General features: G+C 35.7%; 2 protein-coding genes and 1 pseudogene across 2 annotated transcripts; 1 reads left to right on the top strand and 2 right to left on the bottom strand.

The window, feature by feature from the left end:
• The first annotated feature begins 26,668 nt into the window (after window positions 1–26,668).
• On the top strand, window positions 26,669–83,144 carry LOC149534834 (ribonuclease III domain-containing protein RNC1, chloroplastic-like). The gene is made up of 5 exons (XM_089805191.1): window positions 26,669–27,662; window positions 28,805–29,009; window positions 29,161–29,361; window positions 57,183–57,269; window positions 82,584–83,144. Exons 1-5 carry the CDS (start codon window positions 26,779–26,781, stop codon window positions 82,899–82,901), a joined length of 1,695 nt encoding a protein of 564 aa, XP_089661317.1. The 5' UTR covers window positions 26,669–26,778; the 3' UTR covers window positions 82,902–83,144.
• A 1,869-nt stretch (window positions 83,145–85,013) lies between these two features.
• Window positions 85,014–95,584, bottom strand: LOC149534833 (uncharacterized; annotated as a pseudogene).
• Window positions 95,585–135,433: 39,849 nt separating this feature from the next.
• LOC149534832 (succinate dehydrogenase cytochrome b560 subunit-like) lies at window positions 135,434–136,265 on the bottom strand. Its single transcript, XM_089805416.1, has 2 exons — window positions 136,023–136,265; window positions 135,434–135,880 (listed from the first exon to the last, which is right to left on the bottom strand). Exons 1-2 carry the CDS (start codon window positions 136,155–136,157, stop codon window positions 135,437–135,439), a joined length of 579 nt encoding a protein of 192 aa, XP_089661542.1. The 5' UTR covers window positions 136,158–136,265; the 3' UTR covers window positions 135,434–135,436.
• Window positions 136,266–144,179: the final 7,914 nt, after the last annotated feature.

Here is a 144,179-nt window from a genome sequence, read left to right as displayed (position 1 = left end):
CTATGTACTAGGTGATTGCAGTGGTTGGATATCTATGCATTTCAATGAGATGGATCATTTACCATATAGATATTCTTTCATTCCTATTTTTTAGAGTTCATAATAAACCTTACATCTTTGATTTATCAACTCTTCATACTTAGTCTTATCTACATGGTCATGTTCTATACAGTGGAGATTCTTCTAATCAACAATTTGGCAGTGTTTGCAGCTTCATGCTTAGTGGTGTTCTTCATGATCATCTTTTGTTCCTATCTTCTAGAAAATTCTTCCCATCTCTTTTTGGAGTATGGTTTTTTCATGTGGTTTTCTCTATTACTCCTCTTTAAAAATATTTGATTGTTCTTGGGTACCTCATCAGCCCTTGTTGTCGGGACCCAATTTGCTTCCAGCAGTAGTTTCTAGGTTTTTAGCTACTCCCTAAGTTTATCTTAAGGGGGGTGTTAGTGTTAGAGTAATAATATATTGCCTTATTAATTAAATCATTTTGATTAAATTACTAACTCACTTATTATCTCTAGTTTACTTAAGGTAAACTTTAGGCATACAATAATTAATTCTTTTATTAATTATTATCATGCAACCTAGGTTTTATCCTATTAGGGTTTTTATCTCCTTTTATAAGGATTGATCTCTTTGTAATTTATTAATTCACTTTTGATAATAGAAATCTCTCTTTTTTATCATCAAGAATTTCTCATTTATGGATCTAGCAATTCCATCCTCCATAGCTTTTGCTTCTCTCTTTCTGTGACAGGTGTTTTCATGCAGGTGATTCTTGGGAGCTCTGGGGTTGAACTTTCATCAACTTCAACACTTTCCTTTATCTTTATTATATTTTTTGTCCTCATCTATTTTACTTTTGTATTTGTCTCCACTTCTATTGTTCTTCTTCTTTGGACATCTAGCAACAATATGACCAACCTCATTACAATTAAAGCACATGATAGGTAACTTACCTTTGAATTTTCCTTTGCCTCTATGAAATCTCTTTGCTAGCAATGCTTCTAGTTGTTCTATATGCTTCTCATCTATATCACTGTCACTAGAAACATATTTGACCTTTTTCTTTTTCTCTTTAGGTTTCTTTAATAACATTTTATCTTTGAAAGTAGATTCAACATTTTTAGTTTTGAAATTATCAAAATTTGAGAGTTCAAAGGTACTGAGCCTTCCCATCAATCCTTTCAGGGACAAATTGCTACCAGGTATACACCTTAGTTCTTGTATGGCAAAAACTCTAATAGCATAGATAGGAAATAGTGTTATTAGTACTTTGTTAATTACAATCTCATCATCAATGATACCATTAGCTCCTGTAATAGAATTCACCACATCTGTAATTCTAGTGAAATATTTGACATTATTCCCACCTTCTTGCATATTCATGTCATCAAACTTCCCTCAGACTTTTAGATTTCACTCTCAAAATATTTGTATCTCCTTCATAAATTGTTTGTATAACATCCCACATATTTTTTGCAATGTCACAATCTTTGATGTTATCAAACTCTGAGTAACTTAGGGTAGAAGCAATCTCCAACATTTCTTAATTATGTTCTTTTTTTTTTTTAAGATCATCAACCATTATGGCTCCAGCAGGATCAACATGCTCAGTGGTGATGGTAGATTGTGCAGAGCCTCCAAGACCTCCTAGGTGTAGCTTCATCAAACTTGGTCATGTAGGAAAGTTTTCCTTGTTCAGTTTGGGCAGCTCCTTTTTATACATCTTGATCTTTAGCTCTTAGTACCTTCAAACTATTTCCTCTCAAGCACTATGGCTTTGATAACAATTGTTGGAATTCTTTAGAATAACTAAGAAGGGTGGGGCTAGCTAAATCAATTATCTAAGGTCCAGATGTAAAAATAAAACTTTTCAATACTAATCAAATCCATATCCATAAAACCTTATCATGCATGCATCCATTAGATTGTGCAATACTTAAACTTAATAGGTTACTGTCCTAGGTCAAAAGAACTTTGCAAAAATGTAAGCATGAAATACCATAAGAACATTCACACAATTTGACAAAAGGATTTCATGTGGAAACCCAATTTTGAAAAAAACCATCAATAACATGCTACTAATTCTCACTCTTTTGAAGTGATGCCTTATGAAAGGCCAAACCTATTAAAGGTTATAATACACACTGCTAAATGTGGCTTGGTTAAATGATTTCAATCACCCTATTAGGAGTGAGCCTTGTTAGAGGACTTTAGATCATTCAATTAAAATGTCACTCGATTAAAGGATTTACAAATGACTGTTAGGTCAACCTTAATCCAAAGTATTTTATCCACACTGGTGCAATTATTAAAAAGTGACAGTAGAATTTGATATGATAAAAACTTACAACTCACTTGCATATTACAGATCTTTGTTTCAGTCCTCCATTTTGCTTGGCATTCATACTATTTAGATTTGATAGCTTGTTCACTCTTTAAGAATTCATCCCATTAAGCCTTCTTGCTTTGTATGCCAACTACAGTCTCTTCTATTTGGCCAATAGATGAAGCAATACCCAAAACTCCTTGTCTTTCTTAAGTTTTCGCACATGACAATCTTTTCTTCTAACTAGCTATCTCTATAAATAGAGAATTTAGATCTTTTTCCACTTAGCCACAATCATACATTTTATGGTTAGGTAGGATTCAAGGAATCTACCCAATTTTTTGTTTGGTTCCTCTATAAACTTCCTCTACAATCTTCCTTAAATTCTCCTCAAATTGGTTTACCTTGAATTCTATGTCACCAACTCATTATAGTAATCTTCCACACACTTTACATAATTCAAGAAATCAAATTAGTCAGCTCAAATTCATCAAATATTTGATTTAACATTGTTTGTTGTCACTCGACATCGATATTGTTTTGTCACTTGGCCAACACTAGTTCACTCAACAAACACTAAAGTTTGCTAATGTTCAGCACCAACTAAACTTTACACATCATATACTAACATCACTCAGCTTGCATTATTTGTCTTCTTTGCTTGACACCTATTGATTTTTAATTGGCTTCTACTAATTTTTTCTCGACTTGCACTGACTACTCGACAAGGCCTGGCAGAAACTTTTCTTACTTGATCATCTTCTAGTCTTAACTTGAGTAATCCTTCATTTCAAATTTTAACTAGATAAACAATACACTATAGTATCAATGTCTTACTTGCTCTTTGTGCTTCTTTTATAAACCAAATAACTCAACCTTTTTCTAGGTGCTCTTGTTATCTCCTCTTTTCAAATCCTCTTCATCAATCAACTAAATCATAATTTTCAGACTAAAAAGAAATTGTCTCACTAATACATAGTAGGTTTGACATCATTGACAAAATAATGATTGTTCCATGACAGGTTCTTCACTTCAAAACAATCTCTTTTCAACAATTTTTCCCAATGGGCATTTGATTTCATTGGGGAAATTAACCTCAACTCATCTACCAGACATCAGTATGTATTGATTGTAGACACCTAAATCTTGCTCATATACATTGACTACTATAGACTAGTACACCCAATGGTTTGAAACTATCCCTTACAAAAATAATATGATGGATGTAGTGATTCAGTTTGTAGAGGAGAACATCACTATGAGATTTGGAATGCCCTTCACCCTTATATGCAATAATGGCACGTCACTTTCCTCTAACTAGATTTTAGAGTGGGCCTATAACAAGAATGTTACCTTGAAATATTTGACCAATTACTATTAGTAGGGTAATAGAGTAGTAGAATCGACCAACAAGAACCTCCTAGAGGTTATTAAACATATGCTAGAGAGAAATCCCAAGGATTTGCACAACAAGCTCTGATTCACTCTTTGGACGAATCACATTTGAAATAAGGCTAGCTTGGGGACTTCTCCATTTTGCCTAGTCTATGGCCCAAATATGGTGTTTCCTATGGATCTGCATATTCTAGTGTTGTAATTCATGAGGGAGTTTGATGAGTGAGACAATATCATGGATTTTTGCCTCTTTAATCTCATTCACCTCGAAGAATAGAGGGATGCAACCCTTAAGCATTTTACCAAACACCAAGCAGTTGTCAAAAGATGGTTTGACAAAAGAGCCCAATTAAAGGCTTTTCAAGGTTTGGACCTAGTCCTCCTGTGGGGCCAAGCTCATGAAAATAAAGGGAAACATACAAAGTTCCAATAGCTCTAACTTGGGCCTTATTAAATCATGAAGATCTATGGGGATAATACCTATCGTCTCACCATGTTAATCGAAGAATCAATTTCATTGCCCAACAATGGATAGTTTCTCAAGCACTATTTTGAGTAAGGAGATAGTATAAGGGTGTTCATTTTCCCCTTTTATTGTAACATATGTACAGTTTCTTCTGAATACCTTTTTTCTAGAGTATCTCTAGATGCACCCTATAAATTCTTGCTTGTCTCTTTTCCTTCCAATTTTTATTATTTATTTATTTTTGGTCTTACTTTGTTAACCCTTGTAAATAAGTTGGGTTAGGTCTTGGTTTCTTTTTGTCCATTTATTTTTGGTCTTTTGGGTCTTTTGTTGTTTGAGGGGATTGAGCTTTCTACTAGGCATGTATACTTTGCATAACAGTGCGTGATTTGATTGAACATGTCTATGGTATTCGATTATTCCTTTACCAATCTAGAAAAATATTTGTGCTTTATTATTTCTAATTAAGGACTATAAGTATGAACCCATGAAATGATCAATCTTGATCGAACCAAGACAACTTTGATTTTGTCTACAATTGAATAGTCAACTAAGTTGGCAAGACAAAGGGAAGAGAAGAATCACTATAAGAACAAAATGAATATATCAACCTTGCTTGGAATAAATGTAGAGGAAATAGTGGTGGGGTCAAATCAAGTAGTTTTAACTTAGACATATAAGGGAAATACAAGGTTCCCCAAGCCCTCCAAACAACAACTAGTGATCACCAATCCTTGCAACTTCAAGTCATATCATTGTTAGGGTGTCTTTGTACATATGTGTACATGATCATTCTATAAGAATTAGGTTCCTACATTCACGAAATGATCAATATCTCAATAAGCACTCAAAGATTTCAAGAAAAGTAGAAAATCCTTAAAACAACAATCAACAACTTTGATAAGATGAAACCCTATCTAGCTCAGTACATGAGATATTGATTAAAAAATGTATAAATATGTTTCTAAGATCATCAAAGTTGAATAATATCAAAGCCAATCAAGAGATCATGTACAAATTGCTTCCCAAAATGAAGTTTTATTGCATTTTCTTCACAATTTGTACAATATTGATCTAGTCTATACTATTATATTACCCTTGTGCCTTGACCAAACCATATAGGGTGTATGATAACTTTATCAACCAATTTCATTTGGTTGGAACTTATAACATGTTTTAAAGTCCTAAAATGCACTTAACCATTGGATTCAAAAAAAATTGAATTTCACATCGTATTTTATTCCATATTTTAGCAAGTTTACCCTTTCTTACTATATGGATTCAATCCATAACTATCCCTAGGACCTAATAGACCTTCCTAATCAACTTAGATCCCATATTGGCACTATTAGCCACAGTTACATCATTTTTAGTCCTAAGTCCTTTATTAGGGCTTCTAAGACTTAATTTACATGATGGCCTCGAAAGACGACAAGGGAAGAGAAGACTTGGATGACCTTGGGCTAAAAAACACGCTTGTTCTTTTACCAACTGACTCTTATGTGTGCTAATCTAGACTTTGCAAGCACTCATGTTTAAGAGACAATGTTCAATTCCAACTTGAAGCGCCAACAAAAGTAAATCAATCGAAGAATGCAAACAATAAGAAGAGTTAGGGTCAAAAAAAGTAAACTCGCGCGCCCGGAGGCCCTCCACGTCAAGTATCGATTAATTTTCTTTAAGGCATTCAAGATTGAGTGTGAGTTTTTTTTAAGCCCAAAACAAAAGTGTGTGAGATTCGATTTCAAGTGCGCGCCCGGAGGCTCTCCATGTCAGTTTTTGTTCAATTTTAGTGCCCAAACTTGAAGTGTGATCGATTTAATCTAGATTTTTGGTCATTTAAGAATTTTGATAAAGTTAAAGAAAACGTTCAAAGACCAAGTGAGTTAGTTAGATTGTGGAACATTTAACACCTTTTTCAAGTAGACCCATCCCCATAAATGGCGCTGAGATTGCAACCAATGGTTGAATTGATGGGTGATTAGAAAAGAGGTGAGTCCAAGGAACTACTTAAATTGATTCTTGCAAATTTGTATTTAACTTAACAAAGTTTCTTAATTGTCCAAAAATCAAACTTTACCTGAATTGCATGTGAAAGAAAGATTTGTTTTGTTCAACTTTAGAAGCTCCAAATGAAGTGTTTGATATTGCAATGGTTAATTGATCCTTGGCATTCAAGATTGGATTTGTTGTTTTAAGCATGCATTCCAAGAAAAATTGATTTCAATCCATGGCATTCAAGAGTGTGTTTTGAGCAACATTTATTCAATGAAAAATGTGTTTAACCATTCAAGTTCATTTTTTTAGCAACATGCATTCAAAAACAAATGGTTAAACATTCAAGTTCATTTTTTAGCAACATGAGAACTTGCAAGAAACATGGTTAGTGGTTCCATATGTGCTCCAACCTGCAATGAGACAAAAAAAAAACAATTTAGTTAGTTACTCAAAATCTTCAAAAATGAATGCCTAACTATGGGAAATTTTTTTTTAACTTTTTTTGTTGTTTTTCCTACGCGTAAAAATGCTTAGAATGGTCTAAATCCTATGGAACCACTAAAAGTGCATAAATAAAGATTTTCAAATAGAAGTGCAACAAAGACAGGCGAAGACGACAGTTCATCAGGCGCAGATGCCAAACTGTGGAGACGCTGATCTGCAGAGATGCTAATTTGCGGAGACGACAGAGAGAGAGGTGGAGGCGACAGATTAGGTTGGCGGTGGCAGAGATGACAGTTTAGGTTGGCGGCGGTGGAGATGACCATTCAGGTTGCGGAGACAACAGAGTAGTCGGCGGAGACGCTGATCTGCAAAGACGATAGTCAAGGATGCATAGACGACAGTCAGAGACGCCAAATTGTGGAGACGACAATTTGGTTACGGAGACGATAGAGTAGCTGGTAGAGACGACAGTTTGCAGGCGCAGACGCCAAACTGCGGAGATGACACTGCGTGAAAAAAGCTGAATACGCAAATTTTTTCCAGAATTTTTAAATTTTTTTGTTATTTTCAAATTTTTAGAAGGTATTTCTTCTTCCTAAGTGCGCCTTTCAACCTACAAAAATAAGTGAAACACCCTACAACTCACTCAAACAACAAGAAACATTAGATTGTTAGAAAAACAACATATAAATGAAAATTGATGATTAAATGACCCATAGCGGGGTCCCACCGGGCATGCCAAAATGTAGAACAAGATCTAGTATGCAAAGAACATTAGCAATAAGAGAAACATTCACAAACTAAAACTAAATTCACATATAAGCTTAGACAAAGAAAGCAAACAAGAAATGCAAACCTCACAAGAGAAAACACTCCATGCTTTCTTGATTCTGTAGATGTGTCCTTTTGATGTGGATGTATGCTCAAGATGCTCAAAAGTTGCTTCAATGGAGGTGGGTAATGGCAAATTGGTAGCTTTGTGAGCTCTCAATTTGGCATTATAAGAGTAAGATTGATGGCTTTGGTTCTCAAAATAGCATGGTAACTTTAGCTCAAAGATTGTTGATGAAATGGCTTGGGATGGGATTCAATTTATAGGCCAAGGGGTAGAGGGATGGAGGGCTTAGATGCAAGGATGGGGAGATGGTTAAGGAGGGCTAAGATGCACTCAAAGGGGAGCACATGGATTGTACTTGTTTAGCACCAATGGGAAGGTGACACTTGTCACAAGAAGGATGAGTGTAAGAGGGTAGGGTAAAGGGTTGGTTAAAGGCATGATGAGTGGGGTTGAGTATGTAAGAGAGATGTAAGAGGAATGAGTGTGGAAGAGGGAAGAGCGTGGAAGATGGATGTAAGAGTCATGAGTGGGCTTGTAAGAGTCTTTTATGGTTTGTAAGAGCACTCATGACTTGGTGGTTGAGATTTTTGAGGGGGGACTTTGGTTTGGTTTAGGAAAGTCTTAAACTAGTTTAGGGAATGTGACATCATTAAGGGGTGGATTAGGCTTGGGTTTAGGATTAGATTAGGAATGTTAGAGATGTGCAAGTGGATGGCATTAATGAGGGTGGGTGAGTTAGTGGCTAAGCTTGGTTAGTATGGGTGGATGGGATGGATTAGGCTAAATGGAGGGTTAGGGATAAGTTAGGGGTTTTTGGATTTGAGGATTTTATTTATCAAATAGATTTATTTAATAAATGGGGATTTTTGGATTGGATAGAAGAATAGGATTTAATTGATAAATAATAGGTTATTTGATTTATCAATTAGGACTATAGATGATTAATTAAATTAATCAGCTAGGGATGGCAAAGGATTAATTAAATGAGAATTTAATTAATGATGCCTTTAGAGATAATTAAATAGGATTACCAAAGCGGTGTAATCAAATTTAGGTGTCTACAGTCTCTTCTTCCAACTGACCACCCAAACTTCTTATTGCATTTACCACTTCTTTCATTCTAGAGCCATATTGAGCAACATTTTCTCCTTCCTCCATTTTCATGTCATCAAACGTTCCTCTGAGGCTTTCTTATTTTGCTCTTTGAACATTCTGATCTCCTCCATAGATATCTATTAAGGCTCTCCACATTTTGAATGCGGTGTCACATCCTTTGATGTCATCAAATTTAGCATAGCTGAGTGCAGAGGCAATCTCCAACATTGCCTAATTGTGCTCCTTCCTTTTGTTCAAATTGTCTGCAGAAAGGGGTCCAACTGGGCCTACATGTTCCACTCCAATTGAGGTTTTTGCATAGTCATCTATTGATCCAAAGTGCAACTTCATTAGGCTTTTCCATGCAGAAAAGTTATCTTTGTTGAGCTTGGGAACTTCTCTCTTGGAGATCTTGATCTTCCTGCTTCTAGTACCTTTAAACTAAATCAGCAGATGGCTCTAATACCAATTGTTAGAAATGCTTTAGCGTAACTAAGAGGGGGGATGAATCAGTTATTTAGGGTCCAAATGTCCAATTCAAACTTTTCATCAAGTAAAGTGTGCCCATCAAATTGTTCATTCATCCAAGTTTAAACTTTCATACTTAGCAAGTTACTATAAATCAACATGCAAACATAACACATGAAGAATCAACACATAACGTAGTGGTTTACATGGAAACCCAATTTGGGAAAAACAACCAGTAACATGCTTGTCAATTCTCACTCTTCTGAAGTGATGCCCTATGAAAGGTCTACCCTGTTAAATGCTACAACACACTGTTAAATGTGACTTGGTTAAAGGATTTATCCACATTGTTAGAAGTGGGCTTGGATAGAGGACTTTATAACATTCACTTGGAATGGCACCCTGTTAAAGGATTTACAAATGGCTATTAAACCAACCTAAATCCATAGGATTTTACACTAATCAGTACAATTGCTAGAGAGTAACAATAAGGGGTTTTGACCTGATTACAATTCACAACTTATCTTGTAGATTTCAGATCAGTCTTCAGCTCATAACACTTTGCCTAGCTTTCAATCTCTTCAGCTCTGATAGCTTGTCCTCCTCTCAAGCTTTGTCTCCTTGAGTCTTCATGCTCAATGTACTAGTACAATCATCTCGCTCTGACCACTTATTGAAGCAGGGTCTCTGTGCTCTATTCTTCCTTCTCCTTGATGTCTTCTCCTTAACACCCTTCAACCACTTCGCAATCTACCACACCAGCAGCTCTTGCTTCTTGGTTTGTGACTCCTTAAATAGAAGTTTGGAACTGCTTTTCTCACTCGATTCTTCCCTCCTTTAATTTTATTTCAAATGGATTAGGTAGGATTCATTGAATCTAACCCACATCTTGTTTCTTCTAGAAACATCATGAAGAATCCTCTTGAATTTGCTCAAAAATAGTTTACATAGAATTCTGTGCCACCAGCTCATCATCCTTATCCTCCATCTAGTTCACAAAATTCAATGCAACAACTTTTTCAGCTCAGATCTGGAAAATCTTTGACTCTTCCAATAATGTAGCAACTCGACACTATTGAAATTATGGTGCTCGACACATACTGTGTTACTCAACATCAACTACATTTTACTGATGCTTGACACCTATTGTGGATTCACTCGACATCCACTAAGTTTTTCGTTTACTCGGCTCCTTCTATATCACTCGGCACTAGAACTTCACTCAACACCTGAAGTTTACTCGGCACACACTAGATTTTACTTTTGCTTGGCTCCAACTGAAAATTTTCTTGGCTCAAACTAACTTGCTCAACACTCACTGATGAACTTAGTCAAGCTTTGCAGTCAACCTTGTTATAACTTATTCTTCTTAGTTTTCTAAGTGTGGCCAACATTTGTACCTTCCAGTATACTATCAATACATCATTTTAGCATTATCTTAACTGATCCTTATACTTCATTACAAAACCATAACTCAACCTTTCCCTTAGGTGCTATTGTTACATCTTGTTGATCAAATCCTCTTCATCAATCAACTAAGTGATAGTACTTGGATCTTATAAGCAGTTGCCATTCCTACAAATAGCAAGTTGACATCAATGACAAAACAATGATTGAAAACATTCATTATCAACCAACTTCCTTCTTTGCAACAATTTCCCTCTTTGATCTTCAACAATGATCTTTTTAATTAGATTTCCAACATCTTTTCCTTCTCACAGTAAAAAGCCATGTAAGGATGGGATGGTGAAAGAAGTATCCCTACCATGAACAAATTAAATTTTCCATACAATGAAAGAAGTACCACCTTCCATGCCCTAAAAATATTAGATCAATAAAAAAGGAAGGAAAGAAAGAGTCTCCCAATTCTCGAACAATGTAAAATATCTAATAAAAATAAAATAAATGGATTCTAGGATGAGCTTGGTTTCTCTTTTTCCTTAGGGATTTGAAATGATATAGCCCCTTCAAAGTACAGACTCTACTACTAGACATTAGTAAAGTTTAAGAGTTATGGTGAATTAGGATGTTTAGGTCTAGAGTTCATGCTTAAAGGAATTGATTTCACAACAATAAGACATTGGTCATTTCAAAGGCTAAGTTCTGGAGTTCTCAAATGCAATAAATTTTCCTAGTTGAGTTGTTATTTGTTATGTCTTGCATACACATCCCTAGTTTTTGTGAGTAGAAATTCAGGTCCCCTCTTTTCTCTTTTGGCTTACCTTGTTTGGGGTAGGTTCCTTTGTTTGGTTTTGGTTTTCAATCTTCAGGTTTCCATATCCCTGTCTAGGATATAGAACCCTTGTGTGTGGAAGAAGGAAGTGAGGATTTCCAACCTTGTGGAAGGAAATCCTTGGTCTTCATTAAAGTACTCTTAGATTAAGCAAAAATATACTCTCAGGTCTCCTCGACGACTGGCGGGGGGGGGGGGGGGGGGTGATTTCTATGGTCCTAAGACTAGATACGTGGAAATGTTCATTAATGAAAGGCAAGTACAACTAATGTACCCTTTTAGCTAGCATGATCAATATGTTATTTTAAGATACTTAAAGGGATTAATTTTCACTTTGTTCGATAATCACAATTGTTCTTTGCAAGGGAAGTTGTTGCCTAAGTCATCACCCCTCATGGAAGTGTTTGTTCTACAAGTGTGTGGAGGTGTCTTCTTAGGGTTGATCTAGTTCTAGTTCACATGTAGACATGAATGAGTTCTAGCATTGCTATACTCTCCTGCCCAACTACTCCAAGTTGGTTGTCTAGATTCACCCTTGCTACATTTCTTTTTGTCTGCAAGTCATGTCTTCAAGGTTCCTTTTCGTGGGGTTTGTTCTTTCTTTCATTTGGTCTTTTGTTTTTGTTTTGTGTTTTTCTTGTCGCTTTGATGTAGATCTTGGTGGTCACATGGCTCCTCCTTCGGGCGAGTTCATGTGTCACATTTCATCATTTTCTCTTGTTCATCATCAGGCAAAGCTATTCAACTCCACCCTTTGTATGTTATCGAGCTGGTTTTTGTGCTCCTTTAATAGGTTGAGTTAGGCAGTTTGGACTTTTGATTCCAATAAAATGGTACCTAGAATTTGTAGTGCAAAACTAATCCCATTAGTGGAGGGCATCGTTAGTTCCTTGTGTGTTGTTTAGTTTGGTGGTACAAGCTCTATTTCTTTTGGTTTTTTTGAGCACTTGCTCTGCTACGAGGTGGTCTCCATTGTCTAGGTACTCTCTAGTACCATATTTTGGTCCTCATTTTGGCGTGAGGTAGGATCTCACTAGGCAAGTTTCTTTTTCTTAACCAAAAAAGTTGTGGGCATGCCCCCATGGATGTTTGGGTGGTGGTTTTTGGCTCTAAAAGATGAAAAGTATGAGTATGTTTCCACTAGTACATGCACATGTGCCAAATCAGCCTTGTTAGGGTGAGTGGCGGCTTGTTTGATGTTGCATCGGTAGATCCATAGCATTTTGGGTGGTAGTGGATGGTAATTTTCTACTTTCTTTGTCTACTTGGATGAAACATTCTTCATCAAGATGAGTGCCTTAAGTCATTCACAATGAATTTGTTGGTATTTCAAATTTAAATGACTATCACATCAAATGTACCTAGCATTTATTAATCCCATGTGTCATGCAAGTGGATGTTGAATAGTAGTCTTGTCAATTGCATAAGGATAACTCAGCATCATGAGCCATATCACTAAAAGTTTTGTCCAGGTGACACTTTTTTTTTTTTTTTTTGGGGTTTTTGGTATAGAGAAAATAATATGATTTTGGGTCTTGAAATTGTCTATTTTGGCACTCACAAAGTTTGAAATTGTAGGTTCTCAAGATTCGGGGATTCTTTGCCCTATTATTAGTGAGAGAGAGTTTTTATGCTCCCAAGGTATGACTTTCTTTTCTCTTTTATTAGTTGTTCAATCTGTTCAAGCTTTTGGGTTTTTGTGTTCCTTCCCCACATAACATATTTGTCCTTTGTAAGGATGGGAAGGCATGGAACCCCAAAATCCCATAAATATTGAATCTAATAAATGGATTACTTTTGAAAAAAGGATCATGGGAATAACTAGTGTCTGGTCTCCATAGGTGCTAATGGGTATTAGCTTTGGAGAACTGATAAAATTGTTTGGGTATAATGGCTAGACAAAGACCGATGTAAATTCTAGAGGATGGATGTCGCCTGATAAAAAGGATATCTCTAGATAGTGATGGGAGGATGATTCCTTAATGGGCCTAGGTCAACTAGATCTTGAGACATGAACCATGGGAGGATCAATTGTCAACACAAGAGATGAGGCTTTCTAGGAATGGAAGCCCTAGACATAATGAGTTAGCAAATAGAAGAGTACTTGCACGATAGAAACTCTGTGTGAGCAAGTTCAAAATGTTTATCTTTTGGGGTCAATGAGGTCGCTCCTTCCACTTCTGACCCTTTAGATGTCACGATGTGGTAGAGTGCATAACAAGGACCCCCGTATAAGCAAGATTTTATGCATTTAGGCATCCTTGGCCGACTTCAATACATGCTTAGTGGGAGTTTCGCTTGCTTTTAGAGACATCACAACTTTGCAGAATACAAATCTAAGTCTAGGGATTCCTTTTCCTCATGATTTGGTTAGGTGATCTTGCATTACGTGCTAGCTAACAATCAATGTTCCATGCTCAAAGGTTTTGGAACTCCAATCCTTCTGATGCACGAATGAATGTGCTTGGATTCCTTCTGAATTCGATCTTCCATTGTTGATGTGGCCAAGAAACTTATTAATGATGCAACATGTAGTTAATGATGACAGATAAAGAGTTCCTCATTTGTCAAACTATAGGTTTCCCTACATATCTGATGCATTTAAGGTTGTCAAAGAGGTAGAGCGCTCTTATCAATTCGTGGGTGTTTCGATGAGATAACTAATATAGATGTGACAAAAAAAGCATGTAAAGATCGACATTTATGGATCATATTTTCCTTGGGAAATCCCTTTTCTCATTCCTTGATTCTTTCCATCCTCCTTTCATGGCTTTTCAAGTGTAATTTCCTCTTCCACAGTTTTTTTGCATGAAGATGACAATAGATTTTGTAAATCTTGGAACTAAAGGTAGTAGGTGAGAAAAGTTAGGGTGAGAAGTTAGTTTCTCATCTAAAGTTATAGTTAGTGGCCTATAAATAAGATCACCAACTATTCTAGGGATGGTAAACTTGATGATTTTATCTTCCATTTCTTTGTAACACCATTGTTATGAATGAAACTAGCACCACCTTTCTCTTTTATAATTTGGATTCCTCGAATCAATGTTTGGTCTAGTACTTGCTGGTATTTTAAGTTGTAATTAGAGTAGAGGAATCTTGGAGTGTTTGTTATGGGATTCATTTATCTTCAAAAGTAGTGATATCTTTCTATTTTATTATTGTTATCTTCCATGGCTTGGATAAAACTAAATGATCTTGTTTACTTTAGTACTATTTCATTTGCAACACTTAGTGATGATAGATTGATTTATCGAGCATGTACTTAAGTTGTCCTACCATTCAAGAATGCATTGTCGATAATAATAGTGCAAAACTAGACTATAGGTAGATTAAATTTCTAACTCTACAAGCTCTTTACTTTCCTACTATTTGCTTTCTGTAACTCCCCTTTGGTCCTTTCCTATGAAATTTTCCCAACCTAGTTTAGATGACCCATTTCCAAAATCCAATGAATACAATGGTTGAAGACTTTTCCTACCTTATTGTAAATTTAGTCACCTCCTCATCCAACTTTGCCCATTTCTTGCACAATTGAGACCCAATCTATGAGAGTTTGGGAGTCGAGAGTTCTTCTCTCTACTCTTTTCAGGTGATATTGGCCAAACATTCCAATCTGGTGATAATTGTTACTCTATTAGCAGTGCGTGAAACAAAGTTCCATCAACAACTATAAATAAAATACAGAATAAAATTATCATTTAGTTAATCATCGACACTAAAATACAAATGCTTAGATAAATTACCATAGGTTACAATTAATTACAAATATTACAACCCATTCCACTTTTAACACATTCTTATTTCACCATATTCCACTCTTATAACCATTACAAAATGATTGATAGATAGATGATAGATGAATTTTTAATGTCCACAAGGTGAAACATAGCCTATGGGACAACCTTCCAATTAAACAAACTTTAGTAATTTGATTCTTTTTTTGTGCAAGTTGATGACGAGCCCGCCTAACTTCTTAATGTTCTCCTTGCTGAATAAGTTGTAGAAAGAGTTTTTAGACATAATATCTACAAAATTGACCCTCTTTTCCATGTATATTGCATCACATCCTAAAATAAAGTATTGTTCAGTTTCTACCTTCCCATAATTGCAAAATGTGCAGACTCTCTCTTCCTAAGACTCTCTTGGCCTCTTCCACCATCATATCTCACATCAAAGTTGGTGAGAGTTGGTTCCTAAGCAATACAATTAGATTTTTAGCTCTCCAAGAAATGTTGGTCTCTACGAATGCCTTTTAGAGTTGGTTGCATGTGGGGTTGAACTTGTTGATGTAATAAGTCTTTTTCCTCCCAAGCCCATTTCTCCAATTTCTCTTATGTAACAAAGACCTTTATTTATTTATTGTTTGCAAGACACATATTGAAATGGATATCCCATTTTCTCATCCACTTGATGTTTTGTTGCATCTATGTCTTTTTATATTTGCACAAAATATCACAAAGACCACTTTAGGACATCTATTTGCACACTTTTTTTTATTCTTGTAAGATAACTAATGAGGCAAACCATAGCAAGAGCCCCGATAGGTGCAACTTCCACTTCACCAAACATGATATCATATGAAATAGTGCTTTTGATTTTAAACTTTCTTGTGATCAAATGCTTTTGAATCCTCTCAACTTGTTTCCATTATAAGGTTGGGCTATTGGCCAATATTCCATATCCATAAGGAACAAATGGTAGCACAAGAAGCTTAAACAAAGTTTGAGTAGTTTTTGAATCCCAAATTGCATAAAGTGCCTTCCATACTCCTAAAAATATTTTCTTTCTACAATCTTCCCAACTTAGATTTTTGTTGAAGTCAATCCCAAGGTATTTATACTCCATAACTTCCTTGAGAATGTTGCCCGCAAAATAGAACTTATGTTGACACTATTTTATGCTTTTAGAAAAAATTATGACTTGAGCCTTATTGATATTGACCTGCATCTCTACCATTTTCCAAAAGCACTCAAGTGAAAGTAAATGCTCTTGCAAGCCATAAGTAGATTTGACAACTAAAATGAGATCATCTGCATACAAAAGTTGCCTTATTAGAAATTCACCTCAATGAATACCCTCAATATTTTGCATGTCTAACCATTCTTTAAGTTTGTCGATATATAGGCCAAACAAAATAAGCAAAAGACACTAATCCTATTTCACTCCTATATTGCTCCTAAAACACTCTAAAATGCCATCTGTAGTTCTAATTTTCACCTTCACCTCTTCATACAACCTATGAACAACAACTCTAAGATTTGTAAGGATCCCCAATTCTTCCATCCCAAGCCAAAGCTTATCCCTAGGGACAATCTCGAAAACCTTTTTGAAGTCAACAAAGCAACAAAAAACCTTGTTCTTTCTCTCCCATGCTTTTTCAATTATGTGCCTCAGGGAAAAAAAATGGCCAATAGTTGAGTGTTTTGGCCTAAAATTGACTTGTCCTTTTGCGCATTTATGATTTTCCTCAACCATTTATTCATTTTGTTTACTATCATGCTGCCAAAAAAATTTGCAAACAGAGGGTTGATCATTATAGTCCTGTAATTAGAGGGATTATTAACTTCACCACTCTTATAAAAGGGGTATGACAAGGCTAATTGTCCAATCTCTAGAAATCCCTTGTTGGCTGATACTATTGAAGATTTCCATAATGTGTGGTGCAAGGGCTTTCATGTCCCATTTGAGATACTCCAACTGAAGTTCCACCAAGTCTTCCTTACCAATGCCCAACTTCTTCATACTCATCTCAATGTCTTAATATGCATCTCAACCTTCTCCATAGTAAAAAGGTCTTTCATATTGTTGACTAAGAGTGGTGGGTCCATCTCATCTTCTTTTTCATAAAGTTTCCTAGCATACGAACCAGTGGTTGTAATAGTATTTTTTATTTCTTTCTTTCTTGGTTGTTATCTCCAAAATAATTAGAAGTTGAGTTTGCTAGGGTTTCATGTGTTGATTGAGTTTTCTTGCGTATGACTCTTTGTCTGAGCTTTCCTTATGTGTTCTCCATCTGTCACACCACATTTAGGGCAAGAAGTTTTTAGGGCTAGTTTATAATGGCTCCGGCCAGCTGCGACCCAATAGTTGATACTAGTGTTCATATTGCTACTTCAGGAAGCCATGGTGCCTCCATTGAACAAATGTCATCGCAAGTTCATCCCAAAGGTTTTTTACAAGGTAATCTTGATATTATCCTTCCTCTGCAAGAATTTGACTCTATATGTGAGTGGTTAGAACAACATAGTTTGATAGGGTATTTTGTGGGTAAGACTCCTCCTAAAGCCATGCTCTGAGAATGAGTTAACAAAACCTGGACTCCACATGGATTCCGCCTTGATGCTATGCAAAACCTTACCAAAGTTTTTTTTTTGTTATACTTTGCTAACCCATCCCACGCTGATGCGATTTTTAACAATAGCCCTTGGTCAGTTTGTTCCTCCGTGCTTGTGTTCCAATGATGGTCGAGACTTTACAGTCTTTGATGACAAAAAGCTTAGGGTGTTTGTTTGAGTTGAGTTCCTTGGTCTACCCTTGCCTTGTTGGTCATTTATTGAGTCCATTGGAAACACTCTTGGCAAAGTTGTTATGAAGGAACACAATTTTTTTTTAATGCTCGCCCTTAACAACATGTTTGCATTGAGGTTGATCTCTCCAAGGATCTCAAGGATTCTATAGAGATTCAAGTTGGTTCCCACACCTTCTCTCAGAAGGTGCTCTATTTGAACCTTTCCAACACCTGTTTGTGTCAGTTAATCGAACACAACATTAGGGATTTCCCTTTCGCAGTACCTAGGGTTAAACCCTCGCCTAAGGATGCTCCTGCTAAACCAGCAAAAGGAAAATAGAAGGAAGAATGGACCACTATTGAGTGCAAAGACAAGGCTTCTTCAACTCCCAATAAGACATATGCTGCTGAAATTTTTGTTCCTCCTATACAAACAAGAGTGCAAACCTCAACCATTGTAGGATCGACAATGATTTCACTGGAGTCAAATCCTGTTGATTCATAGGTTTCACACCTTGTTGTTTCATAGGGGATCAAGGTGGCTTTGAGGGTTACCACTCCTGTTGTGGTTCGCACTCTGCTTGCCACGTCTTCCATTGCAACACAAAATGTATGAAATTCTCCCAGTCCTCCCAGACATGCTGAGAAACCAACAGAGAAGCAGTAGGCTATCATTCCAAGAGAGTTTCCTTCTATTTTACCCAAGTTTCTACTTTTTTACAAAATACTTACTCCTCTCTCGAGGATGAAGAAGATATAGAGGAATTTTCATGAATTTTTTTTCATGGAATGTACGAGGTCTCACAGACCTCTCCAGAAAGTATCATGTCAAGGATACCCATCATAGACTTGGCAATTTCGATTTTTTTTGTATGCAAGAGGTTAAAATCTATGGTTTCATGTTTTTATTTGCATGTCACGTCATTTGGTTGGATGACATTATGTTTTTGTCTCAGCATGTGTTGGTGTAAATACATATTTACTATTTACACTTACTTAATTTTACTTAGGTTAATGCATTATTTTATTATTTCTTAGGTGAGACACTAAGGAGTTTGCGTACTCTTATGAGTTGTCATGTTGACAACATAGAAGTAAGAAACTCTAATTCAACACATGGTCTCTACAACACTAGAGTTTGCATAATTAACTGAGTTATCGTGTAGACAACACAGTAATTTGCACTCCTATTTTAGCACATGGTGTCTACAACATTATTTTGCATGCTACACTTTTGTAGGCTTATCCTCTCATCATCACACTTAGTCTTTTTCTTAATGGAGGATAACCCACATCTGGTGAACATGTGCCTGGTTGTATGACTTATCATGTTGTCCATTCCTATGCATTCTAGAGGCCTTTATATACAGGCACTCCTAGTGTACTTTCACACTGAATTGAATAGATATTGTTATTCTGATCATACTCTTTCTAGTCTACTATTGTGCTTGTGCTTGAGTTCTTTGATCTTGGGTGAATTTTGCCCTAAGGCAAATTCTTACAGCATGAAACTAGTAGAGGTGGTATAGTTACTCTCCTGTCACCTCACCTTTATTCTATTATTATTTTGCATGGTTTTGACCCCACGCACATAATTATTTGGATTTTGCTTTATCTCAATAATCATTCTTTTAGTATAGTTAATATTTATACTTCCAATGATGTTGTGGAAAGATCTCAACTTTGGTGTTGGATGATTGGCAAGTTACCTCCTGCAACTTAAGTGATGTGTGGTGATTTTAATATGGTTGAGTTGGCTTCTAACAAAGAAGGCATTTTGCCTTTTTGCTGAACAACTAGGGAAAGGGAAGCATAGTACTAAATGCGCATGCACAATAATTTGGGTCTGTTTGATCCCAATACTAACCACTGCCAGCAAAGTGGGGTCTGACACACTTGGTCTAGTTTTTGAGCTGGCTCTGACCATATATTTAAATGTCTCAATCATGCTATGATTACTGCATAATCTTTTTTTGTCTTTTTTGAGGATCAAGAGTTACCTATCATTCCTCTGCTAGATGTGATGTTGTCAAACCACTATCCCATTTATTTTTCTATTTCTTGGCAAACAGTTGTCCAATGAGTTGTCATACAACAGTTTTTTCTCAACATGTCGATGTTGATGCATACCTCCACTATTGCTCACATCTTATGTATTTGGAATTTAGAGCCATGACCTCACTCTCAATTTGGCTGGATTCAATTGTGGAATGATGCTATTACCAAAACCAGTAGATTTCTTTGCATCTATGGGAGGTAGTTGGTAGTTTTCAGAAAAAGGTCTTATGAAACCAATACCAAGGCCCTCAAGAAGGCTTCTAAAGCTCTTACCCTTAACCCATTTAATGCTAACTTACAAATCCAACTTGCTAAGCTTCACCATGATAAACAAATTGTGGATAACTATGTTGCTTGGGGGGCCCAAATCAAAGCTCGCCTCCATTGGTTGGAGGTTGGCGATAAAGCTTCTAAAGAGTTCTTCCAGGCTCTCAGAGCCCATCATACCAAAGTTGGGATTAAAAAGATTAAACAAGGCAATACTATTCTCTCTAATCTCCTAGACATCCTACAAGCTTTTGTGCATCATTATAAAAATGTTTTCGCTTCGCAGGAAAATTTTGTTGCTCAGGAGGAAGCTCTCAGAAGGTGTATTTTTGTTACTCCAAATCGCCTAGCAGTCGAGCAACAAGCTTTCTATGAACAAATTCTTACCATCAAGGACCTCAAAGAGGTTATCTTTTCTATGGCAGATGACAAGTTCTTTGGGTGTGATGGGTTCCCTTGTGAATTTTACAAACACCTCTGGGAGTCTATAGGTCCAAACTTGCACAAAGTTTATCTAGAAGCTTACCGTGCTAAGAGCCTAGGAGCCATTATTAACAAAGGAAACATTAAATTCATACCTAAAGCTGGTGACCCTGAGGATATCTATAACTAGCGGCCCATCACCTTGCTGAATGTGTCATAGAAGATCATTGCCAGGGTGATATCTCTTAAGATTCGTCATCTCCTTCCTTTAATTGTGCAACCAGAGTAATCTAGCTTTATTAAGTCTAGGTATATTCTTGACAACATCATTGTTGTTTGGGAAGGCATGGAATGGGCTCGCAAATCCAATCAGTAGACTTTGTTTTTGAAAATTGATTTTGCCAAAGCTTATGATTGCATTGATTGACCCTTTATTTTGGCTATGCTTCAGGCTTTGGGGTTCAGCCCTAACTTTCTTCAATCTATGGAGATGCTATTGCTTCTATTGCCATTAACAATTCTCAATCTAAAGCCTTTGGGATCTTTCAATCCATTAGGCAGGGTTGCCCTCTGGCTCCAGCTTTGTATGTTCTTGCTGCTGAAGGGTTTGGTTACTTACTAGCCCACTCTGTTTCCTCTAGTTTGGTTCGTGGCATTTCCTTGCCTAAATCTTCTTCCCAACTTGTTAATGGTCATTTTGCTAATGATTATTTTCTCACTCTTTTGGATGATGAGAAGAACATTGCTAATGCCTTACAATGCTTGGACACCTTTTGTCAAGCTTTTGGTTCAGTTATTCAATGGCACAAGATGCTCAGTTATAGGCAATCTTTTCTTCTAGTCCCACGTTGGCTTGCTCAATTCAAGTGGAAATGGGTCAGTCATGGGGAAATTTTCCACTTTTTGGGCATTCCCTTTGCTTTCCATGCTTCACTAGTGGACTTATGGAATGTTGTGCTCATGAAAATTGAAAAGAAGCTTGACTACTAGCTTGCTAAACCCCTTTCTCTTGCGGGGAAATTCTATATTTGCTCAAAGATGCTGGAAACTACTCGTGTTTGTTACTCCTCGTGTTGGGCTCCTTCCAAAGCCTCTTACCTTAAGTTGGAAAGCTTACTCCATGACTTTCTTTGGACATTTGGTTCTAATCACCATGGCTTTCACCAAGTTGCCTAGGATTTTTGTTGTCTCCCCAAAGAGTCTGGAGGTGTTGGCCTTCTTTCCACTCAAAAATAAGGGCTCACACTCTGTGCTAAGAGGATTATTCGTGCTATCATTGGTGATGAAGCTTGAAAATTGTTGGTTTCGCGCTGTATCACTTATGGATTTCCTGTCAACAGGCTTGCATGGAAAGGGATTGGCTTTCAAAACCTTCTTGTCATGTGGGAACCTATTCACATCTAGGGATCTTTTGTTATCAAGAGCATATGGAAGGCTTGGGAAGATGTCAAGCTTTGGCTTCATTGGGCTGGTGATGGGTTTTGTGATGGACTTTCTCTGAATCAACAAAAACTTTTGTGGTCCCCCTTGTTTGCCATTCAAGGCATTCCTCTAACCAAAACTCAAGCTGCCAATGCTCTACATTTTTTCAAACATGACATCAAGACTCCTAAAGACCTCTTTTCTAGGGTCTCTATGAGTCTCAAGTCTTGGGAGGATATTCAAGTCCAGTTCCATCTTGCTTGTCAAAATCAACAAACTTTTGATCTTCTACTCTCTGCAATTCCAGGTCATTTAATTCACAAGGTGGGAATTCAACCTGTTCGACCTTGGTGGAAGGACTGAAAGTGGTATCCTATGACACCCTTCACTAGTTACAAGCCAAGCTTAGGATATCGATGGCTCTCTCCTCATCTTTCCATGGTGGATACTCTCAACCAACGATGGCATTTGTAGTCTTCTCTTTATCAATGAAGGATGTGTTTTGATACAATTTGGAGTGTTATATTTGAGCCAAGATTGCCCATTTGTTTGGTGCTTGCTTTTTCAAGGGCTTCCCCTTGGGCCACAACTCAAGCATAATGGGGTTTTTAATCTTTGGTGTCCTTTTTGTAGGCATTTGGAATCATGTTTGCATACTTTTTTGGTTCTATAGGTGTGCTCAAAATTATTGGCAGTGGATACATGATTTCTTTAAGCCTTTTAGGCCAGAACCCTTTTCTTGGCATATAGTTGTGTTGGGTGATTCCCCTAGGAGTCCTAGGAAATTTACCTAGATTTAGCATACCTTCTTGATGGAGATTTTGTTTACTTTATGGAAGGATAGGAATGTTGTTCTTTTCACTCACAACTTTCTTGATATCAATGTTGCTATGTACACTAAAACATGCATTTGTAATAATGTCATGATGTAGATTTAGGTCCAAGCTAACAAAGTGGTTGTAGAGGTGGCCCACCTTCAGGAGCTACTCAATCATTGGGGTAACATGCCTTGCACGATTGCCAGATTGCCTCCCGACACCTTGGTTAACCATACTTTGCCTAGGGGCTGCCATTAGGGGCACAACTCCTCTACTCGCCGCTCACACACGCCACACTCGCAAGCTCCCTGCCATTGCTCTCCTAATGGTGGCGATGGTGGTTGGTAGCGTCGCTGCTCGACTTCTCCACCTCGACATGGTTTTGGCTAGTCCTTAGATCCAGTGGCTCCCCCTCCTAGTGCTCCTCTTGTTGCTTCTGGCAAGTGGCCTTTCCGCTCAAACTTAGCTATCTCTCTACTACGGGCAGAGGATAAAGATAAAACCAAGGTTCTTGATTACATTGTTGATGGCTGGACTATTTCTTGTCCGCTTGCTAACCCCAGGGATGCTGGGTTTTAATGATTGAGATGAACCACTGCCCTCGACTAGCACTACTTTGGCGGCCTGAGGGGTTGCTTTATTTTTATTTTTTGATGAATAGTTGTTGATTTTGGCTACAATTGTATGAACTCTCGTGAGGTGATCTTGTATCCCCTGACTCCTTTTTGTGAATTTGTAACAAGTATATTAGTTTATTAATAGAAAAGGACTATTCATAAAAAATAAAATAAAATTTGAAATTATTTTTACCCAAAAACAAATAAAATAAAAATAGCTATTCTCTCCTTATGACAATAAAATCAAAATTTTCAATCATTAAGATCTACTTGTACACTTTAATGTACGGACAAAATATGTTTACCATTACCATTACATTCTATTTTTAGCCTCGCTTGACGTTAAATTTTTATCTATCTATCTATCATTATCGCTCTCTCCATGAAAACACAACTAAATTTTACATACGCTTAGATGTAATTACATATGAGACCGGGTGTTGGAAGAGGCCAAAGGAGGCTTAGGAAGAGAGAATTTACAGATTCTGCAATTCTAAGAAAGTGGAAACTGAACAACACTTTATTTTAGAATGTGAGGCCTACAAGAGTAGCAGAGATAAATTTGCGGATATTATATGTGATAGTTCTTGGCATAACCCATTCAACGAAAAGTACATTGAGCAATTGGGTGGACTCATTATCATCCTGCACAAGAAGCGAACAATGCTACTTAAGTCTGCTTGAGTTGTCTTGCTGTCCCATAGACTATTTTTAGCCTCGTGGATGTTAAATTTTTATCTATCTATCTATCTATGCTAATCTGAATGTGATGAGACCATGATCCGTGATAAATATAGGTAAACGAGCCAATAGGAATTTGGTAAATTATATCCAAGATAACATAATTAAGACAAGAGACACAATACGTCATAGTTCCTGCCTAACGTATAATGGTTGTAGAGGTGTAGATGAGTGAGAATCTAAATTAACATTATGAATGCATTAATTTTTGCCTAAAAATGCACTTGTGATTTGACAGGATTGTTCATATTTTGTTGTTAAATTCTCGTCTTAAAAATGCACTTGTGATCTGATAGGATTACTCATATTTTGTTGTTAAATTCTCATCCTAGAAATGCACTTGTGATCTGATAGGATGGCTCATATTTTGTTGTTAAGTTCTCATGCTATATTATTATATCTTTGGGCATTTAAGCCCAAGAATAAGAGGCTAAAGTCCCCAATATGGCACTAAGTACTTAATATCATACTACGATCAATACATGTGCTTTAGACAAATTTGCACCTTCTACATTGACAACTTAAATTATGTGCAATGAGGAAAGATATCCATACCAATATTTGAATTATAGAACTTGAAGAAGTGATGAAGCATTTGGAGTATCACATTATATGTTTAAGCATACCATGCATGCTACTAGAGAACCATAAGTAGTTGGAATAACTCCCCCAACTATGTATTATTCTCATCTTGATTATCAAATGGAACTCACACTATTTTTTATCTTTAGTACTGGACAAAAACTATGATAGAGATATAGATAGAGATAAATAACAACATACAACAATAACAACATAAACATATGTGCAGAGGAAAAAATGATAGATAATATAGAGGAAGAGGAAGAGAGATAAAATACTAAGATAGAGTGATACCAACATAAGTTGTGTGTGTGAGAGAGAGAGAATTAAATATAATTATTTTTTTTAATAAAAAAATAGTCAAAATAAAATCATGGTTATAATAAAAAATTAAAATATATTATATTTTAATTAATGAAACTAAAAATTAATTTTTATATTAAAACTCACATTTCTATAAGAAAAAATGAAATGTATTGAAATATAAAAATATTTTATAATTAAAACTAATTGTTTAATTTTACAAAATTAGATAACATTTACTATTTAATGTTTTATATTTCCAAAATTTTTATAATATCTATATAATTTAATATGTACATTTGTAAATAATAAATAGATGTAATACATATAAATTTGATGTTGATGAATAAATATGATGCAATAAATAAGAAATAAAATATAACTATTTAATTTTAATACATAGTTTATAAGAATCTAATAATAATTTATATACATTTTAGAATTGAATTATTTCTATTTTGTGGTTATTTTTTTAGTATGTTTTTTGATCTAAAATATAGTTATTAATTTAATATTAAAATATATATTTAAGTTTTAAATGTATTTAAACTAAATGATAAATTGTTTAAATAAAAAATAATATAATTTAAAAATTGTAACACTTATCAATTATACATATTACAAACATTATTATAAAAAATAATTAAAAATAATATTGTTTAATTTATTTTTATAAAAGTAAAATAATAGTAATAATTTAATTACTTTTATTAAAAAAGTAAACTTAAAAAAAATTAGAAATTCAAATACAAAGATATAACCTATTGAAATTATATATATATATATATATAATTTGAACTTATGCATTATATGAAGTTTTAGGAACAAGTTATATCAAATAGTAAAAAATAAACATCAATGTAAAACTAATAATAAATATATTTAAAATAAGAAATTAAAAATATTTAATAAATTGTGATAATTAATATTGATTAGACATGTTGTGTGAGGTGAAAGATAAAATGATTGAAAGAATAAAATCTTATCAATTTGTCACAAATCTAGAAAAGATAAATTTATAATTAATACATTCATTAATGCATTGCAAGATGAAGTTGTTAGAAAATATTTGGATTTTGTCTTGAAGAAAATTAATTTTCTTCCCCACCAAAAATAGTATGGACCAATAGAATGGATGAAAAATGCGATTTATAAAATAATGAAAAATTAAAAAAAAATATAAACATTTGAAATCTCATATAATCTTTTTAATTTTTGAGTTTGATGGGTTAGTGTTAATGTCATATTTTGATTGACATGAATGCATAAGTATCCCTGCCTTGGCACAATTAAAAATATTTAATAAATTGTGATAATTGATATTGATTAGACATGTTGTGTGAGGTGGAAGATAAAATGATTGAAAAAATAAAATCTTATCAACAAGATAAATTTATAATTAATACATTCATTAATGCATTGCAAGATGAAGTTGTTAGAAAATATTTGGATTTTGTCTTGAAAAAAATTAATTTTCTTTCCCACCAAAAATAATATGGATCAATAGAATAAAAAATGTGATTTATAAAATAATAAAAAATTAGAAAAAGATATAAACATTTGAAATCTCCTATAATCTTTTAAATTTTTGAGTTTGATTGATTAGTGTTAATGTCATATTTTGATTGAGATGAATGCATAAGTAACTAAAGAGAGATTTTAATCATTCAACATCTTCGATTTCACTGGTTCTTAAGGCTACCCAGGCAAAAGAGGTTGTTGGTTATGAACAACAGTACCATTGATTTTAATCTATCCTGATAGTCACAGATGGCATGGCCATCATCTACTCCTTTGCATCAGCATTGCGGTTCCTCGTTCATGGACACTCTACACTCATCATTATTCGCTTTCCATTTCAGAAATTCGAACGGTCACCCTTCTTCAAGTCTATCTGTCTCACATTCGAACTCATTTTCGTCAAACTGGGAACTAAAAGGAACACCAAAAATAAGATGGGTATTTCACAAGCCCAAGATTTCTGCAGTCACAAGGATTCCATCCGACACAGAAAGCAGTAGTTCCAGTAACAGCCCTCAACGGCTCCTGAGAGAATTAGAAGACATGAGAACCAGAGAAAGGAGTCCCAGGCAAAAGTACAAACTACCACCCAAAACATACATTTTGAAGACACCCATGGATGACAGAAAACTAGTAGAGAGGTTTCTTCAGAGCCCCCAGTTATCGTTGAAATCGTTTCCTCTGCTGAGTTCATGCTTACCCTCGAAGGATTTAGGTGACCATGACAGGGCTTGGATGGAAGACAATCTGCTGGAGGCCAAGCAGGCACTTGGTTACCCATTGGAGGTCCTGAACAGCATTGATCAGAATAGCCCTGCTGCACATTTTGATACGCTATTATTTCTTGCTTTCCAGCATGAGGAGAGTGAGAGGTCCAAGAAAGCCAGGTATGTCAGAAATGGGCACTCCAGACTTGCATTTCTAGGTGAGTTTGTTGTGAGCCTTGCATTGGCAGAATACTTCCTACAGAGGTACCCGAAGGAGCCTCCTGCTTGTCTCAGAGAGAGGGTATACAGTTTAACAAACAAGAGAGTGTTGCCATATTGGATCAAGGTTGTTTCTCTGGACAATTTAGTCTTTCCTTATGATGACATAACAAAGTTGAAGAGGCATGAGCGCGAACCAACTGTCAAGTAAGTTCAATTCTTTATAAATATTAAACTAATCCCATACCTGAGACAGGTTGGCGAGTCTTTAAATGATTGTGTGCGTGTGTATACCACAGTCCATATTTAATAGTATACAACAGATTGTCGAAAAGGAAAATTGATCAAAATTTAGAAGGCACTTACCGGGACGAACTGTGGTTTGGATGTAATACTATAAAGGTTTTTTAGCTATCATTAAGCAGTAAGTCTGCCATTACTGAAGGCATATATCAAAAGCCTATCACGGAAGCCTTAACCCAATCAATCGAACCCTCTCATTTTCTAAATTTCCTTAAAATCTTGTAGATGAAAAACATGGAGAGACCATTGAAAGTGCTGGCTATGTCAAGCTTAGTTGTAGCAGTTTTCCTTTTGTTTAATCTGTTCCTTTTCGAACTCTGTTGAACAAGGATGTCAAACATGGTTGCAAAGGTTTATGTTTGCCAAAAAATTCTTCATAATTGTCAGGAACGAGCCTCAAAATATATTTTTAACTCAATCGGCCATGATAGTGGCGTAATGAAATGAGTCTATACTTTGGAAGGCAGAAGTTTTTTTCTCACTTGGTACAAGAGCCCAAATGGAAGGTTAATGGAATCATCAAATCTTTCTTACGATCGTACATCTTGAACAAGGATGTCAAAATTGGTTGCAACGGTTTATCTTTGCCAAAAATTTCTCTATATTTGTCAGAAAGAGCTTGAGATTTTTTATCAATTTAGTTGAGCAAAATAGTGGTGTAAATAAATGGGTCTATGCCTGAAAAGCGGAAGCATTTTTCTCATTTGGTACAATAGCTCAAATGGAAAGTTAATGGAACCCTCAAATCTATCTTACAATCATACATCAGGTTAATGAGAAAGCCACATTGACTGGTGGCCTTATTCTCTTTGGAAAGAAGTTAAGGAAAACTTTGAATTATGAGGGTAAAAAGGAAATACTTTTGAATCAGCTTCTCCTTGCTTGGAATTTATTATTTTCTTGTTGTCAATAATTAGGGATTTATAATTGTTAGGAATGTGTAATTCTAGTCTTATTTGTTAAAAATGATAAAAATCAGAACTTCATTTTCTTCCACGATCTACCTAACCTCTTTTTTCTAATGCTTTCCATGCCAATATTGACAGGCAAGTATTCTTTGCACTCATGGCAGCAATCTATCTATGTTTTGGGACAACTGAAATATATCGTGTTCTTTTTGAAGTTTTTGGAATGAACCCAGATGCTGAAGATTGTCAGCCAAAAGCTAGGCGGCAGCTGGAAGATATTGATTATGTGTCTTCTGAATTTGAAGGGAAAAACTTAACTTGGCAAGAAATAGTTGCGTACAAGGTAAGACAAGAGAAGTTGTTAACTCTGGATAAAGGATGAAAAATTTGAAATGTCCTTACACAATTATATTGTATTTATATGGCGATCTATTGCTTGCTTGTAGTTTATTAAGATGAATTTTATATTTAATGCTTTGTTTAGTGCCGAACAGCGTCCTGCAGATGCACTTTTTGCACATCCAAGACTTCATAGAGCATGTGTACCTCCTGGAATGCATAAATTTCGAGGAAATATTTGGGATGTAGATTCTCTGCCACATATTTTGCAAGCGTTAGGGTATCCTTTACCAATGTCAGACACAATCCCTGAGGCAACTGAGGCGAGAAACATTGAATTAGGACTTGCACTTCAGGTATTAAATGTTCTCTCAACTTATGTCACATGCCTGGTTATCTTCTACTTAATGTTTATGATCAAAGTAAGAAATGGTGAACTACTGTAGCAGGTAGCAGAATGAATACTAGAGCAACATGATATTCTGAAGTCTATCAGCAAACAAGGACTAAATTATCCTTTTTATTAAGCTTTAAATTTGTGCTTACAATTTCTGAGAAGATTAGATATTCAGCAGCTAAAAGAAATGAAAATCACCTGAAAACTTACATAAAATTTTACAAAGTAATTCCAAACCATTCTCACGAGACAATGATTAGCGGGGGAAGTAAAGGCCTCAATTTTATAAGTAATCCCTCAGAGATAATTTCATGGATTTTACATCCATGATTAAAGTGATGATTGCATGAAAGTATTCAAGTTTTCTGTAACTATAGAACATGTAGAAAATAAGACAAAAGACATGACTTCTTTTTGAAAACAAGGTTTGAAAAAGGTAAGAAAAAAATACAAAGCCTAGCATTCATGCCAGTCCAACTTTAAAAACAAAATTTTAAAGAGGTAGAGGATTTCACAATTAGTGCTACGATACCATATTATGCAGGAATATTAGAATATGCCTCTCCAAACAATGAACGTAGTGTCCCACAGTTATTATGTCCAAGCTTCCTTATAATTTAATAACTACTTCCAAGGGGTTTTTTTGTATGGAGATTGAGTGAGATGTTCTTCTTTGGATTTGAGTTTCTGATGCTTTGGAGTTGAAATATATCATTGCGTTGGCTCAAAATTGTACATGCTTATTGCTCAAAGCATGGAGAGTTGAGTAGAGGAAATAAACGCTTATAAGTTTGGCTAGCCCAAAAATCATATGACCACCACTAAGAACTAAACAATGATGTATTTGTTGAAACAATTGATTAATTGTGTATTGTCTTTGATGTTACACAAAATGTGATATCATTATCAGTCAGTGCATGCCGAGCTCACTTGGGCATTGAAGACAGTTTTTTGTGGCTACCGAGCGTTTCAGAGTTTGTTCTATTCAGAAGATAGTTTCTATTGAGTTCACTCGGGTGCCAAAGGAAAGCCTGCAAAAGATGAGTGTTAACGAATGTTGGATGGAACTGGTTTTAACCGAGCTCATTCGATTACCAAAGGAACTCTACGTGTATACAGTGTTGACCGAGCTTCACTTGGTTAACATAGGAAAATTGTTTCTGAGTTAGTATCTACCGAGCAGGGTTGGCTAACGAAGGATTTTCTTGTTTTGGCATATTGAGTGCAATTGATTTATCTATTGGTTCTAGCCCACTGAGAAGATGAATATTAATTATTCCAAGTTGTATTTGAGCCAACTTGAAAATATTAAAGATATAAATATAAGGTCAAGTTGAGGATTAGAAGTATGTGAGTGCATTTGAAGATTTGATGATGCTAAGAGGAAGTGAATCAGAAGGATAAGTAGAGTATCCTTGTGGAGCTGAATAGATATATTCGATCATGATGGATCAAGTATATAAGCTAGAATTGAGATTTGTAATTAGCAACTCAGTTGCATCCAAATCAGGTCATCTCATTGTTACTCTCTAACCATTGTAGTAGTGATCAAAATCTCTTAACGGAGTTGGCTTAACAACTATTTGTAAATGCTCTAACAAGTTGGCAGTTCTATTGAATTGTCTAAATACCTCTAACAAGGCCACTCCTAATAGGGTGATTAAATTTTTTAATAGGGTCACACCTAATAGTGTGTTTTGTAACTTTTAACATGGCTGGCTCCTAACAGGGCTCACTTCAAAAGAGTGAAAAACAGTAACTAGTTGCAATTGGTGGTTTTTCCCAAATTGGGTTTTCACTTTAAATCTTGGTGTCAAATATGTTTATACTATTTTCTTTATGTGTTTGCAACTAAGATAAAATAATAAGTAATCACAGATAATATCTTAAGATTTTTATAATAAGTGTTTGCCAAGCATTTTCAGTATTTATCGAGTCACAACATTTTTTTGTTTACCGAGCATCAGCAGAATTAAGCTTTCACAGAATTATTTTATACTAAATCTAAGGGGTTTGGAATTTATTTTAGTAGTAACTGATTCACCTCTCCCCGCTCAGTTACTCTTATATTTCCAACAATTGGTATTAGAGCTTTTGGTGCTTGCAGAGAAGGTTTCAAGGACCTAAGTTAAAGATCAGGATGTCTTATAGAAGAGAGATTCCCAAGCTGAATCAAGACAACTTTGTAACATGGAAAGGACTTAAGCGATTACATCTAGCAACTATCAGTGATTCAAGTTGTAAGTATCTTGATATTGAATACAAGACTCCCACTGGAACATTATCAGTTGAAGATATTGTTGAAAAGAAGAATCATAACATGATGATGATTGATATTGCATCTACTCTTAGTTATGCTGAATTTGATGAAGTAAAAGACTACAAAACAACTCATGCAATGTGGACCAAACTGAAAGACATCTATGGAGGAGATGACAATTTAAGAAGAGCCAAAGCAGAAAGTCTCAGAGGTCAATTTGATCAGATAAAAATGAGAGGAGATGAAAACATTGCAAAATATGTGGAAAAAATCAAAGCTAGTGTGAGCGCAATCAAAGCATTTGGAGGAGACATTGATGACAAAACAGTTGTAACCAAGGTACTTAGAACTCTTCTTCCTATTTATGCAATTAGAGTGTCTACCATTCAAGAGATGAGATGTGATCCAAATAGCAATATAACTTTGGATGCTCTAGTTGGAAGATTGACAGCTTTTGAGTTGGATAACTATGATAACTATGTTCTTAGTTCCAAAGGTATTGAGTTTGCATTTGAAGCCAAACTCTCACTCAAGAAAAATAAAAATCAAAGGTCAATCAATCAGGAAGTGAAGAAGAAATTGAAGAAAGTTATGACAGTGATCTTGAAGTTGTTGAAGCCCTACTTGCAAATAAATACTCCAAATGCAGAGGAAAGTACAAAGGTAAAATACCTCTAATTTGTTTTTTTTGTGAATAAATTGGTCACATTGCTGCTAGGTGTCCAAACAAAAAAAACAAGGATGAGAAGAAAAGTAATAAGTACAAAGGCAAGGAGGAATTCAAGAACTATAAGAACAAAGGTAAGAAATCTTGTTTTATGGCTAAAGATTCTAATAATAGTGAAGATGAAATGGTATATATTGCTGTAAAAGATGAATCTGATGATGAAGGAGATAAGATGACACTTATCTCTCTTTTTAGCAAAAATGATACTTGGATTATTGATAGTGGCTGCTCACATCATATGACTGAAGACAAAACAAAATTTGAGCACATGGAATATTATGATGGTGGTAGTGTAAGATTTGGAAACAATGAACCTTGTTACATAAAAGGAAGAGGATGTATCTCTTTGACCAATAAACTTATATGTGATAATGCTTATTGGGTTGAAAGACTAAAACATAATCTACTGAGTATGGCACAGTTGAACAACATTGGATTCAAGGTAGAATTCATGGATGGAAAAACCAAACTGCTGGATGGAAAAAGAAATCTGGTTGGATCTGGCAAGCAAACAAAAGGTAATCTATTCTATTTAGATCTCAGTGAAAGTTCATGTTTTATTGCTCAAGTAGAAGAAAGCTGGTTATGGCACAAAAGATTATGTAATGTAAACTTTGATAATCTGGTTAAGATAAGCAAACATAAAAGAGTAAGAGATATTCGTAGTTTGAAAAAACCTGATATGGGTCTATGCAAAAATTGTCAAATTGGTAAAAGGGGAAAAACTAGTTTCAAAAGCAAGAACTATCATTCTGAAAAAGTATTAGAGCTTGTGCATACAAACTTATGTGGACCTATTGGAATAGAGAGTTACAGTGGAGAAATTTTTTTGTTCTTTTTGTTGATGATTATTCTAAAATGATGACTGTAATGTATCTAAAAGAAAAATCAGAAGCTTTTCAAAAATTCAAGTGGTATCTGACAAGAGTATAAAAAGAAACTGGAAAGAAGTTAAAATGTTTGAGATTAGATAGAGGTGGTGAATTCATCTCCAATGAATTCAATGATTTTTGCATTGAAAATGAAATTAAAAGACAAGTATCAGACCCTGGTTCACCTCAGCAGAATGGTATAGCTAAAAGAAGGAACGGATCCATCATGGATTGTGCAAGAATATTGATGATAGAAAAGAATGTTGCAATCAAATTTTGGAAGGAAGCAATAAGCACTGCCGTTCATACCTTGAACAGAGTACAGCTGAAGAAAGACTCAAATCAAACTCCTTATGAACTATGGTATAACTACAAACCTAATGTAAGTTACTTTAAAGTATTTGGTAGCAAATGTTATATCTTGAAAGAATCTAGGATAGGCAAATTTGATGTCAAAGGTGATGAAGACATATTCCTAGGATAATCTTGCAGAAGTAAAGCATACAAATGTTTGAATTTGTCTACTCATAAAATCATAGAAAGTACACATGTGAGAATTGATGAGTTTGCAGAAAAGAGCAAAGAAGAAAGCAACAATGAGCCAGAGGATTACAAAAGATTTGTTTACTATGAATCTGATACCCTGCCAAATCTATCTGAGAGAAAAGAGGCTTCACCTCCCAAGTCTCCAAAATCTTCAACAACTATTGAGTTGTAGATAGTGCAACCCGAGTCACAATCTAAAAGACTTGAGTCAGAAGCTACCGAGTTAGAGCAAACTGAGTCCAATGAACCCGAGTCACAGATAGTGGGACCCGAGCTTGATATTGAAGTTCATGATAAAATCAGTGATACTCATTCCAAATCCAAAGAAATTGTGTTAGCAAGATATGTCAGAAGACATCATGCACCTGATCAGATCATTGGAGACAAATCAAATGGAACAATGACAAGGAGCAAATTGAAAGGTACATGTTTACTTGTTGGATTTGAACCTAGAAATGTTAAAGATGCTTGTAGATAATAAAAGTTGGATTGAAGCAATGAATGAAGAAATAGAATAGAGAAGAATAAAACTTGGACTCTTGTTCCTAGACCCAAGGATAAAAATGTAATTGGCACAGAGTGGGTATTCAGAAACAAGTTGAATGAAGATGGAAAAGTTTCCAGAAACAAAGCAAGGTTGGCATGTAGAGGCTGTTCTCAAGAAGAAGGTATTGATAATGGTGAAACTTTTGCTCCTGTTGCAAGAATAGAAGGTGTTAGAACTTTACTAGCATATGCAACTCACAAAGGATTTAAAGTTTATCAAATGGATGTAAGATCTGCATTCTTGAATGAAATTCTTGATGAGGAAATCTACATTGAGCAACCTGAAGGTTTTGTAGATTCTAGCAAAAAAGACATGTTTGGCAAATTACACAAGGTATTATATGGTCTCAAGCAAGCTCCCAGAGCTTGGTATGAAAGATTTCATAACTGCTTGATATAGATTGGTTTTCAAAAAACGAATGACAACAATAGTCTATATATCAAAGAAGGAACGGACAAAAGGATTGTGTTGTTAGAAATATTTGTTGATGATACTTTATTCATAGGAAATGATGACTTGTGCAAGGCATTTCCTGAAGAAATGAGTAAGAAATTTGAAATGTCTATGTTTGGAGAGATAAAATTCTTTGTTGGATTGCAAATTCAACAGAAGAAAGATGGTATCTACATTAGTCAATCTAAATATATCAAGGAAATACTAAAAAAAATTGGAATGGAGGATTCAAGACCAGTTGGAACCCCTATGTTTACTGGACATAAGCTTTCCAAAAATGATGATTCCAAAGAGGTAGATCAGACCACTTACAGATCAATGATTGAAAAATTGCAGTATGTAGTACACACAAGGCCTGATATTGCATTGGCAGTCGATATGGTGGCAATATATTCAACAAATCCCAAAGAAAATCATATGATGACAGTCAAAAGAATCATGAGATATCCGAAAGGTACTGAAAAATGTGGTTTATGGTACAAAATAGAAGCAATTTGGACTTAAAAGTATTTACTGATGCTAATTGGGCAAAAAGTATTGATGACAGAAAAAACACTGGTGGTGGAGCATTCTCTTTTGGTAAAAGACTAGTGTCTTGGACAAGCAAGAAATAGAATTGTATCTCTTAGTTCACAGTAGAGGCAGAATATGTTGCAGCAGCAGTCAATTGTTCTAATATTTTTTGGTTTAAACACTATTTACAAGTATAAAGGTAGAGATCAAGGATCCAATAGTCATATATTGTGACAACACCAGTGCAATCAATATATCAAAGAATTGAGTGATGCATACCAAAACAAAGCACATTGCTATAAAATATCATTTCTTAAGAGAGTTGGTGCAAGATAAAGAAGTCAGATTGGAATATGTAAATTCAAAAGAACAAATTGCAGACATATTCACCAAGCCATTACCTAAGGATGCATTTCTGTATCTAAGAGGTAAGCTAGGGATCATTCCTCTATCTGAAGCTCACTAAATGAAGTTTAGTGATGCATCAACCAAAGCATTATTGAAAATCAATCAGTTGGTGCAGTATTGACAAAGGGCATATTGCAAATGAATTTGTACTTGAAGTACATTGATGTTCACAGAGCATTTTCTTTGGCATGAGATGTCAAAGAGGGAGAAGTATACTATCATATCTCATAGAAATTTTGTTGAAACTAAGGGAGAAGTTTGTTGTCGTAGAAAGTTTGATAAATAGATGTCAAAGAGGAAGAGAATTGTCAAAGAGGGAGAATGAACTTGTTAGAAGTTTTCTGAAGAGGGAGAAACTGAAGGTAGAAAGAGTTCACACTGATAGAGGGAGTTCTCATGGATGAGAATTAGAATGAAACTAAGGATATGTTCCTTATTTTATTCTTGCTCCAAAATTTCATTGTATTATGACATGTTGTGTTGCCATCAATGCCAAAGAGGGAGATTGTTGAAACAATTGATTAATTGTGTATTGTCTTTGATGTTACACAAAATGTCATGTCTTTATCAGTCAGTGCATGCCGAGCTCACTCGGGCATTGAAGACAGATTTCTGTGGCTATTGAGCATTCCAGAGTTTGTTCTGTTTAGAAGACAGTTTCTACCGAGTTCACTCGGGCGCCAAAGGAAAGTCTGCAGAAGATGAGTGTTAACCGAGCTCACTCGATTAATGAAGGAATGTTGGATGGAACCAATGTTAACCGAGCTCACTCGATTATCAAAGGAACTCTGCGTGTATACAGTGTTGACCGAGCTTCACTTGGTTAACATAGGAAAATCGTTTCTGAGTTAGTATCTACCGAGCAGGGTCTGCGAACAAAGGATTTTCTTGTCTTGGCATATTGAGTTCAATTGATTTATTTGTTGGCTCTAGCTAATTGAGAAGATCGATATTAATTATTCCAAGTTGTATTTTAGCCAACTTGACAATATGAAAGATATAGATATAAGGTCAAGTTGAGGATTAGAACTGTGTGAGTGCATTTGAAGATTTGATGATGCTAAGAGGAAACGAATCAAAAGGATAAACAAAAAATCCTTGTGGAGCTGAATAGATATATTCGATTAGGAAGGATCAAGTATACAAGCCAGAATTGAGATTTGTAATCAGCAATTCAGTTGCATCCAAATCAGGTCATCTCATTGTTACTCTCTAACCATAGTAGTAGTGATCAAAATCTCTTAACCAAGTTGGCTTAACAGCTATTTGTAAATCCTGTAACAAGGTGGTGGTTCTATTGAATTGTCTAAAGAGCTCTAATAAGGCCACTCCTAACAAGGCGATTAAATCCTTTAACAGGGTCAGACCTAACAGTGTGTTTTGTAACCCTTAACAAGGTTGGCTCCTAACAGGGCTCGCTTCAGAAGAGTGAAAAACAATAACTAGTTGGAATTGGTGGTTTTTTCCAAATTGGGTTTCCATGTTAAATCTTGGTGTCAAATGTGTTCATACTATTTTCTTTATGTGTTTGCAACTAAGATAAATTAATAAGTAATTATGGGTAACATCTTAAGATTTTCATGATACGTGTTTACCGAGCATTTTCAGTATTTACCGAGTTACAACATTTATTTGTTTACCAAGCATCAACAGAATTAAGCTTTCACAAAATTATTTTATATTGACATCTAAGGGATCTGGGATTTATTTTAGTAGTAACTGATTCACCCCTCCCCTCTTAGTTACTCCTTTTATATTTCCAATACCATTATCAGTTAAATTACTAATTTTCTGTAGCTATGTTTAATGATCCTGTTGAAGGTAAGCTCTTGATTGTTAATTCCTCCAAGCTCATAGATGGAGCAATCATGATTTAGCAATGAGTAATAATTTAGAATGCAACTTTTCTTGGATATGTATAGCAACTTGCACCTGAATACCGTCTTGCCAATTTGATAACCATGACATATATTCAATTTCTGATGAAACATTCTATTTTTGATGGTAGTGAGTGCATTTTGAATCCTGTTAATGTGGAGATGAATCTTCCAAAATATAATGAGAGAACCCTGTCCTGTGTTTGGAGTTTTGTATATAAAGAAACACATTTTTAATAGCATTCTTTTAGATTAACCTGTACACATATTAGATCAATCTACCCAGGATAGAAACAAAAACGTTGAAGAAATTAACTTGGTAGGATTCTTAATATATGTACTAGACTACCTTCCATTAAATCTTAGATAAGGCAGCCTGAGTACTAATTAAAGTCTAATTGATATAGCTAATAGGTTAGCCATTCTAGTGGTGCAAATGTGGTAAAGACATTGCTATAGACATTTGATGTTGTAACGGTGTTGATGTGAGTTTTGTTCCAATACAACATGCATAATCAAACACAATGTTTTTGAGTGAAACATCAAATACTTATTCCTCTCTCGATATAAAATCATCTCTCATGCTAAGCTTGCAAAGTAAAATCATGGAATGACTTCAAGGTTCCCTTCAATTGAGGATACGCAGCGAAATAATGTGATATGTTGGTACTGTTTCTCAAGACTTGACAATACACTTCTAAAGATTTGGCTTCACAACATGCAATGAAAATATATTGTTTTGATTTTTCAAACTTCCACTTTGACTTAAACTTGCGAAGTTTAACTGTTTCTACTCAAAACCATGAATGTAAGGAATCATGAATGGCTTGAACTCTATACTAGATGTAGCTTAATCAGTAACTTGACTCATCTAGTGGAAGCTTCTAAGGTATATGTCAAGATTTTTTAATCAATACTTCCTCCTTAATTACATCAAATAGATGCAAAGTAAAAATTCAATACTAATTGAAGTTTAGCATTATCATTCATTGGATAACCACACAAGGGAATCTTACAATTCGTAAGAAGCTAATGGGCCAGATTTGTCCAAGTCACGCAAGTGAAAATCCACAATGAATTTCATTCAATTAAACTACTTGAAGTGAATTCTATTCTAATTTGTCTCAACAACTTGAAATGGATATCTATTCTAATTGAGGATGAAGGTAACCATGCAACGATTTAAACCTGATCAGAACTATCACCATGTAAAAGACAACAATGACTAGTAGAGCAAATTTGGCATTATTTTTGCAACAGTTCTCGAACATAATCTTAAAAAATGAGAGTGATCCTTATATAGGGAGCTCAAATACAATGTACGACCAAGATTAAATCAAAATCAATGGTCCAAATTGAATCCTACAAACCATAGTCATCGTTACCACCATATTGACCAATGAGATTCAAGTATCCCAAATATAGACCAATAGAAAAATTACATGAGTAACAACCAATCAAAGGGCACCACAAATGTGGGCCAATCAGAATCAAGCACCTAAACAACTAACTAATGAGAAAATGGTTCGCCACCTAGACAACTAATCTCTTTCCTTCCTTGCCAATCCGATGAACTTGGACACCATGTTGTTGACTTCACTCATCGGAGGTATAGGTGTGTATCGAATTGTTCTTCCTCTCTGCTAAATCCATTCTAGTTTTGGCTGCCACAATCGTTTTCTCCCACTCAAATTTATTATCTCCCACTGAAGTCATGAGAAATCTAAGATATGAGAGGCCTTTCAAGATCTTACTTCTGGTGATAGCATTTTCTCCAACATTAAAAGATCTCAATCTTTCACTTAAGACTCAATCTTTCACTCAGGATTTCCAAGTTCATGTTTTCTTCACTTAGCTCTTCAAAATTAAAGGCAACTGTAGTTGCAGTGTTTGTGATTATGTTCTGGATGGGAATGCCAAGATGAACAATATCATTCCTTTTCTTTTCCAAAGCTTCTAGCTTGTGAGCTAGAGAAAAGTACCAAACCTCTATTTTGTTCCTTTCTCTTGCCTTAATCCCTGTGCCCGTCATCAATAATCGTTCAGGAGTATCTACCATAAGCTGTTGTTGGGGTAGAGTTTTATCCTTGATAGGCAAAAACTCATTTCAAAGACTAATGAAGACATGGAATTTGGCCTTGAGTGCCTGGATCTGCTCGATGAGTCCTGGGAGGAATGCTAATCCTTCTTGGAATACCCTATCTACCCAAGATCAAGTCTCTTGAAGTGTAATCCTTGCACCTCCTATGTTGATATCCCCACTCTCAAGGGAAAGCAAATCGTAAAATTTATCTGCTAAATTGATTTGTACGCATTCCTACAAAATGCTATCAACCTCTAGTTTTCCTCCTTGTACCTTTTCTTCTCCTCGATTTCTTTGTCCATTCTCTTCTACATGGCTTTGAGAGCATTGTAAGCCTCCTCATACTCTATCTCTTTTGTAGGTTCCTAACTCATGTTCAACTATCTCATAGCCCTAGATTTGAATGTTGTCTTTCCTTTTGCTCACCTTAGGGATAACAACTTGGACCTTTTGCGTCCTTGAATTATTTCAAGTTTGTTGGCATGAATTCCTTATGGAGATTTCTAGTATGCTTTTGGAGATGATTGAGTGCTTATTTGTTGCATTCATGATTTGGTTTGTCATTGATGTCAACATATTAGCTTCCTGGACAATTCAAGCAGAGTTGTAGAGACTGTTTTGTTCAACATGGTTCATGGTTGCAAAGTTACAATCAACGGGGTTAGAAGTATGGTCTTGGATGTTTATAGATGCTATGTTTATGTTCATGGAGTTTTGCGTGAGTTATAGAAGTTTTGCAGAGGAATGGTTGCAGACCAGTGTATAGGAAATTGTATGTTGTTGTTTGTGTTGTATCTTTTTGATGGAGTTAAAGCTTGTTCAGCGTACTTGGATTTTGGTCAAAGACATGTTCGTAATGCTATGTTCGAGATGGTGGAAATTTGGTTTCGAGTTTGTGAAGACCTGTGAAGGATAATGTGTGGTTATTCCTTGGAGGTCAACTGAGTTATATTATTCATGTAATTTGTATTGTAGCGTGTAGAACTTAATTGTCATATCTTATGATGGTCCTATATTATTCATTGTACGTTGGGAAAGCCTCAATACCAGCTCAATTAGTTATTAGGACTTGGTATAGAGGAAAGACGTTTTCTTGGTTGTAAAGTGTATCATATGTGGTCATATGTAATGTAATGTGATTATATGCGAAGTTGGATGCAAATTTTTGTAAGGTTAGAGCAAAGATTGATGCTAGTGATGTTGTGGAACTTCAAAGGAACTGTATTGGCAAGATAAGTTGCTGTTTTAGTCAGTTCATTTTCATGGATATGTTATCTTGAATTGTCTAGGGAGAATAGTTCTGAAGAAATTTGGACAGCGAGTTTAGTTGACTTCTTATCAGCTCCTAACAGGGTTGGAACAACTCCTAACAAGATTGGAATCTTCTAACAGGGATTCAAAGTCTCCTAATAGGGACTCATATGTATTGATTGTAGTTATTTGACTCCTAACGGGATCACATCCTTTTACAAGGAACTTTTATATTAGCACGTCATCCTATGGGCATCATTCCTACTAGGGTTTTGCCTCTGATCAAGGGTTCCCTAGTTAACATATCTTGTGTCACTTTGCATGGTCATCATCTTGTGGTTGTTATATCTTTTGGTTAAAGTTGATAAAGATTATATAAAGTGTATAACTGATTCACCCTCCGCCCCTCTTTATTATACTAGTGGACTTTACTTTCTTTCAAGATTATCTTACCTACTCTTCTTGCAGAATGCCTCTCTTCGTCCTCTTGTTATATAAGATCTTCAATGTTGTCAACCATTCTTGCTTCAACAATATTTTTCTCGCCTTGCATTACATCCTAGAACCAATCAGGTGTTGTGCACTCCCCTAATGCTAGATTAGGTTTCTTTCTTCTTTGGTTCTTGACTGGGATCATTACAACTTCCTCGCTTAGACCTTTACTAGGAGTGGAACCTTTTCGTCTCAAGGAGAATCCTTGATATCGACTGCTTGGTTTCCATTATCATTTTGTGGAGACACTATTCGTTTTTCTTTGAAGATAATGGGGAATAACCTAAAGAATTTTCACTAGCGCTGCCCTCTGATTTAGAAGAAATCTTCTAATGTATTTCTATAGCTCGAGATGGCATAGTCCTACCTTGTTTTGCAGTTATGCTCTCTTTGAATGGAGGAGCTGCCTATTTTTGTTTCTTCCCTTGTGGCTTTTCAATTATTTCCTTTTCTTTTGTATTCCTATTTGTTGGAGCACTCATATTGTTTTTCCTTTTCTTGCTAGTTTCACCTTGTCAATCACTTGGTGCTTGAGACTTCTCAAATGACTCCTCTTCAATTTCTTCAACTTCTTTTATCTTATTGTATGTTAGGGGTATCTCTTTTCTTGATAAATTGATGACCTTTGCATCTAACCATTGCTGGGTGTGGAGTGTTTCTGGAATCATCACGGTCTCAAGACTAATCTCTCTCTCATCCTTCCAATTAATCGGCTCAAATTCATTGTTTGTAGTGGTATCAAAGTCTCCTCAACATGACCTCTAGCAATCTAGGATAGCTATACCATTCCATTTGTACTCCCTGATTTCATCAGCTATCAACCTTGAGAATGTCCTCTTTCTAAACTCTACATCGTCCTCTATATTAGCCCAATAGTCTTCTAAATGGGGGATGTCGAAATATCAGTTTCCATATACCCATTTAATCTTTCTTTTGGGGTCGAAGTTTTCTCTTGATTGATAGAATCCTAGCCACATAGTATTCCAATTTTGCATCAATTGCTTTAACTATTCCCCGTTATGGACATGTCTCACCTTGCAAATTGAAGTCAAACTTAAATTTGGGCTTGTGTCTACATTTTAGAATTCAATCATAAGAAAACAACCACCTTCCTACCTCCATGATGACTATCTTGTTTGTCGGATACCTTGGTAACTTCCTTGGGCAAATCGTGTTTTCACATATGCACATGTATGTGAATTTGTCATTTTGGATGTACCATGACTCATATTCTTCAATGAGCTTTTTGGCTTCTTTGGCAAGTCTTGCATATGGAGTTCCTTATAACTGCCTTACAATCTTCATGGGGAATTTATTGTTGAAGATTTTGAAATCCTTGTGATTATGAATGTGCAATTGTGGATAGCATTGGTGCACTATGTATTGTCCCTTTTTTCAGTTCCACACTTTCCTAAAGCTTTCAATCTTTGAAATCTAAACAACTTGGCCAACATGCAGGCAAGATGGGATGTCATGTAGAATGCCTTAGTGTCCTTAATTGTCTTTAATTGATGACCAATGTTGATAGTGATAATCTTTACCCATGCAAACATCACCTTCTATAATAAGATATTATCAATGAAGTAGAACATCCGATTCTTAAAGGCGCCTCCTTGCGGTTCCCCCATCACTCTATTTAACATCATGATAAAACCCCTGATATCCTCCTTGAAATATGATATGGTTCTCTTTTAACTTCAAGAGTTTGGAGTAATGACTCCATGGTTCAACCATCTACACATAATTCATCATCTTTGCACAAGCATCTACTTGATCATCGTAATGCTTTTAGCATCTTCCTTGATGATGTAGACCTTTCCTTCATGTGATGGTATGTCGAAAGCCGACTAAATAGCTTAGACTAATATCACAATTATAAGCATCGTCTCCTCTTTGCATTTGACTCCTTTCTTTGAGCATTGTAGTTCTTTGCATATTCTAGGACCAACTCAATGCATTGCTTAGTAGGGGGGAATGAAATTGCATGGGCCATTCTGTTCTCTACGATCATCTTTGCTATCCTTAAATTTGTTTCTTTTGTCATTCTCTTCCTTACTTGGACCATGTCGAGAGATCCCATCCTAGTGTCTCCAATCTTCTTATGCTTGGTGGTATAACTAGACTTCAGTGTCCCTCTTCACTTGAGCTTGCCTTGCCTTCTTGGTGTTGTCAGGCTTAGCTCTAGCCATGTTTTTTCCTGGTATGACAAATCTTCAATGAGTCCTTGGAATTTAAGGTTTCGACTCTTAAGCTATGGATTTATGATTTGAACTCAAATTGATAAGCTAGGATTGAGCAGATCTTGAAGATATTTTCTCTTTTAACATCATAGCGAATTTTATTGCCCAAGTTTTTTAAGAACTTAAAATATCCTCTAATTAAATAATTCTTTTAAAAACTTGATTTTATATTAATTGGACTAAATTCACTTGTCTAGTTAATTAAGATTTTCTAGCGTTGAATAAGAAGTCAAATCAAAAGAAAAAATAACAATATATCTAATTTTTTTGACTCCCTATTTAAAGATCTTGATAGAATGATATTGGACTTTTAAGTTTAAATTTTCTTTTTACTGATATTTAAATTAATTATAATAGAAAATTAGAACTAACAAGGGAAACCATTTAAATTTAATTCATTCTCTTGACTTACTCCTATATAACTAAGAAATGGGGGCTTTTCAACACAAACGAAATTAATTTTTCACCACCTTAGAATCTAAAAGGATTTGGGCTTTGGATTAAGAAGAGCCGAAATCTTTAAACTTATTGGATGCCTCCATGGAACATTAATGAAATTTCTATCTTCAGTTCGTAAAAATCGCTGCCAACTTTGAAGAAGTTTGATGGTCCATGTAGAGAAAAGATTGCTATTGAGCTGGTATGATAATTTATTTGCTTCACTGCTTTATATAGTCAATGTCTAGAGTGCAGGGACACTACTTTATATAGGCCAATTGGTGGCCAATGAGAAATTATTTTTTATTTAATTTTCAGGCCATATTGGCTGACCTTGTTTGAATGGTTTAATGCTTTTTTTAAATGCACATCTTTTCATTTCAAAGTCCTGGCCCTTGTATGGGGGGAAAAACGAAGCAACAAAGAGGATACAAATCCTTGTGGCAGGGCAGAATTCTGTCTTTCATTGAGGATGATAACTTTACTAACCCATAGTTGCTACCTTCCACTTGTGTAAAACATGGGTCAGCTCCATCACATTGGGGTGATATTGGCCAATGCGGAAACACGAGGGGCCTAAGAAATGTTTACTTGCGTGGAAATGCATAATGCATGAGGATAGAATCCTCAAGGGAGGACAAAGTCTGCCCTCCCTTGAAGATAAAACTTTTCTCCCACTACTTAGATTGTAACTTTTAGTTTATTTGAGTTGGGTAGCATCATTTTTATTTTCTCAAAAAATCTCAATTTGTCTTTTATTCTTGCGGAATTGCATACTGTCCTAGGATTCTCTCTAAGGTGATGGGTGAAATTTCATGGTTCAAGATGATAGAATCCTCTATTTGGGTAGAAATCTGATAGGTGTGAGGATTTCATCTTGTAAATGCCATCCCTTCCTTCACTCACTCTCTTCGTTGTTTTGTTAGATTCAATATACTTTGATATTTTCTTGAAAGTGTTCAAACACTTCACCACATTATGCAAGACCCAGGTTGGTGTTTTCTTCAATCGTGGCGAGATTTTGTCAGAGGAGAGGATTACCAAATCCTCTTGCCCCAATGGAATCCACCCACAGGTGAGGATTTTTCTCATTATCATCACCCTTCAAATGCCTTTCATTCTATCTTCTTGGGTTCAAACTTAGCTTTGTCTTGACTCTCGATCACTTCCTCTACACTCAGATAATTTACCAAACATTTTTTCCTTATACATTCAAATTCTTTACTACTTCCATACTTAGTCATCTCAAGGCATCTTTGAAAAATTCTGCCACTATAGCAATAGCTACTTTTATACATATATCGTTCCTTGCCATTTAAATAATTCAACAAAGTAACAAGTACATCCCGTGGCCTAATTGCCTTTGCAAAGTATCCAAATGTATTCACTGTTGCCCTCCAAGTACCCTTCTTGTGTGCTTTCAACATCTCAAGAAGTGTAAGGAAAATTCTCATCCATTTTCAAATTTCTTAATTGGATATCCAGCCTATTTCCTCCAAATATTCTTCTAACCAGAGAACAGCTCTAGGATCCAAATAGTTGGTAAATTCATCAAGTTTAAGAAGGGTAGACTGAATAGACAGTGCTCTCGCCAAAGAGATTCTCATATGCCAACCTCCACTGAAAGACTTAGTAGGCTGGGCCTGCATATCTTGCGTGAAACCAGCCAAAAGCTTGGAAGGCAGAGCCTCTGCTGCATTGGATCCAGTCACTTGCAAACTCTGCTGGTTGTTATTCCTTGCCTTGAATATGCAGTCCTTTGATGGAGTATTGATTCAGATATCTATTTCTATTCCCCAATAAATGTTGTGACTTCTTGCCTTGACAACCCAAGGACACTGCTAAACTCTACTGCCCATTCACATCACGGTCTTTATCTTTCCAAAGACGACTCCACAGCATAGATGGTGCCTGTGGCAAGGAGTAGCAAGGACCGGATACACATATAATGAAATTCAATATAGATGAATGTGAATCCACAAGGAATGGTAGCTGTCAGCAGACAAGAGCTTGCACAGATAGCTCCCATATTGGAGAAATAATATATTCATGGGATAATAATATACCAACAAATATTGGAAGTCAAGGTATAAATTCCCACAAGAACGAGTATAGAGGCTGGAATAAATATATTTAAATAAATACCATCTCTTAAATTTCTTACGGCAAATATTCTTCCATTGTATCTGAATTCCTTCATTTTGTAATTTTGATAAACTGCCATTGCTAATGTATGATCCTAGCTACTTACTGCAACTTCTCATGTGTAGGCTGAAAGTGATGGAGCAAAGGCATCAACTACAAGTTGCCAATAGAAAGTAATTGGGCCCCTCAACTTTATCTCCACTGCATTTAAAAAACTCACAGAAGGCTGGCACACATTTTCCTTCACAGGAGCATCACGCTAGAAACTTCTATTAAACCATGGACGGTGGAATGAAGTTGTTCCAATGCAAATCGCAAAATTGCAAAATGGAAGGGATTGGTATGTGAACCAAATTAACGATTTATAAAACTACCTGCGAAAATGCTGCTATATGTAATGTTACCCCTTCGCGTTTTGGTTGATGTTCCAAGGAATCCAATAACATGAATTGGAACACAACTATTTTCTGTCATTCACTTGGGGATTCCATATCATGTGCATCTAGGAATCCTGTATGCAAGCCTTCTGAGGACCATTGCAGATTTCTCCTAGAGACTTATTCTACAATATTCTTTGATGCTTGTCCTTCGATATATACCACACACTATTATAATGATTTTGATTCAAATACCCTTGATAGTCATATTCGATTCCTGTTCTGCAAAGTCACCAAGCTGTTGGTTTTAGAGGTAGCATTAGTAATTGTAATATATTCAATGACAGATTTGAGATCCTGTGCTACTGGTTAGATCAAAAAATCTAAACACTTCTATCACCATAAAGCATCACCACTGGAGCAAGTATTGCCATCACCAAATAGATTGCATTCTTTATAATATATTATTATTTCTTGAATTTGGACCATCGATTACTATTTAAGAATTATGACATCCTGCCTATAAAACTACCTGCGAAAATGCTGCTATATGTAATGTTACCCCTTTGCGTTTTGGTTGATGTTCCGAGGAATCCAATAACATGAATTGGAACACAACTATTTTCTGTCATTCACTTGGGGATTCCATATCATGTGCATCTAGGAATCCTGTATGCAAGCCTTCTGAGGACCATTGCAGATTTCTCCTAGAGACTTATTCTACAATATTCAATGATGCTTGTCCTTCGATATATACCACACACTATTATAATGATTTTGATTCAAATACCCTTGATAGTCATATTCGATTCCTGTTCTGCAAAGTCACCAAGCTGTTGGTTTTAGAGGTAGCATTAGTAATTGTAATATATTCAATGACAGATTTGAGATCCTGTGCTACTGGTTAGATCAAAAAATCTAAACACTTCTATCACCATAAAGCATCACCACTGGAGCAAGTATTGCCATCACCAAATAGATTGCATTCTTTATAATATATTAATATTTCTTGAATTTGGACCATTGATTACTATTTAAGAATTATGACATCCTGCCTAATTTCACAATATAAAATATTTTGTCCCCTCGCTCCACTGTAATGATGCTGGCAGGCGTGAAACCCTACCAGACAATGGTCGAAGTGAAACAAAAAAAAAACTCAAATTAGAAGAAAATTGTGGGGAATAACTCTGTAGGAGCTTGTCAGTGTATTATGTACCATATGCCCTGGTGACTCCACCGGGAAAGGATGTTATTCACAAGCATCTAGGGACAATAATTCCAGCGGCTCCCAGTTTTGTGAGATCCACTATACCAAAGCAGTGTCACCTTCATAGAAGGGGCAAGTCAATGTCGCAACATTGTTTTGAACTGGTCAATATCATGCAGGATACAATCAGTTGAAAAAATTCACCTCAGCCATCAGTCTGACTTAGCAATGACATTTGAAGAATTTTCCACCAGACTTAAATTTTTTCTAAAACTTTATACGTCTGGTAGCGTACTTGGCTCTGATACCATATTAAGTTTTGATCAGATTTATAGTTTATAGGTATTTTAAATTTAATCACCAATCTTCAGATGTATCTGCAGATTCTATATTATATGTTGCTGAGACATGATGAGAATACAATATAGATCTGAACAATATATATGATCTCACTGCTGTACCTTGCTTTGCACTTATCAATTTCTCTATTTATACAAGTTGCATACACCGATAAAAAAAAAAAAAAACCAAACAAATAAAAAGTAAAAAAATAAAAAATATATATATATATATATATATATATATATATATATATACATATATATATCATGAGGAGACATGTCTCCTGCAGAGACATTTCTCTACATAACTAATTATGAGTTTGCCATGATAACTATCAAAACTGACCTTAATGTGATGTTGATCATTATTGATTCTTAATCATCCATAAATTTTATGCAAATTCTATACTCATTATTGACTATTATGGTTGATGAAAAGTCGATACTCATCATCAACTAATGCAAAGTTGATACTCATTATCAATGCTCAATATGATTAATATCAATAGCATGACTAATAGTTATTATATGTCTACATGATTATTAATTTATTAATTATTAACCATGATAACCATATTCATAATAATTAATTAGAGCATTATACAGAAAGGATAGAGATCAAATGCTCAAGGCCGATAGGCCACTTATGCATTTGATTTCATTGATTGGAATGATCTGACCCAAGCTACAAATCATTAACACTCACAACACTGCACTACCAATGGATGACCCTCTGCATGTGCTAATCTACTGTCTAGTATTTGCTGGGCCAATGGTGTTCGGTCTTCTTTGTTCATTGCTTTCCAAATATCTGCAATATCAATGTGCCGCAACTCCGTATCTGCTATCTCAGGAAGTGTGCTTTTAAGTATTGAGGTAGACTCTTAGCCTTGGTAATTGTATTTCATTGCTTTTGTAATAATCTCATCTTTGGTACAGCTGGGAATATAGTATGAATCGATAATCTTCACCTCAAATGAACAAAGTCAGTTGAAAAGTTTTGTGAATTGCATCATTGGTTATTATCTTCTCATAGTAATCAAGTGTTGATTAACTTGAAAGCATGGCCATATGCATTCTATCAAACTGATGTTAACTCCTTTTATGATTTCCCAATTCCATGTGCTCCACATTGTACATCAAACCCATTGTATTTATAATTATCGAATCTGTTATCTGTGTGATGTGGAGTTTCTAATGCTTTTTCAACAAATTCAAATGCTTTTTTTCGCTATCCATTTCTTGAGATAACATTTTGTGATTACATATGTCGCATGCATTCCCAAGTTCCTTTAGTCGGACCATCTAATTGAACTTGGATTTATGGAGGAAATTCAAGTTCGTAATAATTTCTTCCCTTGGCTTGTAGACTTAGTCATGATTTTGTACTTGGATTTTGAATTCCATCTTGAATGCCTTGAACTTGGACTTGGATTCATATCATGATATTTGTCTTGGAAGTCCTAAGTGACATGATATGTCAAATTTCGTCCATGAAATTAATATTTTAGCAAAGTTTTACCCATTCTGTACTTGATTCGAGTTTTCTGATATTTAATATAACATTGTTATTTAATATAGTATTATTTTATTTAAAATAACATTGAGTTATTTAGTTTAATTATTTAGCAGTGTCAATCTATTTTGACAATTCTGTGGATATATTACTTATATTTAAAAATAAATAACTTAATATAAGGTAAATTTAATGTCAGTTTTTTTTCCAAATTTCTACCCTTGCCAAATTTCATGCAAATTTTATGATCGATGAACTCAAATTCAAATTCAAACCTTGTGACTGAGCTTGGAACAATCTGGTGTACGTTGAGCATCTTGTAGCCAGCTGTTGGATGAAGTTTTCACATTGTACCTTGCTTGAAATCGTTGATGAATGACTTGCAATTTGATGATCTTTGTTTTAAGCCTTTGAACTTAATCTTGCCACAACCCTTCAGTCTCTGAGCATCTTCAACCTACATGCATAATCCATTAAGTACTGAATTTGTTTTATTGTAAAGATTAAAAATTGAATAACAAGAAATGAAATTCAAAACCAAGGTTACTCATGAATAATCTTAAAGTATTTTACCTTACAATTTTTTCATTTCATCCTAAAACCTGGTATGCGAATGAAAATCTAATGATAAAGCATATGAATTCCATACCAAATTTTCATTTTCATCCAGTTAAGTTTGAACTCTTCAAAATGCTACATCCATTAGCAACATACCTCATATAAGCTATATGCTTATGACAAAAATCTGAGTCCTTTTAAGGCCCATTGTTGATATTTGACTTTAAAACTCAGATTTTATGCCCAGATTTGAAATACACAGTACTGAGACTCTGATTTTGTTGAAAATTGAAGTGTTAGCAGCCCAGATTTATAAAATTTAATTGTTTTTCAATGTCTCCTTTCAATCCCAACCTGCTACCACGTGAAAATTCAAATCACCAACCCATGTCTGCAAGTAAGAAGGTCTGGTATCTTTATTAAGTCTTCCTTTTATACCTTCGATTGATTATAGCCATGTAGATTTCGGATTAGTCTGCAAATTCGAATTGCCAAGAAGTGATCGCTGCTCCTAGAAACTCGATCTGCCCTGCAAATGTTTGATTTGATTTGTTTTGTGTTTGAAATGAAGCAATTTGCTCACCTTTTATATGACAATTAAGTCTGAGGTGCATCTCTTCTTTACCCAGGCCGACTTATCTAGGGGAAAAAAAAAAAAAAATTGAAACCAAATTATTTAACTAAAATCACACCATCTCATTAATAAAAATCATAGCTTCATTATTGATTTTAAATTGCACCTCATTAGCATTTGGCCTTTCACTTGCATTTGAGCCCTTTCAATATTCAAATCAGGTCTCCTTATTTAAAACCATGGTTCATTCGAACAAATCTATGGTCCCCTCATTGGTGATTTAATAAAACCAATTTCCTTTGTAAGTTCAATCACCATTAGTAAATGCATTCATTAAGCATTAATGATTTCCCTTGGAGACAATCAAATTCATGGCTTCTTTTCACAAAGTTTTGACCTCTTGAAATTTCATAGCAATTTAATAAAAATCCATTTCGTTTTTTCATTTGTTCGCCTTTAATAAATGCATAAACTTGACATTTAATGATTTTCATTCAAACTTCAATCATTTTCTCCCCATTAAGGTTGATACTCATATAAGGAATGCCTTGCTGGCCATGTTTGTTGAGTTTCAAAATGATTTTCCACAGGTTGGAATTGGAGGTCTGATGTGGCAGTTGCCACATCACATATCGGATCCCACTGCATGCTGTGTCAATGCTTGTCATATGAGACAATGGATTCCACTTCTCAATGCATCAGTATACCACTGGAGAGGGCAGATTCCACCGCTTGATGTGGCAAGCCAAACTTAAAATTAAAACCTTCATTTGTCAATCAAAATCATATTTAAATACTTGCAGGGAAATAACATTCTTGACAATCACCTTCCTTGTTGCCATTTAACTTAATCAATTTTTTCGATTTGTCAAGGCTTGCCATTTGAGAGGGTGGATTCCACTGTTGGATGTGGCAAGACGCATCAAGGCAGGTCAACATTCAGACATCAATGAAGCGATCATAACTCTGAAATCAGACTCTTATGTACCAACAAAAATCAGAGATTCACATCAAGTGTCAACTTGATTTGGAAACTTTCAACATAGAGATAAAATTAGATTTTCATTCCCACTTTGTAAGACAAAATTCAGACTTGACAATTTGGTATAACCATTTAAAGATCAGTTTTGTAAACGTTAGATGCTGTTTTCATTTGAATGTCTCATAGAGCAGGTCGAGTTTGAGAAATTGATGTGGCATGGTCGGATTGAAGGCCTTGTGTAGGATTGTAGACCTTGATCTTAAAACCTTGACCTAAGACTACTCATAATCAAACTGATGACTACCCAAAGTTTGTATGCATGGGAACAAAAACCAACAATACATGACTAGAAATTACTATCCTTAGCTATTCAAAAGGAAATTACGCATATGCTCATCATTTAGATGGAAAAGTCAAGGTGAAGTGTCAAAGAGAAGTCAAGGTAACTGAATGAAGAGAGAAGCAAATTCAAGAAGTAGAGGCACAACTAGAGGCACACATGCTTATTAGGGACCTAGGAAAGATTTATTCACCTTAGTAGACTGTTGATTTGGGTCCATTGAGAGAGAATTAGACATGACTATTAGGGTAGGGTGTGATTAATTTGGTTCCCTATCCTTGTTTGCATCAGAATTTGTACAGGTCCTCATTGAATGTGTTTGCCTAGTGATTATGGTGCTTCTTGCATCGCAATTATCATTCTTGGTGCAAGGAAGAGGATATTACGAAGTAATTGGTAAAATACTTGCTGAATATTAATAGAGACCGAGAGGTCAATATATAGTATTATATACAAAAGAATAAAATGATGTTTCCTTGGGAAACGATCGTAAAGAATAGAAACATTCTATTCTAGCTAAAAGAAAGCTAAAGAAAGCTAACAGATAACTACAGACTAGCTAATATTAGAAACATTCTAATATTTACAATAGATTACAAATAGATAACCATTAACTAATAATAGAAGATAAGTAGGAGATAATTTCTACAACAAGTCAAATTGTGATATTGCTATCAAGATTTAATTGTGTGATTTTGAGTCAAACTCATTGACCCATGTTTCATGAGTAGTGATTCAACATGAATCCATCTCTCATGAGAATAAATGGAACACTTAGCACTCATTGGATCTAGGTGATGCTCACAGGGGTGAAGCACTGGGACTTCCCAGGAAGTCACCCATCCCAGTACTACTCCAGCTTGAGCACGCTTAACTACAGAGTTTCCTCCATGGTTAAACCCAAAAGCTTGCAACCTCATTTGCAAAATCTTCACCAAGTGTTGTGCCTTAATAATAAAAGCTTATTTATTATTGTAATACCCTCCGTTAATGGTTAATCTATCCACAACACCAAGTTGTCCTCTGAATTTAACAAACTTATCAAGACCAAGAGGCTTGGTGAGAATGTCTACAATCTGATCCATGGTAGGAAAATATTGCAAGTCTATTGGCCCCTTTTGAACCAGTTGTCGTATGTAGTGACAGTGAACATCTACTTGCTTGGTTCATTCATGGAAGACTAGATTTCGTGCTAACTTGGTAATGCCTTTGTTATGAACAAACAAAGTGGTCGGTCCTGCTTGTGACATCTGCATATTCCCAAGCATCCAATGAAGCCAAACAACTTCACAAGCTGCCTTGACTGTCCCTCTGTATTCAAGCTTTGTAGAGGAGAGAGAAACTGCTTGCTACTTCTTGCTGGTCCATGTGATGGCACTGGATTCCAAACTAAACACATCCAGAAATTGACTTTTTATCATCAACAAAGCCTACCCAATTTGAATCTGTGAACCCACTAAGTCTAGGATTAGAATTTTGAGAGTAAAGAAGTTCAAAATCTGTAGTGCCCTTAACATAACGAAGCACACGCTTTGCTGCCATCTAATGATTAGCCTTAAGGAGCTGTCATAAAATGTGAGATGTAGTTGACTGCAAAGCTGATATTAGGCTTAGTAGCAGAGAGGTAGATGAGGTTGCCTACTAGTTGTCTGTATGTAGTATCATCAATAGGAGGAGAATTAGACGTGGCTGATAACTTGTGACCTTTCCCCATGGGTGTAGATGTAGGCTTGCAATCCTGCATGCGGAATTTGTCTAACAAAGCCTTGGCATATTTGGACTGAGAGATGAATATACCATAAGACTATTTCCAAACCTCAAGACCGAGGCAATAATGCATGAGCCCAAGGTCAGTCATATCAAAAGACTGACATAAATTCTATTTGATATCCTGAATCAAAGATACCAAATGGCCAGTGATGATCAAATCATTGATATAAATAACCAGAATGATGATGTCATTGTCAGTAGTCTTGATGTACAAATTTGAGTCTGAAGTACTCCTCTGGAAGCCTTGATCACTGAGGTACTTATCAATTTTCATATACCAGCCTTGATCACTAAGGTACTTATCAATTTTCATATACCAACCTTGATCACTGAGGTATTTATCAATTTTCATGTACCAGCCTTGATCATTGAGGTACTTACCAATTTTCATGTACAAATTTGAGTCTGAAGTACTCCTCTGGAAGCTTTGATCACTGAGGTACTTATTAATTTTCATGTACCAGCCTTGATCACTGAGGTACTTACCAATTTTCATGTACTATGCCCTAGGGGCCTGCTTCAAGCCATAGAGAGCTTTCACTAATCTAAGAACCTGATGTTCTTTACCGCCAACCTTGAAACCAGGAGGTTGCGTCATGTAGACCTCTTTGTGGAGATCACTATTCAAGTAAGCACTGTAGACATCCATCTAATGGACCTTCCAGCCAAATTGTGTTGCCCTGGCTAGGCTAATTAGATTGTGCTCATCTTTGTAGTAGGGGCAAAGGTCTCCTCATAATCAATACCCTGATGTTGAGAAAAGCCCTTTGCAACTAAATGAGCTTTGTACTTATCCAAAGTAACATCAGATTTGTATTTGATTTTGTAAACCCATTTGTAGCCAATGAGTTTCTTCCCTGGCGGAAGATCAGAAAGCACCTAGTTGTTATTCTTCAACATGCTTTGGTGTTCAGATGTCATGGGCTGTTCCCACTCTGGAATTCCTTTAATCTCATAATATGTTTGGGGTGAAAAATTTAGTCTTTCATTATTGGTACCATGATTTTCACCCAAAAAGAATGTTGTTAGTTTTTGGATCCACTGGCTCGAAAATTGAGGCACCTAGAAAAAGCAAACAACAAAACAATCGAGATCTCAAAAAACCCACCAAAAATCCACTCATGTTTTTTGATTTGGTATAGAAAATTAGGGTTTTGAACAAAAACGGCCCTGCTGGAAAAAAAACCACAAGAAATGGTGGAAATGTGCAGAAAAAACAGATGACAGTTGCAGAAAAATGGGCGTAAGAAGCAAATATCACAAAAAATAATTTTAAAAAATATTGCTCTGATAATTTCGAACAAGAAATTATAATATTTTCTAAAAAAAATTCAAAGAATTAGCTCTGATACCATATTACAAAGTAATTGGTAAAATACTTGCTTAATATAAATAGAGATCAAAAGGTCAATATATACAAAAGAATAAAACGATGTTTCATTAGGAAACGATCGTAAATAATAGAAACATTCTATTCTAGGTTAAAGAAAGCTAACAGATAGCCACAGACTAACTAATATTAGAAAGATTCTAATATTTACAATAAATTACAGTAGATAACCATTAACTAATAATAGAAGCTTATCTATTATCGTGATAGAGGGATTCATATGGGTATTGGGTTATGGTATGAAAAATGTTTTTCTTGGGTATAGGTATGGGTTTGGATGAGTAAAATATAAATTTTAAAATATACAATGTAATATTCATAATTGTCAATAAATAAAATATTTAAGTACCTTTTAATTTGCAAAAAGAAAAGACTCCTAAGTACATAATTCAGTGACTTGTCAAATCTCAATGCAGTGAATGCACAATGAAAATTAAAATCATTATTTAGTAATCTTCATATTGCTCCTAATCAATAGAATCAGATTCAGCATTTGGTCCAATTTCATTTGAAATTTTGAGAAATGAGTTATAATGCCACTTCCACTAACCATGTCATATGTAGAATTTTCCTCATATAAATAGGGTTTTGGAAAGATGTGCAACAACAATGTTTAAGTCAGCACATTGAGGAGTTAGATTCAGATTCCTTGCTCCATCCACATTATAATCAAGTTTCTTATGTGACAAGAGATCCCAATAACTAGTGTATTGGGGGCAACACCCCAACTAGGGTTGAGGTGCCTCATGGGATTTTGGGGTCAATGCCCCTGGTGGAACCAAGGATCAGCCCCCACAACCAGCCCCAAATGAAATCATTTGAAGCCACATAAACATTTATGGTGCATGCTAATCTCACAATTCTATCACTTATGGGTGAAACTAGGTATTTAGTACTTCCGATTTTTTTTTAATCGATTAAAAAATAAAATTGAGCAGCCTTTGGGTTGGCCTATGGTCTTGCTTGGGAATCCAAGGTGCCTAGAGGTGGTGAATCAGCCCTAGACTAGATCCATATGGCATGGGGAGATTTCCAAGAGAATTCAATAACATAGATAAATAGTCTTACATCCGAATATAGTTCAAACTTCAAACACTACTTCTCTATAAGGGTCTTCTTTAGTAGCTGTTGGAGCAATGCATCTCTTCAGTTATAATCCACAAAAAGAGATAAATGATTTTGACGTAGGTCTTTTTTTGAGAATGGTAAAGTCTCTCTCTATGCATCCACTTTTTTATGTTCTCACCATTATATTAAGGGTTCATTGTCCCTTTCTTGGTATTTGCACTGCTTTTATTAAACTAGATGAATTCTTCTCATTACAAAAATAAAATATTAAGTTATGTGAATTTTGTAATCATTGAGAAGAAAAATTATTTGTACATCTGCTATATATGTGTATGGTTGTCTTTGCTCTTGGCAATGTAGAGAACCTAGCTTATAATCATGGTTATCAATGTTTGATCTGTAGGGATACCTTCCTACCTTTACACACCATAGAACCTTATATATTCCATTCAACTCCTATCTATTGACATATCTTTATCCTATTTGTTATCATATTTTTTCGTTTACAGTCCTATTTTGTGAATACAGGGCAAGGCTGTGTACAATCAAAGGAGGTCATAGATATTTGATTAGGAGATGTAATATTCTGTGGATGTTTTCTTTGCCACAAGTTGTTTTCTTGTAATGTCAGCGCTTTCCTTTATTCACTAACAATATTTGCTTCCAAGGAGTTTTGACAAACATTCTTATACGTACGAGTTTTTATTGTTCTATGTTATTTTTCCACCAAGCATTATTGTTTTGTTATTGTTCTGTATATCAGCCAAGTTATAATGGTGAAATTTCTTTGATTGATATGCAGCTCTGTTTCTTGCATCCATCAAAATACAAGTTTGAGCATCCTCGGTTTTGCTTTGAACGCTTTGAATATGTTGGGCAAAATATTCAGGTAACTACTTGGACATTTTATCTCGTCTCTTGGCTAGATCTAAGCTGCTTTGAAAAAATATACATTCTCTAATAGGCTTTTTTCCCTTATCTTGGGTTGAGAGTAAATTAATCTGCAGACATAAGCAAAAGAGGCTAAACTGATATGCCAAAATAGGCTTTCAGAAAGCTGACCAAAAGTGGTAATTAAGAAGAGATGGGCAGTTTATGGTAACCATTATTGAGTGACAGTGGTCACTAAGGGTAGATTATTTTGCAGACATAAACAAAGTGACAGTATTGATATTTTAAAACAGGCCTAGACAACAGCTGACTAAAATTGCTTAGTGAGAAGTAATGGCATTTGATAGTGATAAGTATGAAGTGTCGGTGACCATTACAAGAAGTTTCTCCAATGGACAAAATAGGAGGTTGTTTGCCCCATCTTTGCAGGTGGCCTTTCATATCTTTCAAATTGCATGATTTGAATTATCAGTCAGTCGTTTAAGAACAATATCTTGTCTGACTGAAATTTCTATTAGATTCTGGGTCTGGGCATGTGTTTACCTCCAAGGTTTCCAAGTTGCGGTACCTAGATTTTTTACAGCATTGCTTCATGGTCATCTTCTGCACAAATATTAGTTGTCCCTTGAAGAGAAATAGTACTGATCAACCAATACAAGAGAAGCAATATTGATAAACCGATATAAAAGAAGCAATGCTAACAGAATCTTCAATGAAGTAGAAAGAAAATGATGGCCGACTCTCAGAATAACATGATTATTTATCCTATGGAACTCTTTCTGCAAAAAACTATTGAAAACAGCATTCAATTAACTGTATTAACGTTAATTCACATGCTGAGTATTTACAAGTACATCATTGTAGGAAGCAATTAGACAACATTACAAGCTGATGGGTATATAGTCATGAGCTGAATACTCACCTTGAGAAAGTACCCATGCTCTTTTTTCCCCCGGGGGCTGCTGCTGCCCACCTGCCACTCCCAAACCCTTACATCTGGGTGATGCCCTAGGCCACACTAATTGTTGACCAGTGTGGCATGCTAGATGCTAGAGATCTTTTATCATCTCTAATCTGCTCACATGAAGGAAGCAATTACTTCAGCCTTCTTTTCATCTTTATGGAATTGGTAAATGTTCTATATCAGAGGGATGGAAAAATAAAAGTATATTATTATTCAGGATAGACTTTACATAGAGGAATGCCATCTTTATAAATAATTTCCTAAAATACCTCCCACCTCTCGAGCAATCATATACAAATTAACATTTATTTTTTAATCAACACTAAACACATTTCCAATGATGTATATTTTTGTATAATAGACCATATTGAAATTGTTAAAAATTGAATGAATGGAAAAATGGAATTGATTTTATCAACAATAGACACTTTTAAATTGAGTTTATAGATTCTATAAAAAGTGTTAAATAAAAAGCAAAGTTGTCCAAATAAAGACAATGCCTAGAAATAGACCAGATTAAGCAAATTAACAATAAATCCTAAATGACCATTAATTAAGGTTCTAGAAGAACAAGCTAAATTTAGCAAGAACCTATGATACGAAAAATTTCTACTACCCTGCCTTAATGGTCATTTTAATTTTTGTCAACTACCTTGCAGAAGATTTAACATGTCATGTGGTCATAAATTCTTCAGAACATTCTGCTGCTGCTGCTGAGACCCTACTTGGATTTGCAGAATGTCAATGGGCAAGAGTAGCCAAAAAAGCCAAAGAAGACTGTTCCCTTATTCAGAATAGACTACAACAAGAGACAAGAGCCTGCCACAGCGTCTATCACTGAGACGAGTCTATTACAAACCCCTCCCACAGTTTGCAAATCTGCTAACTAGAAATCATCACAAAATATCCAACCAAATGCTAGATAGCTAAATAGTCCTGCCTAAGAAACAACGATATATAATGAGAACAATTGTCATGATTTTGGGGAAAAATCGACAAACCCTCCAAGTTTTTGCAAATGGGGATGCCCCAAAATTGACCGCAAAGTACCATGATTTGAAGTTTACAAAGCATCATTTCTTGAAAAAAAAGGTAAAAAGCCCTATATCAGAAATCCCTGATGGAAAATCCCATGCGACCTTCGTGTATTATAGAAACCCAAAACGATTTTTGAGGAGAAAAATTGACCAAAACTAAACATGTTTTTTGAGGTGAAAATTGATCAAAAGCTAACATGATTTTTTGAGGTGAAAAATCGATTAAAACTAAACATAGAATGTGAGTCTAGGATTAGAGAATACAAGATAGACATTTTTTTAGAGAAAAAATTGTGGAAACCCAGTAGATAATTTTTGAGGAAAAATTATTAAACCCTTGTAAATTCTTTAAAGGAAAAAAATAATTTAAAACCCCAACAAAAATTTTTTAAGGGAAAAAATTATGAAAACCCATCAAAATTTTTTAAGGAAAAAATTATGAAATTCCATTAGTGAAATCTTTATGCGACAAAATACAAGATTTTGCATGGTGTAAGAGAACATGCAAGCAACATGCAACTCGTTAAAAGCACATGCTAGCAACAAGCAAACCTAAAAAATCAGAGACTTTTACTTGATCTAGGAAATCACAAGATTAAAACCTTTGACTGAGCTTGTGATTTTCAGCAAAGATCTGTGAAGACATACAACAAATTATAATAAAAGACCTCTTACGATTTTTATTTCATAAAATGAAAAACAAATTTTTGGAAAAAATTTCCAGATCAGAAGAGCTCAGTTTTTTCTTTAAAAAATTGCCAAATTTTGTGAAATTCCACCAACCTGGTCTATTACCAAAATTCTATTAAAAATTAGTGGAAAAATGGAATCTGAATGTATTAACAATACACAAAGTTAAATTGAGTTTACAGATGCTATAAAAAGTACGAAGTAAAAATTTAAAAAAAAAAGCTGTCTAAATGAAGGCAATGTCTAAAAATAGATCAGATTTAGAAAACTAATAATAAAGCCTAAATGATCATTAACTAAGGTTCTCCAAGAATGAGCTAAATTTAGGAAGAACTTAGGATACTAAAAATAATATGATATATCACACAAAAAATTGCAGAATTACTGATTAAATAAAACTGTCATAACTGACCTAACACACTATAGATTCTAGAGACCATGCAGGGTCAGATCTGCAAACTATTTTAAGTTGTTCATTATTAGTAATTACAAAAAAGAAGCCAGCAGATTGGTTTTACAAACATAGTACATATAGTTGAGTCTTCAGACTATAACAGTAATCCTCTTCTACATAACAAATTTCTGCTACCACAGTAAGAATCCATGTCCTGAAGAGGTGGTTCTATAGCTGATATATAGTTATTAGATTTGAAAACTTCAATTGTGGATTCATCTCCTTGGTTGATGTGAAACTTTGAGCTTCTCTGGAAATCGAGATTGTTCTCCAACACCTCCAATGAAACATGTTCATTGTAGCTCTTTTGATTGCCAGTTAATTTTGCATATATCGAATCTTCAGCCTCATTGAAAGGCACATCCTCCCATATTCGTTCTCTGATGATAGATACAGTCCCGCAAGTGAAGTATGAAATCTATCCTTCAAATTCTCCATCGTTAAAATAACCCACACAGAGATTGAGTGAAATATGACTCTTTTATATAGATCCAGTAAGCACTCTCCTATTGCTATAATACACATCCTTGTTTCTATCTTTCCACAGAGCCCATAATTTATTAGCAGCCAGTATAAGCCAAAATAAGTTAAAAAATTAATTTAAACCATTGATATGACCTAAAACAATTTCTTGCATATTAATTTTCCCATTGATATGACCCAAAATAATTTCTTGCGTATTATTTTCCTTTTATCACCCAACCCGTCCAGATTATAAAAGAACATTAACCAAATTGAATTAAGCATAGAAGCAGTCAATAAAAATATGTTTGATACTTTCAGGTTGTTTGCATACAAAACAACATATAACATCATTGGAAAAAATAGAAATACGAAGCTTTTGAATTGCAAATTACCTTTTGAAACATGCAATATTTGGTTGCTACATATTGCTTCCTAATCTATTGAATGTATTGGACCAAATCTTATCTGAAAAATTAAGGTTTTAGCAGTGATCTACAGAAGTAGTAAGCTAATGTGAAGTATTTAAGGACCTGTAAATAATCGTAGGAGATGAATTACTCAATTGCTTCTCTAAGGACAGTTTAGGACCTCCAATGTGTTGGAAGCAAACTATACACAGCTCAACTGATGCAATGATTTAAGGCGATGATTGGAAATAATGTCACAGAAGCATCTTATGCCTTTTAGCTGCCAAGTTTTTGCAAACCAAGCCTGAAGATGTGCAAGGGTTTTTTCTTTAGTTGTAAGGTTCCATATGGACATTTCTAGATTTAAGTCGCCCGAGTTAGTCCATACAATGCCCCACTTTTCACATATTCCCTTATATTTTCCCATGCCTTCCTTACACTTTCGAAGATCTTAGATCCTGCTAGCATAACTGGGAATTTGCCAAAATAGGAAATAATATATTGGGGGTTGTTTCCAGCTCGTGGCCTATTTAGGATAACATTTTGTACATTATTCCTTATAAGCACTTCCCAGGGTACTTGCCCAGTTAGGGCTTTAAAAATCTATTTGATAGCAAAAGCAATGCCATTTGTTTTTATACCCCTTAAACCTAGATCACTTGTTCCCTTTGCGGGATAGCATCATTCTCATTTCACAGCTTGTTCTTTTTTATTGCCTTTCCTGCCTGGTGGAGCCTTAAATTTTTGCAAAAATTTGGGATCCATTTAAGCTAAAGTGCTTGCAGTCAAGACTACTTAAGAAATGGAGAATGCTCTTTTATATGGTCTTCTTGGTACAGGAAAATGACACTTGGCAAGTGATGTTGCTACAGAAGCAGATTCAATATTTTTAGTATATCTTCCTTTGACCTTGGTTCAAAATGGTTTAATGAAAGGGAGAAACTTGTTGCCAATCTATTTCAAATGACTTGGGAATCTGCTTCTTCAATTTTTTTTGATGCAATTTACTCTTTGTATGAACAACGAAATGAATGTATTGAAAGCAATGGTAGCAGATATATGATGATTGCTTGCAAAGGATGAGATGCAGTTCCTGATAGTTTGTCTGTGAATACTTTTGTGTATGAAGTAGCAAGCTTATGTGGTCTCACATGCTGAAGAAACTGAACAAATATGTGCTGATCTACTGCACCCATGGTTTCAACTGTACTGGGTACATGATTGTGAATTATCTTATTCGAATTCAAGGCATAACTGTCAATAAGGCTGTGGAGCCCTTTGCTGGTGCAAGACTTCCAGGAATTTACAAACCAGATTATATTGATGCATTGTTATAATGAAAGGAAACCAGAGTCAATGATTTACCCCTTTATACCAGAGTGGAAGAGCTTAGTCGTTGATGGCAATGGAATTGAAGATAAAAGTGGTGATGGCGAGAATTTACGTATTATATACTGAGGATCATAATGAATCTGCACATGGAATTTGAATTACATGAAGAAATTATCACCGCCTTCAACAAAAATACTCTCATTCGAAGTCTCTGTAATGTTAGCAAGGACACCACAACAAAGACATAAGAAAAGGGAATATATTCATTGGAGATTTAATCCCGCTCATATAACCTCTTGCTCCACGAAAATGTCATTATAGTTTTAAACAAATATTTATAATTTCCATATCTGTAATTGGCCAATCGAAAAGCAAACTAGGTGGAGATAATTTGAAACATGATGAACGCAAATGTTAATTATTTTGGAATCCCGATTAAACAAAGGTCTATGTGAGGCGACTAAAGGGCAAATGATGATCCGAAAACCTATTCAATCAGAGCATTAAGGCATTAAAGTTGCATCATTCCTTCTACAGAAGCTTTTCCTGCGCTATTGAAAAATTGTTTGGTTCTAGATTTTCATGGGCAATATGCTTCTTATGCAATTATCAATTGATCTGGCCTAATCATTTTATAGCTAGTATCGTTGTTGGCATCAAGGGGCCCATATACTTTTCCCTTCTCCATAGTTTTTTAAACGTAAACATGTTGAGGATGTAAGTTTTGACCATGATGTAAACTACAAAATATGCTCGTGCAATCAACAAGTGATCTGCCACATCCATTCTTCCATCTACAACTTTGGGAGCCATCTGGAATATGGAGAATGATATTATCATTAACAAGGAAAGGCAAAGGGTATAGAAGAAAAAATGTCACTATTTGCCCATTCCCGTATAATCTGGTGCAACATGAATTAAAAACTTAGTTTTCGATTTGGGATATAAATCTGATTTGGGCACGTTAATTAGATCCGTGGATTCGCAATTTTTTTTTCCCATTTAGGATTCATTGAGGATTCGCGTGTATATATATATATATATATATATATATATATAATGAGAAAGCGAAATAGAGAGAATTTGAGGTGAATTGTTTTGGGATGTGAAATAAAAGGGTCGTTTTAGGGTTAGCAATCAATTTCTTTTTCAAAAAAGTCATAAAATAAGTTAGACCCACTTAAAACCTTGGCCTACCTATTGATCGTGCTGGATTCCTGCTGATCCGAGCAAGATCCTTGTTTTACACAATGGATTTGTCTTGATTAGCGGGCATGATTTGGGCACGAATCTGGATCCGAATTCTAGGACAAGAGTCCGGTAACTAAGAGTAAAAGTGATATCTGGGTATAGAGATTGTTAGATGTCGGGAAAAGCCTACTAAGGCTGGGGTCTCATGGAAGGGGACTTCATAGAAAATAGAGTAGAAGCCGCTTGTTGTTTTTAGGAAAAAATTTAAAGCTAGCGGTCCCATGAATCATATAGTATATTTAAGTTGAAAATTTTAGCTCCGAAATATAATGAAGATGTGATGCAGGAGCATCCGGGGTGTAAGAGCAATCTTGCATCACCCAAAAATATTTTCTTTTCAGTCTTTTCTATTTTAATAAGGACTAGTAGACATCTATTTTCTTTTATGTCTTTCTATTTTACTATTTCTAGGAGCTTACTATGTTTAGTAAGTTTTTCATACAAGCTCGGAATGTTCTCATTTTCTACATGAAGGTTCATTTTAGAGTTATAAGCTTACCATAAAAATCTCATTGCTACAGCTTAAGTATCGAAGAAGTTTGCGGATTTTTGGTGGAAAATTTTAGGAGAAAAATCTTCAGGCTCACGGTTGGAGGCCTTAGAGTGCCTAGATGAGGTCCGAAAACTCAAGGGAAGGGCACTTACACAAATTTGAGCCTGTAGATTAGAAGCTGAAGTTTCCAAAAAGTGGTTATAATGGCCAATCGGAGCAACGGTTCGAGAGTTATGGCCTTCCAAAGTTGTGCTACCTGAAATTTCTAAAATAATTGTCAAAGATGTATTTGGCTGACTCTATATGTATTGTTAGGGTCTGTCGGTCCTAGGTATTAAGTTTGAATGTCTAGAACCTTCCCGGGCAGCATAAAATTGCCTATTTAAGAAAGGCTCGAACATTGTCTAGAACAACTTTGGGTGGTAGTTCGCAGCCTAGTCTTGCAGATTACTATAATAAATGCACCCATGTGGGTTAACATATTGTACTTGTGAATTATATAATTCCACATTTGCGGTGATAATAAGAAGTCCATATTTTGTTCTCTCATTTGTTGTTGTTTCTTTGTTTTTGTTATGTGTTTATGGTATTAAGGGGAGCACCCTTCATCAAGTGGTATCAGAGCTAGAGTTCTCGAGTGTGTGGGCAGATCATCGACTTTGAGGTAGTTCGCACCAGGATTGTGATTTGGGCTGAGCATGTTAACAGATCGCCGATTGTGAGGTAGTTTGCGCTAGGGTTTTAGCGGAAGCGCGAAAATGCCTCCACAAAGAGAGCGTGGTGGAAGAGCTGTAGGTGTTACACCTGAGGGTTTTAGAGCCCTCCAAAGACAAATTCTTGCATTGGAAGAAAAAATGCATAGAGGAATAAATCTTCCCGTAAGAGATGAAAGCGAGGATGAGGACAAAGTAGAAGAAAATGCCGAAGTAGAGGCAATTCTAAACCCTGAGGAATAGAGACTTTTTAAGGCCATCTCCAAGATTGGAAAAAGACTTAAGTTTGAAGTTCTCACATTTTCGGGAAATCTTAACCCAGAGGAGCCGATTGATTGGATCAATGCACTAGAGTACTTTGAGTATGAAGATATTGAGGATCCTGATAGGGTCAAGCTTGTGAAGGCAAAACTGAAGGGACATGCGAAGATCTGGTGGCAGGAGGTTCAGTGGGAGCGAAATAGGAAGGGAAAGGACAAAATCATCAGATGGGATCAGATGATAGCTAAACTGAAGTAACAATTGATTTCCATGGATTATGAGCTTGATCTGTTGAAGAAAATGCAAGGGTTGAAGCAAGCAGGAAAATATGTTCAAGACTATATCAAAGAGTTCTACCGAGTTCTCATTAGAACCAGTCATGCAAAAGCTGATAAGGAGAAAGTGGCTTGTTATCTTAATGGGTTACGCCAAGTATTCAAGACGAGCTAAGTTTGGTTCAAATGAATAGTATTGAGGAGGCATACCAGTTTGCCCTAAGAGTTAAGGAAAAAGTGAGCAAGAAGTTTGACAACAAGAATAGCGGAAGGGGTCGTGGTGGAAGATCTGGCGGATGAACTTATGGAGGCAATAATGATGATTAAAAGAACAAGGATGAGGTTGGAAGTAGTAGTTAGAACTAGAGGGGAAACAATTCCAATCGTTTCCATGATTAGAAGATTAGAGATCAGAGAGGAAGAGGCAGAGGACAAGGATTTGGAAGAGGAAGCTTTCGTGGGAAATGTTTTCACTATGGAAGTACTGACAATCTGGTCTCAGAAATGATGGTCACAAAGTTGAAGCTGAAGAGGCAGAAACACTCGCATCCATACCGTATTGTATGGGTGCAAGATGACCACAAGGTCATGGTCAATGAGCAGTTCTTAGTGAAGTTCAAGATTGAAAGCTACTAGGATGAGGTACTTTGTGATATCATACCTATGGACATGTCATATGTTGCTAGATAGGTCGTGGCAATTTGACAGGCATGCTGTATACGATGGGCAAGCAAATACCTACACTCTGATCAAGGATGGAGTTAAACATAAGTTGAAGCCGTTGAAGGAGAAAGAATAAAAGGTATGTAGTGCTGCTAGAATGTTTTGTTGATGGAAATTAATTTCTCAAAGGTATAAAGTGTGAGCATTTGTTTTTTTGCTATAATTCCAAAAGACAGTAAAGAAGAAGTAGAGGAGGTACCTGTAGAAGTTGCAGATATGTGGAGAGAGTTTTCTAATATTGTATCAGATAATATACTTGATGGATTGCCTCCAATGAGGAAGATCAGTCATCAAATGGATTTGGTTCGAGGAGCCAGTTTGTCAAACAAAGTACTACACAAAATGACACAAGCAGAAAGTGAAGATTTGAACAGACAAGTTCATGAGTTGTTGCGGAAGAGGTTGATTTGAGAGTTTGAGTTCGTGTTGTACCGGTTGTATTAGTACCAAAGAAGAATGGACAATGAAGGATGTGCACAAATTCTCGTGCTATCAACAGGATCACAATCAAGTATAGATTTCCATTGCCAAGGATGGATGATATCATGTACTGTTTGAGTGAAGCTGAGTATTTCACAAAGATAGATCTGAAGAGTGGGTACCATTAGATTTGTTTCAGAGAAGGTGATGAGTGGAAGACTATTTTCAAGACAAAAGAAGGACTGTATGAGTGGTTACTGATGTCTTTTGGGCTAACCAATGCACCGAGTACTTTCATGCGGGTCATGAATGAGGTATTGAAGTAGTTTCTGGGTAAGTTTGTTATTGTTTACCTAGCTGATATTTTGATCTTTAGTAAGACATTGGAGGAGCATTTGAACCATATTTGCAAGGTGTTTGATAAGTTGAGGGAAGAAAAGTTGCTGATAAACCTGAGGAAGTGCAATTTTATAAGGAGTTGGTGTACCTGGGATTTGTAGTCTCAGTAGAAGGTCTGAAAATGGACCCAAAGAAAGTAAAGGCTATCCTTGAATGGCCTACTCCAAAAAGTGTGACAGAGGTAAAATCTTTTCATGGACTGGCTAGTTTTTATAGAAAGTTCATAAGAGGTTTTAGCAGTATTTGTGGACCCTTGACTGAAACAATGAGAGGGGATAGGAAAGAATTTAAGTGGATTGTAGGAGTAGATAAGAGTTTTAATCAGTTGAAACAGAAAGTTACTAAGCAACTTGTTTTAGCACTTCCTAATCTTAACAAGGTGTTTCAAGTAAACTATGATGCTAATGGTACTACAATAGGAGCTGTTTTAATACAAGAAGGTAGACCTGTTGCTTATTTTAGTGAGAAGTTGAATGATTCAAAAAGAAAATATTCTATTTATGATCAGGAATTTTATGCTATAGTTCGAGCATTGAAGAAGTGGAGACACTATCTTCTTCCTAAGGAGTTTGTTTTGTATACTAATCATCAAGCTTTGCAATATTTGAATAGTCAAGGAAAATTGAACCAAAGACATTTAAAGTGGGTTGAGTTTTTGCAGAGTTATACATTTGTTTTGAAATACAGGAATGAGAAGTCGAACAGAGTTGCAAATGCTCTTAGTAGAAGACAACTTTTGCTAACAGAAATGCAGAGAGAGGTGGTTGGGTTCAAGGAACTTAGTACTTTGTATCTAGATGATCCTGATTTTGGTGAAGCGTGGAAGGCTTGTACAAAACCTGTTACACTTGCCATGACAAAGTGGTTGGATTTCATGATCCAGGATAGTATGTTGTTCAAAGGAAGTTAGTTGTGCATTCCAACAAGTTCAATGAGAGAGAATATCAAGGAGAAGCATAGTGGAGGATTGGCTGGGCATCTTGGCAGAGATAAAACCATAGCTTTGGTTGCTGAGAATTATTACTGGCCACAGTTGCAGCAAGATGTGAAGAAGTTTGTACAAAGTTGCAGAGTATGTCAGATGGCAAAAGGAGTAAAGTAGAATATAGGGTTGTATTAACCATTACCTGCACTAGAGAAGCTGTGAGAGGATGTTAGCATGGATTTTGTTCTTGGATTACCGAGGACTCAGCGAGGGCATGATTATATTTTTGTGGTGGTTGACAGGTTTTCAAAGATGACACATTTTATTCCTTGCAAGAAGACTAGTGATGCTATTCATGTAGCAGAGTTGTTTTTTAGAGAAGTGGTGAGACTACATGGTCTACCAAAGAGTATAGTTTTAGATTGAGATACCAAATTTGTTGGGTATTTTTGGCGTACATTGTGGAAGAAGTTGAAGACAGATTTGAAGTTCAGTTCATCGCATCATCCACAGACTGATGGACAAACAAAAGTGGTGAATAGGAGTTTGGGAAACTTGCTGAGATGCTTGGTTGGAGATAAACCAAAATGATGGGTTCTGATTTTACCACAGGCAGAATTTGCATATAATAGTTTTGTCAACAAGAGTACTGGTAAATCACCATTCTAGATTGTATATGGGAGTAGTCCCAGAAATGCTTTTGAATTGTGGCAGTTGGATAAAAGAGAGATAAGTAGTGCTGAAGCAGAAGAATTTGTTGAACATTTGAAGAATATCCATGAGGAGGTGAGGAAGCACATCATAAAAATGAATAAATAGTACAAGGCTAAGGCAGATGTGAAAAGGAAGTATAAGGAATTTCAGATTGGAGATGGAGTCATGGTTTATTTGAGAAAGGAGCGTTTTTCAGTGGGTACATATAATAAGTTGAAGATGAAGAAGTTTGGACCGTGCAAGATAGTGAAAAGACATGATTCTAGAAATGCTTATGAAGTGCAGTTGCCTGCTAAATTGAATATTTCACCAATATTTAATATTTCAGACTTGACAGAGTATTATGAAGGAGGTGATGGAGATAAGTTGCAAAAGCGCAGTGGAGTATTCCAACAACTAGTTTGGGTACAAAGGAGATTGAGGAGATACTGGACAGTTGTGTTGGCAAAAGTACAAGGAATAGAACTTATGAGGAATACCTGGTCAAATGGAAAGGAAGGCCAGTAGAGGATTCATCATGGCTAGCAAGGGAGGAGGTTAACCGTCTTGGTTTTCTCTGAACACCTGAGATGTGACAGAGTCACTTCTCAAATTAGCCAGGGTGTCTGATGCAGGAGCATCCTAGGTGTTGTTGTGAGGTTTTCACACAATCACCCCAAAATTTTTTTTAGGACCCCCTTTTTTGGAGCAAACCTTGGCAATTTTCGCGGTGTCGAAATTTTTTTGGTTATCTTAGCAATTTTTGGAGTTGTCTGGAGGCTTTTGAATTGACAATTTTACACCTTGGATGCCTTTGTGCCAAGAGGGGATTTGATTTGGTTTATTTTTCACCCGGTGCAAAACTTGATTTTCTGGAACATGTAATTTTATCCTTAGGCCAAACAGAATTCAACAACATTTTTCGATGATTAAAACCAAAGTAACGTGAATCGAAATCGACAAGGTCGAATCGAATCGTGAATCGGCAATGAATCGGCGATGAATCAACAAATTTGAAAAAACCCTTTAAATTTAAAGATTTTAACAATTTAAAACTTATTTCATGCACCCTTTATTGAATATAACTTAAACACACTATAACATCATCAAATAGAAGTTAAAACTAAACATACATAAACATGGAAGTTTGGAACATAAAATCCATCACATACATAACTATGTTATCTAAAATGTAAATTGTAGGCTAGCTGGAGTAAATAGAAATCAAATGATCATAATGATTTAAATTATAGAATGTATGTAAGATGATCCATATGACATCAAATCATAAATGTATGTAAGAATCTAAGATGAAGATCCATGAAAGTTTGAAACATGTCTATCAATGATTAAGTATCGATATTCGTAAACAAAATATAAAAACAAGGCTCCAACTTGAGCCTCAGGCTCATAGTCATCATCATCCTCAAGCTTGGCTACAGCCTTAGCCTCAGCCTCTGAGTATCCAGTCTGCCTACTACCAAGGCATCTAATGTAGGTCCTAGAGGATTGCTGAGCCATATCTCCCGCATGTAAGATGGGCTCACGAACGTCGCTAGGTCTTGTATTTTTGCGTGCGCATGTGCGTCTACCAATGCCTAAAGGACGTGCTCTAGCTGCTTCAGCCTCTATATCCACCTGGTAAACCCACGCACAGTCTTCCTCGGTGAAGACTGGATCCACAACCTTTGTGAGCCACTCTGATTCTGGATCAATCTCCCCCAGAATGATCGGAGAGGAGTCAGTGCCCAAAATCTGTTTGATCCTAAGACGGAGGTTGTAATGAACAAAGACAAGATCATTCAACCTTTGCACTGTCAACTTGTTTCTCCTCTTCGAGTGGATGTACTCGAACATGGACCAATTGCGCTCACATCCAGAAGCGTTGCTTAGTTGACTCAGAATACGGATGGTAATTTTTTGAAGTTTTGGGGTTGTGGCCCCAAACATTTGCCACCATCTATCTAAAATAAGGGAAAATAAAAACAATTATACTCATCTACAAATTACAAATTACAAGTTAAATTTAAAATTACATAATCAACTTTAAGTTTAGAATCTAGATTCATGAACATTGAATATATTATTTAATTTTTATCTGGCTGTATTGTTTTCCGAGCATCTATGACCATCTTGCTAGAGAAAAGTGGCCCTTCTTTATTATTGAACTTATCGAGCTCAATAATTGTAGCACTGCTATCCTCATTAGTACTCAACCTCTGGATCACTGTATATAATCCGGTGAGAACCTCCTCATCCGCCTTGAAGTCAAGATAGAAACAAAATGCCGGATTCAAAAAGTAAGTTGCTGCATGGATGGGTCTGTGGAGCTGATTCTGCCATCTCCTATCAATGATATCCCAAATACGGGCATGCTTCTCTTGCACTCCTGCGTACTGAGCTCTAATGGCCTCCTTGGCCCTATCCATGCCCTCATATATGTAGCCCATAGAGGGCTTCTCCCCATCAGTAGTTCGTAGGAGAGATACAAGGGGCTCAGTGGCCTACATATAAAGTAAAACAAAAATTTGAGTCAAAATTTAAATATAGAATAATTCAATAATATAACTTAAGGTAAAACTAAATCATTAAACAATTAGCATAGTAAACTGTAAAATATTAAATGTTAAATTGCAATAAATTTACCTTAAAGATTTCTCTAGCAGGTCTCCAAAAACCATCATCATCAAATATGCAATCCATCACATCTATCCTTGTAGTGGTCACAGCATAGGAAGATGAAATCCACTCCCGCCCAACAAACATGCTCCTCAAATCATCCTTTGATGTCAACAAGGACTGCAAGGTGATGAAATTCAAGGCAAACCTCATGATCCCTGGACGAGCAAACTCTTTGTCTCCTGTGTACTTCCTCATTGTGCTAAGGACAAATGAATGATTATAAATAAACTTGCATATGTTTTTGGCCTTTTCCACACATGACTTGATCTACTCAAGTTTGCCAATTTCCTCCAACATGAGGTCAATGCAGTGTGCCGCATAAGGGGACCAAAATATGGTGGGGTGCCTCTCCATCAAAAGTTTACCTACAACAATTTTAAGTTAATTAGAAATTCAAATTTCAAACATGTTAAAACTTAGAAAGTTAGAATTAGAAAAAGTTCAAAATTCAAATAAATTTATTTTCAAAACTTGAAAAGTTAAAAGTTTACCTGTAGAAACATAACTTGCTACATTAACCGTCACCACTTGCACCACATGTTGTTCCTCCACCTCTGCTATGACTTCCTCAATAACCTCACATAAGTATGTGGCGTTTTTTACATGAGCAAAAGCATCAATGGATTTGAGCAACATGGTATATCCTACAAGTAACAAAACAACGAATTATAATTAGCAATCAACAAATCAAAATTTGAAATAGTCAATCACAATTCAAAATTATGTATGTAGGAAAGTAGAATGATCAATCACCTTCATAGGATACAAGAAAATTGAGGAGTGTTTTTCCCCTCCTATCTATCCAACCATCAGTCATGATGGTGCAACCCTTTTCGATCCACTCCTTTTGGTTGTCCTCAAGGTCATGCCTCATATCCTCAACCATTTCATCCAGGACGTATCCAATCAACTCAGCGTCAGTTGGGGCTTTAAACCCCAGACCACAAATAACAACTACATCTATCATGTTCTGCCAATAAGGAGCCCTGTCACAAATAGATAATGATATTGATTAGAAATTTAGATGTCAAAAACTTAAATCATAAAACAAGTAGATATAATTAAAGTTTTACTTTTACTTATAACTTTAACTTTAAAGAAAACAAAGAAAAAAGAATCAATTACCTGGTTGCAATAAATGGAATGTTGCAAAAGTACCAAAATTTGCAAATCTCTTTTCTAACAGCATCATGAATCTCCTTGTTCAAACCCATGCCCTCAAGCGTGGGTTTGGAGCCAGGAGTAGTGCGGAGCACAAAGTAACTATCCATTCTATTTTTTTGCACTCTAGGCCGCAATGGGTTGGTGTTGGACTTTGTCTTAGTATAAGACCGACTACCACTAATACTCACATAAGCACTAGAACTAAGACGAAAAGGAGGCCTAGAAGAACCCTCTCCAACACAACTTTTGGATGCGGAAGTTGATGTAGATGCAAATGTAGATGCGGCTGTGGATGCGGGAGCACGAGAGCCAATACCTCTTAACCCTTCAAGTTGTATTTTCCTATTCAACTTGTCTTGTTCAATTTTTTCTAATGCCACTAAACAAGTGCGTTTTGCCTCAGCAGTTTGATGAGTGCAAACTGTGACATCATGGCCAAGTATGCTAGCAATGTGGTATTTCAATCTATAGATACCTCCGGAATTTATTTTTTCTTTACAAAATATATATTTTGTTTGATAATTGGTTCTTCCAGGGAACTCTTCATTATATTTCTAGCATTCATCTTTTTTACCCATTGTGGAAATTGGAAAATGAAAGCAAAGGGCTGCTGCAATAAAGAAATTCATGTAAAATATCAAAGTTTGCAACTAATAAACAAAAGCTACACAACAACAAACCCTAGTTTGCAATTTAGTAAAAATAAAAAACATTCAAGATTTGCAAATGAAAACTAAAAAAATTTAACAAAAAATGCATAATACACTAACATGCAAAAAAAAACCAGCACTTACCTCTTACAAATGAGTTGAGTGTTGATATTGACTCCTTAATGCTCCCAATGCAATTTATGGCCTCTCCAGATGGACTTCTGATCTTTTTGGTGCTCTTCCTTCTTGCCGGTTGGAAACCTATGGATTTTCTTTTCTCTTCTTCTCTCTCACTCTTTCTCTCTTCTACTCCTGCTAAGCAAATAGAAGGCTCTTTAGGGTTATAACAAAGAGGAAAGACAAATTAGAAAGCAAATAAAATATGTGTTTTTTTTTTTTAAGTCCAACTTTTCATGCTTGTTGTCGTGGCTGATTTTTGATGATACCCGATGGCGATTTTGGCAATTTTTGTCATGAATCGCCTTTATTGGCGATTCATGCGATTTACATGAAAAAATCGCCGCCAGTGATTTCTGATCCAAAAAAAATCAGGAGTCATGAATCTTATCGCCAAATCAATGATTTTAAGGCGATTTTTGGAACTATGGTTAAAACAATATCTAGCAAGATAAATTTGCAAATTTTGGACTTAGATGATATTTTTTGAAAATTTGAAATAATTGTATAAGCTTGAGCATTTTCAAAATGAATTTTTTTAGATTTAGTTGTTTTGGAAAATCTTGAATTTTTTGGTGAAAAAGGAATTTTTTGATAGTGAAATTGAAATTGGAGTTTGAATTTTGATAGCTAGGAAAAGGATTTATTTTGGTTAAAAAAAATAAAAAATTGTAAGTGTATTGCAATATGGAAATTGGATTAAATTGCAAAATCTCATTAAATTGGTTGAAATTTAGCCTAGAGGATTTTAAAAATGTTAAAGGAGGTTGGTAATTTGGAATTAAAAATTGATTTTGGCTTGCTAGATTTGATTTTAATGATATTTTAATTTTCAAAATATTATTAAATGAAAATTTTGACATCTCCTAGGCTTACTTTTTTTCTATTTTGCAATTTTTAATCAAAATTAGCAATTAAATAGACCAATTAATGTTGTATTTAAATCTGGGCCATTAAGGGACTAATTTAATTTTGTTTTCCCTCGAGGCAGGTTGGCCTACTTGAAGAGGCAAAATTTTTTTTGGTATAAGAGGGTCTTCCTCTCCCTCTTATTTCCTCATTCCTTTTTCCTCCTCTTTGGATATGCGATTTTCTTCTAAGGGAAGTGAATTTCAGCTTGGTTGATTTTTGGGGCAGATTCTCCATTTCTTGGCAGCATTTTTCTGCTTCTTGCTTGGGCAAATTTCTACCCTAGGACGATTTTGGAGCACATCTGATTTTTCTAGCTTGGGTGATTTTTTTTGAAATCTGATTTCTCCATCTTTGGCAGCAATTTCTCTTTCCGAAATTTGGCGATTTTGTGTGATGAAAGGACAATGTGATTTAAGATCTGATTTTTGGCAAGTGTAGGCGATTTCAAGGAAGTCGAAATTCTGATTTTTGCTAGGGCATCATTATTTGTAAGGAAGATTGAAATTTCTGAGACCTAATCCGAACTTGAAGAGGGCTGGTTATTGGTAAAGGCAGATTTAAGGTAAAATTCTATTCATTTTTAGAAGTGAAGATTGGTTTTAAAGGCGAATTCTATTCCTTGTTTTTGCTTGGTTCGTTTCCCTTATTTTCTTCTTGCAATCATCATTCCATTGATAGGCTGAAGTTAAGAGATACAAGTGTAGATTTCATGATAGGACACTTGGAGAGGCAAAAATAAGCTAGACCACCCTAGGATTGAAGTTGAGAAATATAAGTGTAGTCCATCCTAAGGTAACGAAGAGGCAGAAATAAGTGGTAGTCCCACCCCTAGGATTGAAGTTTGGAGATTGATAAGTGTAGAGATAGGATTTGAAAAGACAGAAATAAGCTAGATCCCATCGATAGAAAGAAGGTTGGAGATTGATAAGTGTAGTCCATATCATTTAGAATGAAAGGGCAGAAATAAGTGCGGCGGCTTTCCCTCCTACATTGCCTTGTCCGGAATTGGCAATGGAATGTGCATCCCGATTTGATATTGTGATCAAATCCATCATTTTTGATGAAGGGAAGAGAGTGTCGGTTAACATCAACGGACAAGTGGTCAAAGAAGTATTCGATATTTCCCAGTACAAAGGCATGATAGTGGTAATGATGGATCAGGTGGCCAAGTTATTTCAAGATAATCAGGAGGCCTACTTTATTCATCTAAAGTAGAATTGGTTACACGAGGGCAAGAAGGGAGTTACCAAGTCATCAAAGCTCACAGAGTCAGATTTCAAACTGGAGTATGGCGACCTCATTGTGCTTCTCAGCCGAATCATGGGCATGGCTCAAGGTATGCAATTCGAGAACTGGATGTACCACTTTATTGATGAAATTGAAAATGGAAAGAGAAAATTTGGTTGGGCCAGAATTATAAGTGAAAATTTAGAGTTGCAACTTAGGACAGTGCAAAATCAAAAGCAATTCTATATGGGGTCCTATCTTTTCTATCTAATTGCAAGACTATATGAAAATCCTGAACTTAAGGCCTTAGGAGTGATTGGCAATGGGCTGGGGCAATGTTTGGTGCGTGAGTGCTATCCACAACTTCATTTGCACAACACCAAAGATTATAAGATCTTTTATGACGCCTTTGCCATGAAGACGGTAAGGATATTACAGGGAACACCTACTAAGAGGCTCTCAACGGAAGCAAAAGTAAAAATTAAGAAGTATGGGAGTGGTTCATCCAATTTTCGCAATTCACATACATTAGAGTAGCATGAAGTACAGTTTGTCCCAAGAGACTTCCAAGATAACCACCCGATAAGATAGTTTTGATGGAGTTAGCTAGGCAACTTGAGCGTTATGATAAGATGATGAAACTTAAAGGTGAGATAGGGATTACCTTCTCATTTGGAATAGGCAATGATACTTGCCCTAATCCTATCGCCTTTGCAGTTGTAGAGAAAGAGTTAGAATGGTATCATCTAGGATGGTATCGAGCAAGACAAGGATTCGATCCTAATGGTCTTATTAAAACATCTCACGAAAACACATTCAAACATATTCCTACTATAGAAGATTTTTGGGCCAATGCACAGGATGACTTTCATGTGAGAAAGGTAGCTTTCTCAAGATTGTTAGTGGGCATGATGAGGGCGATCAGATGGAGAGGCCTTGATATTCCCGATCAGCTAGAAGATGATGAAAATGTGCTAAGAGAAGATTATGATATAGTGGATGGAATTGAATTGGGTCTAGTGGATTGGGATGATCATCAGGATCCTTCCTTAGAGGCAGTTACAGGGAGAGTTGATCTACACACTAAGTCATGGGACAATGAGAAGTTAAGGCAATTACAAATTCGGAGGGTACGCCTTACTTATGAGAAGATGAAACCAGAGGAAGAAGATCTAGCAGAATTAGTCGGACAAAAAGGTGAAGGCAGTAGCCAGCAACAAAGAGCAGCTAAGAGAAAGAAGAGAAGTTTGGAGGTTGAGAAAAGTAAAGAACATTAGGAACCTCTAGCAAAGAGACAAAATGCAACACCGTCAAGAGAGATCATAATTGAAGCTAGAAGCCAAGAGGTTAATGCAAGTGGATAAGGGGCCACAGTAGAGGTGAGCTTTGATTTAGAATCAAGTGGTTATAGTGATAGTACTGAGTACTCTCCTCTCTCGGAGAACTAACATGGAGATGATATGACAGTCACTAGTGAAGAAGAAGATAGGCCAATTGATGTTGAGGAAGTAAGCCAGGTGCCCGAGGCCGTTGGTGATGCTTTACTAGTGGAACCAAATCCAAATTTGGGGAGATGCACTACACCACTATGGTTAAGGAAAATGCTTATGCCAAGAGGTGAGGTGGTGATTGTCCGAATAGTTGAAGATATCCAAGCGTTAGTGGAAAAGGAAGATGGTGAGAAACAAAAACAAATTGCAAAAACGGTGGTAAAGGTAATTCAGAGTGATGATGAGGGTCATTGAAAATTTCAGATTGCTATACCAAAGGTTAGCAAGGCAGTGGATGAGATTGTAGCCTAGGAATATGAGATAGTTGAGCATAACTTGGGAAGAATCATAGATGACATGGAACGTGAGGAGACCCAGGAAGGCATGGTTTCAATTAGAGAAAGGTTGAGGAAGGTAAACGAGAGAATTGTAAAGTTGAAGGCCAAAAACAAGTATTGGAGAGATTGCCAGCCTATCCAACAGTTGCATTTGGCAGCCCTTCCGCAAGACAATGTGAGCATCATAGAAGAGATATCGGCTGAGCTGTGCGAAGTCAAAGATTGGACCAGTGATATGATTCAAGATGGGCAAAATTTCTTTCCTTTATCTTGACATTCAAGTCATTGGTGGCTATTAGAGACAAATTTAGAACATTTTAAGGTGAGTGGAAAGATTCCCTTCCAGTCAAGGACTTAGCCATTCCTAGGCTCCAGGCTTTTATCAAGCTATCGGGGAGATATTTGGAGAGAATCAAGCTAGTAGATGAAGAAGGAATGGGTACGGTGGAGTCTTGGTTTGTTGCCATGACCATCAGATTGAGGATAGTTGAAGAGATATGGAATGAGATTGCACAGCATAGCCCAAGCGTTGACGCTTCCATTTCAACCATGATGAGCGATGTTGGGGTTTCACTTGATTTTGAAGATATCAAAGAGGAGAATGTCAATGAGATAGAATTTGGATCAAGATTGGATGAGTTGGGGAAGGTTGCCATCAAGAAGAAACATTTGGGCACCCTTGCCTTTCTCAATGCCTTTATCTGGTATGCGAAAGAATATGAGAAGGATCATGGAAAGACAATGCAAGTGGTGAGCAAGATGATGAATTCAGCTAAGCTCAAGATGAAATACATGCTTTGTCCTCCCATGAAGGAAGTCAATGACTAGCTAGCCAAGTTTGTTGCTTTGGCTAAAAATATGAAAGAAAATGGTAGAATTATATTAGAAGATCATTTGATGTAAGCCCAAGTGGCAAATTCTCCTTCTTCTTCGGTAGGGTAGATGTTTGATTCTGATTGGCTACCATTTTGGTGCCTTCTCATTGGTTGCCACTTTTCCTTTTTTTCATTTGTCCATTGATGAGGTGGCGTCTTCTCATTAGCCGATGGGATGCCAACCCTAATTAGGGTTTTTGGGATTCGATTTGGATCGTTGATTTTGCCTCTTAATCTCTACCGTTGGTAATTTTGGCCCCTATATAAGGCCATTTGCTCTCATTTGTAAAGGGTTGAAGAAAATTGTTGCTTAAGATAATACCAAAATTGCTTCTCTTATCATTTTTGTGACTTGCATGGTGATTAGGGACACTTGGTGTTATTGCATGGTTTCTACTTCCAATAGTTAGAGTTAAATTTCATTGAAGTTGTTAAAGTAGATCTTATTTCAAGAAGTTGTTAAGTAAGAGTAAGAGTAGATGGATAGTTGCATGGTGATATTAGTGGATGTTTGATAGGGATTTATAAACTAGGCCACTAGCATCCTAGCAACTGGTTAGGAAGCCTTGTGTGGTAATCTAGTCTTTTTCCCTTGAATCATTGAATCTATGGAGGTAAAGCTGCTAGTAAGCTTTCATTAGATTCGATCCCCGTCCATTTGCTAATCTTTCCATTCATAGGAGTAGAGGTAAAGCAGCAAGTAGTTCGGTATTCAGAGTTCATTTAAGAAGAAAGTTAGAAAAGGAGAAGCATCATTTGCAGACTTACCCTCCATCATCATCACCATCAACATCATTTGGCACTCATATACATTACAAAGCTAGATTCATCACCATCACCGCAAAAGTCCAAGTTATCTTCGAATGAAAAATGTAAGCCTGCCTATGTGATTAACCAACAAATCACATTAATTTAACTGAGTTAGTATCCATAGGTGTAAGGAACATTGGAGTTTTTCTCATGTCTTCATGAGTATTGACTTTTCAAGAGAGGGATTGAGTGTTTGATATTCCGTATCAAGTATTTAATTGCTATATGTTATGTAGTGGTACAAAATTGACATCAACAGGTGTAATAGCAATCTTGCATCACCCAAAAATATTTTCTTTTCAGTCTTTTCTATTTTAATAAGGACTAGTAGACAGGGTGATAACTATTTCTGGGAGCTTAATATTCTTAGTAAGTTTTTCATACAAGCTTAGAATGTTCTCGTTTTCTACATGAAGGTTCATTTTAGAATTATGAGCTTACCATAAAAATCTCATTGCTACAGCTTAAGTATTAGAGAAGTTATTGTGGATTTTTGGTGGAAAATTTAGGAGAAAAATCTTCAGGCTCACCATTGGAGGCCTGAGAGTGCTCGAATGAGGTCCGAAAACTCAAGGGAAGGGTGCTTGAGTAGTTTTGAGCCTGTAGATCAGAAGCTGGTGTTTTTCGAAAAGTTGGTATAATAGCCAATCAGAGCAATGGTTTGAGAGTTATGGCCTTTCAAAGTTGGGCTACACGAAATTTCTAAAATAATTGTCAAAGATGTATTTGACTGACTCTATATGTATTGTTAGGGTCTGTCGGCCCTAGGTATTAAGTTTGAATGTCTAGAACCTTCCCAGGCAACACAAAATTGCCTATTTAAGAAAGACTCGAACATTGTCTAGAATAACTCTGGGTGGTAGTTCGCAACTTAGTCTTGCAGATTACTGTAATGAAGACGCCCATGTGAGTTAGCATATTGTATTTGTGAATTTTGTAATTCCGCATTTGTGGCGATAATAGGAAGTTCATATTTTGTTCTCGCATTTGCTGTTGTTTCTTTGTTTTTGTTATATGTTTATGGTATTAAGGGGAGCACCCTTCATCAAGGTGACACTAAATAAGCTATAAAATTAATTTGCCTCAAACTATATTTCAACTAAAAATCTAAAATTAAAAAAATTAAAAAATTGGTAAAAAACATTCCTAATAGCCCCACCCCTTTTCACTCGCTTGCTAAAAAGTAGGGGCTTCTACTTTTTAGGAGAAGATTTCAAATAATCCCTTTGCAAAATAAACTTTTGCTCATGAGACCACCTGCTTCCTGAAAAATAGAGCTTAAGCCCCTCTCATGGGAACCCTTCACATATGAAAGGTGACCAAGATGATTATATATATAATTACTTTATTGGTGATCCAAAATAAACTATGTTTATAGAAAATCGCCGAATCACGTGAATCGCATGAATCGTTGTGATTCTTGGAACTATGGATCAAACTAATAAAAAAATTGTAATTAAGATGAAAAGGTGCGATGCCAATAAGTGATTTTTTTGGGGTCCAAAAGACACACCATGCATTTGGAATGGAAAGATATAAAAAGAAGCTGTATTTTTTGCAAACTAAGATAACACAAGAAGAAGTCAGATGAAATGAAAAAAATAAGAGCAGATTTAGGAGAAGTAATAAATGTTTTTTTTTGCAGTTTGTGGATAAAGCAAATATTGTAATGAGAGCACATCTTATTGTATCCATTTACAAAATTAATGTAAGAGCCCCCTGTTTTTCTTATTCATCTTGAAAATGAAGTTCAAAATACATCTTTCAGATTTATCTTCTGTGATATTTGATTTTAAATCAATTGCTACTAACAGTGAAGGAGTTAATTTCAGCACAAGTCTTTGATTATCAGAACTTGCATATGAACGTTGTCTATGTGAATTTTGTTTAATTGGTTTTCCCAAAAAGAATAAATTCAATTTGACTAAGGTTTTTGTTACCAATTGAAACTTCAGTCTATAAAGTAGTGGATGGTATAAGCACCGTCTCTCAAGGTTGTTTATATTATGAAAGTGGGTGGATGTCTTAGGTCTTGAAGTTCAACATTCTGCCATATCCATAACTCATAAACACTATTCCTTTCATTTAAATAATAGTCATTTCACAAGTAAAAATATTGAAGCATTCATAGAACTTTATTTTGATCGAGTTTAAAGATTTGGCCAACTAAAGAACTCACAAGTTTAAATTCGCTATAGAAAAGCTTTGAACCAAGTAATCAAGGTTTGAGGTAAAGGTCCACCCGCTTGGGTTAGTGAAGCCTAAAGTGTAGGGGATTTGTGGTTATTCTTGTTCGTTGGCCAAAACTGATTGAATAATTTTATAAGAGAATTGACAAAGCTCTTGGATTTCCAATCTGTGGTTGTGGGAACCAATACCATCAGACCACAAAATCTGTCAAATCCTCTTTTGAATCACATTCATTTGGTAATCACTTAGAAATCATATTGAACAGTATAGGTTTGAAGTGTACCTGCTAATGAGAGGTATTGCTTGTTACATTGACAATCTTTTCAATTTAGCTCTTAATCCATTCCCACATCTCTTTCAAACAGGAGTAATTGTGAAAGGAATAGCAAGGTATCTAACAATCAGGTTAGGTCCACACCATTGAAATCCAAATTTCTTGAACCAATCAGGAGGATCACTATTCTAACTAAACATATTAGTCTTGGCTTTGGATTGATGATGCACATTAGTAACAGCATATGATTTAATATTTCCAACAAATTCAGATGCCCGGATTTATTGTAAGTGTGCTTGGAAAGCCTTTTTGAAATTTTATTTCTGATCATCTTTCTGGTTAACAATTTGGCATGGCGTAATGTATCTCTTGCTTTACACCAAGAGGATCTTTCCCATGCTAAATACATCATTATGTAATCTAGCAGATGGTCAATTCATTAAGATTTCTTGTTAATCTGGCATCACCTCACGAAACAGGGTTGGTTCACTGTATCCATACTTGGGTCTGTCTTAGGAGAAATTCAGGGCCTGGAAAAATATTACAAGTACAGAATAGTTGACAGAAATTTAATATGCTAATTTTTGAGGAAAAAAACTGTACAGAGGAGTTAAAAATCATTGACTCACATACAAGTGTTATTTTGGCATGCATATTGCATTATCTTAGTTTTCTTTAACAGCAATGTTACATAAGAAGTTGTGATGTTAAACTCCCACTAAATGATCAACTATCTAGGAAAGATGGAAATATTTAATTTCTAGATGCTCTGTTACGTAGGCAAAAAAATGGGCCCAATTTGATTTATCATTACTGTTAATTGTAATTTCCTTAATGCTATATGTAATATTGTGTTCCAGGATCTCTTATACCAGCTTTCCCCCATTCTTGTTAACTTTTTGTGCATGCTTTTCCAAGAATTATTATATATCATAATATCAGAGGGCCTAGATGCTTAGCAGATTTATTGTTTGTTGGGGAACTTTGTTTAGAAATGATTGTGCTCATTATTGTTCTGTAGGATGTTACCATGGCTGAGAGACTGCTTATGAAGCACTTGGATGCACCTGGGCATTGGATTGAAGAGAAACACCGTCGCTTACTACTAAATAGATTATGTGGAAGATCTCTTCGTGGGAAGGGACTTCACAAATTCATTATATATGGTGATCAACGGAAACAAGCTCATGAAGAAAACAGGAGACTTAGAAATATAGCCTCAACTGCTGTACAACAAGCTCTCCATGGTCTTGCATATACTGTGTATGGGAAACGTGAGGTCAGGCATTTGATGTTTGAGTATTTTGATTTTGAAGAGGTGATGCCAAAATCTCCATAGGGAGTTTCATGGCATCGGCTGTTCATAATCAGAGGCATTTGTAACGCAAAGTTGCTTGCATTCATATCCATCAGTTTTGTACCATACTAGCACGCTGGACTATGTAGCTATTTCTTGTTGATTAACAGTTTGAGAAATTTATACATTTAACTATCATAAAATAGCTGACTGTTCGTTCATTGACACATCTATTGTAAATGATGATAAAAGACAATGTTAGTATTCCAAAAAGATTAGCCATTCCATCGTAGAGTCAAGGCCAACATCATTCTGCTGGGTAAAGTCATTCAAGCCATGTGTGTGAAAAGAGTAAATCTTGCTCTTATAAATGATTGCTGGAGATAAAGTTGTTTAATAAACTTCTCTGTTTACAACATAGAGCTTGAATGCATTTTTTAACAAGCACAAATTATTTTAATCACAAATGGTTAGGTTGGATATATATATATATATATATATATATATATATATATATATATATATATATATATATATATATATATATATATATATATATATATATATATATATATATATTTGTTTGATAATAGACTATGTCAAGATTAATTATTATGTGCTGTGATTAACTACTATTATTATTATTTTTTATTAAGAATCCAATACCTCCAGACTTACAATTTACTGTTGTGTTGTATGCTCTTGCCTGAAACAGATTGGTTACAAGATTAATCAGAATCTTTGTTTATTTATTTTTGGATCTGTAAAAGGCCACAACCTTTGTTCGATATAAAAAGTTACAATTATTCTTGCTACAAAATCTTTTTTTTTTTTTTTTGAAAAATAACAGCTATGATTTTTAAAGGATAGAAAAGGTGTGGGGTTAAATTGGCCCACCAACTTGGACCTTTTTTCTGTCACTTGTAAACCTTATAAATTTTTTTCAATTATTATTAGTTAATTTTTTTAATAAATAATGCTTTTAGTTTGTTAAGCAATACAATTGTATAAAATTAAATTAATTATATAAATATGTGACCAGACCACAAGTTTTGTGATGGATAAGAGTAAGAAAGTTGAAACATACAATCAATCTTTATAACTATTGCTGCCAACATATCATGTTCCAAAATCAAATTAAAGAATATCATGGTTCCAAAATCAAATTAGGCAAAATGAAAAGTGGTCTCAAAAGGAAACAACTACACTAGCCATGATTTAAAAAATGAAGCAGCTACCTAAGTCACATATCTGAAGTTCGTAAATATAAATGTAATATTAAACAACAAAGTTTACAAGGGCTACAAAATAAGCACTGAATGTGAGGTTCCAATCAAATAGGTCTCTTTCTTTTTGTGTTGGTGAGTAGTGTTGTCTCTCTCTCTCTCTCTCTCTCTCTCTCGCTCTCTCTCGCTCTCTCTAGGGTCATTATGCAACTAAAAATCTTTGTCGTTGAAAAACTTGACCACTAATTATAGTTATATGGCAAACATTGGGCGAGGAAACCTGCCATGAAGGTTGCACAATTGCTGGTAGAGGAAAACCTGTTGGTGGTTGTAAGAGTGGTATTAAGAGGACTATAAGTTGTGTTGTCTTTGATGAGGGGACTATCATAAGAAAGTGAAATTGTTGATAACGTAGTGCATTACAAGGAGCATTCTCCTAATGATCGAATGGGGTTTGAAGATGTTGAGTTTCAAGGGCCACTTTACCGACTTGAATAAGTAGTTGCATAAACAACATTAGAAACTATTAACACTTTGACCAACAAACGAAAACAAGTAGAGAAATTCCTCACCTAATGCCACAAAACTTTTAGCGATGGAAGTATTTGGCTTGTCAATTGAAGCCCTAGTTTTATATTTTTGTTTTAGCTGTTTTTCTCTTTAGTGCGATTTGTCAAATCTTAAGTTTCTCATCTTGTCATGACGGTGTGGCCCTCAATCCTTAATGCTTGCCTTTTAGCTCTTTTATGCTTAATTTTATCATGATGGTATAGTTTGGACACATTTTTTCTGAAATCTGGTAAACTTGAACTAGGAGGAGACGTTTGAAGGTCATTGCATATTATCAGCTTCTGACAACATGATACCAAAAGCAGAAGTCCTGAAGAAGCCAAAGAAGTAAAATGCTAGGAAGGACTTAAAGGAAGATTTAACGATGCTCACTTATGTTTGTTGTCTTTTTTGGTGCAGGTGTGGAAACCGATTCTTCGACGATGGTTTCAATGTCAGTGCCATTGTCCAGTCCAAGATTACCTGCAGATGATATTGTTAAATTTTATTTTTCAATCAGCGGGCGTATTCAACGTTCCAGACTAAAAGATTGTTTTAAGACCTACTGAGGAAAGTTTTTATTTGCTCATGCGGTAGTCCTTTAACTGGATTTGCATCTTGAGCTTTTAAGCGTGCAATCATGACTTTTCAAGTTCTTTAGCCAGTTGTTTGTCTCCTGTGACAGATTCTGCCATGCTGCAAAAGTAAATGTCTCTAAAATCAATCAAATGCAATTACATGCATATAAAGCATTCAGGAGAATTATAATTGTAACCATTGTTATATCATACTAAACCAAAAGGAACACCTAACCAAAAGACGAACTAGCATATTATCTTTATAATTCATTTGGAGCCTACTGTCTTTGTTCTCCCCAGTAGAAATCCTCTGAACTTTTTCAAACATAAACTATAAGGTAGAGAGATAAAATCTATATGAGGCAGCACTTTCAAAAAACACAAGCTATCAACCGCTTTCCAGAGACATATTATTAGTGCAAATTTTCCTTAATTACTTACTGGTTGAGAAGCTTTCTCATGCACTTGATTGCTTCCTGCTGTGATGAACGGAAATTAAGTAGAACAGAAACCTTACATAAGGCTCCAATATAGGATTTTCCAGCAGCAGTTTTTTTTGAAGGAAAACTTACTACCTGCAGGAGTATGACAAGCTATAATCTCACCAACAAGAAATGTCACCAGAACATTGAGTAAAGAACTGATAGTCAGAGCATACCTCTACTCCAATACGAATAGCCAGTTCTTCCAAGCTCTCATCAACATCAGCTTCAATCTCCTTTGATTTAGGAATTTCTTGCCCATCATCTTGTACAGAATTTTGACCAGATTCTATTCCAGCATTATCAGCCTGTGAATTATAAGGAGGCGTCTGCAATAATTGTAACATAAATCAAGATATTTGTGTTACGTGTTTCCTTAGGCATGAAACTACAATGTTACTTCCACTTGGATTACCGTAGGCACCTGGCCAGACTGAACACATGACAGGAATAAAGGCTTTTGAAATGCATTTCTGTTAAGAAACAATATGAAATCAAATCAAATCAATAACTTTTCTGCTTTGCACAAGTGCGTGCAAAACATGTAGGCCAGTGGACAGACTCAACATTATGCATATATTATCTTATACTGAGCTGAATTATGTAAAATAAAAAACGGAATAACATTTGAGTTATCAAACAATCAGCAACCAAATAGCAAGCTCTACATATCTACATTCTAAAATTTCAGCTATAATGGTACTTTGCAAGAGCTGATAGAAAAATGTAGCATTAAATTCTTCAATATTAAATAACACACCTTATGTTCAACTGCTACAGCAGGATACTGATCAAAGAATACAGACAAGCACTGTCTCAACCTGCAGAAAAAAATTCTATTGTTTGTTTACCTTATCTAATGGAAAACAGACAATATACTTTCCATTACTTAAGGCACCTAAAACTCACTTCAACTTACCTGTGTAACTCCTTAGTGTCCTGACTGAAGTACATGCATATCAGTTTGGCCAAAATTGTGGGTTGCATTGATGAGAGATATGGATACATCTTGCTCTGGAGTAGAAACTTTGCAAATCCCTCTGCAAGAATACCATATGTCGTTTCTACATCATCCAACTGTCCAAATTCATCCCAATCATCTCTATCCAGTCCAGATAATAGAAGATTTAGTATGGTTAAACCACTATATCCATCATCTAGGACTTCTCTTGCTGCACCATCAGTTCCAACACCATGTGACTGTGAGACGTAACCCAACCCTGGCCCAATGCCTATGGCACTATCTACAATGGTTGGACTGTGCCACATACAAAAATCAAACAATGCCTTGGCGGCCATTACCCAAACAGGTGAAGGACCGATGCAGAATGACAACTGCAACTGCCTTACTACTTGCGCACTGGGTTTCTTCTCATGTATGCTATACACACCGAAACATCTTATAGCAGCCCTGCATACTTCTATATCGATGTGCTTAGCCTGTTATTTCATACAGAAAAGAAATAAGACTATCTTGCACTGATAACCTCAGCAAGCACGAAAACAATTGCAGTACATCTATTTTCCTGAAATTGAGCATTGATGTTAATGTAACATATATTATGATCTTAAAACTAGCCAACGACAGAAGCTTAAAAAGTGTGAGAAAATTTTGGAAAGTAGTTCAAAATAGATATTTTGAAAATATTACAACCATAACAACACTGAATGGTCTAAAAATTAAGATTGTCAAGAAACCAGATACACATCCAATGCAATGCATACTGATTGTAACTTACAGCTGGCAACAGCAAACCATGTAGTATCTCATAAGCTTCAATAGCCTTTCCTTGAAGGCCCCGTAGAGACTTGATACTCTCCAAAACAAGTCCTGTCACAGCTAGACAATGTATCCACTGCAATAAATCTGCACCCCCCTCTCTACATGGCCTTCCGAACTCTGCAACAACAGTTGAAAGTACATCTTCAAATTCACCTGAAGATGCATGTACCTTCTTTGCAAGTTCGCTAACTGCTCTGGCCCATTCTTTGTCCCTGCCAAGATTTATACCATCACCAATGACCACATCTTTACCATCATCTTCATCAATGGCATGTTCAGTTGGCTTGTGCAAGAGCTTTTGCAAAAAAAGAACTTGCAACCTTTCAACTGGCAGCATCAGAAAAATCCAGCATTAAACCCAGTAATAATAACTGTCGTGATGCAAACCAGTAGTTTGGTCCTGGAAACAGAGCACATAATATCACTTCACAATTCGAAAGGAAATAACTTACGTACACATTCAAGAAAATTTTGCGCCTTTTCACCCTTTTGCTTATTAATATTAGGAATGTTAACAAGATAGAAATCAAGAACAAGGAAAGCAAAAAAACTAAACTGCAATAACACTGAGTTCTTCAATAGTAGATCTTCATCTAATAGACCTTGAAGTAAATTTACACAAGCTAAAAATGTATCATATAACATAAGCAAATTTATATATTTTCTGTGCTTCTGATATGTAGGTTTGGAATCTTGGATATGTATACCTTTGAGGAGATGTACTTCCACCAAATCAACATGCTCGGCAACTGTTTCAGGAAGAACCCTATCGAGAAGTTCATTTGTATCTGCAGCTTCTGCTGCATAGACAACAGCTTCTGCTCCCTGTGTTGATGCGGTATCACTACCTTTCACCTTCATTATAGTTGCAGACAAGATACTGGAAATGTCAATGATAAAATTTTATAAAATGAAATCATTTAATCAGAAAGAAAATCCAGCATATAAGAAATGAAATTTATGACTATAAAAACAACCTGCACGTCCAATTGCAGGTGGCTACATAACATTCTCCAAAAGAAAGATGTTTCTGCATCCATTAATTTCACTCTTGGAAGCCCAGAATCTGAAATATGGTGTAAATTGTAATACACATATGTTAGAAATGAATCACTATATCTGCAGTTTTCCAGTTAAACAGAACTGAGACAGTAAATATTTGAAAAGGGACCCAAGCACAGATTTAAGTTTTTTTTCTAAATTCCCTAGATGCACATTGCATATATAAAGTGGATGGTAATTTTGTCAAACAACTCAAACAGGGCTGTGTAAAATCCATAGTTAAATAGTTCAAAAATAGATAAACAATTGTACAATGCAGATTTGTAAGACAGGCATGCCAGTTGCATCAAAGTTGCACAGAACCATGGTGACAAACTGTGTCTAAATGCAAAACTTGTCAACCAGGCCTGCATATCAGAACCGTGTGTGAATACCTTATGGTAAATTCTGCAAGCTACAAACCAAATTTTCAACTTTCAAGGACCACAATCTAAATTTTTACAGAGCAAAACTAAATTCCACATGCCACAAACAAAAAGCCTGCCCAACATTGATAGCAAACTTGGCAGTGTAACGAGTGAGCACATGGCAACAAACAGCAATGCCTTGAATATCACATGACAAGTAAAAAAGCTAACACAAACACAAAGCTTTTCCACTGAGTCCAAGTTCAAGTTTCATGACTATGCAAATACTATTGTGATTGCAATAGGTAACACATACTATGCAAATACTATGCAAATCCTTTGAATGGCTGAGAGAACACATGACAAACAAGTTTCTGAAAACTCTGAAGATCAACAATTTTATACTGATGTGAGATTCAGACAATTGAAACGGCGCACCCATTGGAATGTGTGTGCATGCTTATTTATTGAGAAAGGAAGGTAATGGTTGTAACTTACATTATGTAAGGTGTAAGTTATTTGACTATTTTGTTAGACAAAGTTATTACAATATTATAAGCATTTATATCATGTATATTAAGAGTCCTTATGACTAGACATAAACACTACCACAGCCTTCTTCTGTTCTTCTGCCTGCCTCCCCCCCAATAACCCCACCCACCACTCCCCCACCCCACTTCCACAGCTCCCCACATAAATTCCATAGTATTTGTAAGTAGTGGTCCATGTTGAAGTGGAGCACTGCATATCAGGTAGTGCAATATTCTCTTGGGTAGCTGCTGTTGGTGACGTTGGGGAAATGTATTTAACCCTAGTTGCAAGGAGATTCCCAATGGTGGTACAAGAGGATGAGTTTCGAGGATGTGGGAAGGGTCTGATCTTGGGGACAACAAGGGCACAAGGGTATGACAACATGCCAGCACAGTGGGTGGTGCAAATACATATAGTTCTTGAAAGTGCTGTTACCAACCAATGTATATGCAATATATTACATAAGTATAATAACCTTAGAATTAAAAATGAGAATAACAAAATTTGGCATATTTATTACTAAGTCTACTACTAAACTAGTTTGATAGTTTGAAGGGTGGTTTTGTGTAACTAGTTTTCTTTTAGCCTACATAGTTGACCCATATTCACACTACACTTAAGCACACTTACAGGCTAGCTAGACTTTTGTCTTACCTATTTTAGAGTCGCTAAAGTGTTCCAACATTTGATCCATACAGTCCAACACTTGATGCCTACTTGGAAGGGCAGTGAGTGTTTCCCTTGTACCTACCCACCTCTTCTTGGCTGCCTTTATAAGCTAGGCTCTTTTCATTTTCAATTACTTGCTTACAATGTTTGATAAGAAACACAGTGGAAGCTATAAATATAGTTGAAATGTCTTCAAATGTCAACAAACAGATTTTACATATTCACAGCCATGTGAAATGAACAGAATTTATTGAAAGAAAACAAAAATTGGAGTGAAGATTAGCACAGTAATTATGTCACCCAAAATTTATATCAGCTCATTGATAATAAAATTTTGCAATATGACACAATATACCTTTTTAAGATGTGTAGATGAGAATAGTGATTGCTACAAAAATGATTACAGATTTATTTTAATGCATACTGACTAACAAAAATGATTACAGATTTATTTTGAAGCATAGTGACTGCAACAAAATTGATTACATATTTATTTTAAAGCCACTCACCTTCATATAATTCAATCTCTGAAACCCAAAACTGTCTGAGGTTCTGACCTTCCTTAATGTGGATCATTCCAGCTTTCAAAAGCTCTTGCATAGCTGCTTCTCATACTGATTCATTTGTTTCCACGTCGAGATATCTAAGAAGAGCAATAGAATCACCTTCACAACACTTTATAAACCATGCATCTTTCATCATTTTTACACATTCTGCTGTCACAGCTGGTGCTCTTGCATAGCTGCTTCTCATACTGATTCATTTGTTTCCACGTCAAGATATCTAAGAAGAGCAATAGAATCACCTTCACACAACACTTTATAAGCCATGCATCTTTCATCATTTTTACACGTTCTGCTGTCACAGCTGGTATTCTGTCTGCCAATCCTCATCGAAGAATCGTAGTGCGGAGCTTGATACTACATGTTTTCAAAGCATATCATCAATTAAAAAATTGAATCCTTCCATACTAAGGCAAAAGAACACAGCAACCAATTATACTTGAGGCTCATAAGTGGAAACTTATTTGCCAAAACTTGATGAGCAGCCTTTCGCACCGAGTTGTTCATATCAAGTGTCCATTCTATGATATCCAGTGCTGTATCATTTGAGGAGGCAGAGACAACACTAGCATTTTGCGTACCTCCTATGTATCACAACTGACATTAACATGTTTCCGCATAATCTATCCCCATAGCATGATGACTACGAGGTAATTTGTCATTGAATCTAGGAATTACGACTAAAAATTAACCTTAGGAAATGACTTATTCCATTATTCAAAATATAGACTGAATCGACTATGTAAAAACCCTCTTCATTTATTTCACATTGAATGAACCATCAAGCATTGGAGAAATTTAATGTCTGGAATCTGAGATCATTGTGATTTCAATCACCAAACATGTCTCCAATTATATTATCAGGGGAAAAAATTAATAGTAACAGAAAAGACCATGCTAATCACATCAATGACTTAGACAAACTGCATTATCAGTTCTCTCCCATCTATAGCTTGCCAAACCAAATCGTTTAAAAACTTACAGCATTTTGTTTAGAAGATAAAGCTTCCTTGTAAAGATTGACAATGTTTGCAACATCAACATCATTCACGAAGTGTGCCAGGGCACGAATAGTCATTCAATGATCTCATCCCAAACTTCATTACTCACTTCTGCATTGTCTGGTAACCGCATAATTACCTACATAAACAAACAAAATGAAATGTAAGTAAACATCTGGAAACCATGTACATTCCACTTCTTAAAGAATGTTGAAAAAATATTGACAACGAAGAACACAGTGCCAAAAAGTTGAAAACAGGATCAGAGTGACTATCTAGTATTTACAGAGTTCAAGTTTTAAATCAGTGACTAGCCCAAGTACACACACTGATATGAACTAGATTCACTGCAACATCCCATGGAATCAAACATCCAAAGAAGCGCCCTAAGAAAATCTGCCTCGAATGATTAGAATTTTGAATCATTTGATTGATGTGTTTTACCAAAAGAAGCATTAACGCTCTACTCAAATGTAACATCCAGAATACTATTGCTACTAATTAAGTATGAGATCTCTGATTGAGAATCTCAAGGCAATGCATTTGATATTCTCAACTATAAAATTACAAGCACTTTCGAATGGATGGGCCAATTGCAGACATTACAGGTGTTGGTAGGAGATCGTTGCACCATCCCATGGAAATTTTCCATCAAATGAAGCACCCTGAGAAAATCTGCCTTGAATGACTAGAATTGTGAATCATTTAAATTACAATTCTGCCTAAAGGACCATTAACGCTCCACTCATATGATATCCAGAATATTATTACTACTAATTAAGCATGAAAGATCTAGTAGAGAATCTCAAGGCATTTCAGTTGCTACTCTCAACTATAAAGTCACAAGGGCTTTCACACAGATGGGAGCCAATTTGCAGACATTACAGGTTTTGCCAGGAGATTAAAAAAAAGTACTTAAAAAAAAACTTCGCCCACAACTAATTTTCCGACTACAAACTCATTTACTTTACAATGTTACATAAGCTCTCCAGGGTCTGCTGTCTCAGATGGACCCACTGGAAATCTGAGAGCCCGGGTCAGACCCTGGGGGCCTGGACAAACCCAAGATGATCCAAGCCTCATACTGAAGCTAATGAATATGTAGGATGAAAGAGTCAAACATGGTAAGCATGATTTTAATTTATGCAGAAATTGGCATGTGGTTGCACAGCAACTAGTTTGTCTTCTGCATTCTGTGTTTCATGCTACTTTACAGTTAAATGCTGATTCAGTTGAACTGCCACTTGGGTTATTTTAGTCTGGTCTCAAACACTCTAGAATAGTCGAGTGTAAATAGTGATGTATTTGTAATGGTTATAAAATAGTCGAGTGAGAAGCAGATTTGCACTATTGACTTTCCGTAATGCTTCTATACTACTGCCCCAAGAAAATCATGCTGAAAAGGTGCCTAACCGTGCAAGCTGCAACACCATTACCAAAATTTACACAATCCGTTTCACAAGATTAGAAAAACTAGACATATGAAAATCCTTGTCTAGAAAATGATGCAGAGGGTCTGGTTTCTCAGTACAGAATGTTGAAACATATAGTGGCCTCAAAAGGGAAAAAAGAAATTGAAGAACATTTACTGATAGTAGTGAGGTACACGGTCAATTAATAATGCACCAGCTCTGGGAGAAAAGAAACCATCTATACAGTCCCGAATGAAAGGGTTTACAAAATCTCTACACCGTACTGATGCACAGCTATTCATTTTAAACCCTGCTGCCTCTGAATCATAATAAGCCTTCATTTCCATATATCGTCTTTGCTCACTAAGTCGTCCTCTCCAAAGGGAACTCCAACTTGTAATTTTAGTAATTACATATCAGTTATCTGCCACTAGTCCATGCTACTTTCAACTTCAACTTCCTGTCTCCTACTCCAGAGAAGTTGGTTGGCTGTCACTCCCCTAATTAATTCTCAGGAGTTGGCTTGCTTTTAAAATTTTGAACCTCCTGAATCAAACCAGGCTTACAAGAAAGCAAACTTCACGAAATTAAACATTAAAAATCTCAAAAGCCTAACTATAACATTTCACTTTTTTTGTGATGCAATATTTCCTTTTATCCTATGAAGGTACTGCATGAAACATCAAAAAGAGAGCTTGGAATAGATGATAGAACCATCCTTTTGACTTGAAGTGTTAATTCTGTAACTTGCTAGCATACTGATCTGATTGAACCGATCTGATATGGCATGATAAGTAAAGGACTAAGTCTTTGCTGTGTTTCCTATATAAGATCGGCGTCTATCCTTAGGATTTTGGTTTAAGACCGAACAAAACTTGACGTGGTATTAGAGCTCTAGTAGTCGAACCTAGGCTCTGCAAAATTCAGTAATCAGACTTTATATATATCTAGCAACTATCTTCTATCTTCAATGGCATACACAATCAGACCTGAGGATAGGTTTGATGGGAAAGAACACTTTGATGCTTGGAAATTCAGAATCACGATGATTCTTGAAGAGAATGATGTAAAACAATTTGTTGATAAAGCATCCAAACAACCTCCAGTTGAACCTCATAAATCTATATGGAGCAAAGGAAATAGGAAAGCAATTCAAATCATATTAGATGGAGTAAAAAATGATATCGTACCTGTTGGTTATCAAAATCACTAGTTAGAAACTTACGAGCCTTGCCCGCTCGGTGCTGGGTATCTAACTGATTTTGGCCAGCGTAACAGGATTAGACCCAATCCTTTGCGCTTTTGGTTCCGCTGGACTAAGGCCTGTTTACCTATATCTTGGATGGAAAAACTCAATTTCCAAGACAATTTATAGTGGATTACAGCAATCAAACAAATTCCTCAATTGGCAAGCATCAAGGAAAAGTTCTGAATTGCAGTTAATGTTAATTTTGTCTTCAAACTTCGATTAATATTTTTAACTTTGTGTGTTTGCTGAAAAGAAAAAGATTTAAAACAAATTACTTGTCATTAATATGATTTAATTTCCTTCAAAAGAAAAGAGTTAAAAGATTGCAAGCATATGAGTTTAAGGATTTATGCACGAATTAATGATCAGTGCCAAATCTTAATGGGTAATAGAGTCAAATGTATATTCTTTACATACAACTTGATAATATTAATGATACTATATATGTTAATAACTTGAATATTTCAATGCCACAAATTGATTCACTTTTGCATGTTCAGATCAGTCTGTAATAATTTAACCTTAATTGGATAAAACAACTACAAATAGAGGAAAGATTATATATCCTATAATATTTGTATTGATCAAATTTGAGTAGCTGAATAATTCAATGCACTAATTGGAATATCAAATTATGAACATATGATGACCAAAATCATAAAGGACAAGACATGTACCCTCGAACTCTAAAACAAAATAAGTTTCTTACTGATTTGATGCTGCAATAGTTTGAATTGAAGACTCTCAGGACTAATTGGAGCTCGATCCAATAAGAATCCACTACAAGCAATCTTTAAATTTAAGTTCAATAATCCTCAGGTTCTATCAGCTTTGCTCAATATTTCAACACTTTCTTGTTGAAGAGATTTAAAAAATATATGCTCAGAGCATGAAAGGAAATCTAAATAATGTGTATTGTCCCCAAAAAAAAACTCTATTATACATTCTTCTATGTCTTATATTTATAAATGATGAAAGGGTGCCTGCTGGAACAGCACACCTCTTCATAGCAACTAATCATAATCTTAAACAGCTTCACTAATAACTACATCATCGACAGGTATATTGTTTTATGTTTAAATAAACTTTTTAATCTTCCATTTTCTGTTGACACCCGATGATTAATCTTGAGACATAATTTATGTTTTCAGGCTGTGACCAATCTCTCTCATGCTAATGGTTTGCCTGCTGTGAATCTGCCAATCAACGACCACATGTTTGATGCATTCTCACACGCCTCAACTGCAAATATCCTCCCGTGAGTTTGCACCATGGATACCTGCCATTTCTAGACAACATCTCATGCAATCTGTCTCCATGAATCTTGATCATACATCTGTTGATAATTTTTTGTCTTCCCAATCACGAATCATAGGAACTCCGCTTGATTTTTCTCCATGTAGAAATCAATGTATTTGCAACAGGTAGGTCTGAGATTTCGTTGCACACCGGTCCGACCAGGTACGAATCAAATGTCTGCAAAAAAGGCCATTCCTAGCTTTAAAGGTTCGCAACAGAGGAAGCAATATTCTGCGACAAATCTTCTTCATACAGGTGATATCCTTCATCACATACCAGAAGACCTATCTTGCAAGACGAAAATTTACTTCCACATCAGATATACGATCCACTGATAATAATGGGAAGATGTCTAGCGATCTATCCTACGGTGCCATCTCCAAACCTGCATCAAAATTTTCACCAAATTATTAGCTGTTGCAAATAAATATTCTGCGTTCGAACATCTTTATAAGAAATAGGCGTTAAAATTTCTAATCGTGGCTAGAGAGCAACACAAGAGTCGTGCCAAAAAACCAAAAAATTCCCGGAAGACCATAGTCCGGCTTGCCACTGCATTAAGGTTTGATCGAGATCGACCATTTTTGCCAAACATTTCATCATTCAACCTTTTATAATCGTTGTCTTTTCTTTGAAGACGAAAAATTCTGGGACACCATTCACATCAGAGTTCATACAGATCAGGCCATCTTTTCCATTTTTCTCATCAGTGAATTTGCATCCTTATACCTAACTGGGTCTTCCTTTACAAGGCTTTGACATCGGAATTTTGGAAAATCTCCCTCCAATGCTTTTGATTCAGCAGAATGTGGAAAAGCTTCTTCCTTTTTTTTTACTTGCTGTAGCAACATTATTCCTTGGAACAACCCAGCCTCATAAATATCAATGCTGCTATGCAGAACATGGATCCCAAAAGAGACCCCGGTATGCTAGGAAAAATAACTGCTGCTGCTCCAAGGTTCAATAAACTGGAATGAAAATAAAGATACCATTCTTTGAGTCCTAATCCTTTTTATGAATATGCATCACCGAATTTCAGATCAGGTATTGCTTTATACATGTTAGGTGGAAATCAGATTCTACAGATCCTTTATGCACTTAATCAATAACCATCATCCTGTTGACAAAATGAATACCCTTTATCTAGCATGATCTCTGATACATAATAATCCTTAATAATGAAAGGTACCATTCTGGTGCTCAGTTTCAAAAATTAATATTATTGAATTTGCTAACTCGAATTTTCTCTTAAATGGGCAATTGCTCACAGCTTCGGCATCTATTGCTATTAGGAATAGTTATGTGAACTTCCCTTCCTCAGCAACCATGAGTTTATTAACAATTCAGAAATATGCATCCTCCATTAATCTAAGGGCAGTGTTGTATATATGTTTATCACTTTAAACAAAATCTGGTCCTCATTGCCCTATTCTTTCAATAAGATACAAAAGTGACCCACCCCATCATAAACATATGAATGAAAACATAAAATTTTCAGGTTCCATTAGTACCCATGCTTACAAAACATTAGACTACATTTGATATGATGAATGAATTACTAAATGCATATGAGGTCGATAATGCAATTAAGGTTCTCGTACTGAAAAGGCAACTAAATCACATTCAAATAAAGAAAGGAGAATCAATGAATTCTTACTTCCTAAGGGTTGCAGGCATTAGAGATGAACTATCAAGTATAGGGACCACTATTAGTGACACAGAACTAACACTAATGGTGATAGATGGATTACCAAATTCATGGGAAACTTTTGCACAAGGAATAAGCGCCAAAGATAAACTTCCTTACTTCAATAGACTTAAGAACGATTGTCTTCAAGAAGAATCCAATAAATTAAAGAAAGGAGGGAAACTGAAAACAGAAGATGAAGAACTTCATGTTCTTAATACAAACTCTTATAAGGGCAAGAAGAAGCATTTCAAGAAGAAAAAAGGAAATCAAAAGAATGGAAAAACCAAGAAAGATCTATCCAAAATAAAGTGTTTCAAATGTGAAAAGTTTGGACACTACAAATTAATTGTCCTGAGAATTCTAAACAAGTGAACTATACGAGTGTTACTAGGGAGGAAGATAATTATGATTCTAGGAATCGTGCATTATATTCGTCACTATCAAATGAAATCTCAAATAAAGCATGGGTAATTGATAGTGGATCTTCTAGACATATAACAGGACACAAAGAAGCACTAGACTCTATTTCAAAAAAGGTCAATGGCGAAGTTACCATTGGTGGTAATTCAGCACATCCCGTCGAAGGAATTGGAAATTGCACCTTGAAACTAAAATCTGAAAATTCTCTCCTCAAAGGTGTCCTCTACGTACCAAGAATTAAAAGAAATCTAATCTCAATTACAACACTTGAAGATGATGGGCATAATGTTGCATTTGTGGATGACAAAGTAATAACTTGGGCAAAGTACTCCTTAATCAAGAAAGCAAAGTTGTTTGGTCAGAGAAAAGGATATTTATATGAATTGAATTCAGAATCTAGTCGACCTATTCAAGCTAATTCATGAAGTTGAAGACATAAATGAAATTTGGCATAGAAGATTAGGGCATCTAAACTTCAAAACTTTATCAACTATGGAGAAGATGGTTACTGGTTTACCTAAACTCAATAAAGACCACTCAAGCATATGCAAAGGGTGCGCACTGGGTAAGAACTTCAGAAGTCCATTTCATGATAGCACTAGAAAAACAAATAATGTTTTAGAATTAATTCATTTAGATTTATGTGGACCTATGTCTGTTCCTTCTCTTGGAGGATTCTGGTACTATACTTTGTTCATTGATGACTTCTCTAGGAAAACATGGATTTACTTCTTAAAATGCAAAGAATCAGAAGAAATCCTAAAGAGATTTAAAGAATTCAAAACATTAATTGAAAACTTATCAAGACATAAAATTAAAACTCTTAGAACTGATAATGGAGGGGAATACACCTCAGATTTGTTTAAAAGTTTTTGTAAAGAAACAAGAATTAAGAGGGAGTACACCGTTCCTTATAATCCAGAACAAAACGGGGTAGTAGAAACAAAGAATAGAACAATTATAGAAGTTGCTAGAGCTATGATATTTGGTCATAATCTAGAATATTATCTTTGAGCAAAAGCCTCTTGTACTGTTGTTTATATTCAAAACAGAAGCCCTCACTCTTACCTTAGAGATAAAACTCCAGAAGAAGTTTTTACTAAGGTTAAACCCAATATAAGTCATCTTAGCATTTTCGGGTGCTCTGTATATATCCATATTCCAAAAGAAAAGAGAAACAAGTTAGAACCCTCTAGGAGGAAAGTTATTTTTGTAGGGTATAGTGAAACATCTAAGGCATATAAGATTTTCATACCTGCATAGAAAACTATTGAACTTAGTAGGGATGTAATTTTTGAAGATCTAGCATTCAAAAGAGCCCCAAGTTGTGAAGAACCTTCTTCTTTAATCAATTCTGAAAGAAATACTGAGTCTAAGTCTCAAAGGGAGAACATAGAAGAAATTGAAGACGAAATTGAAAATCTAAAACTTGAAGAAATTCAAAATTCAAAGAAAAAACCACTTTGGGCCATCAGAAGAGTAGAGGAAGCACAAGACTTTGTTGCACCTCTTGGAACAGTCAGAGAAAGCAAAAGACCTAAAATATTTTTTAGTTATACAGTAAACATGAATGATTTGTCCAAAACAAAACCAACCAATCCTTCAGATGCTATTAAACATTAAGCCTGGAATGAAGCTATGACAAAAGAATACCAATCTATTATGAAGAATGATGTTTGGAAAATTGTTCCAAGACCTAAAGGAAAATATGTTGTTTTTTCCAAATGGATATTTAAAATAAAGCATGCTGTTGACGGTAGCATTGAGAAGTATAAAGCTAGATTTGTAGCCAGAGGATTTTCTCAGAAAGAAGGGATTGATTATGAAGAAACCTTTGCTCCTATTGCCAGATATACCTTCGTAAGAGCAGTCCTAACAATTGCAACATCGAAGGGATGGAAAGTACATCAAATGGATGTAAAAACAACATTCCTAAATGGAAAGATTACAAAAGAAGTATATTTGGAGCAACTTGAAGGATTTGAAATGCATGATCCTAATGTTTTTGTTTGCAGGCTCAAGAAAGCTCTCTATGGGCTTAAGCAGGCTCCAAGGGCCTGATATGAAAGAATTGATAAGTATCTCACTGGCTTAGGATTCTCCAAGAATGAAGCCGATCCAAATTTATATTATGAAAGAGATAAAGATGATATGGTAATTCTGATACTGTATGTTGATGATTTACTAATAACAGGTAATGATCATCTTATAGATCAATGCAAGAAAGATCTAACTAGAGAATTCGAGATGAAAGACTTGAGACTCCTTCATTACTTCTTAGGACTAGAAGTACGGCAGAATTCTGATAGTATCATACTTAATCAAGGGAAGTATACATCAGACATGTTGAAGAGATTTTGAATGTGGAATTGCAAGTCTATGTCTTCTCCAATGGAGACTAATCTACATAAACTTAAAGAAGCAGCAGCAAAATGACCTTCCATAGATTCTACTTTCTACATACAGATGATTGGGTCCCTTATGTACTTAGTAAATACGAGACCTCATATTTGCTATGCTGTTAATGCCAAAAGCCAGTTTATGTGTGAGCCAAAGGAGATTCACCTAGTTGCAATAAAACACATTATGAGATACTTACAAGGCACTATTGATTTTGGACTCAAATATAAGAAGGTTGGTTAGATTTACATGGATTCACTGACTCAGATTGGGGCGGAAGTGTTAAAGACAAGAAAAGTACTTCAAAATGTTGTTTCAGTTTAGGATCAACAATGATATCTTGAATATGTAGAAAGCAGTCTTCAATAGCTCAAAGCTCCACAGAAGCTGAATACATTGTAGCAGCAATGGCCTCTTGAGAAGCAATTTGGCTAAGCAAGTTACTTGTGGGATTATTTAGGCAAGCCATGAATCCTACGATTATTCATTGTGATAATCAGAGTTCCATCAAGCATTCGATGAATCCAGTTTTTCATAACAAGTCCAAGCATATTGAAATTCCTTAACATTATGTAAGATATATGGTAGATAGGAATTCTGTAAAATTAGAATACATTTGCATTGCAGATCAAACAACAGACATACTCACCAAACCTCTATCTAGAGTGAAGATAGACCACTTTGTTTACTGGATGGGGTGAACGGTTTAATAATGCATACAAACAATAGACAAGAATATGTAACAACAGTACTCCTTTTATTATTCGCATATATGCCGAAGAGATTACATAGTGCTTACAATGATGATTACAACAGAGATCCAAAGTTGTACATAGACCATCTCTAAGAACCTTCTCAAAGGGGTCCGTCGATTACATATCAATTACTGAAGGCGTTCGTCGGCTACACAATATTTACCGACGACATCAACCTATTGGCTACACAATATTTACCGACGACATCATCCCCCCAAAAGAAAAAATGTTGTCTCCGGACGACAATTACAAAATATCCGAGACAAATTAACAAAACGGAATACATTAACTGATTAACTACAACAAGATAGATCTGTGTCTATCACACCACTTTCACATTCATCCTGTGCCTGCACCAAACTAGTCTCCAAACCACGTTGTATCTGTAGCCTCTGCTAACACAATATTGTCCCCTTAATCAAGCTGACCTTGATAGCCACGCATGCTACTTTCTTTGCTTCCAACTCCTGGGTACCTTGAGTCAATTGTTGTTGTACTGCCTTCAACTGGATGATCAGCTCCTCCTGAGCTCTCAATGCATCCACCAAGACAGCGTCCCGTCCAACACTTACTCCAAGTGCCTCAAAGCGTATCACCCCTCTCAAAAGGCTTGCTCTGTTGTTCCCTCCACCTCTAGTACCCAAACACTCTATGCTTGCAGGAGCTCTAAGTCTCATCAACTGGTCACACTTCCCACGACTGATAACTGCACCGACTGGGGGTCTAGGGGGCATCACCTCCAACGGGGTCAAGGGGCAACACCCCTGCCGCCAAGACCAAATTAGCACTCTCAAACCCACACAAAAGTCCATGAAACACACCATTTTTGTCATTCTCTTCTGATTCCACACTCTTTCTGGCAATTGCTTATATTTTATTACCTGTTTCTGTCTTTCCCTTCCCTTTGGCATCATGCGTTACTCATTCCGAACTGTTTGAATCTGTCGTCTTTTTTTTGCTCCTTTCCCTTTTGACTGCTTCCTTATGCCCTTTTCTTCTAACTGCTTCCTTCTGCTCGTATGCTACACTCCCATGGTTGTACGCTAGTCAGAATCAAATACTAATTTCTACCACTGGCCGTACGGTTGCATTTAAGAGAAGACTTCGTATGGTTGAATTGTAATCCATTTGTATTCTTTAAATTAATAATAAAATAATTTTATTTTTCAGGCTATTGACTATTATGGGCTCCACCATTTGTATTCATCATTTAAGAGGTGATGATCTTTGAGATAATGAACGATTGTATAAAAGACATTATGAGAGATGACGATCTCTTAGATAATGTGCTAAACAATAGAGTTCTACTGTAAGATCTAGATGAGTTCAAGATCATATTGTGATGTTGACATTGCTATGTCAATGAGTCACAATTTGGATAAAGGAAGAATTTTATTATTCTTCGGGTTTATCCTGTATTCTGGTAGGTCTTAAACTCAGGATTATGTTGTGATATAGAAATACTAGTATCTATGAGTCACAACTTGGATAAATGAAGAAATTAAATTAATCTTCAAATTTATCCTGTACATTGTATTCTTTGCAATACTGTTATCACTAGTAGCAGTGATTTGTCATACTACAAGTTTAGTAATATGACATTGTATCATGTATTCTATGATACCACATGCCAAGCAGATTCAGATAGATATAGAGTATCAATTCTTGCTTGTTCATCTTTATTGATATTGCTAGATATGATATCTCTCAGTATGATTATCGAGTTAAGAGGGAGTGTTAATTATGTAACTTGCTAGCATACTAATTTGATCGAACCGATCTAATATGCCAAGATAAGTAAAGGACTAAGTCTTTGTTGTGTTTCCTTTATAAGATCGGCATTTATCCTTAGGATTTTGGTTTAAGACTAAATGAAACTTTACATGAAGAATCAAAATATGTTCAAGACTAAACGAAACTTTACCAGATTAGATATATGTTCAAATTTTCATATTCTATCGTTTTTCACTCCCTCCCACTTGCTAGAATAGAGATCCTCCTCGTTGTCTAGGTGGTCGCTTTCTTCTTTTTCCAGCTCCTTGAAGGCTTTATAGTTCTTCTCCATTGAACATCAACATTGCTCTTAAATATGTGTCACCTGAACTTGCATCACTTAAAACAGGAATAAAGTGAAGCGAATAAAAAACTCCCTAAGTGCTTTCTCCTCTTCTGCTAGATAGGCAGTATCAGTTCAGGATCAGGATGAAGTTCGGTCAAATTCTTTTTCCTTTTTGTGGGAGAGGGGGTAATTCTTTCATACAAAAGCATTCTAAAAATTAAAATAAATACACACATGAAATTTATAATACACCACCATGTTAAGAGTCAAGTAACATAGCAAAATACACCATCACATAAACTCATGTTTTAGTTCAAATAACATAGCAAAATCCCAAAATATGTCATCATATTAATGTTTTAGTTCAAAAATAATGATGTCTTTTGTTAACAATTTCAAATTCTTTCCACAAAACTGTAGTGTATTAATCGGTGCTTGATTAATCCTTGACAACAGTCACATACAACACAATCTGAAAGACCAGGAGAACATTGTTCAGATTTGGCCTTCTGTCTTTTTGGCAATTAGAATCTTGTAGCCATCACTGATGGCATTTTTTCCAATCAGAATCTTGTAGCCATTGTTGATGGTACATTCCCCAATCAAAATCTTGTGCCCATCTCTGGCAGTATTTTCTTCAGACTAAGGCATCTCAGATAACCTTGCTTTCTGCTTCTGCTATATGATAGGTCCAGAGTGGTCCCTCTAGCTTTTAAGAGGTTTTCCCCATTCTTTTTCAGCCTAATTGCTCTAGTCCACCCATTTTCTTATTCCTTGCCCTTTTAGGTAATTGCTTACAAAGTTAAACGGGTTCCAAATACTAATATCAATTAGTCCTCATCTGTTCAACTTTTTTCTTATTGCTAAGAGGAGATACTCTAACCATTAATTGCCCCAAATTAGGCTTTAGCACCACTACTTATATGCCATAGCATAGGTTTTGTAATCAGAACAACTTTGCAAATTAAGTTCCATATTAAAAAACCTTTAGACATATTCACAATTCTGAATCTTAGAACCTTCAAACATAGTTCCATGTCATTTACAAAGGTTAAAAAAAAAATCATCCCAGGTTCTGCTGGGAGAGAGAAAATACTTATCAGCTTGTCTCTGATTTGACAAGGTGAGTCCACAAGGAATCACACCGAGTCCCAAGAGGAGGACCCGGTGTCCTAGCTCTTTTGAATTGTGCCATTTAATCATGTGCTCCATTTCATGTATTTAAGGTGGGGTTTTTCTTTCATAGCTCAATATGATGTTTTTCACAAGACATCCCTTTTACATTATCCTTCACACCATAATTATACGTATTTTTACCCTCTCCCTCAACTCCTTGTTTCCTCCCTAGTGAAGTGATGATCTTCCACTCGTTTTCCATCACTCTTGGGACTCTCAAGGCAATCCTTCAACTACCTTTTTTTATCACTCATGGGATCCTCAGGACAATCCTGCAGCTGCTTCTGGCAAGTTGTGTTCCTTACAACCTAAGTTACCGATTCTGGTTTTGATGTGTGATTTTATTTTTTTTGGAGATTTTGGATGTGTTTGGGAGAGTGTGTGTGTGTAAACCCTTCCATAATAACAAGGTCTGCTGAAACTGACGGTTTGAAAATTGTCTGCAATTTTAAGTTGCAACTGCTGATGGCAATCGGTTTTTTGAAATTTCCTATGCCATTTTTTTGCGTGTGTTAATAGTATGAAATATACTAAAAATGGCAAATAAAACCAAATACAAACTGGTTGACTAAAAGGATAAACGTGTATGAAGGAGGAAGATTGCTCTTAAAAAGTGAGAAGAGACAAATTGTGATAATATGGCACGAGCTGACAGATGGTAAAAGCTGTTAACTGTTACCACAGAGTAATGGTGCAGCACCGAAAAGCACCAGCACATCCAGAAGCATCAGAACCCACACCTGGACATTTCTTAGATGCATCAGTATCTTAGCCTAGAACCAATAAATCTTCATCACATGTGGGGCTCCTCTTGTGATAGATTGCATTCCTTCTCATTGTAGCCTTTCCATTCTTCTTTTTCTACATTGTAATCTCATATGCCTTCCCCTTCTTCGGGGTAACACAACTTGACAGCTCAATCAAACTCAACAACATCTTGATGTTTGTCCCATTCATCTATTTTTGCTCTCTATAAGTTTTGGAAAGTCTCATTCAAAGGTCTTTAATCCACTACTATTTATGTCAACGCTTCGATGGATTCTATTTTTCCTTGTTCTAATGGTTCCACTCCTTGTATAATCTTGACTCAATGGCTTTCCTTTCTGAGAATAGTTCTTGCCCACAAGGTGAATATTTGTTTTCACCATACATTTCTCCTTCTCATAACTTTGACACCTATTGTAGATTTTTCCGTTCTTTGGCTTCTTATTGTCGCATGCCTTGTAATCTTCCAACATGCACCATAGCTCCTCCAACTCAAAATCTAATTGGTGTAGCTACTTTTGCTGGTCTTTCTTTAGCTTCTGCCTATGCCTTTCTTTAATCTTTTCTTCCACTTTGGTTATTCTCTTTCTGACATCATGATATAACTCCATAATTTTTTTTCAAACCCAAAATAGAGTTGCAAGTCTCTTTCATTCTAAATGGATGATCTATTAGCCATATATCATATTCTTTTGCTATTCATCATCTCTTTAAAGAAATTAATATAAATTTAGAGAAAACATATACCAGTGCATACTCCATAACCTAAAATAAATGCTCTCAACAATTATAAGAGCAGCATTGTCTTCAAAATCCTGTGAAATTGTCCCACAACAATATATTGTGTTGTAACTTGTTCAGATCAGATGAAGCAGATTTTCTACAACAGAGGTTACATAAAAGACTGATGAAATGTACTCATATTCATTATTATGAAAACATGAGTAGTAGATTTTTGTTGTATGTCCATATCCAACGAAAAATATAGAGCAGCTACCTATTGTGAGGTTTTCACACCATCTCTCCATTGCAAATGGTGGCCCCCTTCTTTTTGCTTTAGCTGATGGAGTGGGTGGTCTTTAGGGGCATTAGCTTGGCAATCTCAAGTCTCCAAAAGTAAGTTTGAGTTTGATGGGGCCATGGAAAAAGATTAAGTTGGAAATCAGTCAAGCCCTTGGGCCAAAGAGTGGAGTTTGTTTAGGTGCATAGGGTAGGTTGGTTTTGGACTTGAAGAGAATAGTCAAGAGGGAGGTGCAAGGATAGCATCAACTTTAGGCCAAGTGGAAATGAGGACAAGGCAACTCCTTGCAAATCCTTTTTCGATGAGCTTGAGAGAGCTTTGGAAGGGCACAACCAAAAGTGAAAATCCTAAGGGCAGGGTGGAATCCACCTGCCCTCTAGGGTTCTAAACCCTGGCCTCACCCTGTCCTCTAGGATTGTAAACCCTGGCCTCCCCCTAATATCCATCCTCTCCCATAACTCTTATCCTAATGCGTCGTCAATTTCTGCTTAGATGTGCAAGTCTTAAGGTCTTTAACTGGCAGCTTAGCATTGTCTAGAGGCAAGTATCAAGGAGAAAAGGTGAAAATCAAATTTCGAAAGAGAAAATCAGGGCATGGAATCAGAATAATGACTCAAATCATTGGTGGGGTAGAGAAACCACCTTGAGGGTCAATCATCATTGAATAAGGAAGGTAGACTTGTGTAACAATGTAAAAACACTTAAGTAGGGACAGAATCAGCCCTTACCTAGGATTTCCAGTCCTCTAGAACATGAAATCTCCACCACACCAAGAGTAATCTTGCCTCTCATAAGAACAATTTCTGCCCTTTGATACGAGTCGAGAAAGTGTTTGTGGCTGGCCAAAATTGGTGGATGAAGCCTTGAATTGTACAAGGACAGCAATGAGGTTTGGAGTCTTTCCTCTCATAAGTGTAAATTCTGCCCTTTGATATGAGTCGAGGAAGTATGTTGGTGGCTTGCTGAAATTAGTGGATGATGCCTTGAATGTGCCCTCTAGGGTTCTAAACCCTGGCCTCACCCTGCCCTCTAGGATTGTAAACCCTGGCCTCCCCCTAATATCCATCCTCTCCCATAACTCTTATCCTAATGCGTCGTCAATTTCTGCTTAGATGTGCAAGTCTTAAGGTCTTTAACTGGCAGCTTAGCATTGTCTAGAGGCAAGTATCAAGGAGAAAAGGTGAAAATCAAATTTCGAAAGAGAAAATCAGGGCATGGAATCAGAATAATGACTCAAATCATTGGTGGGGTAGAGAAACCACCTTGAGGGTCAATCATCATTGAATAAGGAAGGTAGACTTGTGTAACAATGTAAAAACACTCAAGTAGGGACAGAATCAGCCCTTACCTAGGATTTCCAGTCCTCTAGAACATGAAATCTCCACCACACCAAGAGTAATCTTGCCTCTCATAAGAACAATTTCTGCCCTTTGATACGAGTCGAGAAAGTGTTTGTGGCTGGCCAAAATTGGTGGATGAAGCCTTGAATTGTACAAGGACAGCAATGAGGTTTGGAGTCTTTCCTCTCATAAGTGTAAATTCTGCCCTTTGATATGAGTCGAGGAAGTATGTTGGTGACTTGCTGAAATTAGTGGATGATGCCTTGAATGCCTTGAGGATTTAGCGAGGGTGAGGATATGCAATTCTGAGACTAAAATTTAGATAGAGAATATGATCAAAATCCTAGGCCCACCCTTAACTCCACCTTATAACTATGACTCATGTAATGCATTAAATCACAAACTAAACTTGAGGTGAAGGAGGGACGATGATATGTTTGAGGATTGAAGCCAAGTTGAACAAGTGAAGAAGTTCCTTGAGGGATGGTGGAATCTGCCATTGCCCAGGGATAAAATCATCTGACAGCGCAAAATTCCACCCCACATGAGGCATGGCCACCAGACCCAACACAGAAATTTTACTGAAGGATAATCTATCATTCAAAAGAAGCATTAATTTCCTTCAAAATTATCAGCCTAGGGAAGTTGAGAATTAATTAATTTAGATGATTTTCATTGGATAAAAGAGGCCAAGTTGGTCTGCATAGAGAATGGTGCCTTTTCAAAGTTCAGATCGCCTATTTAAACAAGAGGAAAGAGTCATGTTCGTACCAAATAAAATACAGATCTGCCTCTGCTATAGCAATGTACTCCTTCCCAAGGTAGCAACAAAGCCTTCTTGAATTGGCAATGATCTGTCATAAGGATAAAATGAAATATCTAAAATATGAAGTGAATCTACTTCAAGGGCAATAATTCTTAGCATTTAAAAGGCAGTTTTATTCTCGGTAACCAGAGTTATAGGGGTCGTAAGAGGGGTAAAATTGGGGCATGCTATATTGAAAACTTGTGTAATTTTTCCAGATTTTTTACAGGAACTCACCTCAAGTTGTAAGAATGGAACCATTTCACTAATAAAGTTAGAACTTGAGATGTGCAAGAGGATGAGGGAATCTGATTTTAAACTTAAGACAAACCATGATTAAATCCATTTCATTTCTCTATTTGGAAGTCAATTTTATTTCATGAAAATTTTGGATCTCTTTTGTTTTCCCTTATCAATTTCACTAGCTTAATGAAACCTCTGTCTTGTTTTGCATGGAAAGTTGTTAAAGGGGGATGCTAGGAGGACAAGGAGATTGTGGCGAGATCAAGCTCAAGAACTTCAGACTCAAGCTTGAGGACTTCAAATGAGAAGGAGATGCAAAATCAAGTTAGCAAAGGAAAATTAATCAAGATCAAGATGGATTTCAAGAAAGCAAAGAACAAAAAGAGGGAATCACTGAAACTATATTATCAACTTGAGTTCCCTCTTGAAATTTAATTTCAATCTGAAGAATTCAATCATATGAGGATTTCATCAGTTCAAAAAATTCAAGATTCAAGTTTGCAAGTACAATTAAGTTTAAATCCTGAGAATGAGGAAAATTTCAAGAATGAAAAGATGAAGCAATTTGGGAATATACCATCACAATTGAAGGCATCATAATCTTGAGTATCCTGAAATATTTTCGAATAATCAAAAGATTGATCAAGTCTATAAGATAAGGATGTTGAGGTGGCACCTACTAGTCTTCTACCAATTAGAAAATTGTAGTTACAAGCACACTCAATCTTATCATGCCAAGTGTACAACTTTCGCATCGGCTTTGAATAGCATTGCAATTTTTTTATTGGCCCACAGAGTGGTGCCTTTATATAATTGGTTGATAGGGCAGCAACCCTAATTAGGGTTTGTGCAAATTAATCTCGGCCCTTGATCTTAAATTGATCTTGACCCTTCATTGCAATTGAACAACTATAAAAGGCCAAGGCTTTCTCATTTGTAATTCATTGAAGAGGAGTTTAGACTAGACTAGCTAAAGGAGGGACTTGTTGAAATCATTGCCATAATAATATCAAAGTGATTGATGATTCATTGTTAGTCTTCATGGTGGACTACTTAATGTTGCTTTGAGGTGTTGCACTATTTCTTGAATTCCTCATTTGGAGTAGATTTTATTTCATGTTCTTTAGAAGAAGTCTAGTTGGATGAAATAAACTGTGGATGTTTACTTGCTTGACTCAAACAATATTAGGCCATGAGCCTCTTATTGATTTTAAGTGTGTCATGTGTGGTTAGCTAGTAATTGAATTCGCTTAACTTCAATTGATATCCAATCTTTAATTTGCATCCATTGATGGGATTGAAGAGGAGATATTGATTTGAATACCATTTGAGTATTCCTCACAAGCTTGCACAAGGTGGGTAGAGTCACAAGATTGAACCTAGTAGAGTTCAAATTCATTAATACTTCCTTGTATTCATAGCTAGCAGTAGTAAAAGTTACGTACAAATTTAAGTCAAGAGCTCAGGAGTCGGAAAATTATAAACTATATTTTCATTACACGTTGTGAAGCCAAATCTATAGAAGTAAGTTGATATCCATTGAATGAATAGTGTGAATCCCTTTGTGATAACCAGTAACATGCACTATTTCTCAAATACCAATTTGGGCTTCCTGCCTACAGAGGTGGAAGCGGATGCGACTAGAAAGCAGATTTGAGAGCGGATGCTCACCTCCTCTGGCTGGCTGGAAGTAACTTCCAGACAGCTTCCACAAGCATCAAGGAGCCTCCAACAGCTTCCATAGGCCCAAACACCTTAAAAGACTATCTTTTTAGTTTTTGCCACTCAAAACACTTTATTAGCACATGAGGAAATACATCTTTCAACATATATTTTTCTCCCTCGCCCTCAAAATGATCTTGAAAGAGATGATTAAGGTTTTTCTATGAATCCGTATGATTCAGATTAGGATTGATAAACATTGAATGGTGAACTATATTTTGATTTTGTAATTGTGATGATTTGTTGATTTGATATAGTTTATATTTTATAATCTTATTGAGTATTTGAATATGTATTGGTGAAGTAACAAGCTATCAAATGTTTTAATTTTTAATATTTTTTTCATTTCTTTTCATATATATAGTATAATTGTATGTGTGTATGTATATATGTGTGTTTGTGTGTGTGTGCATCCATATGCATCTGCAACCCCCCACCCCCAAAATAAAAAGTCGTGCTTCCCACACCCACTTCGGATCTGCATCTGGATCAATAACTAAGCATTATTTCACTAAGAGAGTATCCACAAATCGAAGGAACTTTGAAGTCATTTCATGATCTTACTTTGCTTAGCATGAGAAGCGACCTTATTCAAGAGAGGATTGCATATTTAGTGCTTCATTTGAAACATTGAGTGTTTGATTATGCATGTTGTAATGGAACAAAACTCACTTCAACAAAAATTGGTGCTAGGAGGGCATCCTGGGTTTCCTTGTAATGGAACAAAACTCACTTCAACAAGAATGAGCTTTCAAGTTATTACTGAGATAGAAGATCTCTCTTAAGGTGAACAATCTAAAAAAATGTGAAAAAGTAGAAATATTAAAAAACAAAAAATCCAAAAAGAAAGGTTTCTTAATGAATAGGCAGGATGGTGTTCATCCAATTTGGTTTGATTTGAACAAGTAGCTACATCAAATATTAACTACCTATATCAAAATTAAATTCGAGCAAGGTCGGCCCAAATTGGAACTAGACAAAGACAACTCGGCAAATGAAGTCTCCATGAAAATATTGGTACTCAGCAACCACATGAGGTCGGCATCCAAAGAATCACTCGACAACAACTATGAACTCGGCATCTTCCAACGCTCAGCAACCACGGAGGACTCGACAATCAAAGGATCACTTAACAACCAAAAGATCACTTAGATAACCAAAGGAATCACTCGGCACCCAAAGGAATCACTTGGCATCAACTAAGAACTCGACACCCACTAAATGCTCAACACCTACTAAAAACTTGACAACAACTGGCAGAAAGAACAAAAGTATGCTTCTACATTAGACAACCAGGGTTGGAAGATTTCCTGTTGGAACATACAATAAGCTGAAAATGAAGAAGTTTGGACCTTGCAAAATCTTGAAGAAGTTTGATAGTGGTAATGCTTATGAAGTTGAGTTACCTGAGGACATGGATATATCTTCTATATTCAACGTTGCTGATTTATATAAGTATCATGAGTTAGATGATGAGATTATTGTATCAGATGATTATCCTAAAAAGTAGATTGAAGAAGTTGAACAGATATTGGATCAGAGAGTTGGCAAGAGCACAAGAGGTAAAGATTACTATGAATATTTGGTGAAGTGGAAGAATAGACCTATTGAAGATGCTTCATGGATTTCTCAATCTGAGTTGGATTCGGATCAAGTTGTGACATCTCAGTGATTCAGAAGAATCATTTCTTCCAACCCTGGTTGTCTGATGCAAGAGCATCCTGGGTTTCCTTGTAATCTTGCACTTTTTTTTATTCTGCCAATTGTTGCCGAGTTCTTAGTAGGTGCGGAGTATTCAGTGGATGTCGAGTTCTTAGTTGATGCCGAGTGATTCCTTTGGTTGCCAAGTGATTCCTTTGGTTGTTGAGTGATCCTTTGGTCGTCGAGTGATACTTTGATTGCTGAGTCCTCCATGGTTGCCGAGCGCTAGAAGATGTCAAGTTTGTAGTTACTGCCGAGTGATCCTTTGGATGCCGAGCTCATGTGGTTGCCGAGTGCCAATATTTTCGTGGAGCCTTCGTTTGCCAAGTTGTCTGTGTCTGGTTCCAATTTGGGCTGACCTTGCTTGCATTTAATTTTGATATAGGTAGTTAATATTTGATGTAAGCTGACTTGTGGCTGTGTATGCATTTGATGTAGGATTTAATTTTGTGATAGGCCGACCTATGGCTGCACAAGTATTTAAGGAGATCTAGGATTGAGTTTTAGGTAGAATTTTAGAGAAGGAAGTATAGCAAGAAGAAAGAATGCGAAGTAGGATCATCGAGTATTGGAATTGAACTGTTACAAGGCTGTAACCCAGAAGGCCTTACAGCTGGACATGTATGCTATTTATCTGATGAATCTAGAAACATTTTGTTCTCTCTCCTTGGTGTTGTTCTTGTGTTGTGTTTCCACTACGTTAATTCTTGCAGAGTGATTTGGATCGCTGGGTGTGCCCTTGGCCCTAGTTATTTCCCATCCTCCTTGCGTCAAAGACGGAAACAAAAGAAGGAAAAAAAACAAACATAGAAAGAAAAGAGAGAAGATGAAAAGAAAGATAGAGCAAGAACAAAATAATCAAATTGATATCCATCCATCTTAGCAATCTGAAAATCAAGTACCTATAGTTGAGGAGAGATGAATAGAAGTTACATGCATACACCTTCTAAGGTAGTAGAAACATCCCAAGCTAGTACTTCGAGATCACCTCTTGAAGCACTGACTATAGGTTTGCCACATGATGTTACCAAAATGTTTGACGACAACATGGATATTCAAGAATATTTGCAAGTAACAACATTTTCACCTGGAAAGATTGCAGAAGAATCAGGAAACATGAGTAAGAGTGCTTTGGGAAAACTTGACAAGATGACAAAGAAAATGCAAGATATTGTTCAAGTACAAATTGATGAATCAGATATAGAGAAGAGAGTAGAAAAGACAATGGAAGAATTTGATGAGAAATCCTCCACATTAGTAGAAGTTTCAACAACAAAGCCTCAAGATACCTATGATGCTAACTTATTTAGCATTGTTTGTAAAAATATTACTAGTGACTTAACACTTCTTGACACTTGTATCAAGGTACTAAGAAGATGCCTACAAGAAGGTAAAGAATTGTATGGTAAATATACTTAGTCATTTGAGTACACCAAAGATATTGAAGAGGAGATAAAGGAGAAGGAAGCAGAATTGAAGAGCATTGTGGATGAATTTCCAAATCCAAATGCACAAATAACATATCTAGAATCAAGGATCAGAAGTGTTCATGATGAATTGAGACTACTTGAGTTGAGGAAGGAAGGACCATAAAGAATTTTTCACTGTTAAGAGAAAACCTTTGAAAATTTTGAAAATTGATCATGTACAGAGGCAGCTTAAGGAGTGTACAAACATAAAATATTCCTTCACAAAATTTGTTTATTATGATCTCAATGCAATTGAATTACCATCTTAAGGCTTATGTGCATTAATGAACCTATTAGAAGCAGTCAAGGATACATGGGAAAAAGAATTCACCAGCTAGAAGCAGGACTTTTGGAGAGTGCATGGCACTCATTAACAATCAACAAGCTTGATGAAGGAGAAGGTAACAAAATTTTAATATGTATATAAGTTTTGACTCACCTTTGTCATTGATGTCAAAAGGGGAGAGTACTAAGGAAAATTGTAACACTATTATGTACACTTTATTGTAAGGAGTTATAAGTAGGATAAAGTAAAGTAAAAGGGAGAGTAAATATAAGTATAAGGTGGTACACATTTTTAAAATTTTCACAAGGCAACAATTTTTGAAGAATTTTGTGTTTTAGCCAGTTTTCCCACACATTGCCATCAATGTGTAATGTTCCCATCTCAACGTTCACATTTAGATTTTTGATGTTGAGTTTTAATATGTAATTTTCTTCCTATGTCTCTTCCTTACTCAAGGATTATGCCTTTATATTTCACTTTCTCAAATGGTGTGTCAATTGGAGGCAAGAGTTTATGCCTTTTGAGTTTATATATTATTAATCTCATATATATAAATAATAGATTATGGATAGTTACCTTTAATTTTTATCCTATTATATCATATTATTATATTGAGCCATAATATATAATTACTTGAAAATTATATTAACAATTTATCATAGTAAAATTTTTATTATTGAATTATTATTTATTTGTATGGTATTTAAAGAATCAATTCATAAATAACTTTTGATATATGAATAATATAGGTCATATTATAATATTTTATTAATATAACTTTTCTATATTTAAAATATATCTTAATCATCATAATATCATTATTTATTTATAATTATATTACTGATTTATTTTTATACTTTAATATTACTATTTTAATGTAAAATTATATGATATATTACTTATATTATATTAATCTTATTCTAACTGGGATATCACAAAATGCCAAAGGGGAAGATTGTTGGCAATTTGGCTAGGAGGATATGTAAGGATGATATAGGGTTGTCATTTATGGAAACATACACTTGTTATGAAGAAGGCAAAACATAATACTAAGTTTTGGATACCTTGACTTAGAAAATTGTCTAAGTATAATTTAGGAAAATAGTGAACATTTAGAGTATTTTCTTTAGTGCAATTTACTAGATGCACTTGATCTTATACACGGTTAAGGGAAGTATTGACCCTAAAGGTGATTAATTGTTTATTAGTGCAAAACACGTAGTCATTTACTAGGCAATGTTGGTTGGTCATCATTGTCATTGAACCATCAGACAAGTTGAGCTTCTATTAAGTAGAGAAGTGAAGAAGTTCAGTATGTGTTGAGACAATTAAAGTTGTGGAGTGCACATAAGTATCGTCGAGAATTTTAGTAGTTGTCAAGGGATTTAGGAGGAAACATGCACTGAGAAATCCATAAGGAAGGTTTACTTATAGTCGAGTCAAGTTCATGCCGAGGGACATCATGAAAGATCAAGCAGAGTTGAGTGCCAAAAGCTATATGAGCCGAGTAACATAGTTTGTTGTATAAGATTTTGGAGTCACACAAAATCATAGGTAAACCATTTTGCTGAGTGAAAAGCATGTTTATATGATCTAGGAGTCAATTATGGAGGTAATTACACCTATAATTACAAATCACTAATCCCTATGTTGTGTGATTAGCCAATCAAAGAAATGGAAAGGTCAAGTAGAAAAAAGAATGAATTCAAATCATTGATCAAGATCTGGAAGCTTCATCAGATGGCTATTTAAGAAGGTTTTAAGACCTAATTTCATCTTGTTGAAGTTGTAAGAGAGAGGATTGCGCAGTTGAAGGTGAATCAAATGTTGAAGGACTAAGGCGACTGAGCAGTGCAGAGAGGAGATAAAGTATATCTGTTAGATAGAGGTGACTGAATATTGAAAAGAGAAGACCTGTCATCAACAGTCAAGTAAAAATTGAAGGATCGTGGTATTTATTACATTCTAACGAGTGTATCAAGTGAATCTCTTATTAGAGTGGTCCTAACAGACCTATTGTAAATCTCCTAATAGAGTACTCACTTTATTGTGATGAAAAATCCTTTAATCAAGGTAGACTTAACAATCTTGTAAGATCTTAACAAGGCAGATGCCTCACAGGGTAGATCATCAGAAGTGATCAAATTTTGTAGTCCTAACAAGCACACTTTATTGCTGCAGTAGTGAAGATTTTGTGGGTGTCATCCCCACCGTAGTTTTACCTTCACCTTGGAGGGTTTTTGCATTACCATATCTGGTGTCATGTGTTAATCAATTTAATATATGTGTTATTCATGTTATTAGATGTTAGATCTGATATTGCACATTGTTATGATGTTACATGTTAAGGTTTAAGGTTAAGGTGAGTGGTGAATGTGATTCATGTTTGAAATGGTAAACGTTGTATAGATCCATATTCATCCCCCCCTCCCATCAGCATCTTACTTTCCCTGTTAGATTTCTAATAATTGCTATCAGAGCCTAGTTCTCTAAGTAGAAGTCTAACCATTTGAGAGACAAAGATCTTGGAGATGGAAGCTTACAAACTATGAAAGGTGATTGAGAATCAAAAGATTGATTTTCAACTTGCATTTGAGAAAGTTAAGGTTGTAAAGGAGGAATTGAAGAAATCTTTGAAGAGAAGGAAGGAGATGGAAATTCAACAAAATGACATAAGAAAACGTTGAGGACTTATGTGATGAAGGAAAATCCTGTGAAATTGATGCAACAATAGAAGATCTATTGGAAAAGAACAATATTTTGAATGAAGAAATAAGAGCACGAAAAAGAGAACATGAAATACAATTAGTAAGGCTATGTGTAGTGATTGAACAAAAGAAAAAAGTTGAAGAAGACAAGGTAATGACTGATGAAGCTAAAATGTAGATGGCTATAAGTCTTGATGAGAGGATCAATGAAGTACAAAGGCTAACTCATAATCAATTTGACATGGTCAATCAATTATTAAGTGTCAATCATGAGATTGCTAGGAAGGTGGAAGAGATTGTAAATCTAACATCCGAGAAAAAATCAACTGAAAGCTAAGTTGAGAGCTGAAAAATAAATCATGGAAAGAATGAACAAATCTGGAGAGGTTATGAGAAAACTTGATGAACAACTAAGAGCACAAAGAAGACCCAATGACACTATTGGGCTAGGTTATACTGAGTTCATATCATCTACCAAGCAAGGAGAATCATCAAAGCATCGAGAACAAAGGAATGCTAAGAATAAGAAGCCTACATGTTATCACTTTGGGAAACCAAGCCATGTAGAAAACATTTGCAAGAGCAAAACTGGTAAGTCAAATCCTAAGCCTAAACTCAATGGTAATTATTTCAATTGTAACAAGCATGGACATCAAGCACATGAATGTAGATCAAAGACCAATAAGACACAAGCTACATCTAGAATTTAAGGTTATTGTTGCACATGTCAGAAGTATGGTCATAAGGTACAAGATTGCAGATCTAATGCAAAGAATAGTTGGACACCTAAAGGTCAAGGCAAAGCTACTAGGCAAGGCAATACTATAACTTAGGATTACAATACTTGGGTCAATTGTCAGTTATGTGGAAAGTATGGACATATTGCTGCAAATTGTACAATTATACATCTTAGAGGAAGATAAGGAAATTGGAGGAATTTTGGTCTAGTATGTTTTAATTGTCAGAAGGTCGGTCACCTAAGAAAAGACCATATGAACCAAGCATTAACATCCAATAATGAAGAAAAAAGTGGCAAAGCAAGCTTAATGCTAAAGAAGTGAGAACCCAAATGAATCAAACTTGGAAGAAGAAAACTGATGAAGCCAGCAGTTCAAATGGTGAAGTTGCGATCACCTAATTGAATGGATTAGGTGATTCCCCCACCTTAAATTAAATAAAGAGGTATGTGTGGAACTATATTTTAAAATGCTATATCACACATCAATTCCTAATATTGAAAGTGCAAAAGTCCAAATGAACATATTGTTAGATGCATAAGGAAAAATTTGAGGTTTGAACCGAGTAGTGTATGGAAGTCAAGTTGAAAAGATAATAATTGCTTAGTATTAACAATGAGAGATGAAAGAGTTAAGTGGCCAAGTGAGATTGCTAGTATTGATCGAGTTGGTGTATTGGATGAGTTGAAGAGTGAAAGAAGTGCGAAGTATGTTTGTTGAGTTTTATAAAGAAGGTTGAGACATTTGTAATACACCCACTATGTATACGAGACATTTATGAGGCCCTAAAAAAATTTGATTTTTTTATTGTTATAATGAATTTTGTCAATGATTTCAAATACCTTGCATATGAGATTTCAAGAGATAAGAGAGTTAGAGCAATTCTAGAGTAAAATTAAGTAATTTTTGCAAAGATCTTACAACGTTTAATCAGCAATTGGAGTGATTTGAAGGTTGTGTTGATATCGAGAGAAGTAGAGTTCAAATTCTTCATCCCTAAACACAGAAATAGTATCAAGTTTGACCATAGAAAAGAGCGAAGCATCAAAGGTTAGTGATGAGCAATTGATTTGTAATGAAGTAGTTAAACCCCCAAAGTTTAAGGCATATCCTGAAATTGAAATGAAAGGTGATGCATATGGTGCCCTATCATCAACCCTGCCTAGGGTATAAATTATGATTCATGATGATAGGTCATGTTATATGTCCAAGATCAGTAAAATAGGTGATTTTCAGCCGAGGAATGCAAATGAGAGTTTGTGCATTGAGGAGAATTTGAAAGAGGAGCACAAGCACATTGCTGAGGTCAGACTCACCCATGCCCTAGATTTTCCAAAAGTTTTCAAAGAAGAGTGGATTAAGGTTGTTCTAAGCAAAGTGCATGAAGTAAAGTTGTGGCTAGAGGGCGGACCAATGACGATAACTAAACAAATTGTTCACCGAGTGACTGGTTACCCTATGATAGACAAAGTGAAGACCATTCAATGTCAGAGTAAAGATTTAATTAAAGCTAACACAATTGAAGTTTGGAATAAATGCGGTATGACGATTTCTACCATAAAGGACATCGAAACATTTTTTTTGTGAGAGTTATACCTCACAATTTTTACCAATCAAGCTGGCCAAACAACATTCCGTGTGTTGCAATTGACATTTCTTGGAAAAATTGCGAACAAAGGTCATTCCTACGACCTAGATGACTTGCAACTGCAACAATTGGACGAAAACTTGAAAATCATTAGAAAGGCGAAGAATACAATGTGTAAGTTCGGTTCTTTGTTAGTTTGCATATTATTTTATGTGCAAAATTATTTTACTACTAAAGGCAATATTGCACGGAGTAAGAAGCTGGTTACCCAACAAATTAATGAATGTATTAGTTAGTTTGCAGACAATTTTGAATTAGTTTTGGATGGCTACTTTGATGAATTCAAGCAAAAAATGAAGAATAGGTCTAGAATACCTAAGTCATTGGTTGATAAGTGCTATGAGAACATTTTTTTTATGGTAAACCTAAATAAGACCTACATTCATGTTGTCATACTTAGAATTGCATAGCTGAAGCCACTAGGTTATGAGATTAATATTGATGAAGCAGTGGCAACAATCACAATATTGTTGGATGAATCCATAGTGGGAAGTTGAGCCATTTGACAGATATGAAACTACCAAAATAAAGATCATGATGGAGACTAAGGTTTCTAAGCTAGATAGGAAGAGAAAAGGGATGATAAAGAATCTAGAGAGAGTTCTAGGTGAAGGTGTCGAGTAGGAGGCACTACTGTAAATCACAAAAGGAAAAGGTGAAGATTTATCTAGTGATGAAGAAGAAGAAGAGGGAAATGAAGAAGAAATAAATGATGAAGAAGAAGAGGCCAAAGGGAAAGGTAAAGAGATATTTTGGTTGAGCCACAAACTAGTAAAGGTAAGAAAAACGAGTCAAAACCTACCTCTAATACAAAAAGAGTGATCCGACAAAGAATTAAGGCAGCTAATATTGTAGTTTTTGAGCCACAAAGGAAAGGAGTTGTGAAAGTCACAAGACCAACTCAAGAAAAGAGCTCAACAAAGAAGAAAGACACTCTAGACAAGGCTGAGCTGAGAAAACCAGTGAAGAAGCTAAGGAGAAGGCTTGTGGTTGCAAAAGAAGATGATGATGAGGAAAGAACTGAATCTAAGGATACACCCTAGTTTAGAGTTGTTGTGCACAAGAAGCACCAAACAATAGATGAGGTATGTGAAAATATTAGGGGAAGTGCAGGATTATCAGGATTCCATTTTATTAAGTTTGATAAATTGAGTAAGGAGGACAAGAATAAAGTAGACGAAGCATTTTTATACATGATGGTAAACTTTAAATATACATCACTAGATTTAGGGAATTGTTAGAATGTGTAGAATAATTGAGAGGGGGGTGGTGAATTAGTTATCCAAGGTCTAGATGTACAAATTCAACAATTAAACACTTCAACTACTTCACATCTAAGCATCCATTAGCTTGGCCTCTAAAGCAGATTATCAATAACATCAACTAGTAGCCCACTGCTCTAATTATAATAGACTTGCAGAATGTAAAACATTAACAATAAATCATCACAAATAACAGCACACACATTTGACACTAAGATTTAACGCGGAAACCTAATTTGGGAAAAACCACCAGTAACATGTCACCAATCTTTTCACTCTTATGAAGTGATCTCTGTTCGGAGCCAACCCTATTAAATGTTACAAAACACTCTATTAAATGTGACCTTGTTAAAGGATTTAATCACCTTGTTAGGAGTGGCCTTGTTAGAGAACTTTAGAGCATTTCATTAGAATGCCACCTTGATTAAAGGATTTATATATGACTATTAATTCAACCTTGATTAAAGGATTTAAATATTGATACAATGGTTAGAATGTAACAGTCAATTTTGATCTGACAAATACAACTTAATTTACAAATATAGATCACAGTTCAGCTCACATTTTGATCCAATGACTAACCTTCATTGTCATCTCTGTCTCGAATTCGCTTGGCAACCCTTCAAGCAATCACTCTTCACCTCTTCACAACTCTTCTCAGCCTCCTGCTTTAAGTTCACTAATCAATAGCATCAACAAATGCTCCAACCCTATTATTAGGTCTTCACCAACTCTGTTAACCTCAACCTCTTATTAGATTAGCCCTTCTACCTCCTTAAATAGGTAATTATGATCTTTATCCACTTAAACATCACTTTAGATCTTAGGGTTTGGCTAGATTCATTGAATCCTTCCATCATTTAGTCTCCTCTTTTCTCTTCTAGAAACTTCTACAAAATTCTCCTTGAATCCTTTCATAGATACACGTAAACATAGTTTCCCTTGATTTAAATACTCTAGGTCATACATCCTTATCTTCAACAACTTTTACCTATTCTAAGAAATCAACTGTGTCGGCTGGAAATCATGATTTCTTCATTAACTGCCAAATATTGTCCCTCGGCCAACACTGTGTTTTGACGTTCGGTCATCATTGGGTTACTCAATCACTACGAACTTTTCTATTCAACACATATACTGATGCTCGGTCGATACTACTTCTGCTCGACACATACTGCGATCGTTTGACACTTCCATCGCTCGACATAAACTTCAAGTAACTTAATCTTCTTCTCTTTTTCTCAGTCAAGCCTATGTATTTAGCCATTCTTTGATCACTTCTTCAAGGCTTCAGTACAATTGTCTTCTTCACTTGCAGCATGATTAAACAATCACTTTGTTTTTTTTAAGCCTAACTAATCAAGTGCCCATATTTGTTTCCTCTCATAACTCAACCTTTCCTCTAGATGTTATTGTTATGTCTTCTCTCAATTCTTCTTCATCAGTCATCTAGATATGGAACTCAAGTCAGATAGCAAATTGTCTTACCAATTAGGGTTGGCATAATGACAACATAAAAATTGTTCTAATTATAGTTTCCAACGATGAGCTGTATGATAGAGTAGATGCAAAGTGGAAATATGCATTAACAACTGAAAGGAAAATTAGAGAGAACACACTTGCCCAAGTCATGCCTGAGTTGAACAAGAAACAAATCTCCAAATCCGTGAAAGAGTTCATTAACATATTTGAACCTAAGAGGAGGGATTTCCTAATCTTGAAAAACAAAATAAAAAATGTTGTAGAGGAGAGCAAATTGATATAGAAGAAAATATATGGATTAACTCATGATGATGAACAAAAGGATGGGGAAGAGAAGGATGAGAAAGAACTGATATAACTAGACAACATAGAAGATATTGTTGATGGAACAGATAATATTATTGATATATTTCACAATTTAGTGCAACTAAGTGAAGGGCAGACATAAACAATGGTAATTGATGAAGAACTAGAAAAGAGCCCTAAAAGAAATGTGTTGAGTGAAGAAAATGTCATAGCTGAGCCAGAGAAGCCGAGTGAAGGACACGTGCTGATCAATTCAGTCCAAATGCCAACTTGTGATAATTTGATGGACCCTAATCCTGTGATCATGTAAGTAAAGGACTATTCCAAGATTGATGCACAAGATTCCACACAACAAGTACAATCTACACCTATTACCTCTATTATACCAATTTTTATAATCAGTCAAAAGCAAGCACAAGGAGATGCAAGTGATAGTCATGCTAAGAAACATAGTGTGTCATCCACTGCAGAGAAAAATGCACAAGTTTCAGATCAACAAAATAATCCCAATGAGGGAAACATAAATGAGAAGAATGAAGAGGAGAAGAATGAAAAGCGCTAGAATGATCAAGTGGATTAGTCCACTATAGGTGAGAGACTAAGTGCCTCAGGACCTCAAATTGAGGGAAAAAAGGAGGCTATGCAATTGAGTTGAACAAGTGAACTCACCACTGCTGTTGAGAAGGAAAAGGAGAATTCACCTGAACAATATATTGAAGAGAAAACAATAATTGTGGAGCATACTTAGACTAAGGAGACACATAGACTGAGCATAAGTGTACAGATTAAAGGTCTGCCAATGACAATGTTGAGCTCCAACACCCCAAACTCAAAGGGGAAGAGAATAAAGAAAAAGAAAATAAAGTCTCCAATGAGAATTCAAGGTAAGCCTATTACCTTAGATGAAGTGATTGTGATCCCTAATTGGGATACAAACTATTTAACCAATACGATCAGATGAAGACATTGAGTGAATTGTTAGCAAGGAAGATGAAGCAAGAGGAGATGAGAAGAGAATATCAACATAAGCAAGTATTGCATGAGATCAAGGATATATTTCTTAAAACCATTGATGTTGAGAACTTGAATGAACATGCCCCAATCATTGAACAATTAGTTCAAATTGTGGAGAAGTTGAATGACATTGATATAGACACAAGAGAAAAGATTATGCAGAGGTCAGAGAGAAAATTTGAGAATAAGGTGATGGAGAAAGTTGCAACATAAATTGCACTGAAATAGGTTGAACTTTCTACCCTTGTAAATGATTTTGAGAAGATAGTCCAAAATGTAAATACATTATTTATGAAGCTATGTTATTTCCCATAATCTACAAAAGAAATAAGAGACCAAATGGATAAGATTGATGATGATTTGCAGCAGAGTGGTGACACAATGACCTTGGATGCAAGTTCAAGCTCAGTACATTTTTCAAAGTTAAGATTCTTGCAAGGCAAGCAATATGAGTTGTTACAGGAAGAGAGCAAAATAAGGGCAAAGATCATCATAGTTAAATCTTCATTGACACCTCAATTTGCAGGTAATGCAAAGACATTTGCAGAAAGCCAAGGATATGATTCAGAGTAATGAAAATTTATCCATTATAGATAATATGGTAGACTTAGCTACCAAAATTGAGATTGAATGCTGTATTATTGAGACACTCAAGACTAATTAGGATACTACAATGGACCTAATCTTGCAATGACACAAACCATTTTTGACTAAGTATCGTTTACTTCCTGGTCCCCAACTTACTATCAGAAGGCAATCATGACAAAAACAAAGTGGAAATGTACAAAGATCAGAGATTACATGGGAAACATGTTTTGTATACTGAGGAATAGAGTAATTTATATAGTTACTGAGCTAAGGTATGAAGCACACCCAAAGGGGGAGTTCTAGTTTTGAAGTTTTTTTTATGTATGCATTGTTGATAATGATTAGTGTTTTTTCCACTAATGCCAAAGGGGGAGATTGTTGATGCTAAAGACAATTAATTTTCTATTCGTGCAAAATACTTAGTCATTTACTAGGAAATGTTGGTTGGTCATCACTATGATCGAGCCATCATACATGCTAATCTTCTATTAAGTAGAGAAGTGAAGAAGTTTAGTATGTGTTGAGGCAATTATAGTTGCCAAGTGCACATAAGCATCGTTGAGCATTTCAGTAGTTGCTGAGTGATTTAGCAGGCAACATGCACCGAACAACGCAGAAGGAAGATTTATTTATAGCTGAGTCAAGTTCATGCTAAGGGACAACATGAGATCAATATCCCTTAGAAGAGTACAACTCCCCTCACCCTTATTTCAACAACATAGGAGTGGTCGTGCATTTGGCGAGGAAGCAGTTAGTACATGAAGATGCACTGGAGGATCACTGGATGAATGTAATAGACGACTATGATATCTGAATAAGGGATTATTGTAGAATGACTCTATATCTGGAAGAAAAGGCCTTAAAAATGAAGATCCTGCTCAAGGCTGTCAAGAAAGACACTGAAGATGTCCTAGATCGATTATATAATTGGGACAAAATATATGACAGGTCGATCATGAATGCAGAGAATGGTAGGGATGAAATGCAACCATCAATAATAGAACCTGCCATATAGTCCAACTAATAAGGAAATGGATCAAGAAGCCGTTCAAACTTGATCCAATTCCACAGGTGGTTCCTCTACAAGCCACAACGCGGACTATCAAAGGCAAAGGTGTGAAGGTCACAGTTCCAACTTTCCCAGCTCAATCACTAGCGAGGCCAGAAACTGTTCATCGACATGAGCAGGAAATTGAGTATTTTGAAGCGGATAGAGGAGTGAAAAGGAAGAGAGTGACAAAGGGTAGAAAACAAACAGATCAGGCCTAACCACCTCAACAACCACAACAATGTCCTGAACAAGCAGAACCTCAAGATAAGCAGGCATCTGAAGTCCAAGAGACTGAGCAAGTGCCTCCACCAGGATAGGAATAGGAGCCAAAGCAAGAGGAAGAACAGAGGGTGCCACTGACAGGTCAAGAGGAAGAAGCCTCCCCCTCAGTTATTGGCTTTAATTTCTCATTACATTATCTTTGTTATTTTCTTTTCTAACACTTGGTTAAAATAGGAATTCATATAGTTGCATCAATAAAATTGCATTCATCATAAAACAAAAAATACCAAAAATATATCTCTTTTGTGGTTACTTTTTAAAATAGTAGATCAAACATCTTATCCAAAATTGGTTGGAACCAGCAAAGGCCTCCTCATGAATATACACATTTATCTTCAATTGAGTGGATTCCAATAGGTCGCAAGATCACCCAAAACCTTGGAGTTGATTCTAGATTATTTTTTCAAGAGAGGAATTTGAAATGATTCCTATCGTTAAGCATCGTGCAAAACGATAGCTCAACAGGTCCCATTTTGAAAACCCATGTGATCTCTATTAAAAAATAAAAGAAAATTACTCCTGCTAAGAAATAGATCAAGATGGCTATATTCTCTGATGAGGAGTATTATGAGGGGGGGGGAGATGGAAACTAAAGAAGAGGAAGTGGGCTCTAATAGGAGGAAACATGGAAAGTGGAATAAGAAAAAATAGAGAAAAGTGAGTCCTGCAAGAAAGAAGACCCCAATGATCAAGAAACAAACCAAAGTGGTCATCTCCTCTGATGAATATGATGAGGAAGATGATGAAATGGATACTGATACTGATACTGAAGAGAATCCATCCTTTTAGGAAAAGGCAGAAGAATGAGCAAGGAAGTGAGTGAAAAGTTGATCATCAATACTCCTCTAAAACTTATTCAAGACCAGTATGGGGATTACTCCCCCCAGATGATGAGGACAACTAGGGTATGAATGTTTCACCTTCTATGTAGGATCAAAGACCTGCTAAAGAGATCCCTCTTCCCCTGTTTGTGTTTGGTTCCCCTCCTAGGAGCAGGAAGACTATCTAAAAGAGCATGGATGTGAAATCTACGAGGCTTGATATTGCAAGAGGAAAAAATGATCTTATGATTGGGGAAGTGGAGCCTAGCAAGGTTGATCTCAAAGAACTTATTGATCCCTCAATGTTGATCCTCAATGATTCCAGCAAAGAGGCGAATATGGATGTTCCCAACAATGCTAGAAATTGAATTTTGGATAACTCTGGGTACATCAAATGGTTGTTCCACGAGATCAATGATATCAATAATAGGACGGTGGCCCTATAGGGTAAAATAAATAATCAAAATATTACTACTATTGATAAGGAACCCTTGGTATGGGATCTTTAATTGATATGGTGTTTTTCTATGTATTGGAAGCTAAAGTTGTGGAGTTGGAAAACACGGTGAACAACATAGAGGACACTCCGAGAAGCATTGCTAATCAGAGTTACAAAATTCTTAAGGCATCCAATGAGCACATTAAGATTGTCATGAGCAACATGGAGAATACACCTAACGAGAAAGCCATTATTAAAATTCTTGATGATCAAGGGGGTCCTGCTGATAGTAAAGATGGGCTTGGGAAGAGGACCAAGGCAAATACCAGAAAGATTGCTTTTGTTCTCTCAACTAAGGTAACACAAGTCAAAGATGTTTTGAGCAAGATGGACCAATTAGAAATTGAGGTTGCAAAACTCCTCAAGAACATGGGTTAATGTTCCCTTTGGTTGGTTGTTTTTTGTGTTTCCTATTGTTGTTGGCTTTTGTCTTTTCAGGGCTGGCCTTTTTTTGGTGCCTAGCTCTGCTTGTTTTTGTTTATGCTAGTTTCTATGGGCTTAAAGGTTTAATCTTTTAGTTTATATGTACAGGGTTTCAGGGGGCCTTCAAAATCTATTTTCTTAACAAAAAACAATTAACAAAATTACCAAATAATATTACTACTACTTTATCATCTAGGTAAATTGCATTTCCATTAATTAGAATATTGTCAAGGTAGCAACAATCCACTTAGCATTCACCAATTAATATTGCTACCAATTAATTGTCACACTAAACCAGTCATTGCATTTTGTTTGATTCTAACATTTGACACAACCTCTTCACCCAAATGGATTATTTACAAGCAAAGTAATTGTTGTCACAAAAGCTTGCACCCTTGTCTAAAGTTTTCCCTAAAGGCAACCTTGTGAAACATGGAAACAATCACCAAGTTGTGGGACTTGAACTGTGAGATTGAGTCTCCGAAGAAGGTCGACTTCCTTACTATCAGGGTGCTCCTAACTACTCTTTCAGAGGAAAAGGAAGAAGGAATGCGTGAAAGCAAACTACCTAATCTAAAGGGGGTGATACACCAAAATAGTTTGTTCAACCTTATTTCTGCCTAACAATGCACTATTCATCAACATATTCCCAAGATACATTGATTCAATCTTCGTTTCAATCCAACAGCCACAAACATATCAGAAACCAAAAGAAATGCTACAAGGAAGGAACTTCACTCTATAACATCTAAGGCAAAATAGATATTGTTATGCAAATTGAAGGATAGAAGACAACATCAACAAAGGCAAGGAAGTTTTGCACTTATATTAATGGGAGAATGAGGTAAGATAGAGAATACATTCATGCATAGACAAAAGGAAAATTACAGTAGTAGAGCATAAATGCAATACCAATGAATTAGAAAAGGCCGACCCTAAGAAGGGTTACAAAATTCGCTTTTATAGTTCAAGCATAACTCAGATAGCTTTTACCCTAAGGCAAAGCACAACAATTGCATTTAAGGTTGTAGAGAACAATCACTACCAATTTGAGAAAAATCTGATCATGGTACACATCTAGATGCAAGAAAATCACATCTTTCACCAAAAAATAGCCATGAGAAGATAGAAACGGCGGCCATTAATGCATAACTAGATAAATGGATAACTAGGCGGTGATGGAGTGTCCCATTACATTTATCAAGCATAGAGAATGTTCATAAGTGGTTGTAGACGATCAAGAAGATCAGATTCGCCATTAGAAGAGCTGCTTGCTTCATTCTCGACATGCCAAATCAGATAAATCAGCAAGTCAACTAGATTTAACCATCTAATCTTGCCACGTGGTCCAATGCCGTTTGAATATTCTACCACCCTGTCTGGCTTTCTAACTTTACGTTGACCTATTGACTGTCTAATCATTTATGACCTCACCACCTAGGCCTGCTAGGACACATGTCAACTTGTCGTTATGTCGCTATGAAAATTCATCCTACATTTTTTCATAGCGACAAAGCAACGACCCTTGATTTGTCCTCAATCTGATGGTGGAGAAAATATAACATCTTATGAACTACAATGGGCCCGCTTGGACACATGTTGCATTGTCGCTATCTCAATATGCATTTTCATTGTGCATTTTTCTATACCGACATGCATTGATCTTGGAAGATCGGATGGCCAAGGGAGAACCACTGTATACAATCCTTGTCAGTACCACTAACCAATCAAGTACTACCACATCATTAGATTTGCTTTGACTCCTTTCTTACTGTGCAGCTTAAGCTTCAATCTGGCCCACTTGTCCACGTGTCGTTCTGTCGCTTTGTCGCTACAGATAACGACCTCGCATCTTTGGTTAGCAACATAACGAAAACCACACATCTACCTTTAATCTGACGGTCCTGAAGATGCACCGATCTTTGTCAGTACCATGACCAATCAAAACCTTGCCCTATGCCAACTCATTCTAACACCCCTTCGCGTGTAGCCCACCACTGAAATAGGTCCCACACGTCCACGTGTCGCATCATCACTATCTCGCTATGAAAATTCATCGTACATTTTTTCATAGCGACATAGCGAAAATCATTGATCATCTCCAAATCAACGGTGGACAAGGATACGTCAAGAAACTAGCCTACTTCAAAAGGTCATGAATAAAATTTTGACAGTTGTTACCCCATCTGACAACTCCACCAGCCGCAAAGAAGAAAGGCCCACCTAGGACGTGTGGCACATTGTCATTATGTCACTACGAGAAAAGATTGTACATTTTTCCATAGCAACAAAGCGACGTTCGTTGATTTCAGATCTGATTGACGGTGTTGTTTAGATATTTCAAGAACTTGGCTCAGTTGCAGAACGACCAATTAAAAAGGAACACCTGTCATCTCCTCTGACATCCTTATAAGCCACAGAAGGAAGTGGCCCACTGGGATGTGTAACACGCTATCGTTATGTCGCTATCAAAATTCATCGTACTATTTTCCATAGAGACAACACGATGGCCATAGATTTATTTTTCAATCTGTGGTGGAGATGCTTTTGTTGTTTGTTGTGCATGACTAGAAGCAAGAGGCCCCACCTGGATGCGTGTAACATTGTCGTTATGTCGCTATGAAAAAAGATCGTACATTTTTCCATAGTGACATAGCGACGTTCGTCGATCTATTTTCAATCAGATGATTGAGAAGATGCAAGCCCGTCAAGGTGTTTATGATGTGAGACCGCCTGAAGACCTAGGATATAAAGAAAACCAAATGTTTTATACGTATCCTTATAACATTAGAATGTTTAAAATTTTGAAAATTTGAAAAAGATATGACCATTGGCGATGCTTGACAGGCAAAACTCAAATTTTGGCAGGAGGGCAAAAATGGCTAACAATAACTTTCACTTGTTTTGCTTCAATAATGGACAAGACAACCACATCCTATTTCTTATCCATCCAACTGATTGTAACGATAATGCTTTCATGATGGCGCAATAAATTGACAAGGTTCATTTACTATAAGAGTATCTAAGCAATATTTTTACTCTAGCACGTCTTAATAAGTGCTTCTCACAAAGAGTTGTATATTTTTTATTTGTTTTTGCATTCATGACCTTGTGTACTTTATTCTCCCATCAACAATGAAGAGTATATGCACTCTATGTTTATTTTTTCTAGAGTTTGAAAATATTATCTTTTTTAGCTTAGCTTGTGTAAATTCATGACATAATTATATAAACTAGAGATTTTAAATCATACATTGTTCTCTTTCGTAAGTCTATAAATTGTGCTTTTGTTATTAAATAATTATAGTGTGCTTTCTTATAATCAAAACATAATTCTAGTTTCAAAATAAAGACATAGTATTAGATAAAAAAAATTGTTTATTTTCAGATTTTATCTTGCCTTCTCCTCCAAAATCAAAAGATAAAAGGAAGACCCAAGGTCTTTAAAATCTTAAAGTTATTTTAAAAATTAAGGTCCCATGTTCATTATATTTCCCATTATTGGTATTTGATTAAAAATTTAAACATCAAAGCTATGTTTATGTTACTCACTATTTTGGAATTCATATATACTTGGTGAGCTACATATATTCAAATTGTGCAAAAATTCTCAAAATCACAGATCCACTTTGTTGCCTTGGCATTAAACCCAACCCAAACTTTAAAAAATAAATCATCATGTGCAACTTTGAGCCCTAAAACTATCATTCTCTTATCAAATTTATCATGATATAGTGATTCCAAGGTCTGTGGCTCGTTTCCAGCTTTGTCTAGCACTTCAAATTTTTGAAATTTGACACCCAACTCCCAAGTTATGATAGGTTATTGAAAGCTCTCAAGATGGGTGTTTTCAATCGGAACATTAACCTATAAACATTAAGAGGTTAAGAAATAGGGTCAAAACATGTGATTTCATTCGAATTTTTAATCTCCCTACCCAAAAAAGGAATTAAGAAAAGCACTTCAAACACACTTTTGAACACGAAACATTAACCTCCAAAAACTAAAAAGGTTTAGTAGATCCAAAACACATGTTTTGGAGAGAACTCTTAACGTCTTGACCAAAATTAAGAGATCAATATTCCGAAATAAAAGTTAGTTATAGGGGAGCATGCTCCAAAGTGCAGGAGAATAGAAAAACTCTTTTCATTTCAATGTAAGGAAAATCGGGCTTTTTGACTGCATATGGTATGATGAATGCTCGAAACATGAGGAAGGGTGCACAATTAGCGTGTAGAAGAAATCTATCGTAGGGTCTCATTCATGCAGAACAAAGAATGCTTTAATGGTGTCTCCATGTTTCATACAAACCACACCATTTTGTTATTTCGGAGCAAGGTATGGGCTCACAGATTAGGCACACAAGCATCAAAAAGCACAATAAATTTTGATTAGAATGCCTTGAAGATATGGCAGCTTGCACGATGTAATGATTACAGCCCGGGGAAGAGCCAATATGATGCACAAAGGATAAGACATTACTAGATATCGTGATTGCAAAGTTCTGGCCAACATGTACACATAATGTGGAATTCGTTGGAAAAATACTTATAAGGTCATAGAACCAAACCCGATACCTCTTAGATTGGAAATTAATAAAGGTGTGATACATGGACTCAAGTATCCATAGAAATAATATGTGAAAGTAGCGGATGGCTTAAACATCACATTCTAAGGTTCGATTCCTACACTAAAAGTGTAAAATAGTCAAAATTGATTTATTTTTACAAGCTTAATTTCTTCCTTAGTATGTCATGTTTAAAGGTGGCCAATAGACGGCTTAAACATCACACTAAAAGTAGGAAGCCTAGTTCATCATATAACTTACTGTGTTGTTGCTCTGCATGGCTGCCTTTTTTTTGAACATCAGGCACCCAATAGAAATCAACTGGCATTCAAGAGAAATGTATGATCATCCGCCTGGGCAAAAAGGCAAAGTATAGAAGCATGATGGAAATGAATTCTTATTTAATATAATAGCTTAAATAGCTAAGGTGATGATCAACGCATCTTTTTTGATGATCGTATGAAGCATAGGAACCTATAGACAATGTGTAATGGCAGTGAGCATAGAAGTTGAGACCGAGCAAACCTTACAAATATTTTTTTTCCTTTGCGGTGTAATGAGCACTTGGGGGAAATACAAAGTTCATTATCATATGGCATATACCAATGATCCCACAATATGCGATAAACATATGACAACGACAATATCACTTGAGAAACCATTGTAGAGTCATGAAAGGATTTACAAAATCTTTTGAAGCAAAAGCAATTGGCAGCAATGTAGATGTTGCCATGTCTTGCAAATTGCCAAGCCTTTAAAAGCTCAAACAAAGTTGATTCAACACTAAGTAATCAGGAATCTAGTGATTAAACAACTGTATCCAAGATAACTATTTGACCAAATATTGCAAAAAGATGATGTGTCGTGGAATCAAATGCAGCAAGATCTCTAATACTTTGTTAAGAAATGCTTTAAAAACCCCCAAGGAGATCCAATTAAGATTGGGAAAGTCTTTTCATCTACATAGATTTGCAATGTGGAATCATAATCGGCATATTAGAGATTGTTTAATGGAATCAACTTAAACAAGTGGCATCGGCTCAAATGGTACAATCATTGTGGTCACATCACACCAAAATGGGGGTTTCTTATCAAAGTCTTGGCATCCTTCGGAAGACATTAGAAGTGTAAATCTCTGTTAAACATCATGGCTACAAGTACAAGACAAGTGGAGCATTTGGTGGGGGTAGATCAAAGTAGTTTGGATGTATAATAATGTTGGTACATGCAATATGTTGAACAAGAGACAAGGCCCGCAGGCTGCTCAACAAAATGTGCAGAGATATGTCATATTTTAAATGAAATCGAATGGAGGAGACATTACATGAATTCGCCAACTCGAAAAAGAAGGTTCGTGGGTTACGGAGAGCTATGCTTTCCATTGGTGATGTTCTTGTTTGAATGCATTTTGGTCAAAGGTTAATAAGTTGACCATTTGTGCACAAAATCTTTAGACTAATTAACCTCCTCTAAAATGCCTAAAATGAAGTTAGTTATTAATCCAAAAGGGAGTTAGTTGCATGACAAAGCCTATAAATACGAGGCTACTTGTAATGTGAAAGGTGGGGAGACTTTTTGGCTAAGGGGAAACTATGGAGAATTTTCTTTAGAGACTTTTGGATTTTTATCATATATAAAGTGTCTTTGAATTTGCACATCTTCAAAGATATAATGAAGAATGTATTTAGTCCTATGCCACAATTGTGCTCCTGATTTGATATTACTACAATTTTGTATGTCAATTTGATAATCTCTTTACGTTTTGTTGGAATACATTAGTCTTTCTCATTTATGCAATTGGTTTGGCAATATGCATTTCTTTCTTGGTATCTAGATAATGATGTATTAGAATTACTTAATCTTTTCGTATGTCAAGGTTTGTTGTTTGTATTTTGTCATCATTGCATTTGTAAGTCTACTTTGGGGTTCATGTTAACCAGAAAAGTACACACAAAAATACAAATACATCCATCATATGAGGAAATTGCCCATCTTAAACACATAGGAAGATTGTAATCCAATAATGATCAATTGCAACCTCTCCAACTGTTGGCACAATTGTCATCGTTCATAGGGTGAATAGGGTTAGTTTCAGAGAGAATATCTCAACGACAAATGTGTTTACCAACACACTTCAACTTACAACTTTCTCAATTGCAAACCTATTAATGGTCAAGCATTTTTCTATTCCTGCATCTTCTATTGAGGCCAAGTATTATGGGATTGTGAATGCTATATTGTTTGGTTTCCTCACATGCTCGCCAAGTTTGGTTTCTAATTTTAATATCCATCAAACATATTTTTTGCAATCAAAACATTCTCCAAATTTCATGGAGTCCAATCCATTGTCAACAACCAAGCACAAGAAGGCCCTCATGCAATACATTTGAGAGTTTATCAATAGACAAATGCCTCATCTCCATCCCTACCTTACTTACAAGAAAACTGTCAATATTTGACCTAATTGATTAGGCTTTGACAAGTTATAAGAGGCTTCACCTTAAAAACTGGGAGTTTATCAATAGACAAATGCCTCATCTTCATCCCTACCTTACTAACAAGCAAACTGTCAATATTTGACCTAATTGATTAGGCTCTGACAAGTTATAAGAGGCTTCACCTTAAAAACCTTCTTTTCCTTCCTCTCTTTACTATGGAGGTCTTTGGTCTCTCTATCAAGCATTTACGTTTCTTCTCTTTAATATTACTTAAATGTCCTTGTAACCCATCTAAACTAAACTTAGAGAAAATATTATTTTTTAATTAGATTTTGCTTTTTCAATGTCTAATTTTACAATTAAATTTAATAAAATTAGTAAGAAAAGCACTACTACAAATGATGAGTTGCATGCATCATCTATAGTCTAATTAATCTCTTTTTTATATGCTTTTCGCATACCATCCTCATTGGGAATATTTGTTACGTCCTCCCTTTTCTCAGTCTATATATACTCGCACTCATAGCTTGCAGTTACGGTTCATGCATTCATTTTTAAATTCTTTTGATACTATTTTATCTTTTGAAGCATTGACTTTTATCTTATCAGATTATAAATTTGTAATACCATTTTAAAATTTAATTATTTGAAATTACAGGATATTAACTTCCGAATTACCATCTAATCTGGAGATTCGAACACTCTTCTATTGTACAATTTCATAAATAATTATTTAATAAGCCCTATTAATGCATTAATGAAAAACATATAGAGACAGATTGAGACACAATTAATAAGACCTATTAATGCATTTATGAAAAACATACACAGAGACAGATTGAGACACAATTAACTGCTCGACAAATGAGTATGACCAAAGTACATTTGCTTTAACTTTTTAACTTTCTTCTGCGTAAAACTGCAGGGGTTTCAAATAAAGAATGATAGCATGTCTCTGAGTGAACTGGAAGTGGAGAATCAGTAAGTGAACTGGAGGCGGAGAATCAGTAAGTGAACTGGAGGCAGAGAATATAACTGACTTTGAATTTCAACAAAAAGAATCGCTCTTCAATTCCATGTAAGATAAACATCAGCTTCTCTGTTGTCATACCACTTGTTCACCTTATTGTCATTTAATTTGACAAATTGGATTCAAGAATGATATTAAAAGATTCTTGATGTCGATCATGTTCGTAGAGGAGAGGTTTCAAGAGCTAAACACCGTGATTTTACACTTTTCTAAACTTATGGGAGAAATTCAAAAAATCACTCCCAATTTTTTACAGCAGCTTACTTGGCAAGTCTGCTACTTATAACTACAGCTTTGAGGACTACATCATCGAATATGATGCCACATCAAAATGCTTTTGCCAAGTTGTTCAAAGGGACCCAAAAAAGTGAGACCACACCAATTCATGTTTTATTAGTGCGCTGATGTGGCATCACATGATTTATTGCTTTATAGAATCTAAGGAATACATTTCATTCAATTATAAGTAGTCATCATCAATGGTAACAATTTTAAAGTCATATATGTGTTGGTGCAATATTGTCAAATCAACAAGTACTATCACAACTATTCGATAACACTCAACTATTGGGAACTCTACCGTAAAATATCTTATTAGCATATCAAGCATCAAGGCTTTCTGTCATTTCCACCAATTAAAACACAACAGTTTTTGCTCAATATTAAGCTGCAATAGTACCCAGGTTTAGCATTATGAGTTGCAAAATCTGTGAAGTGCATATTTACAGGCTAGTTGAATTGGCTGGCTTCCAACTAGCGTCCACCAATTCCTAAATTGAACACACAACCATCCTTCTTGACAACCATTACGAGAGAATCTCTGCCTTAATCCTATAATTGTTTGAGACATGAACTACAGTAGTGACTAATCAGTTTTAAAGAGCAACTACATGACTATGAAACACTTCAGCAAGCTTTGAAGTAAAGGAAAAAAACAGCCATAGGTAATATTTCATTAATAAACCATACAAATCAAATTTGAGATCATTCAGGAACTTTGCCAAATATCACTCCAAGTGGAAAAAAACACAACACTGTTAAACTTACAAAATTTATTACTTCCCCTCCAATGTTCCGCAATGAAGATGAGATTATTGCAACTTGCTGCACCCTGTTCTTCAGAAATAGATATGTTTAATAATCTTTGCAAAAGCTGAGAAAGCTATACATAGCATAAGAAATTCAGAAATCCAGATTCCTCGAAATGATTCCAGTGGAAAACCCAGATCCCACCATATGTGATGAAGTCCATTACCTATGTGATAGCAAAATCCTAACAGAGTAAAATTGAACAAGCTTAGAGTCAATTTCGGAAAATCAACAGCGAATGTAGATAGGTATAGGCTAGGAAAAGTAAGGCATAGTGGACCTATTTCCAAGACAAAGAGGAGCCCAGACAAAAGTACAGCAGTTAAAAATGCTCTGGAGATTCTATTAAAAATTGAATAGGTTGAAGTAAGTTGTGGCTCATAAATACTAAGATGAGGTAATAATGGATGATTAATGTTCTTTTTGGGGTTTACCACATTTTGCATTGTGGCATCACCATTTGTGGCTATTCCCTACAAGAAAAATAAATTTTCAAAAAATTAGCTTAAGAAAAATAAATGTTAAAAAAATTAGAGAAGAGTGCCACTTCTTCATAATAAATTAAACATGACAAATTAACAATATTAATTTTTCGTGGCAACTAGTCCTAATTACCTCAACTGTTCCACCAACACTGGAAAACCCAGCAATTCTTCCCGCAGCATTTACAGCCTGCCTTTGCATATTACTAAAATAAGAAGCACCATTTACAACACTCCTTCCAATATATGATTCTGCAGCTCCTTTCATCTTTCCTGTAAGAAGTGCACCAGTTTGACAGGCCAAATACTGTTGTCCATTTGTTTCAAACCAAACATGGCTATTTGGAGATTTCCCAGGAACCTGCAGGTCGGGGTTATCTTCCAATTTATATTATATTTTGCAACCTCACAACATTTCAAGAATGTGTATTGAAAACTCACAAATTTCGAGAATGTAAATTGAAACTTACGTTTCCCTCTGTTATTCCATAGTGTGACTTAGTGTTAACAAGATCCACTCCAACGATGTCACTTGCAGATCCCTTTGAACTGAAGGGAACTGGATGAGTACACTTAAACATGAAGACTAAACTAATCATATGAAACTCAATTTTTTTAATTATCTCAATATAACTACATTAATGCATAAGGCACTGATAAGGTTGGGTATGACTAATGGTAAGGTGGTGAGAGTTCAGTTTAGTTTGACATTGTTCAAAATTCATCTTTTGCACAAGCTGTGAAATACATCTAAAAATAGACAGCGGGTGATACTTGAGGCATTCAACATCAGATTTTAAAAATATATCCATCATTTCTGACTTCATGAGATATACAAAGTCTAGCAGCAGTTACCAATACAAAAATAGATGATAGAACGAGAAAGGTTATGCATCTCAGAACCAGCATGTTGATGAAACTAATGGTTGAAGTCCAAGGATGCTCATAATTATTTCATTAGATCCATTCCAGGGAAAGGCAGCAGTAGCTCGACTCTTGGCAAAAGGAAGAATGACAAAATGTGGCCATTGATCCTATGCAAAACATGTAAAAAAAAATGCTTGAATGCAATTTCTATGTTGCCTCAAATAATTATCAACCTCCTAAACATCCAACTAGGCATATTTGGTACTGTACCTATCACTTCACCAACAATTCAATAGGCATATGCTAGTCCAGTTGCTAGTTCTTCTGTGTCATAATTCCAGAAAATGAAGCATATCTTGAAGAAAACTCATTTTATCTTCCATACAATACCTTTATTTTATATGCTATTTTTATTCATACAATGAAACAATGTTACACATGTATCTCATTCTTGTTTATAACTTCTGATTTTATTTGGTGAATTCTCTTGCAGGAACTGATTTTGTTTAGATGCCCTGAATAAGGGTCATGCCCGTGCTCACAGCTGGGCTAGTCTGTTATAATATGCCACACCAAACCAGTTGGATTTGATATGTGACCCCATTTCAACAGTTAATTGACATCTCCTAGTAATCTAACTAGGGCGCTGATTTGAAATCCCAAATAGTAAAATATATTACCAGTTAAGCTCACCCATTTAAGTTTATTTTTTGTACTTTGGTCCTTGGATTCTTGTTAACACATCGAACTTTGAACAATTTTGTATATTGTACACCAGATGTCTCCTAGGAGTTTTTTATACTTTGGTCCTTGGATTCTTGTTAACACATCAAACTTTGTACACCAGATGTCTCCTAGGAGCCAGATAAGCTTTTCCTATCACTGATGTAAATGGATATACATTTCTCTCCCTTGGGTTGAAAAAAATTTCTCAAGAATGAGCAGATATTTCAAAACAAACATTAGGAAACGAGGTCAGCAACTTAATCAAGCAGTCACAGAGCATATTCTTGGAAAGGAAAAGTTATAGACAGGCTTTGAATTCTGGTGAAGACAGAACAAAATGCAACAGAAAAGAGAATGGTATATTATGAGCAAAAAGCCTACATTATATTAAAAGATTCCTTCATAAATTAATTAGAATCTTTCAGCTACCTCCTAAATGTCAACAACCTTGTTGTTAGCAACCAATACAGAATTATGAAGTAATTTACAGCTGTTATGACCATTACATACATTCTGATACCCTCCCTCAATAGTCACAGGCATTGTACAACATGTGTCTCACGGTTCACCATTAACTTAGCAAGTTTGTCTGGTCTGAGTGATTTTGGTAAAGATTTCAGGTCTGCAATTGGCTCACACCAAGTTGTAAAAATTACATCATATATCTCCAGTTACAACATGTTGTCAATTACAAAATGTACCTTTAAATACCCATGTCCATGATATAAATTCCTTTTGTTAAGCTTTATTATGCTCTGATTGTTATAATAAATCATTATTGCTTCCATTTGACCAATTTTTTACTCTGATTGTCAGAACAAATCATTGTTGCTTCCATTTGACCAACTTCCAAATCAATGAGTAAGCTCCCTTTACCTCAGTGTTCTACAAGCTGCAAGGACAACTTTATGTTCCTCTTCAAGGAAAGAAAGAGATATTGCTAATTGTTACTTTCTGGTCAATGAAATAAATCATACTCCAATGACAAGAGCATACCCTATGTAGAAACCCTATCATTTGATGGTACACAGATGTCTTCCTTTTGAAGCTGCCGCTACCTTGTTTCAATTTTTTGTAGCAGCTTTTGGACTAGCTGAATCTGCTCCACAGCCACGCTCCTTTTAATAGCAATAATGACAGCATCCTTTCTGTTATTGTGTTTCATTTAATAGCAATAATGACAGCATCCTTTCTGTTATTGTGTTTCATTTAATAGCAATAATGACAGCATCCTTTCTGTTATTGTGTTTAAAATATACATTGTTGATTCCATTTAACCAACCTCCAAATCAATGAGTAAACTCTCTTTTGTAAGGAAACTTGCAAGGAAGAATATAACCGTTTCCACATAATCCATAATAGATCTGAAATAAATATGTAATTGAAATCCACATGCAAGAGAATAGACAACACACCCTCAAAAATTGTGACACAAGATATGCCCTGGCAAACCCTCATTGAGAGAAAAAACCCAGCCTCCAAAAGCATCCATCACCATGTATTATTCAGCAAAATCACCATTGCAATAAAACCATGGAAGCCTTCAATGGCATAGCCACAACCAAGCAATTCATGTGAATAAGCATGAATCCACACATCCCATGGCATGCTCCCAACTTTCACAAATGCTCCCTTGGCTAACCTGTCAAGCCTTGTCCCGCTCGACTCTTGCCTTTTGCCCTTCTATCTTCTCCTACAACAACTACCCCTGTGGCTGCTTATATAGTAGCAATTCCCACAAAACCACCAAGTGGTATTACATAAACCATGTGTTGCCTAACCTCTTGACCCCACATTTAATATTGGAAATTTAATTCTTTTCTCCAATATTAAATAATTACATGAAATATTATCACAATGTTACAATACAATTCATCAAATATATCCCATAGGAATCTTTACATGTTGCACATCCATCTAGGTGCAACATTACATAATAAAATAAAATAATATAATATAACAATATTATGCAATAGGTGCAACACCCATTATCTCAACACCTTTACCGAAAGGTTTCACAAGATGCCTGGTCCTCTTCAAGGGAAGAAAGAGATATAATTGCTACTTGCTGGTCAATGAAATTAACCATGCTCCAATGACAAGAGGATAGCCTACGTAGAAATCCTGTTATCATTTGATGGTACATAGGTATTTTCCTTTTGAAGCTCCCACTACTTTGTTTTATTGTTTAGTAGCAGCTCTTGAACTTGCTGAATCTACTCCACAGCCGTACTCCTTTTAATAATTTATAAAAACAATCATGAACGGTCCTTTCTTTTATTGTTTTTTATTCAGGCTTATAGTTACAATAGTATAGTTGATATTTGTACCAACTCCCTTCTTTAATACATTGGCTACATTGATCTACCAATATGTTCTTTTTTATTTCAATATTCTCTGCATAAAATTTCTTACTATTTGCAATGGCCTGCATGCACTTTTGACACCAGAATGGCATCTCATTGTCACTTCTCATGACAGACAGCATTTAAAGTTTCACTCTTGTAATAGTGAAACCATGATCTTTCAGTATATTAATTGGGTCACCAACCAGCTATAATTTAAGGACTTTTTCATGAATGCATTTCCTAATACTTGACATGAAATTGAAATCATCTTGTCATATTCAACTTTCATATCGTAACTCTGCACTCAATTTACACACATTTACCTAGGATCTTCCTACGTCGGGACATCAATAGGCATCACCAGCAAGTTCCTGAGTTGCAAATCTCCATACCTATAATGTGTAACATACTCGTGTATCACATTTGTTTTGATTCTCTTGGACAAACACCTTAACATTTATCAATCATGCCAAATCCAACTATTCTATTCTTCTCTAAAACTTCCTCTCCTTTTTAATTGGTTGATTTGCAACTAAGCCAAGTTCCTGAAATATTCAACCAGCACCATCAATTAGATCTTAAATCAATGAATGTCACTTTATCACTATGGAAAAATGTACGATCTTTTTTCGTAGTGACATAACGATAATGTGCCATGTGTCCTACGTAGGCCTTTCTTCTTTGCGGCTAGTGAAGTTGTCAGACAAGGTAACAACTATCAAAATTTTATTCATTACCTTTTGAAGTAGGCTAGTTTCTTGATGTATCCTTGTCCACCATTGATTTGGAGATGATCAACGATTGTCACTATGTTGCTATGAAAAAATGTACAATTAATTTTCATAGCGAGATAGCGACGATGCGACACGTGGATGTGTGGGACCTATTTTAGCTGTGGGATGCAAGCGAAGGGGTGTCATAATGAGTTGGTATAGGGCAAGGTTTTGATTGGTCATGGTATTGACAAAGATCGATGCATCTTCAAGATTGCCAGATTGAAGGTAGATGTGCAGTTGTCGTTATGTCGCTAACCAAAGATGCGAGGTCATTATCTGTAGCGACAAAGCAACAGACTGACATGTGGACTGGATTGAAGTTTAAGCCGCATAGTAAGAAAGGAGTCGAAGCAAATCTGATGATGCGGTAGTACTTGATTGGTCAAAGGTACTGACGAAGATGGTATACTGTGGTTCTCCCTTGGCCGTTTGATCTTTCAAGATTAATGCATGTCGCTATAGAAAAATGTACGATGAAAATGCATAGTGAGATAGGGATGATGCAACATGTGTCCAAGCAAGCCCATTGTAGTTCATAAGATGTTATATTTTCTCCACCGTCAGATTGAGGACAGATCGAGGGTTATTGCTTTGTCGCTATGAAAAAATGTATGATGAATTTTCATAGCGACATAAGGACAAGTTGACATGTGTCCTAGCAGGCCCGGGTGGTGAGGTCATGAACGATTAGACAATCAATAGGTCAACGTGAAGTTAGAAAGCCAGACAAGTGGCAGAATATTCAAATGACATTGGGCCACGTGGCAAGACTAGATGGTCAAATCTAGTTGACTTGCTGATTTATTTGATTTGGCGTGTCGAGAATGAAGCAAGCAACTCTTTTAATGGTGAATCTGATCTTCTTGATCGTCTACAACCACTTATGAACGTTCTCTATGCCTGATAAATATAATGGGACACTCCATCACCGCCTAGTTATCCATTTGTCTAGTTATGCTTTAATAGTCGTTGTTTCTATCTTCTCATGGCTATTTTTTGGTGAAAGATATGATTTTCTTGCATCTGTATGTGTACCTTGATCAAATCTTTCTCAAATTGGTAGTAATTGTTCTCTGCAACCTTAAATGGAGTTTTTTTTTGCCTTAGGGTAGAAGCTATCTGAGTTATGCTTGAACTATAAAAGCAAATTTTGTAACCTTTCTTAGGGTTGGTTTTCCTTTTGTCTATGCATGAATGTATTCTCTATGTTACCTCATTCTCCCATTAATATAAGTGCAAAGCTTCCTTGCCTTTGTTGATGTTTTGTCTTCTATCCTTCAATTTGCTTAACAATATCTATTTTGCCTCCAATGTTATAGAGTGCAGTTCCTTCCTTGTAGCATTTCTTTTGGTTTCTGATATGTTTGTGGCTATTGGATTGAAACGAAGATTGAATCAGTGTATCTTGGGAATATGTTGATGAATAGTGCATTGTTAGGCAAAAATAAGGTTGAACAAACTATTTTGGTGTGTCACCCCCTTTAGATTAGGTAGTTTTCTTTCATGCATTACTTCTCCCATTTCCTCTCAAAGAGTATTTGGGTGCACCTTGATAGTAAGGAAGTCGGCCTTCTTCGGAGACTCAATCTCATAGTTCAAGTCCCACAACTTGGTGATTATTTTCATGTTTCACAAGGTTGTCTTTAGGTAAAACTTTAGGCAAGGGTGCTAGCTTTTGTGACAACAATTACATTGCTTGTAAATAATCCATTTGGGTGAAGAGGTTTTGTCAAATGTTAGAATCAAACAAAGTGCAATGACAATTTAGTGTGACAATTAATTGGTAGCAATATTAATTGGTGAATGCTAAGTGGATTGTTGCTACTTTGACAATATTCTAACTAATGGAAAATGCAATTTACCTAGATGATAAAGTAGTGGTAGTATTATTTGGTAATTTTGTTAATAATTTTTTGTTAAGAAAATAGATTTTGAAGGCCCCCTGAAATGTTGTACATATAAACTAAAAGATTAAACCTTTAAGCCCATAGAAACTAGCATAAAAAGAAACAAGCAGAGCTAGGCACCAAACTAAGGTCAGCCTTGAAAAGACAAAAGCCAACAACAACAGGAAAACAAAAAACAACCAACACCAAAGAGAACAAAGGGAACATTAACCCATGTTCTTGAGGAGTTTTGCAACCTCAATTTCTAATTGGTTCGTCTTGCTGAAAACATCTTTGATTTGTGTTACCTTAGTTGAGAGAACAAAAGCAATCTTTCTGGTATTTGCCTTGGTCCTCTTCCCAAGCCCATCTTTACTATTAGCAAGACCCCCTTGACTATCAAGAACTTTGATAATGGCTTTCTTGTTAGGTGTATTCTCCATCTTGCTCATGACAATCTTAATGTTCTCATTGGATGCCTTAAGAATTTCATAACTCTAATTAGCAAAGCTTCTCGGAGCGTCCTCTATGTTGTTCACCGTGTTTTCCAACTCGAGAGCTTTAGCTTCCAACATGTAGAAAAACACCATATCAATTAAAGATCCCATACCACGGGTTTCCTTATCAATAGTAGTATGATTTTGATTATTTATTTTACCCTATGGGGCCACCGTCCTATTATTGATATCATTGATCTCATGGAACAACTATTTGATGGACCCAAAGTTATCCAACATGCTATTTTTGGCATTGTTGAGAACATCCATATTCGCCTCTTTGCTGGAATCATTGAGGATCAACATCGAGGGATCAATAAGTTCTTTGAGATCAACCTTGCTAGGCTCCACTTCCCCAACCATAAGATCATTTTTTCCTCGTGCAATATCAAACCTTGCAGATTTCATATCCATGCTCTTTTAGATAGCCTTCTTGCTCCTCGGAGGGGAAACAAACACAAGCGGGGGAAGAGGGGTCTCTTCGGCAAGTATGCGATCCTACATAAAAGGTGAAACATTCATACTGACTGGGTAGAATAATGTCCTAGTAGCACAAGGATTGGACACCCTTAAACAATGATTCATTTCTGAAATTCACCATGTTTCTACTTAGAACATATGCTAGACTCATTTAATGTATCAATCTAGGAATGTGAACTTGAGATAGTGACTGCAAAGTTTATGCTTTAGTTCTTCTCAATAGTTATCACTTCTAAGGTAAAAGCAGTTGCTACAGGAAATTTATACTAGAAACTGAACTTACAGATTAATTCTCATGTTGAAGGAAAAACATAACAGTAAATGAATAATGCTTTGGAAATAAACCTATGCTGCAGGATACAGTCGATGGTTGTGCTATCAGTGGCTGCAGGAACAACAATACTTAACAACTCAAAGGAAACTTAATTGAATTCTACTTAAGCATGAACAAGGAATTCACCTCCTGTGTGGGGCCCCACGAAAGTGTGAATGAATTATAACTCAGAGATTGAAGTGAAAAATTGTCATATATTCATTCAATAAAACATGGACACAATATAGAATATCAAAATGATTTACTTTACTACTTGATTACAACATGAATTCATGAGAACATCTAACTAGCCTGGAAACATAAATTCCAGCTTATTTAAAGGAAACTAGGAAAAATAGAATGCCTACAAACTATGTCTTCCATTACACATCATAAC

Source organism: Cupressus sempervirens, chromosome 10 (assembly GCF_028749045.1).
Source record: "Cupressus sempervirens isolate cs-2001-9-10 chromosome 10, ASM2874904v1, whole genome shotgun sequence".
Lineage (NCBI taxonomy): Eukaryota > Viridiplantae > Streptophyta > Pinopsida > Cupressales > Cupressaceae > Cupressus > Cupressus sempervirens.
The sequence above is the reverse complement of the archived record's forward strand: the minus strand, read 5'-3'. Positions and strand labels throughout refer to the sequence as shown.

What these genes read in the sequence shown, in the direction of transcription:
- LOC149534834 (XM_089805191.1), top strand. Translation starts at nt 26,779, where the DNA reads ATGGCATGGCCATCATCTACTCCTTTGCATCAGCATTGCGGTTCCTCG. An exon ending in AAGAAATAGTTGCGTACAAG is followed by an intron (nt 29,010 to 29,160) that starts GTAAGACAAGAG and finishes AGTGCCGAACAG; the next exon opens with CGTCCTGCAGATGCACTTTT. An exon ending in ATGTTGGGCAAAATATTCAG is followed by an intron (nt 57,270 to 82,583) that starts GTAACTACTTGG and finishes ATTGTTCTGTAG; the next exon opens with GATGTTACCATGGCTGAGAG.
- LOC149534832 (XM_089805416.1), bottom strand. Translation starts at nt 136,157, where the DNA reads ATGAAAGGAGCTGCAGAATCATATATTGGAAGGAGTGTTGTAAATGGT. An exon ending in GTGTTGGTGGAACAGTTGAG is followed by an intron (nt 135,881 to 136,022) that starts GTAATTAGGACT and finishes TTTTTCTTGTAG; the next exon opens with GGAATAGCCACAAATGGTGA.